Here is a 144,179-nt window from a genome sequence, read left to right on the forward strand (position 1 = left end):
AAAGGTCATGCAATTCTTCAATTGCAATTCTGGGTTTAATGATGGGATCTGGAAGTGGGGGAGAGAAGAGGAGTTGCTGTTGTGGGGAAGTTGGACCAAATGAAGAGAAGGAAGCAGCTGCTGGGTTTGAATGGAAGCCGGAGATGTTGAAACTTGCGGTGGCAGCGGTGGAGGGAGTTCTGGTTGATGATGTGGTGGTAGTGGCGGTGGCGGTGGAGCAGCCTCGGACCACAGCTTGAAGATCCCAATCGTCCTCCATTAGAAGAGAGCGAGAGAGAGAGAGAGACAAGGTTTCTGAATCTGTACCTTGTGTCTGCTAGCTATCACTGTTTCAGGACAGAGAAAAGAAGTAGAGAGACAAAAGAAGGCGCTGACTTTTTATTGCTAAGAGAGAGAGAGACGATAGGATGTAATGAGAGAGAGGAATTATATAAACAATGTATTTATAGAGAGAGAGAGAAGGATTTTGATACACAAAAGTCTAAAGTGGCAAAAACAAGTGGTTTTCCTAGTGAGAGAAAGGAGGAGGAGAGAGAAAGAGAGAAGGCATCTCTATGCATTTATGTTGCTTTTGGAAATAACATTTTAAATAAATTGGGAAAAATGTAAATTGAAAAATGAAAAATGGAAAAGTGGTTTTCGGTTTCTGGGTTGACTTGAGAAAATGTCAAAGCGGGTTTTGATTAGGAAAAATTCCACACGGTGTCTAGGGAGTGGAGCTCGTGAGTTTTACCGACAAAAACAGAAAGAGATAAATAAATAAATTGATTTTTTTATTTTAATTTAAAATAAAATAATATAAATGGAAAAGTGGAGGCCAGTTAATTTGGGTGCTCCTGTCAAAACAGTTGATGTTATTGCAAGATTTTTAGTGGGTAGGTAAAGTTGGCAACTATGACAATTTGCATTTTTAATTAGCAATTCTTTTACACCTAATTATAATCATTCTGGATTAATCAGTTCAATCAAAGCTTCAATTTTGTTTCATCAATTTCGATGATTGATGTAATCTCAATTTAAGAGATCAATGTATTTAATTCAATGTGTAATTTGTTATTTTGATAAAAAGTAATGCTAGAAAGAACAAATTTTTAAACTGAACTTTGCTAACGAAATAATGTGCTTGTTGTTGATTAGAAGTATTAGTTAACGTACTTATTTTCTATGGCCAATATATCATTTGGTTTGTAAATTTGGTTTAAAAATATTAAAGATAATGCTATTCACATACACATTTTTACTTATCACATACCCTTATTAATTTTTTTGTCATTCATCTTATTCAATTCATTCGATCCGACAACTATAAATTAAAAGGAACTTGTGGATAACACTACCCAATATCAATCATACAATCCAATTAATTTTAATTGAAATTGGATTGGATCCTAATTGTAACAAGTGATATCATGATCATCGTTTATATCAAAATTGACTCATAAATTAGTTTGTCAATTGGTTACTATTGACCATCAAAATTGACTCATATGTAAGTAGCTCCAATCGATTCAATGATTGACATACATTTTTTACACAATACTATGCAAAACACAATTGATTTTCTTGGTCAATGGTGACAAAGGGATTAGAACTACTTACTATTGTTTTAAAAATTCTCACCTAAGCGCTAGGCAGCTGACCATCATCCTGATTAATATCTACGCGTTTGAAAATTAAGAAAATGCGCCTAGACATGTTGAGGCGCTCACCTAGACCGCATAGGCACCTGCTTAGCCCGCCCAGACCCGCCTAGGTTGCGACTCACTTAGGTAGAAAATAGATAACTTTCATTTTGCTTTTTCTTTTTTTTTTTTCAATAAATTGTAAAAGACTTGTTGAATATTTAAATGAGCACACATTATATGCTTGTTCCCCATGTTTTCATTATGTTCCAATACTTCATAATATATGTGTCATTCTATTTTATAGTTTATGATGAAATTATATGTATTTTAAGTATAAACATACACTTATTTACATGAAATATAATTGATTTAGTTAAATCCGCCTAGGTCGCCTAGGCGCCCGCCTAGACCCCACCTAACAGCCTAGGCTAGGTGCTAGGCCCCAGCTCGCTGTTAGACTATCGCCTAGCGTCTTTTAGAACCTTACTACTTACACGTGTTTATATGTTCCAATTTAGAAATACTAGTAACATACCACAAGAAAATTGAATACGCACCATATGTAACTTAGTACGACACAAACTAGTATTTTATATTCAACCCAGGATATACACATTTAGGTTGGGTTGGTTGAACAAGGTAGTATATTCTCCCTCTTGCACAAAAGTTTGAACTTCCCAACTTGTACATTGCAGTAGTTTACACCGCTTCGCTTGTAAATTACATATCTGGTACATGTCCTTGAAAATTCCCCATGAGCTCAATGGAGTAGCATGTCCAATATAAATAAAATTACACCCATTGATACTTTAGTTGAAGAATTTAAAACTTCAAAATCATCATCATAGGTAAAAAAAAAAAAGCTTGTTTTTTCGTTATGAGAGCTTTTAGGGTGCGTTTGTTGCACCGGAATAACTTGGACTGGACTAAGCTCAGGGACTAACCTAGATTGGCTTAGACTAGATTAAGCTGGACTAACTCAGTAAAGCGTTTGTTGCAGTGTCAAACTAAAAAGCTGGACTAACAATAAATTATTATTATATTCTAATTTTTTTTCTATTAAGAATATCAAAATTAATAGATTAAAGAAAGAGGATATCTTCTTCGCCAAATTGCTGGTGTTCCTCAACAACTTGGAAGTTACAAAATTACCAATAACAAAAGGCTTAACCCTGATCCTGAAGATTGACCTCCGCTGCTAAAGATCCAATTCCCAAATTTCCAAATATTTTGATTATTACAAATAAAAAGTACCCATAACCCTAAAAATACCCAATCCCCATCCTTCTCGCCATCAGAAGATAGACATTGATGGCTAAAGGCCATCATCGAAGAGCTGAGCTTGATCACGCAAAGAAATCACGAGACTATATAATCAATCCGGTTTGAGATTTGCATCGAAGGCGACCGTCAAGAGGAACTCATCAATTAATTTCCCAACGAGCTTGATCTAGCAGAGAAAGAGGTAGAGACAGAGATAGATGAGGAAAGACGAAGAAGGAGGCAATGAGTGAGGAAAGCAAAGAAGAAGGCATATCGTAGTCCTTGGCAATCCCAGGGGGCGTTTGTTTGCCCTCACTAAGTTGGACTGGACTGGATTGGACTAGCCATTAGTCCAATACTGTGTTTGTTCCATGCTGGGATTAACATTAATGAGACTAAAGGGGACTAGCATGGACAAAACCCTTCACTAAGAGGTCTTAGCGAGACCCCCCAATAACCATGGGACTAGCTAAGACTATCCTTTCTTTCTCGTCCTCGTCATGCTCAACGACCACTCTCGACAGACTCCTCGTCATCTCCGGTCACCTAGATCAATCATTAACTTTCCGACTCTCTTTCAGATCCATTTCACAACCAACTTTCATATAAAATATACCAAATTGAAGCTGGGAGTGACAAGATTACGATTTTACTTGAATCGAGGCTAAAATGTGGTCGAATGTGGCCGGAAAATGGCCTGGAAGTCTCAGCCTGTTTGGGCTTAGCTAAGATCTCGGTCCAGGGATGGTGATGAATTTTTTTGGCGATGCTAACTTCATCCAATTTAACGAGGGTTGGCTGGAAAACACATCAAGAAACCTGCAACTCGGCGGGAAAATTGAAGCCGTGAGGTTCCGTTCGAACAACGCATAGCTAAAGAGGAAGGGAGGACAGAGAAATAGAGACTGGAATCAATAAGGAGTTTGACCAGGAATGAGAAAAAGACATGAATTGAGAGGTCTAAGAGGAAAAAAAAAAGGGAGAGGGTGGGACGATGAGAGAAGAGGAAAAGAGTGGGACGGAAATGGTAGGAAAAGATAGAGAAAAAGATAAGATCATAATAAAATATTAATAATTTATATATTAAATAATATAATATTAGAATTTGTTATTATCCAGCTTCTTAGTCCAATACTGCACCAAACGCTTCATTAAATTAGTCCAGTTTAGTCTAGTCTAAGCCAGTCCAGCTTAGTCCTTGAAGCTAATCCAGTCCGAGATAGTCCGGCGCAACAAACGCCCCCCCATGGTTTAACACGGGACTATTTTGGACAATCTAACAAGGCCCGGAGTCCACACGAGTCCGGGCTAGTCTCATTTAAGTTAGTCCCCAAACATACCAAACATGGGACAATAATCATAGCTAGTCCAGTCCCACTTAAGAAGGTGAAATAAACACACCCTTAGAGTTTTAGTCAGAATTAACGTATGATAAAGATTGCTAATGATAGAGTTTAATTATTGGTTGTAGGCTTATTGATAATATTCAATTCCATTTTGTACTTGATGTTAATTATGCAATAGACTATAAAAGACAATCTACATTTAAAATTTAAGTTGAGTCTTGAAAAGGGTTACATAGGTTCCGATAAAATTCCCACAACCACCTTGGGGGTGGCCTAGTAGTTGGGATGAATTCCAGGCTCATATTCCACACGGCACATCCTTAATTCGATTCCTGACGCTAGTGAATCGCACGATGGTGGCTAAGGGGAGGCTGAAATGCCTCTATAAGTCTTCCCGGACTTCGAAAGAGTAGACTGTCGTAGCGAAGCTACCAACTAGTCTCCTTTTAAAAAAAAAAATTCCCACTGTTTTTCATATGAACTTTGGCCTTAAATATGTTTAGGGCAAGTAAAAGAATACAATATTATTAAACTTTGCATAATCAATTTATTCATTAATCCCATCTTTATATCCAATAATCCAATAATCCAACTGCTACCACCTTTAAAATCCAAATCCCCAACACCCCTAAAAAAGCTCTTTTTCTGAATGAGGAAATGTATATATTGTGGTGCTCTTTTGTATACATAATTCCACTTCTCTTTCTCTTATTAAAGGGAGCAGCATCTGTTCCCTCTTTTGGGTGTTGATGCCTTCTTCTAGAGACTTCCCACTTCTCTCACAAAACTACCACTCCACACCTCCACGCGCCGCCACTATCCCTTGCGCTCGCGCACGCCACGTGGTATAGCGGTGCCCAACCGTCCACGTTTTTCCCTTTCAGCGGCGAGTTTGATGCTGTCTCCGCTTGGGCGAGTACGGTTCCCTGATGATGTTTTCCATGGGTCAAAGTCGAAGGCGTGATCAACGGCTCAAAAACTGATGAATAAGTAAGACGATCTGACGGCTCATAGACGATTCACACTGGAGGCTCGCACTGAAACAGTATATCGACGGCGCTGGAAAGCCAATGTGGCGTGACAGCTAGCAGATTTGGTGGTCCCCACTCTCCACATCTTAAAGAACAAGTCTTTCTAGAATTTTATATGTACAATGCCATGTGACAATTTAACAAGTCTCGCTAGAATTTTATATTCCTACTGATTATTCTAACACTTAACATTTAACAATTTAACTAACTAATATTTTCGTTTGTCTCACAAAAATAAAAACCGTTTCTAGTAAAAAGGGGCGCCCACTATATTTTAGTACATCAAATTTCACATACGTACAACCTTGAATGCACACAAGCTCATTTTTTTATGAACATATCTAACCAACTAGCTAGTTAAGCTGTCATATTCAATTTTAGAATCGTCGAAATATTTTATTCTGAGTAATCTTAAGTAGAACTATCGTATGCAACATTGAATCGAACGGCAAAGAATAGTTTGTTCAGGTTTATAATAAAAAGAATGGGGTGATTTGTGTGTGACCAAGTGTCATGGAGTTAAGAGTGGTAAGGGAGTTAGTATAAGGGCATGTGAAAGGTGGTGCCATAGACGTGGGTGGCACGAGGCATTGATTTTCAAGCGTGTAGGGTCAATTTCCCTATTTTTTTAAATAAACAAAATACGGTGGGGAAATACAAATTAAAGGAAAATAAAAGAAATGTGTATACAATATAGTTAGCCCCTAACTTTGAGGACTTTGGCAGACGAGTTAGCAAGTTGGTCATCTTACCTCATCAAATTATACATTCATTTCTTTTCTGGATTTTGGCTTGCCCATCATCTTATTCTACTTATTTATAAGCAAGTAATTTCAGTACTCTTTTTTTTTTTCCTACTCATTTTTGTTTATTTCAGTTTTTTAATTCTCTTTCGAGGAGGAAAATAGAGAAAACATTCATGCATCGGAATCATTTATGTTTCTACTTTTTCTTTTAAAACAAAAGGTGAGGGAAATAAATTAATTTCGAACTCGTGATCTATGAAATTTGAATCTAAAAATTCTCATTTACAAGTGAAAAAAGATGTCATTAAGCCCATTAATTTAAAAGAAACGTAATTGTTTGAATTGACAATTGGTATAGTTCCCATCAAGTAGTAGTTATGTCATGAATCATGTCCGTTCGTCGTATATTGTGCGATTAGTTTTTGTAAGGTATTGTTTGTGTTCAATTTTAAATAATATATTTTCTAACCACACGATGTACAATGAACGGATACGATTTATGAATCTCCAAGATCCTCATAAAGAGAATCCAGATTCGGATTCGTAGTTATGGGAAAGACACAAAGTGGTATAAAATAGGTTATCTTATTTTGTTATTTGGTCTGCACACAGGATATATAATTATTTAGTGTAGGTATACACACACTGACACACGTATGTATTATTTTTTGGATTTGGATCCTCTCCTGAGCTAATGGAGAGGATCCTCCTGACCCATCATCGTGGGCCGTTGGATTTTTATCCAACGACTATAAACAGGGGGTCCCTTTAAAGTTATAATAATTGTAGCCATTGGATAAATATCTAACGGTTCACGATGATGGGTCAGGAGGATCCTCTCCATTAGCTCAGGAGAGAATCCAAATCCTTATTTTTTGGTAGAGGCCTATACTTGTAGCTATAAATATAATTAGATATTTGTATACCCACACGCATGATTAGCAAATATCTGCAGGACAGGGTTTCACACCAAAAAGAATTAAATTATAATTTGGGAAAAGTTAAACGTTATCCAAGATCCTTTAGACTAGGGTTTGTTAATTTCTTTAGAATGGTTAAAGTACTTTTAGGTAATTAAAAGCGTTTCGACAGCATTTAGCGGTATGAGGATGCCTAAATAAATAATATTCATCTCGAAGAAAATGTAAAATGAGGTTTTTAGTTATAAAAACAGCTTTGTGCTGATTTTTTATTATGTGCTTCTTCATGAACGCATGCAACAAATACATCTATCAACAAAAATGTATCTAATGACATCATCCCTAACACAATTCCTAGTTCAATGGATAATTCTGAGATTATTCATTATTACCGAATAGGTTCAAAACTTTATTTAAATTGTTTGAATTCTTGTCGTGTCTACAAATTTCCCCATAACGGTTTATTCGGAATTATAATAAAGAAAAGTTTGTGAATAGTTAATTGATGTGAAATTGATGTTGTGTATCAATCAATTGCATGAAATCCTTACCTTCTTATTATACCAAACAAAGGTTCCTCATCTTTTATCTCTTTCTTTTGGGAGAGATATGGGTTTGGAACTAATAATTAAAATCAAATTCTGTTAATTAGATCATCTTTCGGCTGAGAGAAAAATAAAGAAAGCAAGGTAAATAGGTATTGATGATGATGGTTCATACATATTGGAGGGAGGCAGGGATGCGTTTCTAGACTTTTTTTCCCTTTCTGTAAAAAGTGGACCAGTTGGTGGCGACAGTCCATTCACGGAGGCATTTTAACTTGCACTAAACCACCATCATATGATTTACCAGCGTTAAAAATCGAACTCAAAACCAATCGTTGGAAGTACAAATCTAGAATTCACCTTCGCTACTGGACCACCCCATGGTGGTTCTAAACTTTGGACAAGTTAATTATGACACAAACCTGCCGTCACACACCTTTATCTCTCTCTCTCTCTCTCTCTCTCTCTCTCTCTCTCTCTCTACACTATGTAACCTATTATTGACATTTACATTTCATTGATAGAGAGCTGTGAAGCACTTTGAATGTGAAATTTCTTGGTGGTTTGGGTTTCGGCTGCTAAAGCTATCACTTTCGTGTCGGTGTGTATGGCCCATCACATATAGCTAAATTGACTTTTTATTTTGTTCAATCTCCATTTGGGTGGTCAAAGGTCAAACATACACGCTCTCTACTTGGTCTCTATCCATTTGGACATGGGAAAATACTCGACTTCTTACACATTACAGCTCAACACGTGTTCTTAAACTTCTCTAATTGAAATTTTTAATGAAGCACTAAACATACGTGTCAGCTTGTAATTTGCAATCAAGGACGAGCGTTTGAATATTTTTTATGGGTCAAATATATAGAAAGTTGTAGAAAGGTGGGGATGGCAAACATAAGAAGCAACCCCACAAGCTTTGAGGATTGTGGGGGTCATCCAATATCATAGCACCTATTTGATGATCTTTGGTGCCTTTTTATCTAGTCTCTTAGGCCCATCCTAAGAGATGAAGATTGGTTCATATTAATGGGTTTGGCACAACCTCAAGTGATAGATAGATACCTTTGCTATCAGAGATGGGCAGTCCATTACTAGCCACCACCCCACTACACTTTCTAGAGAGAGATAGAGAGAGAGTTTCTAGAGAGAGAGAGAGAGAGAAGTGGGTGCCTAAGCTCCATAGGAGGCAGTCCACCACAAATGGCATGGCCATGTATCTCCATCACTAGCCACACCTTTTTCCCTTTTCTCCTTCATTCCGGCATGTGGTTCATGGACTTGGAGGAAAAACATCCACTTCAACTTTGTACCTTCCCCTTAGTGCCTTTGGTTACTAATTAGACAACAGTAGAGCCATAAGCAGCATAAATTGCAATTGAAACTAATTCACGGTTAAAAACGTGTAATCGAAAGTTTGACCGGAACATAAGAAACAACAATACATGCACCTCGAAAATTAGCTAATTCAGTTCAACGAATTCATCATTTGATTCATATCCTCATGTTGTCGAATCAAATTTGCAAGCCTAGCAAACGAATTAAAGCTCTAAAGACTACAATCTTTTCTGGTCCTCCTATTTATACCTTCAAAAATAAACACTTCAACAAAATGGGAAAGAAAATCAAACAATTTTGGATTCAATGCGCCGACAATGAGCTCCTTAGCCAGCCAGTTACTTAGAACTGGCTCCCTAGCTTGGCGTCTGTGCTTCCAAATGAATTCAACTTGATGTGCCTTCTTTCTAAGCTCTGCAACAGCTTGATGACAAGTAAAATTTGGGAGGGCGTATCTAATCAGCGTACTGCTTCCGCATCAACTAGAACTTGTCCACAAGGAACTAAGTCTGGCAGCAAGCTTTGCACTCTTGTAGTCGTCTCGAAGCTCAATAAACCTGATTCAGCATCCAAATCAATATTTTATCACAACTAAAAAACCTCAAAGCAGAAAAGAAATGTCACGCGGCGCAAAATTTCATGCTGACAAGTGTATTTCTTTCTGGATGTTTTCCAAAGGAAGTCAGTATAATAATAAAAGTCTAGAATCTTGGTTTACTAATTCGTGTGTGTGTTCTAAGAGCGTTTTTTGCATTCCACAGTTCAACATGTTCACACTGATACCTTTGTGCATCTTTCCGTATACTTGGCGTGCCCTCAAATAGAGTCGAGAGACTTTCAGGAGCAACAATGAAGACATTGGCCATTCTGCAAACAAAAGCTCATTATTACATTGATATAAAAATCAAGATGAATGGAAGCTGAAAATTTAGAAATTTCTACAAAACTTACATTCCCAGCAATTCAAATTTTTCATCGACGGAAGGAGCATTGAAACTACGCACAAATTCTCCATATTCAGTTATGTCACGCTTCAGCCGCAGTCCTCCACTGAGAGAAATACGGAATTAGGATATGTTACTTGCACAACTTTCAACTCTATTAGCCAGCCACAAAAAATATGAAAAAGTCCACGTACCTTGGATTAAAAGTGAACTTCTGCCAATGATTTAGCAGCCCTTTATGCAAGCGGCTTCCCTATTAAAAAAATCACAAGTACATGAATTCAAAAGTGAAGGTTTCATGACTCATCATCATTATATAATCACTACAACTTCCCTAACCCTATGCAGCTAACCGCAAAAAGTTTATACCGCACACATTACAATAAAAAGGTAACGAAAATGAGAATATCACTAACAACATAACCACAAAGATATAACGAGCATGGCCTTGTATAATGCAATCATTGTGCACTTTTCTGTGTTATATCAATTTTGATACAATCATGATTCATAGTATCATTTATTAGTTGAAAGCATTGCTCGCTGTGTTCAAGGCCGTGCGATCCTTCATTGAATTCAGTGCACATGCCTCTTATTCTACAGTATCAATCTAATCCTAATCTATGGTTGCAAAAGAAACATCAAAGGCATGGAATAAATAAGAGTCAGGAGAGATCACAGATGAACTACTCACTAATTCAGTCAGGAATGCTTGTTTGTTAAGACCTTCAAGTGCCGTGAATGCTGATTCTAGCACACGGGAAAGATACGCTACAACTCTAGATAGGAGAAGAGAGAAATGTTATTCAACATCCAGAAACAACACGGACTATACTGATCAATATCATTAATTTAGTATAAAAATAGTTGGGAATTAAGTGATAACATTTGCATAGTAAATATCACATAAGAAGACAAACTAAAAAAATTTGGCCAGGAAAATTATTTAAAAAGCATTAGACATATAGCCGAAAAGAAACAAATGTGTCAAATCTCTGGTCACAGAACTCATTGTAGAATTAGCTAAATATATGGTTTTGCTTCATGTCAGGCTCGCCCTCCAAGAAAACAAATTGACATGAGTCAGTTTTTGGAATCCCTTAAGATATAGCTTTAATTATACTTTTGTTGTACCTTGTACAGGCATTTGTTGGCCGATGATCAGGAGCAAATCCATCTTCAGGTGATCTATAATCAGTTACCTTCTGTTCAGCAGAAAGTAACCGCTCCACCTGGATAGTAGGAATTTCACAAAAGGAAAAAATGAACCAAGAAGGAATTGTCAGAGCACAAAATACGCATGCAACCTATACAGGATATGTTCAGATACTAATGGGGTGAATTCATGAATTATGCAAGCCTGCTGACCATCCTATATTCGAAACAAGTCTAGAATTCATTAACTGACCTCTGCCATCACAGTTTCAATGCACTGTTGAAGCCCTTTATATGCGGCACCCTCTGCACTGGACATAGCTGTTGCCATTTCTTCACAAGAAGCAGCATGTGCACCATCAACAGGGAGTAGGAGCCGAGATATAGAATTTGAAAAATACTGGAGAGAAAATGCCAATTAGTTCAACATATCAGGTATTCCACTTAAAGCAACATTCATTTAGATAAATGGCAAACCAACATACTTGCTGAACTATAGCCACACTACTACCGCAGCGTTGTACAGCAACCATGAAAGATCTGAAACTGCTTTCACCAGCCGCAGCAGCAGCTTCTGCCTACACATCAGCCATTGATATCCTTAAGTTCCATATGGGCAGACTATACATTTTATCTTAAAAACTTCACAATTTAGAAGGCAACAAAAGGTCTATGATCAGGTAAGTACAGCAGAAGCAGCAGCAGCAGCCACCCTTCTACTAACGCTAGTGCCCAGTACAAATCTTTCCCTCAAAGCTGCAGCTTCAGTCAGGCCATCTCTTGCTCGCTCAAGACCTTCCGTTATATATTGACTGACCTGAAAAGTGAAAATCATACAAGAATTTCTCTCTCTTAGTATTTAATATATATATATATATATATATATATAATTTACGTCCAGCCGGAATCTTAACTGGACGTCTATTGAAAAGGACGGTATATTGAGAAAAAAAGCATTTCATTAAAAAAAAAAAAGAGTGGAAAACAAGGTTTCGAAGCAAACAAAGTATCAAACCCTCAATTTAAGCAACCAACTTACTTGGTCTAGCAGGGAAGTGAACACTGCTTTTACATTTGCTGCAAGTGTTGCAGGCTGTACAGTAACATATAAAAAACAATCTGAGAAACTGGCATTAGATCTGATAATAAAAATCCAGTACAATTCAAACCCCAATTTTACCATCTAAAGGACATTGTATTTTTAATTTCTATTTTACTACTCTTAGTATGAGTTCTCCCATTGCCCAATTATCAGCTTCATAAGGCATGTCAAAATTTTCTTCTGGGTTAATCATCAGCAGTAACATACAACTAACATGTCCACCAATTCAGTGAATTTCTTACTTATCCACAAGGGAAAGAGCTACTTTAAGCATGATTTTCTTATAACTCTGGTCTTTAGATTCACATTCTCTGTATGCAGATAAATTTTGAGATACTTAATACCAGATCTCCAATTTCCATGTTAAAAATTGTAGACATTTGTGAATGCATGGTAACCTATTCACACAAAAAGAGAAAAGAACAAGTAAACCCGTATATTGGGGAGAACAGGAGAAACACTAGACCACAATGGAGTACAAAGAAAAACTTAGGGGTTATATTTTAAATATGCTCTTCCAGAATTTAAAAGATTACTAAGCAAAGAATTTCCCTGGATCCTAAGTAAATTAGATACAAGTTTAAAATGAGCAATCATATGTAGCATCACTAACAAACATTACTTGAGATGAAAACAAAGTGCATCTGGCAATGGCTTCTTCATTCCAACGAACAAACTCTGTCACAACAGTGACGGATATTTGCTGGTGGGAAGATGCTACTGCAGTGCTTTTTGAGCGCCCGATTGTTCCACCTGATTCAGGTATCTGTTGGTTTTCAGCACGTAGTTCTGCCATCTGCACGGTATAATACATGTATGCATTGTTAGCACCAAGAGAGCTTGGGAATTGAAGCTTGGCCAAGAACGAATGCATTTGATGCAAACCTTAGCATGATATAGTTGTTTAAGAGAGGCCTGCTCATGTTCAGGATATCCATCCTTGTGAGAAGAAAACAGAGACTCCGTGAGGCCTGAACCATCAGAGGAAGTTTCTATGAAGATCCCACAGTTGATAAATACAATGAAGCAATCTCAACCACAGAAAAATGCGGACCAACACTAAAACCACTAACATTCCCACCAAATAACACAGCACAAGTTAATATATGTCAGCTTTGAGCCTAGGATTTGTCACACGATGGCAATTTCTACTCTTCTCATAATCTTTTTTAAAGGATCAGAAAAATAAGAAATAAAAGTTCCTTATATTGTGTTAGGCATCTTGAGTGATGCATCTTTGTTTCCCAATTAATCTTTTCATTGTCCAATATTTCTACCAAACACAATCCACAAGCTCGTTTTATTTTTTGCAAATATAACATTATCCAGATGGTTATCTTGCCTTTACCCACCACCATAGCCACACAAGTATTCCGCATTGAGAAAAAAAAAACAATAAGAAGGATTTCAAGTAGTTAATTCATTACCTTCAATATCCAAGTCACCACATCCCACAGCTCGTAGATCCCTAGCAAGTTCTTGTGTCTTCTCATATGCCACTGCTAGCATTCTAAGATACTGCAGCCTCAGATCAAATATAAGTTAAATGAAGAGATGATTTCTAGTCCAATAGCATTTGGTGATGAAGCAAGAGATGGGAGGGGGAGAAGGAAACAGGCAGAGTAATTTACTCACCAATAGAAGTCCGCCTTCTTCCATGGGAGGTAGATTCACCAAAGATGGCTTCACTAATAATTTGTCCAGTAAAGCAGTAACTCTCTGCTCCAAAACTCGCTGCACCCAACATAAGAAAACTAGTTACACAGATGAAATAAATCCAGTAATGCATTATCAGGGAACCAAAATGGAACCCATAAGTATGATTTCTTATCACCACTATTAACCCAGTTGTAGCAGAATCAATCTCTTCTAAGACTGACATGTGTTATATAAACCAAATATGGGTTCACCATTGCATTCAATCATCCAGATGTAAAACAAAAGGATAGTGTATTTTTCAAAATGCTAATAAACATTCTCTCTCATCATTATAACAATATGGATGTCCTGATTTCAAAGGGTTAGGCACTTGTAACATATATGATACACAACATGCACAGAATGGGATTGGTGAGGCTACCCTGGGTCAAGTATGGTGAGAAAAGATACTCACCCAAAAAGATAAAAATAAGAAGATAAAATTAAATCCTTCTCTGTACCTGAACTAAGATTGACATAACTTCATTTGGAGAAGGGAAGACAGCCATAATTGTTGCAGCCTCCTTACGTACAGTGTCTACACAAGGAACCAAGATGTAACAAATATATTGAAGAATTCCACCACTTGTATTAGATTAATGACATTCTTTAAACCTGTGATTTCTTTATACAAGGAAGAAAGTCCACGAGCAACATTGCTAGGACTAGCCTGTGAACCCTCATCACCAAGAACCAATCTGGTATCTGCATTCATGACTTCCACGTCAATAAACATTGGACGTGTTGCCACATAATGTTGCATAGCACTAGAGCCCCTGTTAAACTGCATCGCAATTTAAATATAAAAAAATAAGGCAAAGGGATTCATTTGTAAAAACTAAAGAGGTATTTGATTCACTATGTAATTAGATCTAATGAGACAGAGAGAAGCCAGGAGTCCCTGGTGTTAAATTCTAGATACAATGATCTACTAGGTCCAGAAACAGTGATTACCTGAGATAATATTTTAGCACATTCTGCCATGGTTGACAATTCTCTTCTCTGTGATGCAGTATCAAAACGAGATAGCAATCTGTTCTCCAATTCTATTCAAAATTAGAAGCAAAGGACTCTAATCAGATTCAATCACTATAATTTGTAGAAATCTTTCCCTCCGAAACTAATTTCTAGGATTCAAGATTACAATATAATCATTAAGGTGGTGTGCCATCCATAGCTTTGAATTAAAAGAACAAGGAAACGAAAGTGATGAGGGAAACATAGTGTCTTCTTCTAAAGATTGCATAGAGAATTTTCCAATGAGGCTTAATACTTTTATGACAGCATACCATTGCAGTAGTCCTGAAGATTAGCAACTGCAACTTCTAACCCTCTGCTAGCTGTTGCATTGCCTGATGGTACAGATATCCCCTGTCTTCCAATATCTTCCTCAGCAAAGGCCCCTAATATTGACAGAAGCATGGACGGTTATTATATCTATGATGAGCATACAACCATGGTAAAATAACCTTATTACCTTTAGGTTTATCACAACTTTATCTCCATTTTCAGAATAAAGGATGATATTACCATAATTACAGTCAGTTTTAAAAGATACCACACTGATTAAATCGCTCCTTCTACAATTCTATGGGGCTCCTATATACTCATTAAGGAGAACGGTAATAATTTGTATACACTCATGAAGTACAAACACCTTTTCACATTAGATGGCCACATACCGAAAGGACATATAATAGGGTTTCACAGGACTCACAGCTTCAGCCCATTGAACCTAATTACTCCAGATGTGAATTAGGTCTTAACATATCTACATATATCAGATGAACATCATTCAGGCTTCATCCACCTAAACATATATCATGATCATATCCTGAAGATGAATCACAGCTACTGCTACTTCCAAATGTCCTTAATCCCTTTTCTCAGAAAGTGAGTAAGAGGTGGAGGGAAGAGAGAGAGAGAGAGAGAGGCTCATAAATAGTGTTCCTTGGCAAAATAACTACAGAGTTTGGAGATGATAATGCCATCTTACTCAATTTTTGTGCAATTTTAGCAGCCTCTGCAACACGGCTATCATCAGAAAACAGGGGTGAAAGTTCCATGAGATCGCCTGGGCTGCTATTGAACTCCATCAAGTACTGAAAGAATAAAAGTCAACATGGTGTTAACTTCTTATAAATAAAAGGTAGCATATACTAAATCGACAGTGACTACCTTTATAAGCTCTATTGTTTGACTAGCAGTTTCCCGCTGAGCATCTGCACTCTGACAAGAAAAACCAACATAATCACAACACAAATTAACAAATATTTAATGAAATGATGGCACAATAGATATCAAGTACAACTTCAGATGTTAAGCATTGTTAAACAGGCATAGGACAAGACTTCACCTGCAGATGATCTCCTATTTTTGCAGCGGTCTGGCCAACACTTGATATACGTGAATCCAACCTGGCAAAGCTACCAAACAAGCCATCTACTCCTTTTTCAAGCTGAGAAATAATATGCATAACAATACAGTCAAATTTGTGATTCACTGTTCAACTCAGATTCATTTAATGTTTTGAAAGCACTTTCGGAATTTAGATCCTAACTTCACATGGGTAAAACTTGCATATTCTCACTTAAGATTGGTGGAGGACAATGTTAGAAAAGAATTTAAATCGCAAGCCTTCATTTTTATCAAAACATGAACAAGAAGCATATATGTAAATTCCATGAAATTTTTTACATATGATACTCATTGCACAATGATAGGTGGAATCTACAAAAGATGAGTTGCAATAATATTCAAATTTTTCAACAGGTAACTGTTATTTCCAGCTTAGAGAACTGTATTAAGTTCAACCCCGATATCCATGTCACACTCTAACGATGATATTTTTAGCTCTGAAAGTAACATCTCAACTGGAAAAAACTTCTGTTTCTTCTTGGAGTGCAGTGTGCACACCATATTCTTAATATAATAGTAAAATATATGCTCTCATCTAACTAACCTCAACAAGTGTCTTGCGGTGCTTAGAATCTTGTACAGAAACCTCCTTCTTAAGATTGTAGAGTCTTCCATCAATCTACAAGGGAGACAAGGTGGAATCAGCAAATTCAAAAAAACTTCACATAACTTTGTAAGTCCAATACCTACACTATCCCAAGACATACCTGTTTCTGGAGATCAACCAACTCTTTACAAGAATCCTTGAACAGAGATAATATCTTATCTACTTCTGGAAATAAAGGGTCTGAAAGTCCTTGCGCAAATTTTGCTGCATCTGATGGTACTCGCATATGTCCATTTTGTAAAGAATCATTCCCACTGAGGTTGCTATGACCTTCAGATGAGTCTGTTTCTTCTTCTTGAAAAGAAGGAAGCAGCTCATTTACAAGGTTACCGAACAATGCATCAAAAGAAAACTCCCCCTACAAATTAAATTTCAATCATTAGTTTACACTGATGGCCAAGTTCATAATAGGTATACTACAAAAGTTACAGAACATGTATGATATATTTTTCTGTTATTCACCTTAAAGTCGTCTATGTCCAAGATGAGTGGAAGTGAGCTAACAGATGAAGATTTTGAACGTCTATCACTCTTGTCTCTACTCTCTTTCATCTGGTTCAAGAAAAATCAGCAAAGCAGCAGAATGAATAAAGTCGCCACGAGAGCTCACAAAAAAGCCAACACCAGTCAAAAGTTCCATCCATTATATAGACAAATTAACAACGATCTTGATTCGAGAACCAAAGTTTTGTTGCTCAAATCACAAAACAAGCGTAACTGTAAGACATCTAATACACTCCACTCTCAAGCATAATAGGAATGTGCGTGTTTGCTAATCACATGAAACAAGAATTGGTCCTTCTTTAAAATATACTGCATCTAGGGAATAAGCTACTTATCTCTAACGTCAAATTTTGGAGCCAATCATTGTAAATTTGCAACTAAATGAATTTCTAAAGTCCCATAATTTAAAACCCAGAAAAGCAAATTAATTCATTCAATTTTGACAAAATTTCAAATTATAAACTCAAAAGTTCAACTATGACTTAGAATCATTTAAAAATTGAATACATTGCAGAAACACCCAAGAGTTAATAAATGCCGGAGATAATGAATGGATGTTGCCTTGAAATTGAATTATAGAAGAGAAATACATGTTAAAAATTATCATTTTCTTCTAATTAAAAAGGTCACATATTCTCTAGTTTTGATGGATTTTTCAGCTGCAAGATACTGGAGCTGATAACTCCATTTCAAATTTTCCATTATTCTCCTCTGTTTTCTCACCAACCAAACACATGGAATAAGAAATTACAAAAAAATCCCATTGGATTCACAGCTCCAGCACCTCAAGATTTCAGAGCTCAAATTGTCAGAACAGGGTCTCCAAAATTCGAACCACATAAAATTTCAAAAAAACGCTAAACAAATTTCTACCTTTCCATCACACATTCAGCCAAAAACTAACAATTACTATGCCTAATTTGCACTTTGTAAAAAAAAAAAAAAAAAAATCAAACAAAAAATAATTAAATTAATCCAAAATATACCTCTATTCGAATTTCAGTGAGCGAGAAAGTGAGAGAGAGAATATCAGAGAGTTTGCCTCTTCCTTCTTCGCTGGGTCTGGCTTGGTTAGATCGAGAGCGAGAGAGAGAGAGGAGAGAGAGCTCGCTCGTAGACGAAGACTACAACGAAAATTCGATTACTCAACTGACGCTTTTACCCATATAGTGCGATTCAAATGTGTAACGATTTGAGGGTAAAATTGACACTTTACATTCTTAGTTTTATTATATTTCCCCAGGCTTCTATTTGGTTTTTCGTGTTGTTTTTATTTGATTCGCCGACCTTTCCCCTCTCTCCCTCCTGCTCACAACATTGCTTTTGATTAAGAATAAGTAATACACTTTTGTTTCTTTCCTTTATTTTTACTCTTTCGTAAAAAAAACCCACACATTTTAAGGCCTATACAATAGTTACACGTAATAAGGTGAAAGTCTATCTTTAATAAATAAAAAATAGAGAACTAGATTTTAATATCTAAATAAGATGAAGTTTAGAAAAATATCTTATACAAGATTAAAAATTAATTTTAGTCTCTAGATTCTATTTAATGTCAGCATATGTATTCAATGTCTCTTTTTTATTTATTTATAATTTTATGAATTAAAATTTTATGAAAATATTATAAATTTTAATTCTCATTATGGTAAGCATTTAATATAAGAAAATATTTTCGTAGAGATTTTTTAGTACACTTATGTTTTTGCATTTTTTCTTATTTTCCACTAATTTATTACAATATATTTAGGTACGAACATTTCGGTATATTGGGTTAGTATAAATATGTTTAGGTACAGACATTTCGGTACATTAGTTTAGTATAATATATTTAGATACCGACATTTCGGTACACTAGTTTAGCATCATATAGTTACTTACGGAATTTTCGGTACACTTATGTTTTTACATATTTTCTTATGTGTCACTAATTCACAACAATATATTTAGCTACGTGTATTTCGGTACACTAATTTAATCAAATATATTATGATACAGACGTTTAGGTACACTAATTAGAGACAGTTAACTAAAATTAAGGAATTAAAATGTGTATCATAATAAATTTAGAATTTAATGTAATAACATTAAATAAGTTATCTATTAAATAAATAAAAATATGATATGAATTTGAATTAAGTACACATTAAGGAATTAAAATCAATATTCAATCTAATACTAGGTTTTTATATAATTTTAATCTTCTTGAAGGATTAAAGTTCAAAAGCCTCATAAAAAATATATATATTTGCTCGCCTCCCTTTAGTGATGGGAATAGAAAGAGACGTGTAATGAAACGTGCAGTAAATAAAGAGAGCGGTATAGTACAGTTTGAAGATAGCACACCTTTAAAACAGGGAGCTCATGTGCCAATACTTATGTACTGAACATAAGTTTCGGTACGAATGCATTACGAATGCATAAGTACATAAGTTTCAAACACAACCTCAGCAGCTTCGTAAACATAAGTTTCGATACGAATGCATCAATACATAAATTTCGGTACAAATATATCATTACATAAGTTCCGATACTATTGCATCAATACATAAGTTTTGATAAGATCTATTAGTATAAAGTTTCGGCACGATGTATCGGTACAATTGCATCGGTGCATAAATTTCGTTACAAATGCATCGGCACATAAGTTTCAGTACGAATGCATCGGTATATAAATTTCGGTACGAATACGTCGATACATAAGTTTCGATACGAATGTATCGGTATATAAGTTTTGGTACGATTGCATCGGTACATAAGTTTTGGTAAAAATGAATCGGTATATAAATTTCGGCATAAATGTATCAGTACATAAGTTTCAGTACGAATGTATCGGTATATAAGTTTCGATACGATTGCATCTGTACATAAGTTTCGGTATGATTTCATCAGTACATAAATTTCGGTGCAAAATGTATCGGTACATAAGTTTTTGTACAAAATATCTCAACACATAATTATAGTACTTACATAGATACGTAATATGCGTATACATATATATAGAGAAATTTACTCACAATAAAGAATATATGATATATATGGCTTTTATTATTGTATTAATTGTCAAATAATATTTTTATTGTTTATGAGAATCAATATATAATCTACATTAAAAAAAAACTCATTAAGTATTACAACCTAATTAATATTTGATCATTACAATTAAATGCCAAGGATTAAAGTTAGTTTTCAATCTTATACATGGTTTTATTCTAAAAATAATATTCTTCAAGGATTGAAATATAATTTTCTAATTTTTTTTGAAAAATTAGAAATCTTTTTCTAATCATGTTGCTGTTATAATTACTACTAATAATAGGGTTGATTGATGTCAATAAGTCCAAGACTTTAATGATAGGCTTCATCGCTGCTCTTGGCGTTCATAACCTTGGTGGTGGTCATGATATCCATGGTATATTGTGGCCCCGTTGTTGTTCTTCCAGTACGTCTAGCAATCCCCACCCGTTATCCCGTCCAAGTACAACAACTTAAAACCGAGATTAAATGAGGCATGCACGAGTCTTCAAACTCAACGTCAGCAGCTTCGTAAACATAAGTTTCGGTACGAATGCATCAGTACATAAATTTCGGTACAAATATATCGGTACATAAGTTTTGATACAATTGCATCGATACATAATTTTCGATAAGATGTATTAGTATAAAGTTTCGACACGATGTATCGATACATAAGTTTCGGTACAATTGCATCAATACATAAGTTTCGGTACAAATGCATCGGTACATAAATTTCGGTACGAATGTATCAATACATAAGTTTCAGTACATTCCCGCAAAATCCTTGCATGCGAATAAGATTAATGTGTTAGATTACACTGATAGTTCCCACTTCAGCACGAAATTGTTTCTCTCCCTGGTTCGTACTTTTCAGCTCTTTCATTGCAATGGCTGTTGAATTAGGCAACATCCCCTTGAATACAGAACCAAAGGCTCATTTCTCGAGTCTTTGGGAGAAGTTCTTTGTTGCTCTTCTTAAATCTCTATGCTTGTATAGCACCAAAGAATTGCCAGTAGTCGCCAATGCTCCCGCCGACCATCTCCTTCTAAAAAAATATCATAACAATGAAAGTACTACTTAAGATGGAAAGGAACCCTGCAAGTACTCTAATTACAATTCAAGTAGTCTTTCTCGTCATCTCATTTTTAGAATCCACAATCCGAAGATGCCATTCTGTGCTGGCTGCAGAATAACTTATGAAATCGAGTGCGAATGGTTGTGTTATCCTTAAATTATTAAGATCCCCTGTCCACATGTAACACTGACTATCCGAAAAATTATACGGAAAGGCAGTGCATGAGTAATTTATTAAGCATTCTAATATGCTATGATCAATGCTTACATGGAAAATTTCCTTGAAGTTATGAGGATATGCAACACCAGTTATCGCCAAAAATGAGTCCCCAAGACTGCAATGAAAAGGAATTTTCCTCACACCACCATTTGAGAATTCCTGTAGTCCCCAATTTTCCCCGACTTTGGGTTCAAATCCTTCGAACCACAGCTAGTTGCAAATACTAAAAGCACCACACGACATATTGACCTCATATTAGTCTGATGGTTCAGTTGAATGCCAAGGATTAAAATTAGTCTTTAATCTTATACACAATTTTATCCTAAAAATAATATTCTTCAAGGATTGAAATATAATTTTCTAATCATGTTGATGTTATAATTACTACTAATAATACGGTTAATCGATGTCAATAAGTCCAAGACCTTAACAATAGGCTTCATCACTGCTCTTGGTGTTCATAACCTTGGTGGTGGTCATGATATCCATGGTTTATTGTGGCCCCGCCGTTGTTCTTCCAGTATGTCCAGCAATCCCCACCCGTTATCCCGTCCAAGTACAACAACTTAAAGCTCGAGATCAAATGAGGCATGCATGAGTCTTGAAACACAACGTCAGCAGCTTCGTAAACATAAGTTTCGGTACGAATGCATCAGTACATAAATCTCGGTACAAATATATCGGTACATAAGTTTTGATACGATTGCATCGATACATAAGTTTCGATAAGATGTATTGGTATAAAGTTTCGGCACGATGTATCGGTACATAAGTTTCGGTACGATTGCATTGATACATAAGTTTCATTACTAATGTATCGGTACATAAGTTTCGATACGAATGCATTGGTATATAAATTTTGGTATGAATATATCGGTATATGAGTTTCGATACCAATGTATCGGTACATAAGTTTTGATACGATTGCATCGGTACATCAGTTTCGGTACAAATACATATGTACATAAATTTCGGTATGAATGTATCAATACATAAGTTTCGGTACGATTGCATCCGTACATAAGTTTCAGTACAAATGCATCCGTACATAAGTTTTGGTGGAATGTATCGGTACTTAAGTTACAATATGATTGCATTGGTACATAAATTTCAATACGATTGCATTGGTACATAAGTTTCGGTGCGATTTCATCAGTACATAAATTTAGGTGCGAAATGTATCGGTACATAAGTTTTTGTACAAAATATCTCAACACATAACTATAGTACTTAAATAGGTACGTAATATGCATATACATATATATAGAGAAATTTACTCACAATAAAGAATATATTATACAAATAATATTTTTATTGTTTATGAGGATCAATATATAATCTACATTAAAAAGCTCATTAATTATTACAACCTAATTAATATTTGATCATTAGAATTAAATGTCAAGGATTAAAATTAGTCTTTAATCTTATACACGGTTTTATTCTAAAAATAATATTCTTCAAGGATTGAAATATAATTTTCTAATTTTTTTTGGGAAGCGTTATTGGCACTCCAAAAATCTTATTCTACACTCCTTACAAATGTATTTTTCTTTCTAAATATAGAAAGTTTGAAGTGTAGAATGAGAAATTTGGAGTGCCAATAACAATTCCCTTTTTTTTTTTATTTGAAAAATTAGAAATCTTTTTCTAATCATGTTGCTATTATAATTACTACTAATAATAGGGTTGATCGATGTTAATAAGTCCAAGACTTTAATGATATTTTTTCCCTTGATTTTATGTTGGTTCCTTGATCTGTTTGAGTGTTTTCCATGGCTTCATCACTGCTCTTGGCGTTCATAACCTTGGTGGTGGTCGTGATATCCACGGTCTATTGTGGCCCCGTCGTTGTTCTTCCAGTACGTCCAGCAGTCCCCACCCGTTATCCCGTCCAAGTACAACAACTTAAAGCTCGAGATCAAATGAGGCATGCACGAGTCTTCAAACACAACGTCAGCAACTTCATAAACATAAGTTTTGGTATGAATGCATCAGTACATAAATTTCGGTACAAATATATCAGTACATAAGTTTCGATACGATTTCATCGATACATAAGTTTCGATAAGATGTATTGGTATAAAGTTTGGGCACAATGTATCGGTACGATTACATCGATACATAAGTTTTGTTACGAATGCATCGGTACATAAGTTTCGGTACAAATGCATCGGTATATAAATTTCGGTACATAAGTTTTGGTACAATTGCATCAGTACATAAGTTTCGGTACAAATGTATTGGTACATAAATTTCGGTACGAACGTATCTGTACATAAGTTTCGATACTTTTGGTACAAATGCATCGGTATATAAATTTCGGTACATAAGTTTTGGTACAATTGCATCAGTACATAAGTTTCGGTACAAATGTATCGGTACATAAATTTCGGTACAAACGTATCTGTACATAAGTTTCGATACGAATGTATCGATACATAAGTTTCGGTACGATTGCAATCTAACAAGGCGAAAAGATCTTGCTCTTTATTAACTGCATTCGCGAGACGGATGGGAAGGAAGTTCTCTATTCCGTCATCTAACCCTTCTCTGTTTCTCCTCCCTGACATGACCTCAATCAGTAACATGCCATGGCTAAACACATCAGCTTTTGGTGTGATGGCTTCACCCGAAAACCATTTTGGTGCAAGATAGCTCATAGTTCCTCTCATGGTTGTCAAAACCCGGTTGTGGTGTCTCCCCAAGAGTTTTGCAAGACCAAAGTTTGCCAATTTTGGACGGTATTCTGAATCCAACAAGTTGTTCTCTGGCTTAACATCGCAGTGTATTATGCAGTCTTTGCAATCGTCATGGAGGTAAGCCAATCCTCTGGCGGTCCCTATTGCAATGTGATATCTAGCCTTCCAATCTAACATTATTGGGTTCTTTCAAAGTAGAAAAGATTGTAGAGAACTATTTGGCATGTAGTCTAACATTATCAGGTTCTTTGGAAGTAGAAGAGATTGTAGAGAACCATTTGGCATGTAGTCATAAACCGAAAACCTCTTTGAAGTGTTTGTGCAGAATCCTCGCATGCGAATAAGATTAATGTGTTAGATTACACCGATAGTTCCCACTTCAGCACGAAATTGTTTTTCTCCTTAGTTCGTACTTTTCAGCTCTTTCACTGCAATGGCTGTTGAATTAGGCAACATCCCCTTGAATACAGATCCGAAGGCTCCTTCCCCGAGTTTTTGGGAAAAGTTCTTTGTTGCTCTTCTTAAATCTCTATGCTTGTAAAGCACCAAAGAATCGCTAGTAGTCGCCAATGCTCCCACTGACCATCTCCTTCTAAAAAATATCATGACAATGAAAGTACTACTTAAGATGGAAAAGAACCCTGCAAGTACTCCAATTACAATCCAAGTAGTCTTTCTCGTCATCTCATTTTTAGAATCCACGATCCGGAGATGCCATATTGTGCTGTCTAGAGAATAACTTATGAAATCGAGTGCGAATGGTTGTGTTATCCTTATATTATTAAGAACCCCTGTCCACATGTAACACTGACTATCCAAAAAATTATACGGAAAGGCAATGCATGAGCAATTTATTAAGCTTTCTAATCTGCATTGATCAATGCTCACATGGAAAATTTCCTTGAAGTTCTGAAGATATGCAACACCAGTTATCGCCAAAAATGAGTCCCCAGGACTGCAGTGAAAAAGAATTTTCCTCACACAGCCATCTGAGAATTCCTGTACTCTCCAATTTTCCCCAACTTTGGGTTCAAATCCTTCAAGGCAACGACAATGAGGATACCACAGCTGGTTGCAAATACTAAAAGCACCACACGACATATTGACCTCACATTGGTCCAATGGTTCAGTTGAAATCGGATCCCGTCCCCTAAAGTCTTGGTACCAGGCATAAAACGTGAGCTGACCATTGACTTCAAGTGTGCCTCTAATAAAGGCATCAGTATAGTCAGATAAATTAAAAGGTAATTCATCTAGCTCAAAGGAAAAAGGACCAAGTGCAGGATTTTGCACATTTCTCCAAGATGTAAGAACTAGTTTTCTCTTGGTGCAATTATTGTATCCAAGCTTAGCAGCAGGCAGCCAAGTATCCGACAGGTGATCGAAACCCTGCCATACAACAACATACGAATATGACAAAGTTCCCATTGTTAAGAGGCTTTGCTACACTAGAATTAGAGACCTTTGATCTGGAATTAGTCGACCATATTGCAACTTTGGAGGGGCTACTTAAGGTCAAGTTTCCATTTTCGGCAAGTTCTAATACTGAAAGTTTCGGTTCAGAAACAGGTTGTTTTCTGTTTGCGACCTTAACTACGGTCTTAATGGTTTGAGTACTTTGATTTGTGTACCAAATGCCTATGTAATAGTTTGGAGGTATACCTGGTCTGAAGAAACCGAGCTCAAATGTTCCACTTGGAGAGGTGATTCTTTGTGCCCCGGAGAGAGATTGGCCTGGAGAGATGGTGTGAAACGCCGTGGAAATACAAGCAATGAAGGTACAACATAACAAAAATCTCAACGTATAGTAGAGTAGAATTTTCGTATCCATCTCTTGATAAAATTGCCACCAAAGAGAGAGATTGCTGCAAGCAGAAGCCAAAACTGGTCCTTACTTTGAATGATTGGATCTTAACCAGATATGTTGTATCAAAATACAATGGACTTGATGTTACCAAAAAATAAAATAAAATACAATGGACTTGACTTACAAGTCAACAAAGGACTTCAGATCCACAATTTTTTTTTTCTTTTTGTTAAGCAAAGTATGACTAGATTGCTTACATATCTTAATTAATTAAAATAAATTTTGTATATATTATTTAATATTATAAAATTAGTTGATTGTGCTGAGAGAAAAATCACTTTTGAAAGTTCTGTGCAAGAAATAGATTGTGGAAAAAATACAGTTTGGCGTTTGGTAAACTCCATTTCAAATTTGTTATAAGTAGAATCAACAATTTTTTAGTGTTTGATAACTTTTGTGTAAAGTGTTGTAAAATGTGTAGAATGACTAAATAAAGATAATATTTTGAAGTAATGCTTCAAACTATATGGTAAAAACAAAGCACTTAACTTTCGGTTTTTAGACAGATCAGTTATTATAAAATGATTGCCATTTAACTTTGATTACCCACTAATGCAGATACTCACTTATCTTTCCAAGATTGGTTGTTGCGAATGCTTTCAGAGGAGACTCAGTTTGAAATATGCCTTAAACGTCAATCATAAGATAATATGTTACCTACATGTAGGGCCCGGTAATTTTTGACACAACTCGATAACCCGAAACGATATGACACGAAATTAACAAGTGTTCGGGTCGACATAATAACGAATCGGGTCGTTATCGGGTAACCCGATAAGCACCTGTTAAGATAATGGATTAGTTCGAGTATACACGTGGGTAACACGGTACATGATAAGCAAAATATTAATTTTATAATTTTACAACCCTAAAAAAATACTATAATAAGTATATATATATATATATTAAATTAAATATTAAAAATTGGTGACTATTGGATTAGCTTAAATGTACGTACTATTCAATTTCTTAAGTGTTATAATTGTGACATCCCACATCGCCCAGGGGACTGATCCTTAAATGTATATTCCCATCCTACTTAGCACGAGGCCTTTTGGGAGCTCACTGACTTTGGGTTCCGTAGGAACTCCGAAGTTAAGCGAGTAGCGCACGAGAGCACTCCCAGGATGGGTGACCCTCTGGGAAGTTGCTCGTGAGTTCTCAAAAACAAAACCGTGAGGGAATGGTAAGCCCAAAGCGGACAATATCGTGCTACGGTGGTGGAGCGGGCCCGGGAAGTCGTCCCACCCGGGCCGGGATGTGACATTTGGTATCAGAGCCTAACCCTGGCCTCGTATGTGCCGACGAGGACGTCGGGCCCCTAAGGGGGGTGGATTGTGACATCCCACATCGCCTAGGGGACTGATCCTTAAATGTATATTCCCATCCTACTTAGCACGAGGCCTTTTGGGAGCTCACTGGCTTTGGGTTCCGTAGGAACTCCGAAGTTAAGCGAGTAGCGCACGAGAGCACTCCCAGGATGGGTGACCCTCTGGGAAGTTGCTCGTGAGTTCTCAAAAACAAAACCGTGAGGGAATGGTAAGCCCAAAGCGGACAATATCGTGCTACGGTGGTGGAGCGGGCCCGGGAAGTCGTCCCACCCGGGCCGGGATGTGACATTATTGTGACATCCCACATCGCCCAGGGGACTGATCCTTAAATGTATATTCCCATCCTACTTAGCACGAGGCCTTTTGGGAGCTCACTGGCTTTGGGTTCCGTAGGAACTCCGAAGTTAAGCGAGTAGCGCACGAGAGCACTCCCAGGATGGGTGACCCATCGGGAAGTTCTCGTGTGAGTTCCCAGAAACAAAACCGTGAGGGCGTAGTCGGGGCCCAAAGCGGACAATATCGTGCTACGGTGGTGGATCGGGCCCGGGTTGTGGTGGGGGCCCGGGCCGGGATGTGACATTGGTATCAGAGCCTAACCCTGGCCGCGTATGTGCCGACGAGGACGTCGGGCCCCTAAGGGGGGTGGATTGTGACATCCCACATCGCCCAGGGGACTGATCCTTAAATGTATATTCCCATCCTACTTAGCACGAGGCCTTTTGGGAGCTCACTGGCTTTGGGTTCCGTAGGAACTCCGAAGTTAAGCGAGTAGCGCACGAGAGCACTCCCAGGATGGGTGACCCATCGGGAAGTTCTCGTGTGAGTTCCCAGAAACAAAACCGTGAGGGCGTAGTCGGGGCCCAAAGCGGACAATATCGTGCTACGGTGGTGGATCGGGCCCGGGTTGTGGTGGGGGCCCGGGCCGGGATGTGACAATAATTACAAAATAAATAAATTTAAATCTACTTAATAAATATATATACACCATTGAACTTGATGGGATATGAATTCTACGAAACTAATTTCAACGATCCAACCGCCAAACTTGTTTGTATATGCTTCGAGATCGCATCAGCAAAAAATCGTAAAAAACAAATATTCAGAGATCAAGTAACGGGACAAAACTTTTCGACGGTTATCAACGAAAAATCACAATTTAACGGTTGTTTTAACTCCGATTTTGATGATTTTTACAGCTACACTCATTGACCCTATAGGAATACAATGAATGAACTCGATCTTCAATTTAAAATATTTACACTAGTAGATACCACAAAATCTTATATTATACTTAATGAAAGTATGAATCAACTCTTAAGTGTTGGTGAATCTATTTTTTTGATGGGATACGCATTCTACGAAATTAGTTTCAACGATCCAACCGTCAAACATGTTTGTATATACTTTGAGATCGCATACGCTAAAAATTGCAAAAAATAAACATTCAGAGATTAAGTAACAGGACAAAACTTTTCAACGGTTATAAATGAAAAATCACGATTTAATGGTTATTTGAACTCAGATTTTGATGATTTTTTACAGCTACACTCCTTAACCCTATATGAATACAACAAATGAATTCGATCTTCAATTTAAAATATTTACACTAGTGGATACCACAAAATCTTATGTTATACTTAATAAAAGTATAAATAAACTTTGAATCTTAATGAATCTATCGTTTTGATGGGATATGCATTCTACGAAACTAATTTCAACGATCCAACCGTCAAACTTGTTTGTATATGCTTCAAGATTGCATACGCCAAAAATCGCAAAAAACAAACATTCAGAGATCAAGTAACGGGACAAAACTTTTTGATGGTTATCAACGAAAAATCATGATTTAACGGCTATTTTAACTCCAATTTTGATGATTTTTTTACAGCTATACTCCTTGACCCTATATGAATACAATGAATGAATTCGATCTTCAATTTAAAATATTTACACTAGTGAATACCATAAAATCTTATGTTATACTTAATGAAAGTATGAATAAACTCTGAAGTGTTAGTGAATATATCATTTTGATGGAATACACATTATACGAAACTAATGTCAATGATCCAACCGTCAAACTTGTTTGTATATGCTTCAAGATCGCATACGCCAAAAATCGCGAAAAACAAACATTCATAGATCAAGTAACAAGACAAAACTTTTCGACGGTTATCAATGAAAAATCACGATTTAACGGTTATTTTAACTCTGATTTTGATGATTTTTTTATAGATACACTCCTTGACCCTATATGAATACAATGAATGAACTCGATCTTCAATTTAAAATATTTACACTAGTGGATACCACAAAATCTTATGTTATACTTAATGAAAGTATGAATAAACTCTTAAGTGTTAGTGAATCTATTGTTTTGATGGGATATGCATTTTACGAAACTAGTTTTAACGATCCAACCGTCAAACATGTTTGTATATATTTCGAAATCGCATACGCCAAAAATTGCCAAAAACAAACATTCAGAGATCAAGTAACGGGACAACAGTTACCAACGAAAAATCACGATTTAACGGTTATTTTAACTTCGATTTTGATGTTTTTTACAGTCACACTCTTTGACCCTATATGAATACAATGAATGAACTCAATCTTCAATTTAAAATATTTACATTAATGGATACCACAAAATCTTATGTTATGATGATCGATGAAAATTGATGATTTTGTAAAAGGAATAACATGCAAGCTTTGAGTTCCATTGGCAAGGTTTAAATTTTTGAGAAAGGCTTCACAACCTTGAAAACAAAAACTCTTTCATTTTGCATATCCTTGCACATTTAATATTTTGTAATAGACTAGTAGTATATGAATATTTATTTATTAGACTCTTATTTTCGAGTGTAGATGTAGTACTTAAATGACAAATGTGTTTTAATGTTTTGAAATAATATTTATGTGACAATGTGTGGTATGTGCAAATTTAAGAAAAAAAAATATTTTTCTTAACGGGTCATAATGGATCATAACGAGTCGGGTTATTTTAAAAGTATAACCTAGGCATCAGATGTTTTAAGATAAAACACATTACAAATTTGACATCAATGCAGAATGTGAAAGGCATTGATGCAGTTACGAGGGAACATTTGGTTCGTACAATGGCTATAATGCTATTCTTGGACTGGGGAATCCTACCCCAGTTTTCGGCATGGTTACTACCTTCGGGCTGTTCAAAATTTATTTTTAATTAATTTTAATGGTAAGTCTTTTATTCAGCTAATATTTCAATTAGTAAGAAATTTTAGTTCAACCATATTTTTTTTTGTAATAATTACAACTATTAAAATTTTTATTTTAATAAAAAAAATTGACAATTCAATTGAAGAAGTATAAAATGACATAAGATTTTAAATTACTACATTAGCCATCACTTTTAATTTGACCATTATAATTTGACACTTTCTTTGAAGATGATGTTAGAAAATTAGAATAACGACGGAAAACTCATCTATAGTTAAACACGCACAATTAAACCAGCCTGAAATAGAATTGAAGGACACTGAACAAAAAATAAGTTGTAATTAGACAAGAATTAATGGTCTCGTAATTTGCAAATTTTGCATTTGATTTTCCCCCTCCCTCCAATTCCATCTTCTTCCCGCTCAGTTGGCTCCACGCACGGCCCTCCAAAACCATGACACAAATAAATCTCAAATCCGAAACCCTAGATTAGAGACCAGAGAGATGGCCGATGCAGATTCCAACAATTTCACCAAAACAATCTGCTCAATCTGCTACGAAGACCTGAAGCCCACTTCTGAGGATCTCCAATCCATCTCCATCTGCGGCCATGTCTTCCACGAGCTCTGGTCTATCTCTCTCTCTCTCTCCCCTCTCTTTTCTCTCTTCCTCTCTTTACATGTATATATGTATTCAATTTGTGTATGTTTGTTTAATCTCAATGTATGCATTCGTTCGGAAATTGATGTTTAATACGGCGACGTCTTGGGTGTGAAACCCTAGCCTGCAACAGTGGTTCGAGTACTCTGCGAGGACGAAGAAGTACACTTGCCCGGTGTGCAAACAAAATTGCAAGCAAAAGGATGCCGGCCGGCTTTATTTTCAGTCGGTGGGGGACGCGGCGGATGCGACTCAGAGGCCTATTAGCAAATGTGAGGAAGATCCCCAGGTGTTGCGTCGAGAGGTGAAAAGGTTGGAGGTGGCGGAGCTGGGAATTCGTTTGGCTTTCGATCTTCAGGGGAAGGAGCTTAAGGAGCTCAAAGAGGAGGTATTGGATTGTCATTGTGCTTTGTTGGGTGTGTAAGAATTTGGGTGAAATCAAATAAAGATTTGGATTAGAACTTTGGTTAATTGGTCTCCTACTACTTGAAATGGTAACACATTTGGGTTGGTTTTTCGATTACTTTTGGAATTGAAGTAAAGAAATAAATCACAAAAATTATAATATCAGTTAGAGAGTTGAATTTGAATGTTTGATGATTCTTAACTTGGCAGTTTTCTGTGATTCGATAGGATAGTTTGCTTAATGGAGGTATTTATAACAATTGAAACATAATCCATAATCTGAAGGAATATTTTAGACGATATTGTTGGAAAAGGTAGAATATAGAGAAGGTTTGATATTTTATTTTCTGGTATTTTCGTAGAGAAAGAGGAACCTTTCATAGAAGCCGTGATTTAAATTCTTTGGTAATCGAATTGAAGGTTATGAAGGTATGGTTTATTTTCTTTGCTGATGAAAGGTCAAGGATGATAGAAATACTTGGACTCTGGATCTTCAGTGATATATTTTGTGCAGTATAGAAGCTTTGCTTCTTATTGATGTGGTTCTCATGAGGAGATATTTCTGTCAGCTTTGTCAATGTAAGGAGGTGGCACAGAGAGAAGTTGTCTTGAAAAATGAAGCCTTAAAACAACAAGCATACATGCAGCTGCAGCTTATGATGAAAACTGAGGTAAACTATTAACTGTAGTTCTTAGTTAAGTATATATTTTGTAGGGATGAGTGATTAATAAGAAATAAATTTTGATGAAGTTTTGTTCAACTTTTTCATAGGCTCTTGATAAATCGACTATGGAGCATTTGAGGTTGCAAGAAAGAAACATGGCATTGGCCAAAGAGCTTGCAGCATTCAAACTGTGAGTAAATCTTCACTATGAGCTGTAGTTTCAAGTGGTCATTACCATTTTGTTATTCGGAATGATTTGCACATGACTTACTCAACCCTACACATGCTTCACCACTTTCGCCAACGACCAAGGCTAGTTTAGGCAATCGAGTCTCTTAAGTACTTGGTCTCTTTTCTGTTCCTAAAATGGTTACGTGGTTTGCAATTATAGGGTATCTGATCTAGATCTGGATGAAGATGAGGTTTCAAGGCTTTCCACTCTTGGTAATGGAGCCAACACCAAAGACACGATAGATATTCTAAGAAAGTCCTTGGAGATGAGTAAAAGGTCAGCCATACAAATGTTATCTTGAAATTTACTTTAACGTTTATGGATGGAGCATTTCCTTGAGTGTTTCTGTCTCAAGTGAAATTAAACAGCGGTCACCTTGCATTTCATCCTCGTACACTTTTTTCTATCTGATGTTTTAATTTGCATTATTTGCTGTGCATGCTTCTAATAGGAATTACAAAGAATTGATAAACAAATACAATGGTCTTGCACGAGAAGCTCGTGAAAGCAAAAAACTGGAGCAGGAGGCTAAAGAAAAGATTAAAAAAATGAAGGTAAGTTTGTGATGGGATGATCTTGATTGAATTTCAGTCCATGAGAGGAACTTGATTTAGTGATTTTTTTGGCCATTATCAGACAAGGGTACAAGAAATGGAGACGGTTGTCGAAGTAAAAGATAATGAAGTTTTGAGGGCTTTAAAAGCTTCAACGACAACTTGGGGTGAAGGAATTATGCAGAATGGTGAAAGATGTAACACTAATTCAGTGTCTGTCAACAATTCATCAGAAGTTCAAAGAAAACATCCGTATGCAGCCATTCGTAAGTTGGATAGAATTGAAAAATTGGAAAATGATCTATTGTGTCATCGGAAAACAGAAAACTCAAACTTCACTGACCATATGGATTTAAGCTGTACTAAAGATGGTACAAGCACCACTTTTCATGATAAAGTAAGAGATGCCTACTCTTTAGGAGATAAAGATGCTTCAAAACTTTCTACAGCTAAGCGTGGACTTTCAAATCCCAAATTGAAAGAACCAACCTATGAGGATGTTGTTAACCAGAAGTGCACTCGGTTGAGGTCAGATGCAGTTTCTGATACTAGGAAAGAAACTCCTACTTGTAACGATACTGCCAGGACTTCTGCCGATGTTGTGATTCTTGATGATGTTGAACAAGATCAACCCATGTTTAACATTAGAAAGGAGTCTCCTGTGCCACAACCACTTCCCGGAACAGGTATTGATGCAGTTTTTTGAGTTTACTGTGCAAAGATATCATGAAATGAGTAACATTTTTCTGAAGATGTAGTAGATGAGGATTTAATTTTGTTTTTGTTATTTATCTTCAAAATACAGGGGATGTATGTTTTTCTGGTGGCTTGCTTGGGCCTGATGGAACAAACAGGTTTTTAGGTAAATGGTGCAAGCGGGGTCTGAACAAGGGATCAGAATCAAGGCAAAACCCAAGTGCAGATTCTGGTAATTTGATTGCTGTAGGAGCTGACGGAAGAGGTGGCAGAATCAAAGTTCTTAGATCACTGAATCATTCAACAGTGGTGGGTTCATGTGCTTGTTTTCATTCTATTTGTTGTCATTTTGATTTTTGGTACTCTTATCAAGTTTCCTTTCGAATTGAGTTGTTTGATCCTTTTTGCCCATGGACAAAAATTTTCACATCTCGAAATATTTGTACCTACTCAAGAGTGATTCCCTCAATGTTGTTAGAAATGTTAAGCATGTAGATATGTTTACTTTTGCAGGATAATAAGGAGAATGCACCGGGGACAAAGCGGTTCAAGTCGGGGTCTAAAACAAACAGTGTACAGTCCCAAGGGTGCTTGCAAATAGAACACTTCTTTGGGAGGGTTGGTAGATGATCAAGCATTAAAAGGTGCGTTTACTTGCGGGTTTGCAATGTTGAGATGTATGATTTTGTTGTGGAGGCTTGGAGTTAGGAGAGAAAGCAAAAGTTCATATGTTATGCTCTGTCCATGTGAATTGTGAAGAGGAACAAATGGTCGAAGCAAGTGTCATTTTGTACTTTCTGTTTAGGAAGAGCCATTTTGTTGTATTGTATATAATTTATATTATTGGCTACTATTTTTGTTGGTCAAAATGTTATTGGCTACTATTGAAGTTTAGAGGAAAGAAATGTCTTTGTACAAAGTTGAGAGTTCACAAAGTCACATATCATTTTTCACAACTGAGTGGTTGATTGTTGAATTTCAATCGTTGTTTACTCTCTTATGCTTAGGCTTAGGAGAGGAAAGCTCCATATTACTTACAAAGCGTTTGCAAGAATGAAACAAATGTGTTAGATTTTGGTATGCCATACCTAAAAAATCAATTATTGGATTAACCCGAGGTTATTTATTGCGTACTGATTTTTCGTTTAAGCTAAGTAAACATGCTATTGATGCAATGTTCCATTTGGTTTGAAACAACCAATGAATATTAAAGAGGCTTGCAGTTCAAATGATTGAGAATATTTACCTTCAAAAAGTGGCACTACATCCAATCACCCCATGGTCACTAGATTAAAAAGTGGCACTATTGAAAGGAAGAACTACAATGCACTAGTTGCTTCATTTCCAGAGCTTAGTTCATTACAAATCATTGAGGAAGATTCTTTTACTGAAGGCTATTCTTTTGTGTTTGAAATTTTGGATATGCTAGAACCCTCATCTTTTAGAAAGGCAGCTACTATACAACATTGGCAAGAAGTTATGCAGGAGGAGTATAATTCTCTTAGAGCTCAAGGAACTTGGGTTTTGGTTCCATCTCCGAAGGATAGGGCTATAGTTGGAAGCAAATGGGTATATTAGTGAAGAAAAACCTAGATGGGAGTGTCTCAAGGTATAAAGCAAGGCTTGTAGCTCAGGGCTTTTCCCAAGAACATGGAATTGATTACTTGGATACATTCCAGTTGTAAGACACATTACCGTTAGGATTGTTTTGGCCTTAGCAGCTATAAATCATTGAGGTTTGAGACAACGGGATATTAAAAATTCTTTTCTTCACGGTGATTTACAAGAAGAGGTATATAAGAAGCAACCCCAGTGATTTGTAGATGCATCTCATCCTACACATGTTTGCAAGCTAGTGAAATCGTTATATGGATTGAAGCAAGCTCCAAGAGTTTGGAATTCAAAATTTACAAGCTATTTAGGAGAATTGGGTTTTTATGCTTCAACTTCTGATACTAGTTTGTAAAGAAAGATGGACCAGATATGATCATACTTTTGTTATATGTTGATGACATAATTTTAACCGGTTCAAATTCTGTGAAAGACATGGGACAACTCACCTATTTTCTAGAATTACAAATAAAGTATAAGGAGAATGGGGATATATTTGTTAACCAATCCAAATATATCAAGGTTATGACACATAAAGTTGGTTTAGAGTCCTGTAAACCTGCCAATACTCATAAAGTTGGTTTAGGGTATTTTGTTGACTGATTCCACTTTGTACATGAGTATTGTAGGGTCTTTGTAGTATTTGACTTTCACCAGGCCAGACATAGCCTATGCAGTGAATATAGTTTGCCAGTTCATGTCTTCCCTTACTGAGTTTCATTTTGGAGCTATTAAAAGAATCCTTAGGTAACTTCAAGGATCAATAGGCAGCAGTGTTCTGTATTCTACAGATACATTGCCTCGGTTACATGCATTTTCATATTCTGACTGAGCAGGTGACTTGAATACTAGAAGATCTGTAACTGGATATGTGGTGTTTCTAGAAAACAATCCTATTTCATGGAAATCAAAGAAACAAAACTTACTTTCTTGAAGCTCTACTGAGGCTGAGTACAAGGCTCTAGCACACACAACTGCTGATATTGATTGGGTTCAGAATATTGTAAAGATTTAGGTGTGTTTTTAACAAATCCACCAAGTATTCATTATGATAATATGTCAGCCATTGCACTAAGTGCAAATCCAGTGTTTCATTCAAGAATAAAACATCTTGACACAGACTACCATTTTGTGAAAGAAATGGTTCAACAAGGAGACTTGGAGGTGTTGTGCATTCCAACTGATGATCAAATTGCAGATATATTGACAAATGGATTACACAATCCATCTTTTATTCGACATTGTTACAATCTCAAGCTGGGAAATCCCAGTTGAGATTGAAAGGGGATGTTTGATAATTGCTCAAAAGTGCATGTCTAATGCGCTTTGATTATACCCGTTACATGTTTTTCTCTAGTAATTTATCAAATTTGTGCTTTATCATGTATAACTGGTCAAATAGGTTTTATATCTAATTTGTTTTAATTTTTGACTGATGTTATATTAATGTTAACATGCAAGACCATGAGAATGTTGCAAGGCAATTAAAGGGTGAGGCACAAGACAATAAATTGGTGATTAATTCTATGTTAGTTACCGAAGAGAAATGAAGAAAGGAGAAGGCAAAGAAGAAGAAAAAGAAACGGCCAACCATTACCATTTCAATATGGCATTAAGGCTTATCAATGACCATTATTCAGAAGGTTATGGAGATTGGCATTAACATATTAATAACGGGCTTATCAATGACCATTATTCAAGAAGAATACGAAGGGAGGTTGGTTGCGGCAGTAGCTCATATAATCTCCATTTGATTGTTTTCCAAAGGGGCTCGGCTCTTTCATAATTTTAGACTTTTCTTTTTCTATTTAGTTTATGGAGAACGGGGGGGAACCTATATTACAAGTATGTTGTTTATTATTTCGATTCTATTTTGCAGTTTTAATGTCAATTTTACATTGTGGATTTTCAATGGAATTTCTTATTTATTCTATTTTCGGATTGATGAATGTTGGTTATGATTCATAAGTTTAATCATGTTTTTCCTATAGTTTTGTTTCACATTCATGCTTTTAGTGAATTGAATAAATTAGTAGATTGGTATGATTTGGACGGAGTAATTTCTTAATATTTTGTTACCGTAGGTACAAATTATATTTGGGATTACTTCTATAAGAAATTGAATGGGCGTTTTGTTTTGATTATCTACAATGAAAATCACTTTTCAAGAAGTTTTATATGGGGAAAACTTAATTGCTATTTTTTCCGGTTGAGATCACTTCTTGTTGGTATCTCAGTTGAGTTATAAAAAGGAATCAAAATAGTGAAATTGCATAGTTGTATGCCGGTGGAACCCTGACGCTTTAGTGTTTTTAATTGTTGAACTTTTCTTCTATAAGTTACATCTCATTCGATATCATTCTTTGTTTTAGTTTTGATAATTCTGCATTCTTTTTCAACTCTTTGAGGAATACGACACTCAGACTTCGAGTTTATACTGCTATGCGACACCTGCATTTGGGTTTAGCAAGCAATGTTGAATATAGTTAACTCTGCCATGTCATCATTGAAGTGTAATATTGTTGAGTCATTAAAAATTATTTAGAAGGTTGTTAGACTTCGTTAAAAGTCTGGATGTTAGTTGTATTGGTTAGCATAGGAGCTAAGTCTCTCTCTAGCTCTATATAACTCAGAAATGAGTTAGTTTGTAATTGATTCAAGTTCATCAATAGTAAAGGATTGTATTCATTTCTTTGATCCTTTCTCTTCTTCCTTAAAGCTTTTCTCTACAACTATTCTTTTTCTGCAATTCTCATACTTTGTTACCATTTATAAGAACTTGAGCTCCTCATCATATCACTGATTGGGAGGAACCTCAATTTTTTCATGGTATTAGAGAATTTGCCCTATGTGCGAATGCTCTGAGTCACTCATTTTGTTTTGTCTACATATTAGACTTATAAACTTTTCTCACATGAGGGATTGTGTGAGGGATGTGAAGAAACTCCAGCATCGGAAATTTATCAACTTTACATGTCTTTAAAGAAGTTGGGCTACATTCTATTTGTAGACTACAAACATGTAAAGTATTAAAAACTCATTACACCATGCATAAAACATACAATAATTTTACACACAAAGTGATGTAGGATAGATATGGGTCAAGTCCAACGAAGAAGTATAAAGAAAATAAGATCTTTCAAATTCTGTAAAACAAGAATTAAAGTTGAGAAATATTCGATTCAATCGATATAGAGAGATAATAGGCAGCGAGAAATATTTTGGTGTCAAAATTAGGTGTGTAATATGTCATTTTTGAAAATAACAAGACTCGTGCCTTACCATGAACCGGTCGTTTTTAAGGCCATCTGAAGTTGTTTAAGCTTCCAAAACAACATTTTAATTTCCATAATAAAAATCAGACATTTCAGTTGTTGTCAGATTAATGTTGTTTTAATTACTTAAGTCATTTGAATCATTTCAAGGATTAATCAAATACAACACTTTGGGATTTCTCTCAATTCTATGGTGGATTCCAAACTTGTCCTTCAAGGATTACATTGCTAACCCCTTTGATTGCTTTGAGTTGCGTCAATTTGTATCAGAGCATGGATTTGCCCCATTCTAATGACAATTGATTATGGAAGAAGCGACGTTGATCGCGACGTTTTTGCAATAGATGCGATGTGCATAGAGGGAATTGCCCTGAGCCAACCTCATCTAGTTGATGTTGAAGATATTTCTATTTTCCTGGGAAGTGATTACATTAAAGGTTTTCTCTTGTGGGTTGAGGATATAGAGAAACTTTTCAAAATACAGTTTCGGAAAGGGAAATGGTGAAGATGGTTGCTTCTTGTTTAGATGGTGATGTGCATTTATGGTGGGATCAAATACAAGAGTCTAGGTGAAAACAAGGAAAAAATCCTATCAAAGCTTAGCGTTGGTTGAAATGACTAATTGTTAAGCAATTCTTTTCCAATTTCTATGAATTGCATTTGGAAAGGATGGGTCAAGCAATCAATAGAAAACAAGCTAAAGTGGTGGAGACTGATATTTCGTTACGCCAAGAAAAAGGTGGAGGTCAATGTGGAAGAAAAAAAACAAGTAATTTTGCTTGTTGAGAATCTTGTTGAAGAAGATCTTCTGAGACATGACAATTCACAAGTGGAGACTCAAGAAATTTAAGGTACGAATGATTCCAAAATTGTTGACTTTGGAGAATCAACAATCTAATAAATTGGAGTTAAATTTCATTGTTGGCCAAACAAGAAAACTGGGGAAAGAAACATATTTTGATTATTGATTGTCATATTTGAATCCTTTTTATGAAATTAATTTCATGATTATTCCACCTAAGTGGAATTTATTTGCTTAACAAAAGAGTTGTCTACTAGCTATCAAGATCATCTCAAGGAGAACTCGAGGTCGAGTTCCTTTCAAGTGGAGGAGTTTGATGTAGGACAAAATATGGGTTAATTCCGACGAAAAAGTATAAAGAAAATAAAAATGTTTCAAATTCTGGAAAACAAGAATTAAAACTGAGAAATATTGGATTCAACTGATGTGGAGCTAGAATAGGCAATGAGAAATATTTTGGTGTTGGGATTGGGCGGGTAATTATATGTTTTTTTTTTAAAAATTAATTGCGAGCATAACAAGACTTATGGTATATCATGAGCCCGTTGTGTTTAAGGTCATCCTAAGTCGTTAGACTTCCAAAATTGCGTTTTAATTTTACTAATAAAAATCAAACCTTTGAGTTGCCGTTTGATTATGTCATTTTAATTACTTGAGTCACTTGAGTCGCTTGAGTTGTAATCAGTTTATTTAAAATCTTTGGTTGTTTCAATGTAATCAAATAAAACCCTTTGGGATTTCTCTCAATTTCTTGGTGGAGTCCAGACTTATTCTTCAAGGGATTACATTGGTAACCCTTTTGATTACTTCGTGTTGCGTCACAAAATAGGGAAAGTGTACACAACATCTATATTAAGTGATACGAAAATACATGTATTGTTTGTTCTGACATTGTATTATTGTATGTTTTGATACAATATGATGGTAAAATTAAGCGAATTCTAACATGAATCAATAAAAAAACGAGTGGGGAACCCAAAATCTTTTATGTATCACGTTATTGTTTGGCAATCCCAAGTCTCGTAAAGTCTCTATTAAGTGTTGTCTTACTCCAAAAAAACACACACATAATGTACATCTTTAGCTTGACCGGCAAGGGGAAATTTCCCAGCATGTATACAGAAGCAGCATGTTAGCTGCCGCCCACGCATGGATCCATCGATGGACAACTATCCCTATCAGCTGCCTGCCTGCCTGCCTGCCTGCTCATCTATGTTATGAAAATCTCAGTCTCTTTTTTCCTTTCCATTTTTCTTATTTTAGTACAATAATTGTTCTTGCCATTTTCCTCTGCCAACTGCTTTATGAACACTAAAGTCCAATTCTCCTGTGCTCTCATACACATGCAGTGTCCTCCTCTCCAAAAATAACGTTGTTTAATTTGATGCCGTACGTGGTTTCCCCCCCTCCAGTACCATAACACGCAAAACATATACAGATAGTAAAAAAAAAAAAAAAAAAAAAAAAAAAAAAAATTCAACTGACAACAGCACGCGAACCTGTTATAATCATGACAAAAACCAAAGTGAGACTTAGTAGTTCTATCGGTCTCTTGACCTCTCTGCAGAATCCATGCTCGTGCAGACTCACATTCATACAAGTATATTTGAACCAGAACCAATATATGATTCATATGAACAGTCTTGTTTTATCGATTTTAAATTGGATAGATCAACAATGTATATCGATCTCTGCAGATAATTATCATACGTAAAGAGAGAAGTTAGATGAAAAATATTTTATTAGATTACTCTGTACCATTTTAATTAGTTACGCCAACCTTCTTTATGTAACTTATTACTATAAGCTTGATTTGCTCGTAACTATTTTATCAAAAATCCATCAAAGACGGTTTGATAGACTTTTGGAAGCATACATACGGAAAATATACATTGCATGAAGCACTTATGATAAAATGTCTCGAGCGCGTGAGTTTGCTACGATACATGTTAGAGAGACTAGTTATCAATATAGTTTTATCTTCAAACGTATTATTCAACCTATTTTTATACAAATAATATTTAGGAAGTGAGAATTAACAACATGACTTCGAGTGTACTGGTAGATTAATTACTAGTTAGTTGGGAATCTAGAGAATTCGTGTCAATTCTTCAAAATGCAGCAAAAGGTTTTTTTTTAAGGATTTTGTAATCATAGAGATCACTTGGTTTTCTTTTTAGGATGGATTTACTTGACTATATATTTAAGAACATAATCTAGATTTGTAAACAGATTACCAAACAGTTCGGATTGTTTTTCTTTTTGTTCATGTTTCTGTAAACCTAAAAGAAACATGTATCTAGGGTTTTTGGAAACCCTAAAATAGTCAAAGAGACAAGGATCATTTCTTACGGTGGCTTTTAGACTAGGCTTAAATATTGGTCTGCCAAGGAAAAGATTTGCAATCTCAATGTGGGTGTTCAATTGGACCCGCATGTCTGGCTGTCTTCCATTAACTTTTATTGTTATTTTGTTGCTATCAATATTACAAATTATTCTTAATTCAATAGTCTTTAAGCTTACATTCTTGACACATGCATTTGAGAGGGAAATTTAAAATTTCTTGAGCAGCAAGCTTAACCATTGACTGGAGGAAGAAGAGGTATTATCAATTGGACATTGTAATTAAAAAAAAAAAAAAGTCAATTCCATAGCTAAAGCTAATACCAAGAGAAATGCTAACAACTTTTTTTACTTCCTCTCATGTCACGTATACTCTATTAACACTCAGAACTATATATTAAACTTTTCCTGCTTTTATTTCTTTGTTAGTACAATTAAACATGGGTAAATTACACTGTACCCCCTCAGGTTTGGGGTCTAATACAATATCATACAACAACTTCAAAACATTTCACTTTCATACCTCAACTACTATTTTATTTCAATATAGTACCTCCGTTACATTTTCCATCTATTGATCCGTTAAAAGCTGACGTGGCTACCAAATGTGTGGCACGTGGCAAAAAAAATAATTTTTAGTTCATTTAAAAAACCAAATTGAAGCCCATCTCTGTGCAGCCCCCCACCCCTGCAAACAAACCTAGAAACCTTCCCCCCCCTTCCCCCCCTTTAGACTCACCTCCCTCTCCTCCCATCACCATCGTAGCCCTTCCCCATCACCATCGCAACTCCCAGACCACTCCACCCTCTTCACCTTCCCGACCCACCTTCTTCCTCCTCCACTCTCTTCATCTCCCCTTCTCTAGCCGAGACCCACTGCCAAAGACAATGCCGAACCAGAACCCAAATCCTTCTATTCGAACCATTTTATAGAGCCTTACTTCCAACTCCTTCCCTTCCCTCAGCCCCTTCCCTTCATCGACACTCAACCCCTTACCTCCCTCTTCTTCGCTATCTCCGACATCTCTTTCTCGTTATTTTGCATTTACTTGCAATTTTTTTTAGCGTCTTTCTGATTTGGTTTATGGGTTAGTGGGTTTGTTTCAGATTTGATGTGAAGGGTTATGTGACGGGGTTTGGGAGTCCCGATTGGGCCCCAACAAGCGGTGAAGAGAGTGGGTCTCTAGGGAGAAAGAAAGGAGGGTGGTCGGAGTGGGCCCCATTGAGGCGAGTAGGTAAAGAAGGAGTGTGAGGAGGAGAAGGTTGGACATGGTGGCGGTGAAGAGCATCGGAGTTGGAGGGGGTTTGGGCTCGGTGAAAGTGATGGGGGTCGAGAGGGAAGGGAGAAGATGGGTTTCTGGGTTTGTTTGGTTTTTTATTTTTATTTTTATTTTTAATTTAAATAGTGGCGGAGAGAGTCGAGGAAGGAGAAGGTGGGTGGGGAAGGTGAAGAGGGAGGAGTGGTTTGGGGGCTGCGATGGTGATGGGGAAAGGCTACGGTGGTGATGGAAGGAGAGGGAGGTAGGTCCGGGGGGAAGGTTTCTGGGTTTGTTTGCAGGGGTGGGGGGTTGTGTGGAGGTGAGTTTCAATTTGGGTTTTTTATTTTTTATTTATTATTATTATTTTTTTAAAAGGGTAAATTATTATAATATTTTAAATGAATAAAAAATTATTTTTTTTCCATGTGGCACAACGATGGCTGCCACGTCAGCTCTTAACGGATCAATGGATGTAAAATATAACGAAGGTACTATATTGAAATAAAATAATAGGTGAGGTATGAAAATAAAATGTTTTAAAGATGTTGCATGCGATTGTAATAGAACCCAAACCTGAGGGAGTACAGTGTAATTTACCCATTAAAAATTTTGTTTGTCAGGAAAAAAATTAATTTTTTAGTTTTATGTGCTCATGGAATACATGTAGCATTTTGGGGGGGGGGGGGGGGTGTGATAAATTTAAGGTTATTTTTAGCTACATCCCATAAAACTCAATTTTAGTCTCATTTTGCCCCCTATAACTAAAAGTTTGCTACTTCCCTATCTGAAACTTAAAATTCGCTCCACTTTGCCCCCTGAAACTCGACTTTTATTCCATTTTGCCTTCCTGAAACTTAAAAGTCATCATTTTACAATATAAAACTCAAAATTAACTTCCACATTGTCTTAATTCAGTTAATTTTTGTTATGTGGATTTGATTGTAAATCTCTACTATGAATTTGAGAAGGCTGCTAGCACTCCTTAATACCAAAGGCATCAATAGTTCTTAAACTTTAGAAACATGATGAAATTATAGAATCTTAGTTGTGACAAATAAAAGATATGTCAAGGAAAAACACAATTTGTAATGCATTTAATAAAGATATTAAAAAAAAAAAAAAAAAACTCATCGTGATTCATATACAAACAAGAAATTACCATATTGTGACGCTGAGTTGGCTTGATTAATGGAATAGAGCTATATTTTAAGAATATGCATTCCATTGTTTGGTTCAAAATGCCAACATAGGAGTGGGAATGAAAATTTCATTCCTTTAAAAAATAGGGATGGGGATCCTTTTGTCCGGTGGACAGTGCTGACTTAGGGCTTATTTGGAAGTGCTTTTAAAATGACTGAATGAGTTTTTAGTCAAAATGTTTTTAAAACCAATCCTTAGTAAAAATCTAAATGGATCCTAAAAAATCACTTTATGTGCTTCTTGCAAGAACCACATATTTGGTTCTTTTTCCAAAAAACACTTAAAGTGCTTTTGGAATCCAAAATGAATTTTACTAAAAACGTTTTCAGTCATTTTAAAAGTACTTTCAAACGAGCCCTTATACTAGGAAGGTAACAATGACATTTTATGCATGATGACATAAGGGTCATTATATAACAAGTTAATTCTATCGAAAACTCGCCATAATTTTCTCTATTCATTTTATGCATGACGACAATAAGGGAGTATATTCAACTGAGAATTTGAAGGATTTCAATAGATTTACAAATTCATGAATTATTAAAGAGTTTAATTGATTTGTAGAGATTCAATGTAAAATTTTGACTAAATTCCCTCGAAATCTCATAAGGAGAGGTGAGATTTGTGGATTCTTTAAATAACTACGAAATATCTCTAATTTCCTCTAATTCCTCAACTTTTTCAAATTCTAATAGATCACACCTGCAATGTTATAAACTTCCTTAAAATCTTAATTGAATACACCCAGATTTCTAAGGATTTTAATAAATTATCTTAAAATCTTGATTATTCACACATTGAATTTCAGATCATAACTTAAAATCTTTGAATATCCCTAAATTCATTAAATCTCAATTAAAACAATGAATCTCAAACCCTCCATTCCATGAAATGCATGAAAGAGAATTCAAAGCATATTTAAATAAGTCATAAATTCTACTACAAACGTGTAGAAAAGATTCCAAGGATTCTCTATCCATTCTTGAACATCAAAGTACACATGTGAATGAAAGCCGTTCAATTTTAAATTTAACGGGATGTAATGATTCTTATTCAGATGTTAAACTCAAATGTGCACTTTTAATGTGCACCTAAGAATTCTCAAAATTGTTAGAATGAAATCCAATGTCCCAAATTTTTTATCCTGGGCCTTTAGGGTACACACTAAAATTTATATTTTATTGCATTCAATGGTTAAATACTGAAATTGATCCTAAATTTATTCAACCATCAATTTCAATCGTATTCTCGTTTAATTGCCTAACAATTAGAATAAAGAGAAGGTTAATTGTGTTTTAGTACTTTGTGGTTTGCTCATGTGGGCACGCGTCTACTTCTTAATTTTCTTTTGATTTGTTTAATCCAATGATTAGAAAAGAAAAATAAAGTATACATGAGGTGAAAATAGATGCTTTGGAGTATAGAATGCTCCAGAGTATCCTCTATTTTTTTTATTTTTGTGTTTTTAGCTAAAGATTTTACAGTTTAATAATATTCATTTTCATTTATAAATGAAAAGTTTTAGGTTTAAATCACATAGATGACGAGTTTGAAACTCATTAATTTCTCTCCTCTCTTACTTTAAACATATCGGTGTATAAAAAAAAACTAACGGCAAAGAAAACCAGGGCGTGTTTGTTTGCACTCACTAAGTATCATTGGATTGGACTGGCTTACTAAGAATATTAATCTTGTGTTTGGTGCGAGCTAGGATTGTGTTTAATGGACTACGTCGGACTTGTGCCGACTAAACTCTTCACTAACCGGTCTTAGCAAGACTTCCCAAAAAGGATGGGATTGCTAAGACCATCGCTTCGCTTCGTCTGCTTGGTCTTCGTCTTCCTCAACTCACTTTGTCTTTGTCTTCCTCAACTTGCTTCTTCTTCCAGATCCTGCACCAACCGTCGCGCCCTACTTGAGTTTGCCAAGAGCTTCGCCAGGAAGATGTGCCAGCAAGTTTGTCTCTTTCTTCTGTAAGATCGATTGATGTTGATTTGGAGAGGTCGATTGAAATGAATTTGCAGATCCGACGATCCGACGAAGCCTCTACAAATTGAAAAAAAAAATGGGGGATTTTTCAGGGTTTGATTTGAAGAGAAAGTAAGTAAATTAAAAGAAGAAAAATATAGGTTTGAATTCAAGAGAAAGCAAATGCAAAGAAGAAAAAAAATGTGGGTTTTATTATTTCTGATTTGAGTTTTACTGGGAGCGAATATGGACGTGAAGAACCAAAGCAAATGAATGAAGAAAAGAGAGAGACAGGGGAGAAAGAGTCAAATAAAAATAGTTGTATTTTGTTTTTTTTGTTTTTTTTTAAAGATAAAAAAGGTGTATTAATAATAGTAAAATGAATTAATGAATGACAAAAGAAGTATTTGAACTCTAAACACTCCACTATTCTTATCCAGTTTAGTCTAAGCCAAGTCAGTCTAACTTAGTCCCAAAAGTTAGTTTAATCCGAGATAGTCCGGTACAACAAACGCATCTTGAATCATGTATGTTTCTTTCATTGGCAAGAAAATTTGGTTTTTATATTTTTATCGAGTCTCACACTAATCCAATTATTAATGTTAATAATATCTTTAATATAAAAAGCAATTAAAATAGAACAATAATGTAGTTCTAATCTAAGCAAACATCAAACTAGTAACAGTTTTAATTATCCTACTTCTTAGTCGGACACTGCATCAAACGCTTTACTAAGCTAGTCCAGCTTAATCTAGTCTAAGCCAGTTCAGCTTAGTCCCTGCTACTAGTTCAGTTCGGAACAGTCCGATGCAACAAACGCACCCCATAGTCTTCGATACTCCCAGACAACTAGACAAAATCCCTTCCAAATTCCAAAACCGCAACCCCCCGTTTATATATGCTTTTGTTGTGGCCGCCCACAATTACAATTAGGATGTCCAATAAAAACTCCAGAAACAGCGGGCTGTATCTTTGCTTTGAGCATTCCAACTACGGCAGAGGCTAGCCCCTTTGTTTCACCCCACCTTGACCCAGCAACAATTTCAATATTTGTTCTCTAAATTTTCAATTCGAACGAAAGTAACGTCAAAATTGTTGAATTTATCCGATGTCAGTATCAGTTTCCCTGACAAAGCAATCCAAGGTTGTAAGAAATTCATGCATCGTCTCTACTATTCCCAACCAGGCCTGCGTAAACCAAAGAAAAATCTTTCCTTACCGTCGAGCAAGAACGTATGTCGAATTTTGATTCGTCTGAAAGAAAGTGTAAGGAACCAAGTACTTTTTACAGTAAAATATGACGCGCATAATTGTCCATAGCCAAAATTTCAAATAAAATAATTAAAAAACATAAATAGCTAATGCCACAAGCCCCTATCATACATAATTCATGTATGCAATTGCAATCACATGGAAACTTAATTTCTCACTCATGCATGAAGATAGAATTTACATTAATGTTTAAAACTAGTCTTAAGACCACAGGAGAGAGCAAGAGAAAAGGAAAAATTTCAGTCAAAATTCGTCGACATGTTTGTCTGCAAAATTGAAGATGCAACTGCCCCAAAATACACCACATGCAGACTGGGAGGACCTTTGTACAAAGACACTACATTTTCAACTCAAGAAACAAATTGCAACTGTTCTTTTTCCAAGTGAATTAGTTCTCTTAGTCCTGCAATCTGTCTTTGGATCTGTACCGGCACCTCTTTGTTTTCAAGTGAATTAGTTCTTTTAATCCTGCAAAAGTAAAACAGACCTACATTCTTAACGCTTGTAAAAGGAAAGCTGATTAACTCTGGCAAAAAAGAATAGGTTATCTGATTAAGAATAGATGCTATTGGTCTGAAAAAGCATTTTAGGCAAAAATTAATCGAGCTAACACCAGCACATAAACCTGCTATCATAATTGATTAGGAGATTTCAGAACTTTGATTCTACCTCCTCTTCCATCAGCTCATAGGTATTGGATCTTGCGTTATTGCCGATCCATTCTTATGCCTCCGCTTGCACCATTTACCTAAATACCTGTTTGTGCCATCAGGGCCGAGCAAGCCACTAGAAAAACACACATCCCCTGCATTTTTAAAAAGGAAACCAAAGCAAAGTTTAATTTTCATCTTCTAATGTTCTTCAGGTAAATGTAACTCATTTCATGATGTATTGCCCAACTAAACCCAAAATGCATCTATAATATACCTGGTCTGGGAAGTGGTTGTGGAACACAACATTCCTTTTTGATGTTCAGCATTGGTTGAACTTGTTCATCGTCGTCAATAATCACAACTTCAGCAATATCAGAAGCTGCAGTCTTGGCAGCATCATTACATGTACCAGTTGATAAACCCAGTGACTCAGCCAGATTCCTTAGCCCATGGACTGAAGTTTCTTTCTTTGTTTCATCAGCTGCCACTGACATTAACCAAGAACACTTATGCTTAGCAACATCTTCACAGGTTTGTTTTTTCAAATTGGGATTTGAAGGTACATGCATGGTTGTGGAAATACTTTGAAGCATTGTCATCCATTAAAGAATAAGCATCTCTTACATTACCATTAGCACTGATACATGTGCAATCTTTAGTACAAATTACAGTCATATGTTAGTGAAATTGTAGTTTTCTATTTTCCTATATGATAATTTTGCAAGCTTCCAGTTCTAGTTAGGGTATACGGGGGATCATCCGAATGTTTTTATTTTTATTTTTTATCTTTTGATGAATTGTTGAGAGAGTGAATTAGACTTGAAATTTAAACCATTCTGAATAACTCATTCACCTCCAGCTTTCTTTGAAGCTTTCTTAAAGCTTTTAAAGCCTTCAAAAGTTCAGTACTCTTTACTTTCAAACAGCAGTCTCCAAATCTTGTGCCTTCGTCTGATATGACCAAAAAACTCACAAATCAGGAACAAACTAATCAAATGAGATTCACTTAAGATCGTCTCCTTACAAACTCACCTTCCACTTATTATCTTTCTTTTAGCCTTCTCTAGTTTTTTACTGTAACGAGCTTCTTTTCGTTCAAGAAGAACACATTTGTTCATCCATTCCTTGCAACTCCTATGAGAAGTAGGTGTCACAATAAAAACATACTAAAACATGAGAGTGACAACAAAGCACACATAATGGAAATGAAGAGACAATGCTTAAATGTTATTTGAGATAGAAACACTACAGAAAATGTCTAACTGTTTTCTCCATCCATTAAATTAACTGTAGTTTAAGATAAGATTTAAATGGCTGACCTATTAGACATTGCAAGGGAAATGCTTAAAACATCTATTGTGTCTTTGTTGTTGGCCCCATCACCAAAAGTGGCAAGCTTTGAGACATCCTCTTTATCCAGATCTAGGTCAGATACCCTGGATTGCAACACATAACCAGGTTAGGAGCAGAAAAGGAAACATGTAACCGAGAGATGTAACAACCTATACTAGCCCTAGGGCGTTGGCTCAAGGAGCGAAGCATGTGGGGGGTTGAGGGAAGTCATATGTCAAATCTTTCTCAAACAAGATAGTAATAACCATTAGGAAATTACTTGTTGATAATGCAAAAATACTCACAATTTGACCACTGCAAGCTCTTTGTCCAATGCCTTATTTCTTTCTCGCAACCTTAAACTCTCCAAAGTCAATTTATCACATTCCTACGAAAAATTTAACCAAGACTTCATCAGCTTCTTTTTCTTGTAAATAATGAGCATTATTTTAAAGTATAAGACAGCTATTAGTTTACCTCAGATTTCATTTGAAGCTGCTGTTGCGCAGATGTACGCTGTTTCAAGGCTTCATTCTTTAATGCAACTTCTATCTTTGCCTGCACCTTGGATTGACAAAGCTGAAAGAAGACTTGCAACGTAAAAAACACGCAAGGGCAAAGCAAGCTCTTATAATCTTGCACGAAACAAATCACTGCATATCCAATCCAAAGTTTAGATATTTCTATTAACCACCCCCCCCCCCCCCCCCCCCCCCTTCTCCTCCTCCAAATCCCTTCCTTTCCTTGGCAAAGAAATCAATCATAACCTCACCACCTTCTCTTGATTTTCTTTGCAGTGAAGGGTCTAAGCTTATATCGAAGGTGTCTGTTTTGCTAAAACAGAAAGTATTCCAGAAACTAAAGTTCGAAACTTTCTTATTATTCAGATTGAGGTTCCACCCAAAAGCCAATTGGGCTTTTCGACAACTCTTCGTATCCTCAACCAAATTCAGCACTCGAGTTATACTTGTTTTGCTTAATTCCTTTCTCAAATTCCCAACACTAAAAGAATAAAATCAAAAAAGGACTACCCAAAATATGCAAATCAAAATCAAATAGAAAAACTCGAATTTTTTTGGGGTGTTCCATATTTTCTCAGGAACCAAACCAAGCAAATGTGAATCGAGTAAACTACAATACCTCTTCTTTGACCAATTTGAGCTCCTTCTCCTTGAGCTCCAAATCCGAAGCAAGCCCTAGCGCCACGGCCTCCAACCTCCTCACCTCTTGCCGCAGCGCCTCGGAGTCTTCCTCGCATTGGCCACTCGACCTCTGATTCTGACCCTGACTGAGATTCGGATCCGCCCATTGAAAATAAACCCGGACGACGTCGTTTAGGTTGCAACTCTGTTTGCACACCGGGCAACTGTTCCTCTTCTTGTTCGCATAGTACCCGAACGACTCTTGCAGACTAGGGTTTTGCACACAAAACGCAGCGTTTAAGCACTTGGTTCCAACCAAACATAGAAATTAGAGATAGAAAAATGAAATTGCATAAATACAGAGGAGGGAGAGGGAGAGAGAGAGAGACCAGAGTTCGTGGAAGACATGGCCGCAGATTGAGATGACTTGGAGGTCCTCGACAACGGGATCGAAGTCTTTGCAGCAGAGTGAGCAAATGGTTTTGGTAAAGCCGTCGCCGTCGCCGCCGCAATGCACCATTCTCTATCGACTCCCTACTCTCTAACCTTTCAATGGGGTTTCGGCGTGTATCCCTCTCTCATATTTTCTCGGGAAAATGGAGCGAAATTTTAAAAATTAAGCGAATTAAGCGGGATGGTTTTTAATTTTTTAATTTCTATTTTTCTGACAACGGATCGGGAATAAGATGAAAACAGGGATGATGGTTAAATGTAAAACTACAGAAATGCCCCTCACTCTTTACTTTATTTCAGATTTTTGCAAAATTGCTGTCTTCGTTTTAGCCCTTAGATTTCATCTAATGGTTTTCCAAATTACTTAAATTTCTATTAGTTTAAATTCCCGTATATATTTTTTCCGATTGGCTTATCTATTTTTTTTTAATGTACAACAAGACAAACATTGGTATAAGCCACTCTCATTCTATAATGCAGAGTGAAGAATCGAATTCGAAAGTTCCGTTTTAAGTTATAAAGGTAAACGTTCTCAATTATTTAAGCTACAAACCTCTTTAACATTCATTAGTTGTTTCAAACCAAATGGCATCAATAGCACATTTACTCAGCTTAAACGAAAAATGAGTATGCAATAAATAACCTCGGGTTAATCCAATAATTGATTTTTTAGGTATGGCATACCAAAATCCAACACATTTGTTTCATTCTTGCAAACGCTTTGTAAGAAATATGGAGTTTTCCTCTTCTTAGCATAAGAAGAGAGTAACAACGATTGAAATTCAACTAATTAACCGCTTACTTGTGAAAAATGATATGTGACTTCGTGAACTCTCAACTTTGTACAAAGACATTTCTTTCCTAAACCTCTATAGTAGCCAATAATATTTCGACCAACAAAAATAGTAGCCAATAATATAAATTATATATAGTACAACAAAATGGCTCTTCATAAACAAGAAGTAGAAAATGTCATTTGCTTCAATCATTTGTTACTCTTCACAATTCACATGGACAAAGCATAACATATGAACTTTTGCTTTCTCTCCTAACTCCCAGCCTCCACAACAGAATCATACATCTCAACATTGCAAACCCATAAGTAGACGTACCTTTGAATGCTTGATCATCTACCATCCCTCCCAACGAAGTGTTCTATTTGCAAGCACCCTTGGGATTGAACACTGTTTGTCATAGACCCTGACTTGAACCGCTTTGTCCCCGATGCATTCTCCTTATTGTCCTGCAAAAGTAAACATATCTACATGCTTAACATTTCCAACAACATCGAATGAATCACTCTTGAGTAGGTACAAATATTTTGAGATGTGAACAAATAGAATGAAAACAAGCACATGAACCCATCACTGTTGAATGATTCAGTGATCTATGAACTTTGATTCTACCACCTCTTCCGTCAGCTCCTACATCAATTAAATTACTAGAATCTGCACTTGAGTTTTGCCTTGATTCTGATCCCTTATTCAGATTCCGCTTGCACCATTTACCTAAAAACCTGTTTGTTCCATCATTCCCAAACAAGTCACCAGAAAAACATGCATCCCCTGTATTTTGAAGAGAAATAACAAAAACAAAATTAAATCCTCATCTACTATATCTTCAGAAAAATGTTACTCATTTCATGATATATTGCTTAATAAACTCAAAAAATTGCATCAATACCTGTTCCAGGAAGTGGTTGTGGGGTGGGAGACTCCTTTTTGATGTTAAACATAGGTTGATCTTGTTCAACATCATTAAGAATCGCATCATCGGTAGCAGGAGTCCTGGTGGTATCGTTACAAGTAGGAGTTTCTTTCCTAATATCAGAAACTACATCTGACGTCAACCGAGTGCATTTTTGGTTAACAACATCCTCATAGGTTGGTTCTTTCAATTTGGGATTTGAAAGTCCATGCTTAGCTGTAGAAAGTTTTGAAGCATCTTTATCTCCTAAAGAGTAGGCATCTTTTACTTTATCATGAACAATTGTGCTTGTACCATCTTTAGTACAGCTTAAATCCATATGGTCAGTGAAGTTTGAGTTTTCTATTTTCCTATGACATAGTAGATCATTTTCCAATTTTTTGAATTCTATCCAACCTATGAATAGGAGCATACGGATGTTTTCTTTGAACTTCTGATGAATTGTTGACAAACATTGAATTAGTGTGCTTGTACTTTAGCTTTCTTTATGTTAACTTGTATAATATTTTCCCAATAATTCTGGAATTCCTATAATATTCGGTTTCCTAGTTTAGATTGTAGATTGATTGTAATTATTCTTTCCTTATTGTAGTATGATTGTACATGATTATATATACCTTAAAATGAGAAGAATACAATGAACATATTCAAAGCATTCTTTTCTTGGCACCAAAGCCAAGTCGTAAAAAAGGGAAAGAAAGTTTCGAACCCTAATAGGGTTTGTTACTGTGTCGTGCCCAGCACCACCGTGGTGCCTCTGACGAACAGCGAGCAACGTGAAGTTGTTGCTGTGTCCCAATCTTCTACCTCGAATTCCAGTGAGCAACGTGTGTTGTTGCTACCCTGTGTACCTTTACCGCTACATAGGTTTCCTATTCTTCATGAAAGATGTCTGCCGAGAACAACTAAATCATTTCTACTACCGCTTCGATCATGATTCAGTTGGACAATTAAAGCTTCAACATTAAGATTGTTTTGGATGAGAAGAACTATGTTTTATGGGCTCCTGTTATTCAAATTCATATTGCTGGAAGGAAGAAGATGGAATATCTTTGTGGGTCCATTAAAGCCCTTGCAGAGGATGATCCCAAATATGATGATTGGTTTTTTGAAGATCAGAGAATTAAAAGTTGGAACTACAAGAAAACATGACTTAGGTGGCGACAGACATTCGTCACATAAACAAGAAAATTTGTCACATTTGACTATATGTGACGAAATTCTAGCGTCACCAATTGCGTCACCTATACAGCATCACCTATAGTCCATGTGACGAATTTTATTTTCGCCACATTTTTTCAGTATACGTGACACAACATTTGTCACTTAATAACAATATGTGTGACGAATTATACATCACAAATTAACCATATGTGTGACGAATTATGTCACTTAATAACAATATGTGTGATGAATTATACATCATCAAATACAAAATTAAGTGACCTATTTTTTCGTCTCGTATCAGGTTTATAAATGATGATTTTGTAGTCATCCAATATGATACTAGATGATACAGTTTACACTAAGCGACGCTGAAAAGGTCACATATTCCTTTGATATGTGGTGCAACTTACATCATATATGTTTCAATCAAATACCTTTTTAGAAATAATAACGACGAACTAATTGTTTTTCCTGTTTCGTAATCTATAATTGTAGTTCATAACAATTATAAGGTAATACTTCACATTTTCATTAATGGACGATTAAAACACATAAGTCGAATACATTCACCAAATGTACATCCCAAAAATTAATGTCATGGTGACCTATCTCAAAATAGAAGTTTAAAAGAGTTTGAGGTGCCTAACAAAAGATAGCTTGAGGTGCCTAACAAACGACAGCTTGAGGTACCAACAAAAGAGCAGTCTAAGCTAGAACAATCAAGAGTAGTAACATTTATATATAGACATCTTGGGTACTAACAAATGACAAGTCCAAGGCACATTTAGGTGCTAATTAGCAAAAAAGGTGTTCCATATGCTAACAGAAGAGTGGTACCATCTGCATACTTGAAACTAACCGCAAAAGACACAACATGGACATCATTCCTTTTCCAAATCATGTTCTTCCAGCTTAGGATAAGTATTTTCACCCTCTGAAATATTACCATCAGATTCTATAGAGTTTTTGGTCTTCTCCTAACTTGTAGCAATAAATGCCTTGACTTTTGTGAACAAATTTTCATCATCATTACATAAATTCAATTGAGCTCTCAATTGTTCATTCTCTTGTTGCAATTTGAGGAAACCATCTGACAAAAGCTTGATCTGAGATCTCATATCAGTTAACTCGAAACTTGATGCCATAGAAGAAATACAACCAGAGGTATCCGTAAGAGGAAAAACACTTACACCATTAATTGATTTTCCCTTCTTCTCGAGGTTTTCAGCCATGATTCCAAACTCATCATCCAATGGCACATGTACGGAATCTGATGGTGTACCTTCATGTGCTTCTTAGATCAGTTTCTCCCTCATTTCATCCTTTATTTTCTTCATGTTATCCTTTCATAATTAAATAGAAACAATTTAGTTTCTTTCATTCCAAACATTTTAGCTATAATATGCTTAAGAAAACACAACTTGACCACTTGTATGTTATCCTTATCTGATGCAGAAGCAAATCACCATGCAAAACCTGTATGTAAACATGATTTGTAGTTTCTATTTGACTATGGATTAAATTGGACTAGGCACATATAATGTTTTTCTCAACAAGTAACAAACACAAAGTTAGCATAAGATATATTGGTAGGACAAACCAATAGTATCGTGTCAATTTTGTATGTTCATTTCAACTGTGTTTCTTAAGTTGTGTCTTGTTAATTGTAAAATTTTAATCTCCAGTGCATTTGAAATGACAAAAAATGAGTGGCCTATGAATGACTTACATATTTTTCTCGAGCAACATCATTGATCCACTGGCCATTCTTATCTTTGTGAAGAGCACCCCAATTGTCAATCACTGATAATGAATCTACTTTCTGTTTAATAATGAAGATACAAACGTGAGAGTGCTAATAAGTATTATAAGTACTTTAGTTTCATTAACTTGTGAGTTGTCCTAGCATGTTGGATGAATGGCCTTGCTCCTCCTTTGTGGTGATACTTCAATTTCTTCCTATTATTAGCATTTTGCTTTGAAAGCTCCTACATTACACAAGTGGTACATAACAAGCAAATGAAGAGTTAGTATTGTAAAGGTGTACAATTTGGGAAGCTCCTACCTCCTAAACTTATACATATTCATATATTTGAGTTGTACATATTTGTTTGAATGCAATAGAATACCACTATCTAACATCTTCTCCAATCAATTAGAATCTAATTTTCATAAACACAATGTCCAATGATTTTTGCTCTCGTTCTCTTGTAGACGTTCTCAAATTTTACCAACCTAAAATGTAGAACTAAAAACAATGAATAGCCTAATAAATGCAAGCAAGGTCTACATTTGATTATGTCAAATACCAATAAAATACATGTAAAACCTTGTGAAGAAGCAAAGCTTATTTATCAATAACATACATGTACAAGCTCTTCATTATATATATATATATATAATGAGCTCTGCTAATGCAGACCTTGTTTGCATTTATTAGGCTATTCATTGCTTTTAGTTCTACATTTCAGGTTGGTGTATATTTATTATATAAGCTCACTAGTGAAGAAGTATAGCTTATTTATCACAAGCCCTGCATTCGATTATTTATCACAAGCTTATATATATTAATACCAATAAATACATATAAAAGTTAATATATGCTTATATATTAACTTTTAATATATATATAAAAGCATTGTTCTATGCTCATTCCATTTATTACAAAATCAACCTGCGATAAAAAAATTGTTGTTCAACAATATAAGAAAAAGTTGGCATCTAACTTGGACATATATTAGAAAATGATGTATAGAATGTATACCAAAAAGTGTGTAGTAGTGTAAACATTATCGCATAGCCAGTCCCAGTGACTCTTAGGTCTCTCATTCCATATCCGATCATTTGGTAGATTAGCTTGTCCTCTTGCAGGTGTTCCACATGACAAGTAGTACTTATACAACCGGTGCCTAAACACATAGTACAACTTCGCCATCTTCTTATCAACATATTCAATTATCTTTGGATGAGATAAGTCCACCACAAATAATACCTATATTATCAATCATATATATATATATATATATATATAAGTGAGTGCTTGAAATTATTATGAACAAACTAAATTAAAATCAAACTCACAAGCAACTTATTCCGCAGTGTCCTCTTTTATGAAGATAGGACCTTCATCCATTTCTTGTAGCAAACTGGCGAGTGAGTCCGAATAATATTCCCTATCTCGGTAGTGAAAAAACTTGATACTACCAAATCACTTGGAACTTGAAGTTTGAAATCAAATATGACTGGCTTCTTCTTCCCATTATTTGCCTCCAAAATATCGTGGAGGCCTTTCCCACATGACTTTCCACGTGTCATCTTTTTGGCATTAAAATTAAAATTTGTCTCTAAAAATTAAAAAGAATATATGCGTTTGATTAATTTTATAACTTGTTTAAAATAGCATTAAAAGATCAACTCCAAAATAAAAATGTTGAAAGAATTGTAAGTAGCCTTTCTCAAATACCTAAGCTTATGTCTGCTAGCTGTTCCGGTGAAGAAACAGGTGGTGGAGGAGGTGGTGGTGGCAGAGGTGGCAGAAGAGGTGGTGGTGGCAGAGGTGGAGGTGGGGCATCCCTCACCCGTTTCACCCTCTTTCCTCGTTGAGTAGGAGTTGTCATCTAATAAATTTAAAAAAAAAAATAATAATATGTAAGAGACTAACATAATAGATAAATCATTATAACCATATAATAATAAACATTAATTTGTTATAAATAATATGACTATTAGTAAATATATAAGCAAATAGACTATTGGAGAATATAAATATTGATTTATAATGTACAGATCTCACCATAATCATCAATCACTATATGTGTCACAAGTTGCAACCCCTTCCTCCGTCCTCCTCCTCCTCCTCCTCCTCCTTCTCTAGCCCTAACATTCTTCGCACCTCTTTGTCATTAGCATCAAAAGATTCAGAATCAACATCATCTCTAGATAATTCAATATTAACTTCATCATCCTCGTTCAGGATTGGTCTCATGAAAATTTCATTTTCTTCTACATAATCATCATTGTCTTCATCATTATCATGGTCCACATTATCATCATCTTTCTCAGGGACATCCCAAACATGCCTATGTTGAATCTTCTGCACAACTTTCCAAGGATGACCTAACTTTAAGTCATCAATGTAAAATACTTGAAGTGCTTGTCTAGCTAGCACATATGGATCATTATCGTACCAGCAATTATTTACATTGACTGATGTAAGATGATAATCCTGAATAAATTTTTTTCCTCTGGTATCTATATTGTACCATTAACATTTGAAAAGAATCACCTTATAACTTCTTATAAATTGTACTTTAATGACATTAATCAATCTGCCATAGAAGTTACGTGGTTCACCGTTATGCGACCATGGCGTCATTACCCCACTGTTCTGCGTTGTACAATTTTGATCAACTTGTGCGACCAAATAGCGAATGTTCTTCACAATACAACTTATGTATTGGATAGTACATCGATCCGGACTTTGGGCTAATGAAAAAAAATTTTCACTCACCAATCTAGGTCCTTGATAATACAATGACGTGGCCATCTGCCTAAACCATTCAAGAAACAACTGTTTATGTCTCAGTTGTACATTGACATGATTATCTCTTTCCAAAATCTGGATATGCTCACTGCATACATAAAAAATATATATATAAGTTAAAGTTGTAGAATTATAAATATTTCTATTAGACAATATAGGGTGACTGATACTACATATGACTGATGTTGCATATGGATATTAGACGATATAGGGTAACTGATGCTGCATATGGATATTAGACAATATGAGGTGACTAATGCTGCTAGATTTTATGTTCCATCTTTCCATGAGATTCTCTATTAAGTCTAGTCCCTTCATTTGAGGAAGATTGGCATCTAGATGACTTATTGATAGTTGTGTGCTAGCTACTTGTTGCACTCCCTTAATTTAAGGAGTGACAACCTTATGGTTTACCGGGTTAGTAGGATTTGCCAAGGTATGGTTGCTTGTAACCTTCTATCTCATTATATATCCCCCCTTGCGCATTCAATCAATCTATGAAAAAAATACATTCAAACAAACTTAAAATTTCCACAATTTCAATATATGTAAAACCATTACTATCGCATACCTCTTGAAGGCTTCTATTTCTTCACAATTGTCTAAGATATATCAATATGTCACTTCTATATCTTCCCTTGAAAGTCCAACCAATACATGAGCTCCAAATGGACGTGTTTTTTGTGCAAACACTGAGAGCAACACATTGGGATCACAACCGTCATCGTTTCTTTCTGGTCGAGTGAATGGAGTCTTAACATCACACAAATACATTGAGCAAAAGTTGAGGACTTGTACGCCAAGCGTGCTTCCACAATAAAGCTTTCAGGGCGAGCTTTGTTACGTACAAATTTCTTGTACGAGCCCAACAGTCTAGTAAATGAACAATTATCAGTATGTAGAAAGACACACTTAATGCAATTAAAGTAAACCTGATGGCATTTTACCTTTCTACAGGATACATCCATCGGTATTCGACTGGTCCTGCCAATTTTGCTTCATGTGGTAAGTGCATTGTTAAGTATTGTTAAGTGAACCATGGGAATAAAGAATGCAGGCGGGAATATTTTCTCTAGTTTGCACAATATGAGGATAATGTCTTCTTCCAACTTATCAAGATCAGATACAATCAGTGTCTTTGCCCATATTTGTTGGAAGAAACTTGACAACTCAATATGTGGGCCATATATTTGCTTTTTCAAATGTTTTCTAACTCCCACTGGAAGCACACGTTGCATCAACTTATGACAATCATGGCTCTTCAAACCAAACACCTTTCTTCATCCACACTAACTTTATGAGATATATATGCTGCATAACCATCTGGAAATTTAATTGATTTCAACCAGTGCAAGAAATCTTTACGCTCAGATGACTTGAATACATACTGAGCCAAAGGCTTATCAAATATATTACTTGCATTTAGTTTCAAATGCAAACTTTCCCTGATATTAATGTCTTGTAAATCCATCATCGCCTTAAGGGTATCCTTTGACTTCCTCATATTCAGCAATGTCCCGATTAAATAATCAAATATATTTTTCTCAATATGCATAACTTCAAGATTATGCCTAATCTTTAATTTGGACCAGTATTCCAACTCGAAAAAAGTACTCTTCCTTGTCCAATTTAATTCTTCAGCATTCCGCTTCCTCTTCCTATCCTTATTGCTATCATGTTTATCAAACTTACAGGGTACAAGCTAATCAAATTGATCAAGTATATCATCGCCTGAGAATTCTCGTGGCATCTCTTGACGACCATTAAACAGTTGAGTATTTTTGCGCCATGAATGATTTATAGGTAAATAGTGACAATGTCCAATATGACAATACTTACTTCTCAACTTGGTGTATGATCCATTCTCATTGCACACCGGACATGCTAACTGACCGTGAGTGCTCCAACCTGATAAATTTCCGTAAGTGAGAAAATCATTAATGGTCCACATAATAGCTCCACGCAAATTAAATGTACTCCCAGTCATCTTATCTTGAGTTTGAAAGCCATTTTTCCACAATTCCTTAACTAATGGGCACACATAGACATCAATCTCATTTCCAATTGCTTTTGGCCCAGGAATTAACAAGGTTAAAAAGAGAATGGTTTTTTCATGCATTTCCAAGAGGGCAAATTATATGGAAATATAACAACTAGCTACATACTGTACAACTTACTTATATTTGAAAATAGAGTAAACCCGTGACTTGCAAGGCCCAATCTGACATTTTGTGGGTCTTGAGCAAAATCAGGGTACATTTGGTCAAATTCTTTCCATGTGATAGAGTCTGTTGGATGTCTAATTATGTTCGGATCATTAACTCTTTTTCCTTGTGCCACCTCATGTCTTGACTTGTATGTCTCGACATGAACAACCTTTGTAGCCTGGGTTTAAGTGGAAAATATCGTAACACTTTTCTTGGAACCTTTTTTCTTTCCTCATAATGACTATCTTTATACTTTGGCTCATTACAAACTGGACATCTATCTTTCTTTTCATGTTCTTTATAGAACAATCCACTGATCATAATAGCAAGCATGTATATTTTCACACCCCAATCCAAGACTTTTCAATATCTTCTTGCACTCATGGAACGATTCGAGAACACTGTTTGGTTTGAGACACATCTTCTTCATCATTGCTAGCATCTTATCAATGGCCTTGTTTGTCATGTGATTATCAACTTTGTTGTGAATTAACTCCACAACATAAGACAAAACTGTATATTGATTGTATCCAGGGTATAGTTCCTTTTGAGCTTCACGAAGCAACATATCATAAGTATTAGCATCTACCCTAAGAGCATTGGTCATATCTCTGCCCCACATGGTATCTTGGACCCCCATTGTATCTTAATCATCATCATCATCATCATGCATTCTTCCAAATGCATCATCCATCATATTAAACATGTTGACATTAGAATTATTGATCAGCTCATTGTTCGTAGACATTGAAGGCTTTCCTTGCACTTGATTAATATGCTCACCAAGATTTATCCATATATCATAATTCATGTCCATACCAGAATTCAATAAATGGAGATGAACATCTTCAATTGAGTGAAAAAATATGTTATGACAAACTTTACAAGGACATAGTATCTGATTATTCTGGTTCACATGGTGACAAGCAATGTCAATGAATGATTGGACCCCTTTTCTATACTCGGAACTAGGGCGATTTCGACAATGAATTCATTGTCTATCCATAAATTTAGATCACTTCAATACTAGTATTAGGCGCAAACTTTGATATATTCTAATAGGTTGCCATAAAAATTTAAATTTTTTTGTTAAGATAGGCATATAATATAGCAAAGATGAATGTCAATAAAACAAAGAAAGCAAAGATAGGCATATAATATAGCAAAGATGAATTTCATATAACTGGAAATTCAAGATCAGGAAGATGTTAAAACAAAGAAAGCAGACCATCAAGCATTCGAATCCATCTAACTACAATAATTTTTTTTTTTTTTTTTAAAATAAAGCATGCCATCTAAGTATTCACACCCACATTGTAAACCCTAATTTAGAAATATATATCAACTGTAAGACTAAGTCCTGACTCCTCATCCAAAAGAAACTCTTAAGTTGTTACTCGGTCAACAGTTCTATGTTGGATAGGTTTTATATTTTTGAATATTTGTTTTTCAAAAATTACTGTGATTAGCTTTTGTTGTACCATATATTGGGCTTCAGTATTTGGGCTTCATTACTTAGCCCATGATTTATGTAAGAGGGGAGGAAACCCTTATTCTATAAAAGGTCTCCCTCACACTCACTTAAGGGGGGGGGGGGAGACAACAAAGGGAAGCATAAAAAGCAGCACACAGAGAGCTCCCTTGCTTGTTCATTGTAATCCACACATTTACATAGTGAAACAGAATCAACACCAGTGTGGACGTAGCCTCAACTTGAGGTGAATCACGATACATCTTGTGTTATTTGTTTTCCTGTCTCTATTCATTTACATACTTATCCACAATAATGACCAGAGCAATCTAACGAAGGTCACAAACTTCACACTTTCTGTTGTACCAAAGTCCTCGTCGATTTTGTGCATCAACATTTGGCACCGTCTGTGGGAATTGACACGAAAAGCTATGTCAGTTCTCTTTCAATTTTTCATCTCATCACCGTGAAACCCTCACAACCTCACCATTGTCCACCGTACCAGAATCACCTTCTTACTCCGTTGGTAATTTCACCTCCAAGAATACTAAGAGCAAGACTCGATCAAAAAACCGAGGAAGGTCATCAAACAATAGAGCTGCAAGTAGACAATCACAATTGTCAAACCACGTTGAGGCCGAGAAACAGAGGAGGGAGAAACTCAACCACAGATTATGTGTCCTCCGGTCAGTTATTCCCAATGTGTCCAAAATGGACAGGTCCTCTTTGCTTGCCGATGCCGTGGCGTACATCAATCAACTCAAATCAAAAGTTGAGGAGTTGGAGGCCAAAGTCCAAGAACAACCACAAAAGCCTAAAGCGGGCAATAATACAAGTAACAATCTTGATCATCAATCCAGCCAAAGCACCAACGCTGTAATTGACCAGCATCATTAGCCCTTACAACATCCACATCTCACTCGGCACCGTAGCCTCAACCACGAGGCATCCACCACCACAACTCCACTTCCCTCTCACGACTGTGATTTGGGTGAAATGGACCGATCTACGAAACTCATACAAAACCACAGTCGTCGCACCGTTGGAAATTTCTCTTGCGGCCGCCATGCGCAATTGGGGGCTTTCGCTCCGTCTCCTTGCAACACCACCGCTATCCTAGAATCGGGGGACTCGGACTGTCAGTTCCCCACTCAACCCAGGTGAAGCCAGTTTGGGAAAATTTGTCGAGAATCGACGAAGGTGCTGCAAACTAGCCACGACTACCAGTGGAAAACCAACGAAAAAGATAAGTCTTCTTCTAATTCATTAACTAGTTTATTATTTAATAATTTATTATTATTTTGTGTTGGTCTTGTTACTGCAGCGTTTGCTTTACAACTGTGTATATTCTTTAACAGGAGACCACATCACTTATATCACACTTATATTTTAGTGCACAATTAGCAATATATTATTTGTTTTTATGATCTGTGTATACATAGTGCGGCACATCACAATATATATATATATATATATATATATATATATATATAAACAGTGCGTCCCCATTGTCATTATATTAAGGCTACATGACTACTGCTGTGTGCTTATTATACCGGGTCACATCAAATACTATTATTATTACTATCATTATTTTATTACTATTATATTTGCACCACGAGACCCTTATCACCTTATCATCATTTTGAAAGGAGAAACTGCTTTTTGAAAAGTATCAAGTGGAACAGCAGGCGTTGCTTTTTGACAAAAATAGTGGAAACGCCAACATGATTGTCTAAATGAAAGAGAGGACATGTTATAATAATATGTTTTACATTATTATTAATGGTTTATCACCTGACTATTTCCCATAACACGTAGCAAGTCTGACCAAATTACACTTCTTATTTATTTGAATGTTAAGGTGACATAACTTTGGTGATTCATGGCACGGTACAATATACCAAGTTATATATATTTACACGTTCCTTTTGCTACACGCTACCATGCTTGGAATGCCTTTCAAATTTGTAACTCGTATTTCACTAGTGATCACACGAATTTACATAGTCAATTACTTGTGCAAATATTTATTCATTGCCTAGTGATATGTGATGCCTTTAACTATGTCACTTATGCAACATGGGATTTACCACACAACTTAATAAATTATTTATTTATAGTAGGCACATAGTACAATTTTTTGCCTTGACAAACTTTGTCGATTTGATTTATTCATTATGCGTTCATACTTATACTGTCATTTATTGTCAAGAATTATTGAGCAACTAGCTCTATTGATCAACATTGTCACTAATTAAAGAAGCCTACCAACTTATAGATCGATAAGCCACATTCTTATGGTGACAAAGATTTAGTCTAAACAGTAATCTCTTGTCTGACCGGACACCCACTTCCTCGGACACTCGCTCATTTGGACACCTATGTGCTTAGACACCCGCGAGCTTGGACACCCATTCATTCGGGCACTTACGAGATAGACACCGTCAAACTTGGACACCCTTGAGCTCGAACCCCAACTCACGGACCCAATTTGTGGACCCAACTGAAAAACCCTACGTATGGCCCCGACTCAAAGACCTGACTTGTGGACCCGATCCGCGGATCCGACACATATACCCAATATGCGAACTCGACAAGCGGACCCGAGTCATGTCAAAAGTTAACTCATAATGAGCTCACGCTGACGTCGAGTGCATACTCACAATGAAGAACGCCACAAGCCGAGCCGCCTCGCAATGAGCATCGCCTCCAGCCGAGCAACCGCCTCGCCGCGAGCATTGCCTCTAGACGAGCAGCCTTGCAACGTATGCTACCTCTAGCTGAGTATTGCTTCACGTTAAGCACCGTCTTAAGTCGAGTACTAGTTCTAGACGACATCTAGTCACTTCGGCCCGCACATGGATTGAATTTGAAGTCTCCAGCCAAAAGACTCTCTTGACTGAAGACTTGGGGGACTCCTGTTATACCATATATTGGGCTTCAGTATTTGGGCTTCATTACTTAGCCCATGATTCATGTAAGAAGGGAGGAAACCCTTATTCTATAAAAGGGCTCCCTCACACTCACTTAAGGGGGGGAGACAACAAAGGGAAGCATAAAGGGCCGCACACAGAGAGCTCCCTTGCTTGTCCATTGTAATCCACACATTTACATAGTGAAACAGAATCAACACCAGTATGGACGTATCCTCAACTTGAGGTGAACCACGATACATCTTATGTTATTTGCTTCTCTGTCTCTATTCATTTACATACTTATCCACACTAATGACCAGAGCAACCTAGCGAAGGTCACAAACTTCACACTTTCTGTTGTACCAAAGTCCTCGCCGATTTTGTGTATCAACAACTTCCACCTTTTAATCTGGTGGTGATTTTGAATTTTGAATTGTAGCTTGTAAATAGGATTTTCAAAACCCTGATGTAATCTGTCTTGAATTATAAATACATAGCACCCTACATTATTAAGGGTATGCAAAACCATTGAAGAAAACCTTGTTCATTGTTTTTAGTTTCCTGCGAGTTTCTACTTTTATAATCTTCTGTGATTCTCTAGTTCTTTATCGTACTCCGAGCCCTACAAGTCCAACGACAGAAGTTATTTTTTTTTCTACCCATCATGTCCCAGATTAACCCCTCACGTGCAGTCCCTACTGCAAATATGTCTTCCTACATGACTACTATTGTGAACATCAAACTAGATGGGACTAACCATCCGCTGTGGTTAGCCTATATTCTAGTCATGATCTTATGGGCTATGTCGATGGCATCATCCTAAAATTTAATTAAACAACAAAAATAGAAAAATCTTCTACCCTAATAACACGAGTGAGATTTCTACTTCGGGGTTTCTCTGCACATACTTAGAATGATCTATTCCACCAAAAAAAAATTCCTTACCAGAGGTGGCCAACAGGGCCGACAAACCCAAATTCGAACAAGCTGGTTGTACCCACTTTTCTCCAGTTGATCTTTAACTCTTCATCTTCACCTTGTACACGAAGACAAATAAGTTAGTCTATTCTCATGGGAAACTAATTAACAACATATTTGATAGCAACATCTTGCAAGCATGCATTTGATCATTTAATATAAAACAAAATGTTGAGAAATTAAAAAACTTCTACGTTATATTCTCTCATATATGTAGCCTAAAATTGGGGACTCTGCACAAGGTGTTATGCTGAACAGCTTTTTCAGAAAGTGTTTGGTACATTTACAACAGAAAAATTGTTTAAAAACATTACCAAAACATATCTTGTTTCTCTAAACTAAGAAAAATATACACTATAAACAAGTAGTTTAATATCCTCTCCAAAATATGTGATCCTCCAAATCATGAGATAAAGAAAAGGCAACTACCAAACCTTTTTCCTAAACATGGAGAAAGACTTAAATGGAAGGGTTCACTGCCACTTACACATGGAATTGTATTATTGAACACCATGCGACAGTGAACATGGTCAATGTAAGTTGCTCACAAGGAACCATATCCGCTTGGTGCCACGTTAACCCTATTATTAAGTAACAAATCCAACACTTCTTGAAGATTAAAAAAACAACAAGTACAATGAAAGTCTTTTCAAATCCCATGGCAACAATTCAATAAACATTGACAGATGAAATAAACAAATACAGAGGTCATCCCAAGCATGAAAGCAATTCCAAATACACAGACACATAAACACAAGAACAAGAGCTAAAGAAGAAAGTAACCATTCTTCGAACAATGAAACGAGATATTTCAAATTTTTTGCAAGACACAAAAGAAACTAAACAGGTGTTCCCCTGCATTTTTATAAGCTGATGATATTTGTGTTTTCACATAATACTCTTACAGATTCTATAAGTTCTACTTGAAAAATACTCCACTCCCATCCCTATATTAACTTTAAAAGACAAATGTGTACCTGTGGAAATTTTATGTTTGTTTGAATGTATTTTTCATAGATTGATTGAATGTACGAGGGGGATATATAATGAGGTAGAAGGTTACAAGCAACCCTACCTTGGCAAATCCTACTAACCCGATAAACCCTAAAGTTGTCACTCCTTAAATTAAGGGAGTACAACAAGTAGCTAGCAACCAACTATCAACAAGTCATCTAGATGTCAATCTTCCTCAAATTAAGGGATTAGACTTAATATAGAATCCCATGGAAAGAGGAAACATAAAATCTAGCAGCGTCAGCCACCTTATATTGTCTAATATACATATGCAACATCAGTCACCCCATATCGTGTAATAGACATATGCAGCATCAATATGCAACATCAGTGACCTCATATAATCTAATAGTACTAATTAGTCGACAAAAATCATGCTCCATATTCTAAATGCTCTCATAAATATCATTTTACATTTCAAAAACATACCATCAGACTTTTCCCCAACAAAGTTCATCAACTGGTCAATCCCTCTTACTTAAATAACACTTGAATAAGAAGATTTTGGTCTGTCTCACACTAAGCGAAAAACCTACTCCATAACAATGCAAGAAAAATCTCTAAGACAATGCATCTAATATCAAGTAAGGACCATATATATATATATATATATTAAACTTGCGTTGTGCTGATATTTCAAAAATTTGTTCATCATAACTTGTAAACATAGATAAAGTATCATCATCAACTTAACTAAAAGGCAAATCGATTCAAGAACCACTAAATATATGACCTTGTATCGTGTAACCCACTTTGATTGATTCATCCTTAATACCATCTGGCAAAGGCCATCCTAAGCATGAAAGTAAAACAACAAACACAGACACACAAACACAAGAACAAGAGCTAAATTATCAAATGTAGGAGAAAACAAAAGAGACCCATCTGGGAAAATAATGAATAACATAGACCCATTTAAGCAAAATTTCAAATTTTCACAGTTGAGACAAATTTATAAGAGAGAAATCAAGAAAAGTGCAGTAATTTCAATAGACAGAGAAAGATTTGAGTACCTTTTGAGAAGAAATTGGGAGAAATGATAGCTGAGAAACTAGGTTTTCTTAAATCAAAGAGAGTAGAGTACAAGAGCAAGCAGCTGAGGTTTGAGGAAGACGAAAGCGCGATGCAGTCATGGCTACCAACAATCCATCATCGGCAAAGTTGAGAGACTAAGAGACGAAGTGAGGTGGAAGTAGAATAGATGAGTTCTAATTGGGGATTTGTTTTTATGTTTTTAGTTTTTTTAAATTTTTTCCCTTTGCCTTTAGTAAAACAAATGGTGATGAATTGACTTTTCTCACATACCTAGGTCACCTAATCTTAGGTTATGTGAAGAACCCAAGCTTTTCGTCACCAAGTGAAAACAATTGGGCGGCAAAATATGTGAGGAATTTAGGCTTGCTATGTGACGAACAACATTCCAAAATTGTTTTGTATCCCACAGTAGTATGTATGTGACGCATTTTTTAAATTCCTCACCTATTATACTAAAATGTGATGAATTTATAGGCGTCACATAAAATGTCGTCACCTAATCCATGTTTTCTTGTAGTGTGGCTCTTGTCAATAATGAAGCCAGAGATCATGAAACGTTATATTCGATTGTCAACTTCTAAAGAGATCTGCGATGCTTTTAAGACTGCTTATTTTGATGAGAATGATGAGGCTAGAATTTACTCATTAAATCAGAAAGCTTCACATCTTAGTAGAATGGGCGGCCTTTGGCTAGTTACTTTAGAGAATTGACAGATTTTTCAGGAATTAGACCACTTTAACAAAATGGCCATGACATGTGAAAAAGATGTTATGATTTTCCAGAAGACAACCGAGCGACAAAGGTTATATTTGTTTCTTGGTGGACTTGATGATGGGTTTGATCAGGTTCGTGGAGAAATACTGTGCAAAGACCCACCACTTGGACTTCAGGCTGCTTATGCGTATGTCCATCGTGAAGCAGATCGTAAGGAAGCTATGAAGATGGAGGGCTAAAGCTCATAACCAGTTGCAATGGTAGCCAAAGCCTGCGGCCCCTCCAACCGCACCTACCGAGATGGGTCTGAGAATAAAAGTGGACATCCAAAAACTAGCTATCCCGTCTTGATTATCCTCAGGGTAATTGTCCTCATTGTGGTATGACGGGACATTCCAAAAGCCGATGCTTCGAGCTGATTGGGGTATCCTAAGAACTAAGATAAGACATGTGACCCTTGCTTCAACAAACCTCGAGCTTTCGGTGCAGAGACCAAGGATGATTCAGCGGATGTAGCAAGGAAAGCATCAGCTCTGATTGCTGCGGCAGGTGATAGGAGCATATTCATGCGACTTAAATGGCTTGTTCTCGTGCATTTACGTTATGTTTCTTTAGTTATTTTAGTCCTTTATGCTTCTTTTGTGTGTTTTCAGGTTCTAAGGGCAAAGTATGCAAAATGGTGCATTTTGGTGCATTTTGGAGTAGTTTGGGGCGTTAAATGGATTGCATATACTTGAAGCCAAGTAGATGGACGAAATTGAAGACCAAAGGAGGCCCTTTGTACTAGAAATTCACACCAACACATCCCATTTCAGATTGCATTCCAATCATTCCAGCCAAGCCACCTGCACTCCCTTTAATTTATTCAACCTAGCTGTCAAAGCACATGCACATTCACCTTAATCATTCACATACACAATCGGCCATCATTCACACATTCATTCCACATGCATTCATCAACATATCTAGCTGTCACTCACATGCATTCCCTTCATATAAATCAGCCACATGCACCCATAATCATTCAACCAACTTTGCACATGCATTCATCATCACAACCTAGCTGTCATATTCCCTCTTTTCTTCCTTCATTCACCTATAAATAAGCATCTATTGCATTCATTCTCATTCATTCATTCTTCCATTTTCAGAAATTCACCAAAGAGAGCCCTTTGTGCCGTGAGTCTCCCTACCAATCCAAACACCACCAAAAATCATCCCATTGCCGTGGCCTCCCCCTTCCATTTTCACCACTCCCCAAACCATTCACACCATCAAACTAACCTTAGACCTTGTGCTACGACAAAGAGGAAGAGAAGCGGGCCTAAACGTTCATACAATTCAAGTTTGAGTTGTTGGAATGTTTAGGTGTTTCTTTTCCTTTGAATTCAATGTTTAATTTCAATTCTCTTTGTTTTGTACGAATGAGGAACTAAACCCCCCCTTGGCTAGGGGGGGATTCGAAATATATGTTTATGCTTGCATTTTGATTTGATTACTTCAAATTGCGTTTCATAAGTTGTGGATTCAATTTGTTTAACTGTTTGATTGATAACTTATTTATGTATGTTTATTGAGAGTACACGCTTAATTTTCATGCATGAATATGACGCTACAATATAAGTGAGTTTCACCTAATAGTTACGAACTTATATTCACAAGTAGTGGAGGTTGCTTATAAACAATCGCGTTAAACGAATTCTTGGCATAAGTTTCATGCAATCATAGTAACGAATGCCTCGTCAACACTTATAATTTTCATAGAGCATAATGATCTCTCATTGTATCTCTTCTATGCATTCATGTTGAGAACTATTGGAGAATGATTTGAATTGTCGCATGCATCATCCAATTCAATAACATAAGGAAAATTTGAGAGTTAATTAGTGCATCACGGTTAACTTGGGGTGTTGAGCGTCATAGTTATTGAAAAGCAATTGGAAATCGTTTTATATGCAAGTGTAACATGTGTGGAGATGAACCCCTTAGCTAGCTTCCATTCCATTCATTAAATCCAAATTCGTTTTAAAATCTGTTCGTTTTACAAAGTTTTAAGTTTTGTTTTCAAATTCGTCAAAAACTCAATCCCCCTTTGCTTTAGTGTCCAACTTAGTTAGAAAGTGTCTTAGTTTGTGTTTCTAAGTGTTTTGATTCATTTTATTACTCAATTTCGTCCAAAGTAGTCAAAGTGCTCAAAACTGCTCAGAAAGTGTTTTTAAGGCAGTTTTGAGTGTTTTGGGTGCTGTTTGAGTCTTTTGGTTTGTTTTAGTGTTTTAAGTGTTTAGTTTTGCATTCTTTGAGTCTAGTTTAGTGTTTTAAACTTTATTTTACGTTTTTGAGTCAGTTTCCAAGTGATTTTGCAATCCCTCCTAATCCCCGGTTAAGAACGATCCCTACTTATACTTATACTACAATTGATAAAAAGAGGGTTTAATTTGTGTGCGTATAATTCTCGCATCAAATTTTGGTGCCGTTGCCGGGGATTAGCAAATTTGCTAATCTCTTGGATTGTTCGTTTCTGTTATGTATTTTAGTTTTAGTTTTTTATTTGTATTTTGTTTGTTGATTTCAAGTACTAGAGAAGCACAACATGGCACTTGATAATGCTTCTCTTTTGTCACAGCTCATGGAAAGGTCCCAAATGCAAAGCGTTGATATATTTGATCTTCAATCAAGGAATAACGTGTTTTCCAATACTTACAATTCGGATTGGAGTGATCATTCAACTTCTATGTGGTGGGAACCTCAAAATGTTCAACAAGAAGGATATTGGCAGCCACCTCATATTCAATATGCCCAACCAAACTCAAGTTCGTCAATAGATTATAATCAAAAGCTTAATGAATTAATTTGTTTGGTGCAGGGCTCACAAAACCAACTTGAGGAGGCTCAACAAGGAGAATATTGGCAACCATATGAGGAGTTCTATACAACGCCTATACAGCCACCACAACCTGCCCAAAGTAATGAAGGTAATTCAAATGATAATGATACGAGTTTTCAAGTACTTACTACTTTGACGCAGGGAATCCAAACTCAAAACAAGGAGAGGGAAAATCAAGACAAAAGGTTGGACTACTTGGAAAAGCAAATTGGGCAGATCGCGGAGTTCGTAAGACAATTTCAAGACCAAGGCAAACTCCCTATTTCAACCATTGCAAATCCGAAGGAAGGATTTGAAATTGCCAAGGAAATCATCTTGAGAAGTAGCAAGGAGGTTGGAACGGACCCTCAACCATCAAAATCAAATCACAAGGAAGAGGAATACACCCAACCCACGGCAAGAGTGGAAACACCTTTGCCGGAGGCACCTATTGCTCCTACGCCATCTAATTTAAGTAAGGTTGTTCCAAATTTAATTAGTTCTAACCCCATTCCACCTAATATCCCTATTCCTTGCAGGTTCATGAATTCTAAGGAAGAAGAAAGTGAAAAAGACACCTTGGAAGCCCTTCCAAAGGTGAAAAGTAGGGAATATCATGAATTCATCAAAGAGGACGTTCTTGAGATAAACAACCCCAAAGAAGTTGAATTTTATGACACAAGACAAGGACCAATCCTCACATCAAATCTGACCAAGTGCAAAGTCCCTGAAACGTTCAAAGAAGGGGTGTTTATTCTTGAGTTCTTATTGGATCACATAAGTAAGCCACCTCCTCCAATTTCAATTTTCTTTTATACTAACATGTTGTTAATGATTCAGGCATCCAATCTTGAATTTAAACCATTACCGGATCATTTCAAGTATCACCTTCCATTCAAAGATCAATTCCATGCCGTTTGATTAAAAAAAAAATAAAATAAACTAAAAGAATGTAGCCTTCATAAAGGTTGTGTACGTGAAGCCCCACTACGTGGCAACACTCTCGGAGCAGGAGGCATCGGAGCAGGAGGCATCGGAGCAAGAGGCATCGGAGATAGAGCATTCGAGGCCTCAATACTTGGCGGAACGCTGGATGACCCAGGAAAAAGGTGCCTCTGGAAGAAAGACGCAAGCCTTTGACGGTCACTTTGCATTCGACCTTGAGATTCTTGCATCTCATCAAGCTTCCTCTTCATGCCTGTCGAATAATTATTGGCAAGCACGTGCAAACTTCTATTCTCGTGCTTAAGCTGTTTGATCTCCTGCTTGAGATTTTCCACCTCTGCCATCAATGATTCAACCTGACGGGAGCGAGCAAGCAGGCGTTGGCCCATGTTGGACACAGAGCCTGCGCACTGAACACTGAGAGCCAGGGACTCTTGAACGGCCAACTCATCGGACCGTCCTGAAAGCAGCTGACTATCTTTGGGAGTGAGGAGGTTCCGAGCTACTATTGTAGCTGTTGTGGCATCCTGCATCATGGAGTCTTCACCTGTAAGAGGACCGTTAGAAGATAAGAAAGAAGGGCGTCATACGTTACCTTGACGCGGCGCGCCCGTATCACTGCTGAGACTCAATTCTAAGCTAAGGTTCGATGGGTTTGCCATTTTTCAAAAGTGTTCAAAGAGAAGAGCTGGATGGAGTTAAATTTCAAAGGGCCAGAGACGATTTTCACAAATGGGCAGTCTTCAAAGTGTGTATGTTGGTGGTGATCGATAGCTCTATAAAAAGGCAAGGCGACGCGTCCACCGATTCAAAAAGCCGGAATTTCCTGCGTAAAGTTCAGCGACGCTCTCTCGGCTTTTCAGAAAACGTGTTCAACTTTGTCAAAAGATCTCTGACAAAGTTGAAGACACGTGGAGGCCATCATCGCAACTACACATCTTTAGCCGACAAGCGCAAAGTTCGGCGACGCTTTCTCCGCTTTTAAGAAAACGCGTGTAACTTTGTCAGAAGTGGCGCTCGTTTAGAAATCGAAGAGGCGTCGTTCAGAAATCGAAGGGGCGCATTCAAAGATCGAAGAGTCGTCACTATTTCAAAAAGCCGGATTTGCGAGATCAAAACGTTTGTCGACAACGGTAAAAGAACAGTACCACCACTTGCTATTGGGAAATCCCTATATATGTCGACCTTCATCTTTTATGGCAAGGCAGACCTGAAGAAAATGTCCAACTCTTCCTCACCTTTGAGGGCACACTCCCAGCAAAGCCTTTCGAAACACTCAATTCTTTCTTCTTCCCCAAAGATGATACCAGATGCCTGGAGTACAGATGACCCAGGAGGAAGCAGCACAACAAATACATGTGCTGATTCATTCACCGCTTCTTCAAAAGCAAAGGTATCTCATATCATCAAGGTCAAAAGCAAAAGTATCTCATATCATGCTCTTTCCTTGTCTTTTCCTTTGTCTTTGTTATTACTCGCATAGCAAAGTAAAAGAAGCAATCAACCGGCACTTGGAGTCAGTCTTCCGATCTGGAGCCGACTGCCTGGAAGCTATTCCCTGGTTGCTTACCTAGCGTTGCTCTCGAGTAGTCATCTTCAACGGTTGATACACTTCCAGAGAAGGGACCACTTCTGCAAAGGGGAGCAAGTAAGGCAAGTGAAAATGATACATTGAAGCATGTGGAGACAAGCAACAACTGCATATGCTGAGCTATCCTCTAACCCTCTTCAATACGAATTGGAAAGATTGAACAAAGAAATAGATAAAAGGAGGAAGCTCAGACCTTCGGGGAAGACCAAAAGAATCCTGCTGCCCAGTTCAAGAGTAGCACAAAGGAAAATCAACGAGTGGAGGAGACCAAAAGAATCCTCCAGCCCAGTTCAAGTGTAAGCCTGTGGAATCACAAAGATCAAAGCCTCAATGCAATCACCAAGGAGAAGAGGGAATTTACACTCCATAACCAGATTTGCGTCCCTAAACTCTTCTCTTTGTTAGTTACATTCTGCCATGTTTAGTATGTTTAAGTGCTTTTTGTGTGTTTACTTATGTTTTGTGTGAATCTATGCTTAAAACATTGAGGACAATGTTAATTAGTGCATCACGGTTAACTTGGGGTGTTGAGCATCATAGTTATTGAAAAGCAATTGGAAATCGTTTTATATGCAAGTGTAACATGTGTGGAGATGAACCCCTTAGCTAGCTTCCATTCCATTCATTAAATCCAAATTCGTTTTAAAATCTGTTCGTTTTACAAAGTTTTAAGTTTTGTTTTCAAATTCGTCAAAAACTCAATCCCCCTTTGCTTTAGTGTCCAACTTAGTTAGAAAGTGTCTTAGTTTGTGTTTCTAAGTGTTTTGATTCATTTTATTACCCAATTTCGTCCAAAGTAGTCAAAGTGCTCAAAACTGCCCAGAAAGTGTTTTTAAGGCAGTTTTGAGTGTTTTGGGTGCTGTTTGAGTCTTTTGGTTTGTTTTAGTGTTTTAAGTGTTTAGTTTTGCATTCTTTGAGTCTAGTTTAGTGTTTTAAACTTTATTTTACGTTTTTGAGTCAGTTTCCAAGTGATTTTGCAATCCCTCCTAATCCCCGGTTAAGAACGATCCCTACTTATACTTATACTACAATTGATAAAAAGAGGGTTTAATTTGTGTGCGTATAATTCTCGCATCAGCAGGTACCGATGGTAAGGCACGTAATGTCTCCACTCCTGTTATGAATAATACATGGATAATTGATTCTGGAGCTACTGAACATATGACTTGTGATTCTAGATAGGTTTCCTCACAAAAAAACTCAACCCACACCGAGGTTCATGTGGCTAATGGTGATGATGTCCCAGTCCTTGGGGAAGGCACAATTTCCCTTTTTGATACCATGAAATTAGATACTGTTCTTGTGGGTTTTTTTCCTTGAATTATAATTTATTATCGGTTGCCCAAATAACCCTTGCCTTACATTGTTTGGTGGTGTTTTGGCCTTATTTTTGTGTATTTAAGAACATCTGGACGCAGAAGACGATTGGTTACGGTATTAGATGAGGGAAGTTGTACTACCTCAAGTTGAATTCCAGTAGTTCGGGATTGCTTACTCAAGCACTGTCAGTGAATGGGACTCTAGCCAAGAATAATAAAGGGTCTAATGTGTGGATGTGGCATCGTCGTCTTGGCCATGCTTTGTTTGGTTATTTGTGTAAATGATTTCCTAGTTTGTTTGTGAAAAACATTGTTTCTCTATTTAAGTGTCATGTGTGTGAAATGGCTAAGAGCCATTGAACTTTTTTTCCTCCAAGTTTAAATAAGAGTTCTGTTCCCTTTATGATTGTGCACTTAGATGTTTGGGGCCCTTCCAAAATTACCTCTCTTGGTGGAGCTCATTGGTTTGTCACATTTATTGATGATTGTACGAATGACTTGGGTTAATTTGCTAAAATTGAAAATTGATGTGAGTATGGTCTTTCAAAAATTTCACAAAATGGTTTCGATACAATAGAATATGAAAATTCAGGTGGTTCGAAGTGATAATGGAGGTGAGTATGTTAATACTGAACTTCGTTCTTTCATTGATAAGCATGCTATTGTTCATCAGACCACATGTCCGTATACCCCTTAGCAGAATGAGGTGGTTGAACGAAAAAATCGACACTTGTTAGAAATGGTTTGTGCTTCTCTTATTGAGGCACGTCTTTCCTTGTACTATTGGGGTGAGGCCCTTACATCGGCTGCCTATCTTATTAATCGGCTTCCTTTTCGTACCCTCGAGTTCAGATACCATTTCTGACTCTTATGTCTTTGCTCAGCTGCCCACCAGTCCCTAACCTTTCCTGTGAAATCCCGTTCTTGGATTTCCCTATTATAATCTAAGTAATTGTATTATTGAGATTTTTATTTTTTGGGAATTTATATTAATTTATTTGAATTTATATTTGAATTAAACTAGTTACGAAAAGTGAAGTTTTGAAACTAATTATTTAAAATTTGTAGATCGTTCGATGTAAGAATTTATATTTTCGAATAGAGCTTGATCTCACGAACGAATTGGCGCAAACCGTTCATGAAACATAGTTATAATAAAGGAGTTATTAACGTTTAAAGTTAATGATATTTCAGTAATTTTACCTCAATCAAGAAGGCTCCAGGTTTTCTGGAGCACTGAGATTATGCCACATTTGTGGCTGAGATAAAAAGAAAAGAAGAGAAAGTAAAAGATGGACGGACAGGATGGGAAGGAAAGGAGAGAGGACTACCCAATGAGGAAATAAAGAAAGGAGGGAAAGGAGAGAAAAAAAAAATAGGAAAAAAGGGCAAAAAAAAAAAAAGAAGGGAGAATCAGGTCTCCCTGGACCTGTGCAAACCGATCGACGGGAACCATGGAAATCGATGGTTTCCTGAACAAAATTCGACGAACTAGACAAGACATCACCTGGAAACTTCACACCGGGCCTCCCTCCTCAGTTCTCACCCCAAAATGGATGAAAATTAGCCTCGGTTTGGTGAAAACCGCACCGATGGGTGCGGTGATACCTTGCCATTGATCCACCATTTCTGAAACATTTACCCTCAATCACCACCACCTTTAGCTTCCCCTTATGCCTTGAAACAAAGCCCACATAAGTTTGGGGGCGGCGAGGCTACGATTTCGACGAATTAAGGAACACCCAAATTCTAGGGTTTCGGCGGGTCCGCAGTGATTCCGAGCACTTCCCGACCGAATTGGACTTCAGCCCAGGTATGAAAGTTGTTCCTCTCATTGAACTCTACTTGCCTGTAAAATTTGGTAATTTTTAAAAATATTTGAATTTTCCTAGAATTCGCGGCGACACGTGGCCAGTGGGCCGACGATGTCTTTCTAAGTTCAATTAGATTCCCTGATTTCATAATTGATATCCATATGATGTGGATTGATTGATTGAACGTAGTTCCATTACGATACATCACTTGACCGTTGTATGAATTAGCAATCCGACCGTTAGATCGTCACCAAACCTTGATACATTATAGTACGTAATATTTGAAGACCATAGGAACTGATGGATCGGGAATCCGAAGTACAGATCTTCTCGAATTGGATTTGTAAATTCGTAAAATAAAATGTTGACCGCCACTTGAATTTGTGATTGGCGGAGAACCGACCGTCGAATCGTAGTGATATTTTAGTATGTTATTCTAGAAGCATAATATCGACCTTGGGAAGTTACGGATCAGAAATCTGATAAGCGGATATTCCAGTTTAGATTTCTAGGGTTGTGGACCCTATTCTTGACCTTGATCGATGGTCGACTTTTTAGTCAACTAGCGTGAGTTCTTCCAGCATGTTGCTGATCTTAGAGTGCAGTTGAGATTTTATGGAGCTTGTTGGGCTCATCATGATGACGTGTCTCCTTGACTGACGTGCACCTTGATTTATGTACTGATTGCATTATATTGTGATATGCTTGTTTATTTTATGTGATTTGATTTGTGTATTGAACTTGTTGTGGAATGTGTGGTTTGATTTGTATGATTGGCTTGATGTGATGAAATGTGAGGGGGCTAGTAATGGACTATTAATCCATTATCTTGGAGTTTGTTGATTCGACACTTGTTTCACATATTGACTCCTTATTTCACTTTTTTTTTTGCTTCGACACTTGTTTCACATATCATTTCACTAACAATGTGTGTGTCTTGTGCATTTACTACTCTTGGTGCACAAGTCCAAAACCGACCAAATTCCAAAGTTCTAACTTCTAACTATATGCCTTCAGTCAGCACCAAATCTTCATTCTTTCTATAATGGTGCTTCAGGGAAGCCTCATTCCTAGAAACATAACACATCCATTGAAGAAAAACTTAACACAAAAGCAAATACCTAACTAATAGGAAAAAGAAAAACAACTTTTTATATAGATAAAAAGAACCATCAATGATGTGCATGTACACATGTTAGTATCTTATTCATTAGAAACAAATGAAGTTGAGATAAGTCCTTATTTGATTAAATGGCATACACAACTGTGTGACAATAGAGTAATATTATGAAAATTAAATTTGTAGACAAAATTTGCAAACTAAATGATATGTCACCAATAGGAAATGAGTATATATTTATCAACGATTAAGTAATTATCTAATCATTAACTTTCATGTTATTTAGTTTATAAAATTTTGACTATAAATTTAATTTTCCTAACATTAATTATGGCAATATTACCACGTGGCATGTCAGTTGAGAAAAAGTGATAGTTGTGGGAGTGTTTCATGAAAGGTGATGTATAAGGACCACCAAGAGGTACAATGCTGGTGTGGACGTGGTTGTGCAAGTTTTTACACGCTTGATGGTTCCGTATAATGTACAACATGCAAGCAATTACGACTCATTGACCAACACTACCACAATTAAATTATGTTATTTCCTTTCTTATGGGTCGGTTTTTCTACATTTGAATTTTGAAATGGACTTTTCCATCAAATTTTGCTTCCTGTGCAGCTTGCCAATCAATCTTCCACCGCCTATAAATCCACAACTGCCTTACCCTTTGCCTCACACTTCATTGCTTAAAAAAATAAGCACTACTGTCGTTCCAGACTTCCAGTAGTATTATCATTCCTTCTAGCTATATAGCTTGTGTGTGTTCTTTGGAACCAAGAAAATGGCCTCATCTGCAAGTGAGAATCGCTTACTGTTATCCAAGATTGCAACCAATGAAAAACATGGTGAGGACTCGCCGTACTTCGACGGATGGAAGGCACACGATCAAAACCCATTTCACCCAACTGAAAATCCTGAAGGTGTTATCCAGATGAATCTGGCAGAAAATCAGGTTTGGACTACATTATTCTTTTTCTTCCCGTTTTAGTTTTTTTCAGGCATAAGGTGGTTAAGGGGGTGAGGGATTCGAACACTCGCCTTGAAGTCGGACAAATATTCACTACCACTTGAGCTACAAGCCTCAACCGTGACTCTGTTGTATTGGGCTTTTTCATAAGCTGCTTCCAGTGCTCCTTTGGTTATTTTGAAATTGTTGGAGCTATCACAATCGACCGGGACAATTTGGACTCCAGTTCTCCATCTGAGGTCTCGGTAAAATCTGCAATTAGACATATGAAATCTTAATTAATTATTAATGAAACTAATTCAATCCATATATTAAGCTTCTAAATTAGCTTGGTGACTTGTAACTAGCAATTTCTTCATAATTTGTACATATGGATATATGAAAATGAGAACGGAAATTGAAGCTAATTAAAGAATTTTAACATTACGGTATAAAGATTAAGACTTTAAACAATTAAATATGAGAAGGAAACGAAGTTGGAGTTTTGCCTAAACATCCAGTTGTAACTACACAGACTAATCTGATTTGAATTATCATCCAATGTGAATGTATGGTTGAGGATTGATGCGTATGGCTTGATCTTCTAGTAAATTTCAACTATGGAGTCCCTAGTCTTAACTAGTTCTTATGATATACATTAATAATATTGTATGTGATCTTGAGGGCTGAGTGTAGAATGATGAGTAAGTGGGCGAGATTCAAAATTAGGAACCTTTCTATAAATATAAAAGAAAAGGAGAAATTAGGTTCTCATCCTTCTTTTTACTACTCCATTGATTAAAACCTTATTCATTTTTAATTTTTTATCAAGGTTCTTAGGTTTTGATAAACGTCATTAATTATTTCAATAACAAATATTTTTTATTTCTAAATATAGAAATGTTACATAGGGTATATTTATATTTATGGCTAAATTTTTAATCATATATTTTTATTTTTAGTTGGTACCCGTTTTTAATTTGCAACCTTTTTTAATTTGTACCAATTTTATTTTTAGTTTTAATTTGTACCTATATATTAATTTCATTTTGTGCCCATATTTTTTGAACTTTTATTTGTATTTTTACCCATATTTTTAATTTATTTGTACCCATTTTAAATTTTTCTAAATGTACCTATTTTTTAATTTATTTGTACCTATATATTAATTTCAAATATGAAAAATTCTCAGACCAAAACATTATTTTAAAAAAGTAAAGAAAATATTACAACTCTTTCTATCTCAAGGGGACCAAATCTGTTGACCTTTGATATAAGGGGCATTTTGATATAGATGCCTCAAATTTGAATTTTTTTAATCAAACATCTATAATTTTTAAACTTTTGATCAAACATTCTTCTACTAATTTTTAATTAAAAATTATGATTTTTATTGTATTTAATTAACCAACTGGTTTAGAAAATAATATCACAAATATTCTAAAATCACCATAAACATCCTATCTTATCTTATCATAATTCGTTCAAAATGAATTTTTTTTATTCAAATAATTTGTTGTTTTAAATTCTAAAAACACATAAACATCATATTAACATACAATTATGAAATATAACATGCACATATATTAAATATAACGGACCAAACAGATATATTAAATATAACGTACCAATCATTTGGTACATTATTGGTACGTTATATAAATTTAATCTGGGTACGTATTAGTATTTTGGTACGTTATAAAATATTGCTTTTGGTACGTTATGCAATTCTTTATTTAGTACATACCAAGTTATTAGTACGTTGTATTATCCTTATTTTGGTACGTACAAAACTTATTGTACGTTATGTGTAAGTTGTGTAACCCAAAAAACTACATCTCAATTTTAATTATAAACGACTCTTGTTTTTTTATAATCTATATAAAATGTTGAGTTGGAAATTAGAAAAACTATATTTCATCCAATTAATCTTGAACCCCAGTAGATATAATTGAATCCTTAAATTGAGGAAGGGATGAGATTCCATAAAAATAGCAATAAATTAATGACTATTATTGAGTGCATTTTTTTTACATAGAAATGGATTTAAAAGGATTTATAAAATACTTAAATTAAGAATATACTTGGAATATAAATTTTAATTAAAAGTAAAAGCACTTTAATCAAAAGTTGAAAAGTAACAGATGTTTAATTTAGAAAAATCTAAACTGAGACATCTAATTATAATTTATCCTTAATATAAAAACCCAAATATATGTTTATCTTAAGGATTTCAAAACCCTTGTGGTCAAGTCCATGACTTGGCCTCCACAAGTTTCTTTCTACCAAATTCTTAAACCTACTACTGTATTGTGTGTACAAATTAAAACACGCGTAGTCAACCAAACGCAAAAGAAGAATGGAACTTTAACGAAAAGCTCTTGGTACTGTTCACTTTAACGAAAAACTACATTTTTACACTAAAAAGTCAATCCTGATACTATTCATTTTACCCTTTATTTTGTTCTTATCGTTAAAACTTAAAGTTTTCAATCCCTTTTTATTAGTTTTCCTAAAGAAAAATGATGGCTATTGGGGAATCAAGTACTCAACTATTAGAAAAGTACGTACGTAAACGTAAACAATTAAAACACAATATTTGAAATTAAAGACATAGAAGAAGCATCACGTACGCTAGATATTACGGTGAGGGGATAAGGAAAACATCTCCGGGGTCGGCCAAACAGAACATGACCAGCTCATTTGCTCCGGTGGCTCCTCCGCCACTCATAACTACGCGATGAGGATCAAATGTGACTCTACCACACCTTGCTTTCGACATGAACGTAGCAATGGCTTGAAAATTAATTAAGATCATGCAAGTAAATTATAATGGCAATTACTGAATAATTGATTTCCATGGACCATGCCATGCATGCATATGTGTATGTATACCTGTTTGAACTCTGGTAAGCCATGGTAGTCTTGAAAATTGGCCACGTTTCTGAACTTCTCAATTCCTTCAGCAGTGCAAATAGAGGCTTTGGGATTTTTCTTAATCCACTCTTCAACCAAGTCGAAGGAAAGCTGAAAACAGACAAAGTAAAACCATGCATTTTGTTAGCTTAATTTCTTCTTAACTCTAACGTAATTAAGTATAATACAACAGAGTCACGGTCGAGGCTTGTAGCTCAAGTGATAGTGAATATTTTCTCCGACTTCAAGGCGAAAGTTTGAATCCCTCCCCCCCTTAACCACCTTATAACTGAAATAAACTAAAACGGGAAGAAAAGGAATAACGTAGTCCAAACCTGATTTTCTGCCAGATCCATCTGGATAACACCTCAGGATTTTCAGTTGGGTGAAATGGTTTTTGATCGTACGCCTTCCATCCGTCGAAGTATGGCGAGTCCTCACCATGTTTTTCATTGGTTGCAATCTTGGATAACAGTAAGCGATTCTCACTTGCAGATGAGGCCATTTTCTTTGTTCCAAAGAACACACACAAACTATATAGCTAGAGGGAATGATAATACTACTGGAAGTCTGGAACGACAGTAGTGCTTATTTTTTTAAGTAATGAGGTGTGAGGCAAAGGGTAAGGCAGTTGTAGATTTATAGGCAGTGGAAGATTGACTGGCAAGCTGCACAGGAAGCAAACTTTGATGGAAAAGTCCATTTCAAAATTCGAATGTAGAAAAACCAACCCATAAGAAAGGAAATAACAGAATTCAATTGTGCCAGTGTTGGTCAATGAGTCGTAATTGCTTGCGTGTTGTACATCATACCGAACCATCAAGCATGTAAAAACTTGCACAACCGCGTGTACACCGGCAGTGCACCTCTTGGTGGTCCTTATACATCACCTTTCATGAAACATTCCTACAACTCATCACTTTTTCTCAATTGACATGCCACATGGTAATATTGTAACAAATAATGTCAAGGAGACTAAATTTGTAGTTAAAATTTTATAAACTAAATGACATGAAAGTTAATAATTGGATTGTTACTTAACCGTTAATAAACATACTCATTTTCTATTGGTGACACATCATTTGGTTTACAAATTTACCTACAAATTGAATCTCCATATATAGCATTACTCTATCGTCACACAACAATATATCATTTAATCAAATAAGGGCTTATCTCAACTTCATTTGTTTCTAATGAATACGATACTAACATGTATACATGCACATCATTGATGGTTCTTTTTATCTATATAAAAAGTTGTTTTTCATTTTTCTATTAGTTAGGTACTTGCTTTTGTGTTAATTTTTTCTTCAATGGATGTGTTATGTTTCTAGGAATGAAGCTTCCCCCAAAGCACCATGAGAGAAAGAATGAAGATTTTGGTGCTGACTGAAAGCATATAGTTAGAAGTTAGAACTTTGGAATTTGGTCGGTTTTGGACTTGTGCACCAAGAGTAGTAAATGCACAAGACTCACACATTATTAGACTTCAAATCTAAAGGGTATTACTATTTCCTTGAGGTTTCCTTTTCCTCCACGGTTGCTTTGTGAGATAATAATTTGGTCTCCACGTTAATGTGCTCCATTGCATTACTTTGCCATCTTTTCTAAAATTACTAATTAAATCCTTCGTGTGCTCAAATGCGAATGCAATTAAATACCTCATAAATAGTTGGAAAATCGACTTATATCATGATCCTGCCAAAAATAGCTGATGAGGAGCGAGGACATCTCATAAAATGTACTTTCCGGCCCCCTAACCTTTGTTGTAATATTTCACGCGGTGGTCTCTGGTAGTATAGAAAAGCCAAGCAAATCAAAAAGGTGGTTTGTGGACTGTGGGAGGGTGGAGAAGGTTGCTTCACTCTATAAGGGTAGTACAAATTGCAAATTTTAGATTTAAAAGATAAAACATACACCCTGAAAGTGATATAGCACCAACCAAAGGCTTTGATTGTGTATTTGACTTTAGCGCAAACAGTCGCTCGTATTGGTCATTCATTTTAAGCATCCCTTTCACATTTGCTAACGTATGTATTGGTTTGCATGGCTGTACGTAGCTAGGTACTTGAGATATTACTAATTTTCATTGCTATGCGTATGTATTGATTTGCTCTATAATAGTATAATTTCAACTTTTTATGTGGCTTAACTACCTTTCGAATCATTCAGTCAAATCATTTCCGTATCGCACTTTTAAACATTATGATACATTAAATTTATGAGACTATCGAAATGTATACATTCAAATATGAGTTTACGTAATCAACGATGAAATAAGATACAACATATAATTGAATGGTTTTACTACAAATTGCATCGAAGGTTTTTATTATAAAATCTAATCACACACCTATTGTGTTGTGCAACCCACACCTCTTTAACAAGACCATTTATCCACTTTGTAATTCCATTACATTATGTTTGGATGATGGAAATGAACTTAGAATTTAGATAAAAGTCATAATTTTTAAAATTTCAAAATTTTTAAGACCCTGTTTGGTACTCTACTTGAATCCAACGTTTTAAACTCAAAAACAATTTTCAAGTTTTAGGCTTTAAAAACTTGTTTGGTATGACTATTTTAAAAAACTGAACTCAAGATTAACTCAAAAATATAGTCTATTATCTAAAAACATAAAAAGTGAGTTTTTAAACCTAATGTCACTCATTTCTTTTCTCTCCTTCCTCCCCTCTCACTCCAAATCTATCTCTCTTTTCTTCTTTCTCTCTCCTCTTTTTTTTTGTTTTTTACCTTTTTCGTCTCTCCTCCAATCCGCTCTCTTCATTCTCTTGGTTCTTTCTCTCACTCCTCTTCCTCTCTATGTTGTCTGATCCTCTCTCTTCTTTCTTTTCCCTTCAATCATCTCTTACTTTCTTTCCTCCTCTCTCCTCTTTCTCCCCCTCTTACAACCTCCTCTTTTTAGATCTCTTTGTCTAGTTTATGTCGTAAGATTTAAAAATTTTAAATCACAAACCAATCAAGTTTTTGAGTCTTAAAGAAAATTGTTTTCAAGAAATGATAAAAAAAAATTTAAATAGGATACCAAATAGGCCCTAAATTTTTTTTAAAAATAATAATATTTATGTGGGCCCCTATGACACGTGGCACCTAGTCGCTGTCCACGTGAGTGCCATGTCATCAATTAACGACTGATTAACAGCAAACTTAACAAATATATGAAGGAGTCCCAAAAATTTAGTGGTAGTTTTGTAGAAGTCCAGCCTGCTCAGCCGAAATTAGCTTAATCCTAGCAAAATTAATACCCCCTTCACCCCACTGTTCACAGAACAAAATCAGTCAATCAATTATGTATAATGGACCCAAAATATCGTAGTCTGTCTACCCTTGTGAAAATTTCTTGGTTTTAATAATTGTTACATTACCACGTAGTTTAGAAATGTTTTTTTGGTATAACATATTACCAAATAAAGTGGTGTTATTAGTTCACCGTGTGTTCTAATAATATAAGTAAAGTACTAGTATACTTTTTAAAATATATGTTGAATAATAAAATACGTGTTTCAACATGAACAAATTAGGGATAGACAACCTCAAATATCTAATAAGTAATAACAGGGGAATTGTGCGTTGGCCACGACTAATCCTTGACTAGTGCTTGTAATAGCCACGGATTGAACATACCGTTCGGATTTCCAGTAGTGCATGACCGTGTGTGTGCTCGGCCATCTTTCCGTGCAACGTAATCTACAGGTCAACAAACATTAGCGTACAGAAAAAACACAAACAAAAATAACGAAGAGTGAAATTCCAGCAGTGGGCAGACCACGTGGACGACCAGGTAGAAACCTAGGCTGACAATTAGGACTGAAAATTGAAAAGTAAAAATTGAAAGATATTGTTTTGACAAGTTTGGTTTTCAATTTTCAGCTGAAAACTTGTTGTTTCGTAATGTTAAGAATGAATTCACAACTTTATATATGCATATAAGTAGTTGAGTTACTTTTCATATTATCAATTCTTTTTGTGGTGGAATCTGATTTCTTTAGGTAATTGCTTTGATTTTTGTTAAAAACATAAGTGAAAATTTCTCAAAAAGAAAAACAAAAAACAAAAAAACAAAAACAAAAACCAAAACATAAGTGAAAATAAAATATTTATCACACACAACTCCTAAAAATCTTAGCTTGAAACTCATGGCCCTAACTACCGAATTTCTAATTCAGTTCGGACTTATATCTTACAAGACAAAAGTGTGGTCATACAAGGAAAGGACATCAGAATGAAATTAGAAACGAAATATTGGCCCACTTGTGACTAATACTATAAGGGGCACATAGTTATGCCGCCTCAGCTTTTTTCTTTTACAGGTACACCGTATGAAAAAGTTTGATTTTTCTTTGTTGAATTGACTAAAGCAAAGATGATCAAAGAAAATGAACTAATAAGAGTGTGTAGAACAAAAATGAGTGTGTTAAGTATCATTTCTTTATATATAAATAGGATAAGTATGCTTTGTCACTAAAACTGACACACCCCGACCGAAATCAAGACGTATTGGCTGTCACACAAGGGTGACGTAACCATTTGCATAGTGTGGAAGCTAAGAATAATAATAAAAGTATGAACCAATAAAAATCAAACTATACACAGAGTAGTTAACATACATGTACAAGCGTAAGTGTGAAAAACAATATTCAGAGCACAGAAAACCTAGTGCAGTCCAGAGGAACAAATACTAACTAAACACACCCAGAGAGGGTCATACACTGGTGATAATCTGTCAGATATGCCGTGGATTCCTCGTGAGCCACCAACAGAGCAATCCAAACTAGAACCTGGAGGGGCGCAAAACAGAAAGTGTGAGTGGGCAAAAACAAAGCTTTTCAAAATCATTTCATTAACAAAAATTATAACCCTCGCCGTAAAACCTGTATAGTTTCCCAGAAAATAGAATATACACATATATCGAAAACATGCTCAGAAATATGCCATGTCGAATGCCTCCACATAAAAAGTAAGTAACCCAGGTGATGTCAAACAATGCAAATAACATGTCAGCCAGAGTCACCTAACGTGACCTGTACGACTAAATCTAGAGCTCAAATCCTCAATTCACTAACTATACCTGCACACGAGTCGGAACCACCTAAAGTGGTATGTACGACAGGATTGGGTGTAAATAAATACGCTCAAGTGCTACGATCACGTGAAGACTGGGCGAATAATCACAGGTCACCTACGAGTCAGAACCATCTAAAGTGGTCTATACGACAAGACTGTGCACCTAACTTAGATCCAAGATGAGCGTGTGGTGCGGAAGGTGAACATCACGTGAAAGACTGTGCCCTACTCTGGGCGGGAGCACTAACACCGAGGGTGTAGGTTATGAGCTCCCTATGTATCTCACATAACTAGTACGTCACAACTATAAACTATAACTTACCTGGCACTTACCTGTGCGTCCGCAGCACCAAACATACATATATGCAACTACTAATGCATAAATAAATAGGCAAACGCTATGCCTGGCATTTAAAAACATATAAACATTCCATATCATTTTCTGGGAAAAACCACAGTATATAGGTATATACAGAAAACCAAAAGTCCACTCACTGGTATGTAGAAGGGTCATAACCCCCCTGCCTCGAGTGATTGCGCTCGTCCTCGGGATAGGTCTCACCTATATGCGAAACAACTATAAAAATGTTAATTTAAAGCACATAACCAAAACTAGGTAATAACTTCTCATACAATGCTCAAATGGGGTGTGTGAACACACCAACGTGATCTACTCAACCTCATAACATCCCCATATTTTTAAAATAATATTTCGACGTCTCACGCGCCCCCATGCGCAGACCAAGGCACGGCCAGACACGCCTCTCACGCGGGCCACGTGCCAGGCACACTGACGGCGTAAGTTAACGCCGTCAGGAATATTCCGTTAAAACTAATAGATTCCGTTAAAGTTAACCTAACGCCGTTAAGAATATTTCGTCCAAACTTACGAAATATTCCGTCTTCTTCTTCGGCACACCTCCTGTGCTGTTGCCGTCGTCGAAAAACAGGAAAATTTTCAAACCTTCGTTTCTCACTTGTTTTTCAACCAAATTCCATGAAATTGGTACCAAAATGAAGCTTAGAACAAGTAGAACAAAACCTTACCACTTTTAAGCCCTGAAATTCACGGAATCTCGCCGGAGAAACTTCACAAAATCTGGCCAAACCTGCAACTCACGATCCCGACATCCAAATCCTTCCAACGAACCACCCTGAGCTTCCTAAGGACCTCACTAAGCTTCCTACAAGCTTCAAATTCCCTAAAAAACAACATTTCACGTGTGCATAAACAGTGACCAAAATGGAGATTCCTGGTTCAACGTGAAATCGAAGGATTCCTTACCTGAAATTGGTATGGTTGGACTCGTATGGTCCTCACGAACACAAAGTTATAATTTTCTACCTCGATCCGCAATGTTTTCAAGGGTTTTGGTAATTGTCCTGTACGAAAGAGGAAGAAAATAGAGAGAGAGAGAGAGAGAGAGAGAGAGAGAGTCTTCGGGACAGGGAAAGTATACGAGAAAAGGTGATGGAGATAAGGATGGATGTGTGGCCGAGATGCAACCAGCCAAACCCCCAAAACAACCACATAAATATCAAATATCCACTAGGGGCAAAAACGTTATTTCACACCTACGGTACAAATAATTCGGGACGGGCTGTCACAAAAACTTTGAAGCCCTCTTAGTTTGAATTTTTGACCACTAATTAGAGACGAATAATGTGCATTCGGAGTAAATGTTGCCCTAGTAGAGTCATTGCCTAGAGAGAAGTTAACTTTAGTTTTGGTGGTATCAGCAATGAATATCATAGCTACACACAAAAAGAAGTACCGAGTCTTTAGAAGTATCTTAAAACTCGTTTAATTAACATTATTTTTTTATCACAACAATTTTGTTTCAATTGTAAGAATTTTGTTATTTTTTTACAAAAAATAGGGGGAAAATGAGAGATAAGAAAGAGCGGTAGAAATGGAGATGCACAACAAAATGAAAAATAAAACCTAAAATATTATATGTAGCTGTTTTCATACTCAAATTTTTCTTTGATGAATTATCCTTCATTCATCAGTTCTCCATACCTTCCTCCACCTTTATTCATTCTTAAAAAAAAAAAAAATTAAAAAAAAAAAAAAGAAGAAGAAGAAAAGTAATAAACACTAAAAGTAAAATGGTGCCAGACAAGCCCTAAGCAGTCGTGACAAAGTTCTTAGACCTAAATAATCAACGTCGATTGTGGCTCAAATGAATTTCACAAGATGAACAATTCACGGGTTTGGTGGTAGGCTGCTGCACAATGGCCTGCTACTGCATCATAGATTGCTACTTGACAGTAAACTGTTGTGGAGTGGTTTGCCATTCAGTGGTGGGTGCTTGCACCATAGCTTGTTGTTCGGTTCCATAATCAAACATACAAACTTCATCGCCTTGAAACTCCCCCTGAAGTGAAGACTCAGAGGAACCAAAATACATCTTCGTTTCATGAAAAATGAAATCAGCAGTGATAAACATTTTCTTAGTGGGAGGGTGATAGCACCGATAGCCTTTCTGAGTAGTAGCATACCACATAAATACACATCGAAGAGCTCGAGGTTCAAATTTTTTTCACCGTTGTGAAAGATGCACATGGATAAAAGCCATGCAGCCCAAAACTCGAAGGGAAATGTCACGCCCCGATCCCAACATACGTCCAGGATCGACACGTGACGTCATCAAATATCCGTATCTCTAACATACCCCGCCTCCGAGATATGTTCAAAGCATAACTCAATATTCGAATTGCATTGTAATTTTCGTATATTCTATGGCTACATCTAACCTCCTCGTTAGACTGTCTACGTACCCTGAATAGGGATCAAGCCATTCATAGTTCACCATTCGCTAAACTCGAACATTCATCACATAAATCGCTATGTCTCAACAATATACCACAATTCAAACATGTAGCACCTCAAGGAACATTCAACGAAGCACAATAATATTCTCTAGTCATCTTGCCATTAACCCATACATGCATTCCACCACCATCCAATTATCACACCAATCAATAACACGTACAATATACTGAAATGCAGGGCTATAGTGTTATAGTTTGGTTGAAGCCTACATCTTTGAAGCGAAATCAAATCTAAGGAACCAAGACACTAAAGGGATTCCGAACCTCTTAACGGAATTCAAACCAGGATACGATTCCAGATCATCACTCAACGGAATTGCAGAGTAGAAGGGATTCTAGACCATCACTCAACGGAATCGCAGAGTACAATACATATTTAACCACTAAATGAAATACAAGCTGGATACGATTCCAGACCATTTGCGAAATAGAAGGGATTCCAAACCATCACTCAATGGAATCACATAGTACAATGCATAACGAGCTACTCAATAAAATCCAAGGCATGATACGATTTTGGACCATCATTCAACGGAATCATGGATTATAAGCGATTCTGAACCATCACTCAATAGAATATAGACAGAGCAAGGAACCGAACCTCTTAACGGAACCCAAGCAAATAACCAGTTCCGGATCATTCAACGGAACCAAGTGGAAAGCCAAGGGAAATAACAATGGCTCAAAGAAACAATACAAGAACCAAGTACTCAATTTAGAAGGGTTGAAGAAAACAAAAAAATGAATAAGGAATCAATATGTGAAACAAATGTCGAAGCAACAAACCCCAAGATAATGGGTTAACGGTCCACTACTAGCCCTCACATTTCATCACTTCAAGCCAATCATACAAATCAAACCACACATTCCACAACAAGTTCAATTCAAATCACATAAAATAAACACACATATCACAATATAATGCCATCAATACATAAATCAAGGTGCACGTCATCACGATGAGCCCAACAAGCTCCATAAAATCTCAACCGCACTCTAGGATAGGCAACATACTGGAAGAACTCATGCTACTTGATTGAAAAGTCGACCATCGATCAAGGTCGAGAGTAGGGTCCACAACCCTAGAAATCTAAACCGGAAGATCTGATTATTAGATTTTTGATCCACAACTTCCCAATGTCCATATTATACTTCTAGAATAACATACTAAAATCTCATTACAATCCGATGGTCGGATCTCCGCCAATCACAAATTCAAGTGGCGGTCAATATTTTATTTTACGAACTTACAAATCCAATTTGGGAAGATCCGTACGTCGGATTCCCGATCCATCAATTCTTTTGGTCTTCAAATATTATGTACTATAATGTTTCAAATTTTGGTGACAATCCAACGGTCAAATCGTCGATTCATACAACGGTCAAGTGATGTATCGTAATGGAACTACGTTCAATCAATCAAACCACATCATACAAATATCAATTATGAAGTCAGGGCATCTAATTGAACTTAGAAAGACATCATCGGCCCACCGGCCACGTGCCGTTGCGGGTGGCAGTTGGCCGCCCCAACTCGCCAGAAAATTCAAATATTTTTAAAAATTACCAAATTTTACAGGAAAGTAGAGTTCAATGAGGGGAACAACTTTCATACCTAAGTCGAAGTCCAATTCGGTCGGGAAGTGCTCATAATCACCTTGGACCCACCGGAACCTTAGAATTTGGGTGTTCCTCAATTCGTCGAAATCGTAGCTCCGCCGCCCCCAAACTTGTTTGGGCTTTGTTCTAGGGAACAAGGGGAAGCTAAAGGTGGTGGTGATCGAGGGTAAACATTTCAAAAATGGTGGATCAATGGCAAGGTATCACTGCACCCACCGGTGCAGGTCTGTGCGGGTTTCACCAAACTAAGGCTAATTTTCATCCATTTTGGGGTGAGAAGTAAGGAGGGAGGCTTGGTGTGAAGTTTCCAGGTGATGTCTTGTCTTAGTTCGCAGGAATTTGGCCTGGAAAGCATTGATTTCCATGGTTCCCACCGGTCAGTTTGCACGAGTCCAGGGAAACCCGATTCTCCCCCCTTTTTTTTTTTTCCCTTTTTTCCTTCTTTTTTTTCCCTCTCTTTTCCCTCCTTTCTTTATTCCTCATTGGGCAATCCTCTCTCCTTTCCTTCCCATCATGTCCGTCTATCTCGTCCTTTCTCTTCTTTTCTTTTTATCTAGCCACACACGTGGCATAATCTCAGTGCTCCAAAAAATCTAGAGCCTTTTTGATTGAGGTAAAATTACCGAAATATCACTAACTTTAAACGTTAATAACTCATTCGTTATAGCTCCGTTTTACGAACAGTTTGCACTACGCGTTCATGAGATCGAGCTCTATTCGAAAATATAAATTCTTACGTCGAACGATCTACAAATTTTAAATAATTAGTTTCGAAACTTCACTCTTCGTAACTAGTGTAATTAAAATCTAAATTCAAATAAATTAATATAAATTCCCTAAAAATAAAAATCTCAACAATACAATTACGTATATTATAACAGTGAAATCCGGGAATGGAATTTCACAAGAAAGGTTAGGGGCTGGTAGGCAGCTGAGCAGAGACATAAAAATCTGAAATGGTGTCTGAACTTGAGGGTATAAGAAGGAAGCCGATTAATAAGATAGGCAGCCGACGTGAGGGCCTTACCCCAATAATGTAAGGGAAGACGTGCCTCAATAAAAGAAGCACAAACCATTTGTAACAAGTGTCGATTCTTTCATTCAGCCACCCCATTTTGTTGAGGAGTATACGGACATGTAGTCTGATGAACAATAGCATGCTTATCAAAGAAAAAACGAAGTTCAGTATTAACATACTCGCCTCCATTATCATTTCGAACCACCTGAATTTTCATATTGTATTGTATCGAAACCATTTTGTGAAATTTTTGAAAGACCATACTCACATCACTTTTCAATTTTAGCAAAGTAACCCAAGTCATTCTCATACAATCATCAATAAATGTGACAACCCAATGAGCTCCACCAAGAGAGGCAATTTTGGAAGGGCCCTAAATATCCAAGTGCACAATCATAAAAGGAACAAAACTCTTATTTAAACTTGGAGGAAAAAAGTTCGATGGCTCTTAGCCATTTCACACACATGACACTTAAACTGAGAAACATCGTTTTTCACAAACAAACTAGGAAATAATTTATGCAAATAACCAAACGAAGCATGGCCAAGACGACGGTACCACATCCACACATCGGACCCTTTATTATTCTCGACTGGAGTCTCATTCATTGACAGTGCTTGAGTGAGCAATCCCGAGCTACTGGAATTCAACTCGAGGTAGTACAGCTTCCCTCATCTAATACCATAACCAATCATCTTACGCGTCCAGATGTCCTTAAATACACAAAAATAAGGCCAAAATACCACCAAACAATGTAAAGCAACGGTTACCGATAATAAATTATAATTCAATGAGGGAACCACAAGAACAGTATCAAGTTTCATGGTATCAAAAAAGGAAACCGTGCCTTCCCCAAGGATTGGGGCATCATCACCTTTAGCCACATTAACCTCGGTGTGGGTTGAGTTTTTTTAGTGAGGAAACCTATTTAGAATCACAAGTCATATATTTAGTAGCTCCAGAATCAATTATCCATGTATTATTCATAACAGAAGTGGAGACATTAAGTGCCTTACCATCAGTACCTGCCGCGGCAATTAAAGCTGATGTTTTCCTTGCTACATCTACTGAATCATCCTTGGTCTCTGCAACGAAAGCTCGAGGTTTGTTGAAGCGAGGGTCATATGTCTTATCCCAGTTCTCGAGATACCCAATCATCTCAAAGTATCTGCTTTTGGAATGTCCTGTTATACCACAATGAGGACAATTACCCTGAGGATAATCAAGATGGGTTAGCTGGTTCTTGGCTGTCCATTTTTATTCTCAGACCCCATCTCGGTCGGTGCGGTTAGAGGGGCCGCGGGCCTTGGCTACCATTGCAACTGGTTTTTATCCTTGGCCCTTCATCTTCATAACTTCCTTGCGATCTGCTTCATGATGGACATACACATATGCAGTCTAAAGTCCAAGTGGTGGGTCTTTGCACAATATTTCTCCACGAACCTGATCAAACCCATCATCAAGTCCACCAAGAAACAAATATAACCTTTGTCGCTCGGTTGTCTTCTGGAAAATCAGAACATCTTTTTCACATGCCATGGCCACTTTGTTAAAGTGGTATAATTCCTAAAAAATCTTTGTCAATTATCTAAAGTAACTAGCCAAAGGTCGCATATTCTTCTGAGATGTGAAGCTTTCTGATTTAATGAATAAATTCTAGCCTCATCATTCTCATCAAAATAAGCAGTCTTAAGAGCATCCCAGATCTCTTTAGAAGTTGACAATCGAATATAACATTTCATGATCTTCGGCTTCATTACCGACAAGAGCCAACTCTTAATTCTTTAATCTTCAGAAAATGAATCATCATATTTGGGATCATCATCTGCAGGGGCTTTAATGGACCCACGAAGATATCTCATCTTCTTCCTTCCAGCAATATGAATTTGAATAAGAAGAGCCCATAAATCATAGTTCTTCTTATCCAAAACCATCTCAATGTTGAAGTTTAAATTATCCATGATCGGAGCGGTAGTAGAAACGATTTGGTTGTTCTCGGTAGACATCTTTCACGAAGAATAGGAAACCTGTGCAGCGACAAAGTTACTCAGGGTAGCAACAACACACGTTACTCACATGAATTCGGGGTAGAAGATTTGGACATAGCAACAACTTCACGTTGCTCGCGGTTCGTCAGAGGCACCACGGTGGTGTTGGACACGACACAGTAACAAAACCTGTTAGGGTTCGAAAATTTCTTTCCTTTTTTTACGACATGGCTTTGGTGCCAAGAAGAGAATGCTTTGAATGTGTTAATTGTATTATTCTCATTTTGAGGTATATATAATCATGTACAATCCTACTACAATAAGGAAAGAATAATTACAATCAATCTACAATCTAAACTAGGAAACCGAATATTATAGGAATCCCAAAATTATCGGGAAAATATTATACAAGTCAACATAAAGAAAGCTTAAGTACAAGCACACTAATTCAGTGTCTATCAACAATTCATCAGAAGTTCAAAGAAAACATTTGTATGCTCCCATTCATAAGTTGGATAGAATTCAAAAATTGGAAAATGATCTACTGTGTCATAGGAAAACAGAAAACTAAAACTTCACTGACCATATGGATTTAAGCTGTACTAAAGATGGTACAAGCACAATTATTCATTATAAAGTAAGAGATGCCTACTCTTTAGGAGATAAAGATGCTTCAAAACTTTCTACAGCTAAGCATTGACTTTCAAATCCCAAATTGAAAGAACCAACCTATGAGGATGCTATTAACCAGAAATACACTCGGTTGACGTCAGATGCAGTTTCTGATACTAGGAAAGAAACTCCTACTTGTAACGATACCGCCAGGACTCCTCCTGCCGATGATGTGATTCTTGATGATGTTGAATAAGATCAACCCATGTTTAACATCATAAAGGAGTCTCCCATCCCACAACCATTTCCCGGAACATGTATTGATGCAGTTTTTTTGAGTTTATTGAGCAATATATCATGAAATAAGTAACATTTTTCTGAAGATGCAGTAGATGAAGATTTAATTTTGTTTTTGTTATTTCTCTTCAAAATACAGGGGATGTATGTTTTTCTGGTGGCTTGCTTGGGAATGATGGAACAAACAGGTTTTTAGGTAAATGGTGCAAGCGGAATCTGAATAAGGGATCAGAATCAAGGCAAAACCCAAGTGCATATTCTAGTAATTTGATTGATGTAGGAGCTGACGGAAGAGGTGGTAGAATCAAAGTTCTTAGATCACTGAATCATTCAACAGTGATGGGTTCATGTGCTTGTTTTCATTCTATTTGTTCACATCTCGAAATATTTGTACCTACTCAAGAGTGATTGATTCGATGTTGTTAGAAATGTTAAGCATGTAGATATGTTTACTTTTGCAGGATAATAAGGAGAATGCATCGGGGACAAAGCGGTTCAAGTCGGGGTCTATGACAAACAATGTGCAGTCCCAAGGGTGCTTGCAAATAGAACACTTCGTTGGGAGGGATGGTAGATGATCAAGCATTCAAAGGTACGTCTACTTACGGGTTTGCAATGTTGAGATGTATGATTCTGTTGTGGAGGCTGGGAGTTAGGAGAGAAAGCAAAAGTTCATATGTTATGCTCTGTCCATGTGAATTGTGAAGAGTAACAAATGGTTGAAGCAAATGACATTTTCTACTTCTTGTTTATGAAGAGCCATTTTGTTGTACTATATATAATTTATATTATTGGCTACTATTTTTGTTGGTCGAAATATTATTGGCTACTATAGAGGTTTAGAGGAAAGAAATGTCTTTGTACAAAGTTGAGAGTTCACGAAGTCACATATCATTTTTCACAAGTAAGCGATTAATTAGTTGAATTTCAATCGTTGTTACTCTCTTCTTATGCTAAGAAGAGGAAAACTCCATATTTCTTACAAAGCGTTTGCAAGAATGAAACAAATGTGTTGGATTTTGGTATGCCATACCTAAAAAATCAATTATTGGATTAACCCGAGGTTATTTATTGCATACTCATTTTTCGTTTAAGCTGAGTAAATGTGCTATTGATGCCATTTGGTTTGAAACAACTAATGAATGTTAAAGAGGTTTGTAGCTTAAATAATTGAGAACGTTTATCTTTATAACTTAAAACGGAACTTTCGAGTTCGATTCTTCACTCTGCATTATGGAATGAGAGTGGCTTATACCAATGTTTGTCTTGTTGTACATTAAAAAAAAATAGATAAGCCAATCGGAAAAAATATATACGGGAATTTAAACTAATAGAAATTTAAGTAATTTGGAAAACCATTAGATGAAATCTAAGGGCTAAAACGAAGACAGCAATTTTGCAAAAATCTGAAATAAAGTAAAGAGTGAGGGGCATTTCTGTAGTTTTACATTTAACCATCATCCCTGTTTTCATCTTATTCCCGATCCGTTGTCAGAAAAAAAGAAATTAAAAAATTAAAAACCATCCCGCTTAATTCGCTTAATTTTTAAATTTCGCTCCATTTTCCTGAGAAAATATGAGAGAGGGATACACGCCGAAACCCCATTGAAAGGTTAGAGAGTAGGGAGTCGATAGAGAATGGTGCATTGCGGCGGCGACGGCGACGGCTTTACCAAAACCATTTGCTCACTCTGCTGCAAAGACTTCGATCCCGTTGTCGAGGACCTCCAAGTCATCTCAATCTGCGGCCATGTCTTCCACGAACTCTGGTCTCTCTCTCTCCCCCTCTCCCTCCTCTGTATTTATGCAATTTCATTTTTCTATCTCTAATTTCTATGTTTGGTTGGAACCAAGTGCTTAAACGCTGCGTTTTGTGTGCAAAACCCTAGTCTGCAAGAGTCGTTCGGGTACTATGCGAACAAGAAGAGGAACAGTTGCCCGGTGTGCAAACAGAGTTGCAACCTAAACGACGTCGTCCGGGTTTATTTTCAATGGGCGGATCCGAATCTCAGTCAGAGTCAGAATCAGAGGTCGAGTGGCCAATGCGAGGAAGACTCCGAGGCGCTGCGGCAAGAGGTGAGGAGGTTGGAGGCCGTGGCGCAAGGGCTTGCTTCGGATTTGGAGCTCAAGGAGAAGGAGCTCAAATTGGTCAAAGAAGAGGTATTGTAGTTTACTCGATTCACATTTGCTTGGTTTGGTTCCTGAGAAAATATGGAACACCCCAAAAAAATTAGAGTTTTTCTATTTGATTTTGATTTGCATATTTTGGGTAGTCCTTTTTTGATTTTATTCTTTTAGTGTTGGGAATTTGAGAAAGGAATTAAGCAAAACAAGTATAACTCGAGTGCTGAATTTGGTTGAGGATACGAAGAGTTGTCGAAAAGCCCAATTGGCTTTTGGGTGGAACCTCAATCTGAATAATAAGAAAGTTTCGAACTTTAGTTTCTGGAATACTTTCTGTTTTAGCAAAACAGACACCTTCGATATAAGCTTAGACCCTTCACTGCAAAGAAAATCAAGAGAAGGTGGTGAGGTTATGATTGATTTCTTTGCCAAGGAAAGGAAGGGATTTGGAGGAGGAGGGGGGGGGGGGGGTAATAGAAATATCAAAACTTTGGATTGGATATGCAGTGATTTGTTTCGTGCAAGATTATAAGAGCTTGCTTTGCCCTTGCGTGTTTTTTACGTTGCAAGTCTTCTTTCAGCTTTGTCAATCCAAGGTGCAGGCAAAGATAGAAGTTGCATTAAAGAATGAAGCCTTGAAACAGCGTACATCTGCGCAACAGCAGCTTCAAATGAAATCTGAGGTAAACTAATAGCTGTCTTATACTTTAAAATAATGCTCATTATTTACAAGAAAAAGAAGCTGATGAAGTTTTGGTTAAATTTTTCGTAGGAATTTGATAAATTGACTTTGGAGAGTTTAAGGTTGCGAGAAAGAAATAAGGCATTGGACAAAGAGCTTGCAGTGGTCAAATTGTGAGTGTTTTTGCATTATCAACAAGTAGTTTCCTAATGGTTATTACTATCTTGTTTGAGAAAGATTTGACATATGACTTCCCTCAACCCCCCACATGCTTCGCTCCTTGAGCCAACGCCCTAGGGCTAGTATAGGTTGTTACATCTCTCAGTTACATGTTTCCTTTTCTGCTCCTAACATGGTTATGTGTTGCAATCCAGGGTATCTGACCTAGATCTGGATAAAGAGGATGTCTCAAAGCTTGCCACTTTTGGTGATGGGGCCAACAACAAATACATAATAGATGTTTTAAGCATTTCCTTTGCAATGTCTAATAGGTCAGCCATTTAAATCTTATCTTGAACTACAGTTAATTTAATGGATGGAGAAAACAGTTAGACATTTTCTGTAGTGTTTCTATCTCAAATAACATTTAAGCATCGTCTCTTCATTTCCATTATGTATACTTTGTTGTCACTCTCATGTTTTAGTATGTTTTTATTGTGACACCTACTTCTCATAGGAGTTGCAAGGAATGGATGAATAAATGTGTTCTTCTTGAATGAAAAGAAGCTCGTTACAGTAAAAAACTAGAGAAGGCTAAAAGAAAGATAAATAAGTGGAAGGTGAGTTTGTAAGGAGATGATCTTAAGTGAATCTCATTTGATGAGTTGTTCCTGATTTGTGATTTTTTTGGTCAGTATCAGACGAAGGCACAAGATTTGGAGACTGCTGTTGAAGTAAAGAGCACTGAACTTTTGAAGGCTTTAAAAGCTTTAAAGAAAGCTTCAAAGAAAGCTGGAGGTGAATGAGTTATTCAGAATGGTTTAAATTTCAAGTCTAATTCACTCTCTCAACAATTCATCAAAAGATAAAAAGTAAAAATAAAAACATTCGGATGATCCCCTGTATACCCTAACTAGAACTGGAAGCTTGCAAAATTATCATATAGGAAAATAGAAAACTACAATTTCACTAACATATGACTGTAATTTGTACTAAAGATTGCACAAGTATCAGTGCTAATGGTAATGTAAGAGATGCCTATTCTTTAATAGATGACAATGCTTCAAAGTATTTCTATAACCATACATGTACCTTCAAATCCCAATTTGAAAAGACAAACCTGTGAGGATGTTGCTAAGCATAAGTGTTCTTGGTTAATATCAGTGGCAGCTGCTGAAACAAAGAAAGAAACTTCAGTCCATGGGCTAAGGAATCTGGCTGAGTCGCTGGGTTTTATCAACTGGTACATGTAATGATGCTGCCAAGACTCCAGCTTCTGATATTGCTGAAGTTGTGATTATTGACGACGATGAACAAGTTCAACCGATGCTGAACATCAAAAAGGAATGTTGTGTTCCACAACCACTTCCCAGACCAGGTATATTATAGATGCATTTTGGGTTTAGTTGGGCAATACATCATGGGCTTGCTCGGCCCTGATGGCACAAACAGGTATATAGGTAAATGGTGCAAGCCGAGGCATAAGAATGTATCGGCAATAACGCAAGATCCAATACCTATGAGCTGATGGAAGAGGAGGTAGAATCAAAGTTCTGAAATCTCCTAATCAATTATGATAGCGGGTTTATGTGCTGTTGTTCACTTGATTAATTTTTGCCTAAAATGCTTTTTCCGACCAAATAGCATCTGTTCTTAATCAGATAACCTATTATTTTTTGCGAGAGTTAATCAGCTTTCCTTTTACAAGCGTTAAGAATGTAGTTCTGTTTTACTTTTGCAGGATTAAAAGAACTAATTCACTTGAAAACAAAGAGGTGCGAGGACAGATCCAAAGACATAGATTGCAGGACTAAGAGGAGAACTAATTCACTTGGAAAAAGAACAGTTGTGTAGTGTCTTAAGGTCCTCCCAGTTTGTGCATGTGGTGTATTTTGGGGCAGTTGCTACTTCAATTTTGCAGACAAACATGTCGACGAATTTTGTGGTCTTAAGACTGGTTTTAAATATTAATGTAAATTCTATCTTCATCCATTAGTGAGAAATTAAGTTTCCAATACTTGTGATTGCAATTGCAGACATGAATTATGGATGACAGAGGCTTGTGGCATCAGCTATTTATGTTTTTTAATTATTTTTTTGAAATTTGGCTATGAGCAATTATGCACGTCATATTTTACCGTGAAAAGTACTTGGCTCCTTACGTTTTCTTTCTGACAAATCAAAATTCGACATATGTTCTTCCTCGAAGGTAACGAAGATTTTTCTTTGGTTTAGGCAGGCCTGGTTGGAATAGTTGAGAATAGTTGAGAAGATGCATGAATGTCTTACAATCTTGGATTGCTTTTTGTCAGGGAAAGTGATACTGACATCGGATAAATTCAACAATTGTAACGTTACTTTCGTTCGAATTGAAAATTTGGGGAACAAATATTGAAATTGTTGCTGGGTCCAGGTGGGGTGAAACAACAAACTTGTCATCTATGAGATCAAACCTAAGACTTTTTCATTTACAAGTTAAAAAAAATATTACTAGACTGTAAAATCTTTAGCTAAAAACACAAAAATCAAAACTTAACAGTTAGAAAGTCCGAAGTAGAGGATACTCTGGAGCATTCTATACTCCAAAGCATCATAGAGTTTTTGGGTTTGGAATTGTCTCCACACATCTATTTTACCTCTTGTATACTTTCTTTTTCTTTTCTAACCATTGAATTGAACAAATCAAAAGAAAATTAAGAAGTAGACGCGTGTCCACACAAGCAAACCACGTAGTACTAAAACACAATTAACCTTCTCTTTATTCTAATTGTTAGGCAATTAAACGAGAATATGAAAGAAATTGATGGTTGAAAAACTTTAGAATCAATTTCAGTATTTACTATATAACCATTGAATGCAATAAAATATAAATTTTAGTGTGTAGCCCAAAGGCCCAGGATAAAAAATTTGGGACATTGGACTCGAACCAAACAATGGAATGGTCATTCTAACAATTTTGAGAATTCTTCGGCGCACATTAAAAATGCACATTTAAGTTTAACATCAGAACAAGAAATATTAGACCCCGTTAAATTAAAAATTGAACGGCTTTCATTCACATGTACACTTTGATGTTCAAGAACGGATAGAGAATCCTTATAGAATCTTTTCTACACGTTTGTAGTAGTATTTATGACTTATTTAAGTATGCTTTGAATTCTCTTTCATGCATTTCATGGAATGGAGGGTCTGAGATTCATGAGGTTTGGGAAGTTGTGGAATTTATTGTCGTCATGCATAAAATGAATAGAGAAAATTCGGTCGAATTTTCGATAGAATTAACTTGTTATATAATGACCCATTAACTTGTTATATAATGACCCTTATGTCATCATGCATAAAATGTCTTTGTTACTTTCCTTGTATAAGGGCTTGTTTGGAAATACTTTTAAAATGATTGAAAGCGTTTTTCGTAAAATTGAATTTGGGTTCCAAATGCACTTTAAGTGCTTTTTGGAAGAAGCACCAAATCTTGCAGGAAGCACATAAAGTGATTTTTTAAGATTCACTTAGATTTTTACTAAGGATTGGTTTAAAAAACATTTTAACTAAAAATGCCTTCAGTCATTTTAAAGCACTTTCAAACGAGCCCTAAGTCAACACGTCACTATCCCAATGTCCACGGGACATTGAGGATCCCCATCCCTATTTTTCAGAGGAATGAAATTTTCATTCCCAATCCTATGTTGGAGTTTTGAACCAAACAATGGAATGCATATTCTTAAAATATAGCTCCATTCCATTAATCATGCCAACTAAGCGTCACAATATGGTAATTACTTGTTTGTATATGAATCACAATGAGCTTTTTTTTTTTTTTTTTTTTTTTTTTAAAATATAAATGCAGTACAAATTGTGTTTTTCCTTAAGATATCTTTTATTTTTCACAACTAAGATTCTATAATTTCATCATGTTTCTGAAGTTTAGGAACGGTTGATGCTTTTGGTATTAGGGAGTGCTAGCAGCCTTCTCAAATTAGTAGAGATTTACAATCAAATTCATATAACGGAAATTAATTGAATTAAGGCAATTTGGAAGGTAATTTTGAGTTTTATACTGTTAAATGATGACTTTGGAGTTTCAAGAAGGCAAAATGGAATAAAAATCGAGTTTCAGGAGGCAAAGTGAAGCGAATTTTAAGTTTCAGAGAGTAAAGTAGCAAACTTTTAGTTACAGGAGGCAAAATGAGACTAAAACTGAGTTTCATGAGACTTAGCTAAAAATAACCTCAACTTTATCACTCATCCTCATGCTACATGTATTCCATCAGCACGTAATGTATTCCATTAGCACATAAAACTAAAAATATATATATTTTTTTCTAACAAACAATATTTTTAATTGTACTAACAAAGAAATAAAACTAAGAAAATTTTAATAGATAGTTCTGAGTATTCATAGAGTATACATGACATCAGAAGAAGTAAAAAAGTTGTTAGCATTTCTCTTGGTATTAGTTTTAGCTATGGAATTGCCTTTTTTTTTTTTTTTTTAATTACAATGTCCAATTGATAATACCTCTTCTTCCTCCAGTCAATGGTTAAGCTTGCTGCTCAAGAAATTTTAAATTTCCCCCTCAAATGCATGTGTCAAGAATGTAAGCTTAAAGACTATTGAATTAAGAATAATTTGTAATATTGATAGCAACAAAATAACAATAAAAGTTAATGGAAGACAGCCAGACATGCGGGTCCAATTGAACACCCACATTAACATTGCAAATCTTGATCTTGGCAGACCAATACTTAAGCCTAGTCTAAAAGCCACCGTAAGAAATGATCCTTGTCTCTTTGACTATTTTAGGGTTTCCAAAAACCCTATATACATGTTTCTCCTAGGTTTACAGAAACATGAACAAAAAGAAAAACAATCCGAACTGTTTGGTAATCTGTTTACAAATCTAGATTATGTTCTTAAATATATAGTCAAGTAAATCCATCCTAAAAAGAAAACCAATCCTAAAAAGAAAACCAAGTGATCTCTATGATTACAAAATCCTTAAAAAAAACCTTTTGCTGCATTTTGAAGAATTGACACGAATTCTCTAAATTCCCAACTAGCTAGTAATTAATCTACCTTTACATTCAAAGTCATGTTGTTAATTCTCACTTCCTAAATATCATTTGTATAAAAATAGGTTGAATATACGTTTGAAGATAAAACTATATTGATAACTAGTCTCTCTAACATGTATTGTAGCAAACTCACGAGCACGAGACGTTTTATCATAAGTGCTTCGTGCAATGTATATTTTCCGTATGTATTCTTCCAAAAGTCTATCAAACCGTCTTTGTTGGATTTTTGATAAAATGGTTACGAGCAAATCAAGCTTATAGTAATAAGTTGGATAAAAAAGGTTGGCATACCTAATTAAAATGGTACAGAGTAATCTAATAAAATATTATTCATCTAACTTCTCTCTTTACGTATGATAATTATCTGCAGAGATCAATATACATTGTTGATCTATCCAATTTAAAATCGATAAAACAAGACTGTTCATATGAATCATATATTGGTTCAGGTTCAAATATACTTGTATGAATGTGAGTCCGCACGAGCATAGATTATGCAGAGAGGTCAAGAGACCGAAAGAACTATTAAGTCTCACTTTGGTTTTTGTGATGATTATAACAAGTTCGTGTTGCAAAAATTAGATAACCAAAATTAAACTCATTAAGTCTCGAATTTTAGTGCTTGCAAGTATACGAATCAGATGATTGTATAGCATATAAGCACGGATATCGTCCCACAGAGATCGAATTGAATCTAAAAGTCTTACTAATTAAATTGAAACAAATTATAGTTGAGAAGCTTTAACCAAAAAAAAAAAAAAAAAAGATAGATATGATTTGAATTAAACTGAAATGAAATACAACTTAAAAAAATGCATAAAATAATAAAATTAAAATATAAGAAAAGAAAACCTAGGGCATCTGAATTCATTGTAACCAATTCTACTTAATTCCCTTAATATGTTATGCTAGTTCCCCAATATTGATGATCGATTTTTCCTAAATTATTCGACAACCATGGCATTTGGTTACATCAAAAATATCCTTACATGTTAACCCTCCATGGCATCTAGATGAATTTAAATAAGTAAGAACACATTAAGCTCTATGGAAATCGTTGGAAAATCACACAAACCCTAATTGTGTGGCATCTACAAATAGGTGTTTATGGTATCAATTGCAAGAAGCTAAACCCAAGTTAAGTATGGCATCTACTTTAACTTGCATCAAATCAACCTAATTTAAACCTAGATGGTGATCAAGCATCTAAATAAAAATCAAGCACATTACGAAGAGCTAAAGATACTCAATAAAGTAGAAAAATTTGATAATAACAATGCCACAAGGCAATTAAGTATTCATGATCAGGCTACATCGTAGCCCTAAAAAAGAAAAGAAACTAGAAAAGCTCTTCTCTCTTCCCTTGCTGCAACCCCTATCTAAAATATGATTTTTGGTTCTGTTTTTGGTGGCTCTCTAACTTAATGAGGAGAAGTAACCTCCTTATATAAAACCCACGGCAAGAAGGTGTTCAAGAAAGAAAAATAACCATAAAAACCCCACTAAAATGCTATCACTAATGGACTTTAAGTCCTCATTAAAGAAAAGGAAAAATAAACGGAAATAATAAAAAACTAGAAATTAAGATCTCTCTTAAAGTCCATTGAATAGCATTCACATGTCTATTTGATTCCAAAAACGCTCGGTTTCATCTTCTTATTGTAATGCACATGTCTTCGCGCAATTAGTTAACCTCGTGCTTCACTGGAATTACTCTATACACCCAAAAAGCTCATTTTTCACTTCATTTCTGTAGAACTTCAGTATTGAATGCCTATAAATTAAAACAATATAAATTAGTGCACTTAACCCATTCATATATACAAAATCCAAGGGAAGTGTATGATAAAAATATATGAAAATATGCACACATCAGTTCGCGTGCTGTTGTCAGTTGAATTTTATTTGTTTTTTGACTATCTGTATATATTTTGTGTGTTAATGTACAGAAGGGAGGGAGCTGGAGGGGCAGAAACCACGTACGGCATCAAATTAAACAACGATAGTTTTGGAGAGGACACTGCATGTGCATGAGAGCACGGGGGAATTGGACTTACTGTTTGTACACAAAGTCACGCATAAAGCAGTTGGCAGAGGAAAATGGCAAGAACAATTATTGTACTAAAATAAGAAAAATGGAAAGGAAAAAAGAGACTGAGATTTTCATAACATAGATGAGCAGGCAGGCAGGCAGCTGATAAGGATAGTTGCCCATCGGTGGATCCATGCGTGGGAGGCAGCTAACATGCTACTGCTGCATACATGCTGGGAAGTTTCCCCTTACCGGTCAAGCTAAAGATATACATTTTTTTATTCAATGAATCTGGATGTACATTAAGTGTGTGTTTTTTTGGCGTAAGGACAACACTTAATAGAGACTTTACGAGACTTGGGATTGCCAAACAATAACGTGATATATAAAAGATTTTGGGTTCCCCACTCGTTTTTTGATTGATTTCATGTTAGAATTTGCTTAATTATATTATCATATTGTATCAAAACATACAATAATACAATGTCAGAACAAACAATACATGTATTTTCGTATCACTTAATATAGATGTTGTGTACACTTTCTCTACTTTGATACACAGCACGAAGTAATCAAAAGGGTTACCAACGTAATCCCTTGAAGAACTAGACTAGACTCCACCAGGAAATTGAGAGAAATCCCAAAAGGTTTTATTTGATTACATTGAAACAGCCAAAGACTTTAAATAAACTGATTACAACTCTTAAACAACTCAAGTGACTCAAGTAATTAAAATGACATTAAACAAACGGCAACTCAAAGGTTTGATTCTTATTATTGCAATTAAAACGCAATTTTGGAAGTCTAACAACTTCGGATGACCTTAAACACGACGTGCTCTTGATATACCATAAGTCTTGTTATGCTCGGATTAATTTAAAAAACAACATATAAATTACCCGCCCAATTCTAACACCAAAATATTTCTCACTGCCTATTCTATCTCCATATTGATTGAATCCAATATTTCTCAACTTTAATTCTTGTTTTCCAGAATTTGAAACATTTTATTTTCTTTATACTTCTTCTTTGGAATTGACCCATATTTTGTCCTATACATCAAACTCCTCCACCTGAAGGGAACTCAACCTTGAGTTCTCCTTGAAATGATCTTGATAGCTAGTAGACAACTCTTTTGTTAAGCAAATAAATTCTACTTAGGTGGAATAATCATGAAATTAATTTCGTAAAAAAGATTAAAATATGACAATCAATAATCAAAATATGTTTCTTTCCCCAATTTTCTTGTTTGCCCAACAATGAAATTTAACCCCAATTTATTAGATTGTTGATTCTCCAAAGGCAAAACAATTTTGGAATCATTCATACCTTAAATTTTTTGAGTCTTCACTTGTGAATTGTCATGTCTCAGAAGTTCTTCTTCAACTAGATTCTCAACAAGAAAAATTACTTTTTTTTTTTTTTTTTCCAAATTGACCTCCACTTTTTCTTGGCGTAATGAAATATCAGTCTCCACCACTTTAGCTTGTTTTCTATTGATTGCTTGACCCGTCCTTTCCAAATACAATTTGTAGAAATCGGAAAAGAATTGCTTAACAATTAGTTGTTTCAACCAACGCTAAGTTTTGATAGGATTTTTTTTCCTTGTTGTCACCTAGACTCTTGCCTTTGATCCCCCCATAAATGCACATCACCATCTAAACAAGAAGCAATCATCTTCACCATTTCCCTTTTTGAAATTGTTGTATTTTGAAAAGTTTCTCTATATCCTTAGCCCACGAGAGAAAACCTTCAATGCAATCACTTCCCTGGAAAATAGAAATATCATCAACATCAACTAGATAAGGTTGGCTTGGGGCAATTCCCTCTACGCACATTGCATGCCAAAACCTCACGATCAACGTCGTTTCTCCCACAATCGATGGTCATTAGAACAGGGTAAATCCATGATCTGATACCAATTGACGCAACTCAAAGCAATGAAAAGGGTTACCAACGTAATCCTTGAAGGACAAGTATGGAATCCACCATAGAGTTGAGAGAAATCCCAAAGTGTTGTATTTGATTAATTCTTGAAATGATTACCTTGAAACAACCAAAGACTTTAAATAAACTGATTACAACTCCTACAACAACTCAAATGACTCAAGTAATTAAAACGAAATTAATCCGACAACAACTGAAATGTCTGATTTTTATTGTGGAAATTAAAATGCTATTTTGGAAGTTTAAACGACTTCAGATGGCCTTAAAACCGACGGGCTCATGGTATAGCACGAGTCTTGTTATTTTCAAAAACGACATATTACACGCATAATTTTGACACCAAAATATTTATCGCTACCTATTATGTCTCTATATCAATTGAATCTAATATTTCTCAACTTTAATTCTTGTTTTACAAAATTTGAAAGATTTTATTTTCTTCATACTTCTTTGTTGGAATTGATCCATATCTATCCTACATCACTTTGTGTGTATAATTATTGTACATTTTATGCATGGTGTAATGAGTTTTTAATACTTTACATGTATGTAGTCTACAAATAGAATGTAGTCCAACTTCTTTAAAGACATGTAAAGTTGATAAACTTCTGATGCTGGATTTTTCTTCACATCCTTCACATTGTCCCTCATGTGAGGAAAGTTTATAAGCCTAATATGTGGACAACACAAAATGAGTGACTCAGAGCATTCACACATAGGACAAATTCTCTAGTACCGTGAAAAAATTGAGCTCCCCCCCCCCCCAATCAGTAATATGATGAGGAGCTCAAGTTCTTATAAAAACATGCAATACTTTGATAAACTTCTGATGTTGGATATTTCTTCACATCTTCGTGCGCATGTGTCCTTCTACATCACCCAATAGAAGTTCACGTATGTATCTATGAGATGTAATGTATATGTTACCTGCATAGTGTAGAAGAGTAATGTAATGTGTAGTCCACACATGCACAGACAATGTAAGAAGTGCTGAAACCCGATTATTCAAACTCCGACCAAATAAAAAAAGGAACGGTGCATAAAGAAAATTGTGAAACCCGTTTATTCAAACTTCGGCCATGAGATCCATGCATGCATGTGTCAATTATTTATCATGTGGAACACAACGAGTACATACCTGAGAAATATGATGAATTACTCATGATGATTAATATGATCTAGTAACCAAAATCAATTCCCAAACGAAATCAGCAAGAATATATAGTTAATTATGTGCTTCCAATTGTGGTCCAACATGCTGAAGAACATATTATTAAGGGCGATGATGAAGAAAATCTATTAACAAAAAATTTATTACAACGTGTTGAAATAGTTGTTCAGTGTCGGCTAGTCCATCCAAGTTACTTGAATCACTTCGTTAGATTAAATTCTAATTATGGTGCTTTGATTATTTTTTTTTATTTTTTTATTTTTGTCAATAAGTTGTATTGCTTTGATTGAAGTAATCAAAATGTTGCATGGTTAAGGTTAAGAACACAAAATGTAATGTGAAGTAATCGAAACGTTGTACTAGCTTGTCGTCAAGGTTAAGAACACGAAATTCAAATCACAATGGAAAATTGTGTACGTATAATCTTTTGATATTAAGAAATAAAAATTTCAGCATATAGCATGGTCTGAACAAAAATGTTTGAAAAAAAAAAAATATATATATATATATATAGTTGTTAGAGAGGGGGAATCAGTGGGGATGGAACCCGAATTAGAGTTCATAGGCAGAATTGTTTTTCATCACTATGGCAAAACGTCATTTACAAGGTGGAACCTGTCTTAGGTTGTAGTGAGTTTCAGCCAATTCATAGCTTTGCATAATAAGAGCACGTTATTCACGTATTGAATCCAATGTCCAGAAGGTTCCTATGGTTTTGTTCCTCAGCAAGTATTCCATTCTTCTTCCTTCTTTATTTTGCACGCTAAAGGGCGCGCGGAACATGTCTTAAAATGGGGCGAGTTAATTCAAAACTTTACAAATGAGATCACGTTATCCACGTATCGAGTCCAACAATCATAAGATTCATGTGGCTTTGTTCCTCTACATATATTCCATTTTTCTTCCTTACTATTCTATGTCCGCTAATTAAGGGACCGACCATGTCTTAAACTGCGACGAGTTTCAACCTATAGTGCTAACTTTTGGACTAACAAAAATTTAGTGGTAGATTTGTATGAAATCCAGCCTACAAAGCCGAAATTAGCTTAATCCTAGCAAAATTAATACCCACTTCACCCCCACTGTTCACAAAACATAGTCAGTCAATCAATTATGTATAATAGAATGAAAAGATTGTCGTCTGTCTACCCTTGTGAAAATTCTTGGTTTTAATAATTGCCACATTACCACGTAGTTTAGAAATGTTTTTTGGTATAACACATTACCAAATAAAGTGGTGCTATTAGTTCACTGTGTGTTCTAATAATATAAGTAAAGTACTAGTATACTTTTTAAAATATACGTTAAATAATAAAATACGTGTTTCAACATGAACAAATTAGGGATAGACAACCTCAAATATCTAATAAGTAATATCACGGGAATTGTGCGTTGGCCACGACTAATCCATGACTAGTGCTTGTAATAGCCACGGATTGAACATACTGTTCGGATTTCTAGTAGTGCATGACCGTGTCTGTGCTCAGCCATCTTTCTGTGCAACGCAATCTGCAGGTCAACAAACATTAGCGTACAGAAAAAACACAAACAAAAAAAACGAAGAGTGGAATTCCGGCAGGGGGGGCAGACCACGTGGACGGCCAGGTAGAAACTTAGGCTGACCATGGTAGTCAACACTCACGCTCAGATTCTCCATTGTCACTTTGACCATACATATTTCAAGGCCTCTAGCCAACCCCAGTGAAACTACAAATAAAGCAAATGGTTAGTTTTATTATTAAATAGGACTGAAAATTGAAAATTGAAAATTGAAAGATATTGTTGTGACAAGTTTAGTTTTCAATTGTCAGCTGAAAACTTGTTTGATAATGTTAAGAATGAATTCCACAACTTTGCATGTGCTTATAAGTAGTTGGGCTACTCTTCATATTGTCAATTCGTTTTGTGATGGAACCCTGATTTCTTTAGGTAATTGCTTTGATTTTTTGTTTAAAAACATAAGTGAAAATTTCTCTAAAAAAAAAATTAAAAAAAATAAATAAATAAACGTTAGTGAAAATAAAATATTTATCAAACACAACTCCTTAAAATCTTATTAGCTTGAAACTCGTGGCCCTAACTATCGAATTCTAATTCAGTTCTGACTTTATATCTTACAAGACAAAAGTGTGGTTATACACGGAAAGGAGATCATAATGAAATTTGAAACCAAATATTGACCCACTTGTGACTAATACTAACTTTATGGGGCAAGTAGTATATGCCGCCTCAGTTTTTTTCTTTTACAATTTTACCGTGTGAAAAATGCTTCGCAATCACACTGTTGTCTGACAGGGAAAAGTTGATATCTAACAAATTATGAATATCTTTATATAGGAGCAAAGTTTGATTTTTCTTTGTTGAATTGAGTAAAGCAAAGAAGATCAAAGAAAATGAACTGATAAGAGTGCAGAATGAAAATGAGTAAGTATCATTTTCTATATATAAATAGGATAAGTATGCTTTGTCACTAAAATTTTAAAGCCTCATGGTTTGAATTTTTTACCATTAATTAGAGACGAATAATGTGCGTTCGGAGTCAATGTTGCCCTAGTATAGTCATTGCCTAGAGAGAAGTCAACTGTAGTTTTGGCGGTATCAGCAATGAATATCATAGCTACACACAAAAAGAAGTTCGAGTCATTAGAAGTATCTTAAAACTCCTTTGGTAACAATTTGGGTTTTTTTTTTATCACAACGATTTTCTTTTTAATTGTAATAATTTTACTATTTTTTTACAAAAAAATAGAGGCCAAAAATGAGGGATAAAAAAGAGCTGTAGAAGATGGAGATGCACAACAAAATGAAAAATAAAACCTAAAATATTATATGTAGCTGTTTTCATACTCAAATTTTTCTTTGATGAATTATCCTTCATTCATCAGTTCTCCATACCTTCCTCCACCTTTATTCATTCTTAAAAAATAAAAAAGTAAAGTAATAAACACTAAAAGTAAAATGGTGCCAGACAAGCCCTAAGCAGTCATGACAAAATTCTTAGACCTAAAGAATCAACGTCGACTGTGGTTCAAATGAACAATTTACAGGATGAACAATTCACGATAGACACTGAACAACTCCAAACTTCCGATGCAGAACATGATACGTTTATATAATTCTCAAAACACTCATATCGTCTATCGTCTAGCCCATTGATCGATATCGATGCAGAGATGATTAATTTCTAATAGTTTGGTTTTACATTTTACAATACAGGTATAATAATCTGGTCAGCAGTACTGTGGAAAATATGGAAGAGAATGCTTTTTCTCATTATGTTTCTCTACAAGATTACAAGGATATATATACATGATACAAGTGTGTAGGTAGGACAAGGTAGGACGGTTGTAGGACGGCTAGTGTGTAGGTAGGACAAGGTAGGACGGCTTATTCTTCCAATACTCCCCCTCAAGCTGGATCAAGGAGGTTAATTGATCCAAGCTTGGAGAGCAGACTTTGAAACTGAGGAGAAGCAAGAGACTTCGTGAAAATATCAGCAAGTTGATCTTGGCTTCGAGTGAATGTGATTTGAATTACCTTGGACTGGACTTGTTCCCGAACGTAGTGACAGTCAACTTCAATGTGTTTGGTGCGTTCATGGAACACCGGATTGGAGGCAATATGCATAGCTGCTTGATTGTCACAGAAAAGAGACATAGGTGTGTTGATTGAGAACCCCAAGTCCGAGAGAAGGCCCTTGAGCCAAATGAGTTCACATGCAATGGAAGCCATGGCTCTATACTCAGCTTCGGCACTTGAGCGAGCAATTACATTTTGTTTTTTGCTCTTCCATGTCACGAGGTTTCCTCCAACCAACGTGCAGTAGCCAGTAGTGGATTTTCTATCAATAGCATTCCCTGCCCAGTCAGCATCGGTGTAGGCAATGATTTGAGTATGACCATTGTTTTTCATGACGATTCCCCGACCAATGGAGCCTTTGAGGTATCTGAGAATTCTTTTAACAACATTTAAATGAGCTTCAGTGGGTGCATGCATGAATTGGCGTACAAGACTGACGACGTAAGTTATATCCGGTCTGGTGATGGTGAGATATATAAGCTTACCCACCAATCGTTGGTAGTAACTGATATCACTGAGAGGTTCTCTTGTCAAGTCCAACTTCAATTTGCTATCAAGAGGAGTACGAGTTGGTTTGCAATCCATCATCTTCACTTCTTGAAGTAAGTCAATCACATATTTCCTTTGACTCAAAAAAAGTCCCTTGGGGGAAGTGGCCAGTTCAATCCCAAAGAAGTATTTTAAAACTCCTAAGTCTTTAATGGCAAATTGTTGATGAAGAGAATGTTTAAGAGTGTGAATCTCATCAATGTTATCACCTGTGATGATGATATCATCAACATAGATTAGTACAACTAATTTGCCAACTGATCCTATTCGAACAAACAGGGAGGAATCAGCATGACTTCTCTTGAACCCAAAATTTTCAAGTACCGAGCTCAGTTTGGCATACCAGGCACGAGGAGATTGTTTCAAGCCACAGATTGACTTATGAAGCTTGCAAGCCATACCTGAATTCTGTGCTTATGGATGACCCGGGGGTAGTTGCATGTAGACTTCCTCTTCGAGGTCTCCATGTAAAAAAGCATTTTTTACATCCATTTGGTACAATGGCCATTCATGGTTCACTGCAACAGATAACAAAACCCTTATTGTGCTCATCTTAGCCACGGGAGCAAATGTCTCCTTATAGTCCACTCCAAAAGTTTGAGTAAAACCACGAGCCACCAATCTTGCCTTGTGTCGTTCAATTGAGCCATCAGAATTAAACTTGATTTTATAGACCCACCGACTGCCTACCACCTTCTTGCCTTTGGGAAGTTGAACTACACTCCAGGTTTTATTTTCATTCAAGGCTTTGAGTTCTTCTTCCATGGCTAACCTCCACACAACTTGACGATTGGCTTCTTGAAAGTTCCTTGGTTCACTTTCATAGGACAGTTTACTGAGGAAGACTGCATGAGAGTGAGAGACTTTGGAGTAATTTACAAACTTGTGAATAGGGTACCTTGCATGGTAAGTTTCATAGTCTTGCAGCCTTGATGGTGGATGTCGATCTCGAGTCAGATTCCTGCGGGGTTGAGCTGGGATCACAATAGGTTCAGCTCCACTCTCTTGTATAGATGTTGTGTTATGGTCATGGGGAACTACTTGTGCTTCTGAGGCTTCAGTGTCGTCTCCAATAAGCAGGTTGTTATTAAGAGTTGCATGAGAGTCCCGGTTGTGAGGTAGTGAATGGACACAGTCACTTGGTTCGACTGGATTTGGCAATGGGAAGAGATCTAGGAAATGTTCCCCCTGACGATTTTGATCTGATGATTTGTTGAAATATGGTTGGTTTTCATCAAACCGTACATCTCTTGAGACAAACATCTTCCTGGAGCACGGATTGTAGCATTTGTACCCTTTTTGGGTGGAGGAGTATCCCATGAAAACACACTTGACAACTTTGGGATCAAGCTTGTCTCGGTGATGGGATTGAATATGAACATAACAGGTACATCCAAAGATTCTCAGATGGGAAAGATTAATTTTTTTGTTTTGCATAACCTCAGATGGTGATTTTGTATCCAGAACACGACTAGGCAGTCTGTTGATAAGGTAGGTGGCTGCAAGAACTCCTTGAGACCAAAACCTCTTAGGCACATTCATTTGCAACATTAGCGCCCTGGTTTTTTCAAGTAGGTCCCGATTCTTCCTTTCGGCAATTCCATTTTGCTGAGGAGTACCTACACAACTTGTTTGATGTATAATTCCATGGGTGCTCAAATAGTTAGTCATATTTTTGGATGTATATTCAGTGCTATTATCAGACCTTAGTATGTGGATTTGGGACGAAAAATGGTTCATGACAAGATTATGAAAGTCCTTGAAAGCATCCATAACTTCACTTTTGAATTTTAGGAGGTACAACCAAGTGGCTCTTGAGAAATCATCAACAAAGATAACGTAGTACCTATAACCATCAAAAGACTCTAGAGGTGCAGGTCCCCAAACATCGGAGTGCACCATTTCAAACAACTTGCTAGTCCTAGACATAGAAGAATTGAATGGGAGTCTAGTAGATTTTGACAAATGACAAATTTCACATACAAGGGAAGATTTGCATAAACTAGGGAACAACGTAGACAACACAGATTCTGAGGGATGGGCTAGGCGTTGATGCCACAACCGATGTTCTAGGTTTGAGCTGACTTGGAACCCCTTTGGAACATTGAGGTCCTCTGAAAAATAGTACAGCCCATTTAGGTAGTGACCTTCACCAATCAGCTTCTTGGTGGCTAGATCCTGAAAAACAACATTGTGGGGGGAAAAAATTGCACGACAGTTTAGGGAGTTTGTAATCCTTCCTACGGACAATAATTGAAAAGGAAAAGATGGAACATATAACGCTGTGGACTCAACAGTTTCTGAGATCAGTTTAACTTTCCCTCTACCTAGAACTGGCACACCTCTACCATTTGCTACAGAAACTAGTGATGGTTTAGTGTGGCTTTCAAAATCGTATAGCTTAGAATATTGATTTGTCATGTGATCTGTGGCACCTGAGTCTATAATCCAAAAATCATGAGAGTGACTAACATTTAGAGCAGTTGAAAGAGCACACATGATACCTGGAATGTCTCCTTGAGGTACATGACCAGATTCAGCTAAGAACCCTGCAAACTATCCAAGAAGAGCAATTTGACTTTCCCCAGTCGACGTTTCACCTGTGCTTCCTTTTCTGGTTTGAAGGTAGGTTGAGAACTCATTCAACAAGTCAGCCGGATTGGCTGTAAAGTTCATCGACCCACCGATGGATGTAGCAGCAGCAACATGGTACTTGTTTGTATGTGGTCTAGCGTGTGAGCCCTTATGATCTCTTAAAGGCTTGTTCTCAAACCTTGGCTTCAACTCAGGGTGCAATATCCAGCATCGATCTATTAGATGTCCAACATTATTACAATGTAGACACTTCAGATCTGGCCTTTTTCCCTTGTATACTTTATCTCCAAATGACTTGTGATTTGTCACAAAAGCTCTAGCCTCAGACACACTAGGTTTTACGTCAACATTCATGACTTTTCTGCGTACTTCTTCTCGCTGGATAGTAGTGCAAACACTTGCAAATGATGGAAGTTCGGGATTCATTAGAATATGGCTTCTAAGATCTTCATATTCAGAACCCAAACTTGCAAGCAAATGAAAGATTTTGTCTTCCTCGGACCTTTTTAACAGTACGGCAGCATCGATAGTGTGTGGTCGATACATTTCTAGTTCGTTCCACATGTTTTTCATGCAACCGAGATGATGAACAAAGGATTTATCACCTTGTTGAAGACTTGCAAGATTCCTCTTAAGCTGGAACACTCGAGCAGCATTGTTTTGATTTCCATACATGTCCTTGACTGCCTTCCAAAGAGCACTAGAGGATTCTGAAAAACTGAAAATTTCAGACAGCTTAGGATCCATGGGGTTGAGGAGCCACAACATGACCAGCTGGTCTTTGCACAGCCATGCTTCATACTCTGGCGATGCGACGTTAGGTGCTTCAATATTTCCATTGACGAATCCAAGTTTGGATCTTCCTCCAAGGGCAAGAGATATTGATCTGGACCATGGAAGATAGTTAAACTCATTTAACAACACAGAACACAAACATTGGTTTGGGTTGACTTCAGCTTCTGGAAAACTAGGGCGAGGAGCTGTGAAGCTTTCAGCTTCTGAGCCAAAAAGATTATCTTCTGCCATTATCGAAACGAATGTGCAGAAGAAGAGAAGGGACAACAATGGAGTCAGGCCGGTTAAGGTTCCGGCTCTGATACCATGTGGAAAATATGGAAGAGAATGCTTTTTCTCATTATGTTTCTCTACAAGATTACAAGGATATATATACATGATACAAGTGTGTAGGTAGGACAAGGTAGGACGGCTGTAGGACGGCTAGTGTGTAGGTAGGACAAGGTAGGACGGCTGTAGGACGGCTTGACGGCTGTAGGATGGCTAGTGTGTAGGTAGGACAAGGTAGGACGGCTGTAGGACGGCTAGTGTGTAGGTAGGACAAGGTAGGACGGCTGTAGGACGGCTTGACGGCTGTAGGACGGCTTGACGGCTGTAGGACGGCTTATTCTTCCAATAAGTACGCTTTTTGGAAGAAAAAGGAAGTTCATAATTTTTCTGAGACTCATTTGAACTAAATGTTGGAAAATTTAACAATAATATTATTATATTAAATTTATTAATTGAATGGAAATTAGTAGTGGAGCCTTTTGGTAGAAAGATATGTCTACTCAAATGAAGAATTGCAACTTTTGACTCTTCATAAATAGTCACATGCTTTCCAAAAAGGTATCTCACATTCTATAAATAGGGAAGCCCTCTATAATCACAAAATATAACTTTTTATTGTTTTACTTAATCATACATAGAGTGTACTAATTATTAGAGTCTCATTGAGTCCATATGAGAGAGTTTTTAACACAATCGTGGTTCATGGAGCTTTGTGATTTGGAGTGCTACTATTACAAGGACGTGGTCGTTGTATCTTGGGAGACATGCGCCGATCAACCATGAGTACTGTAGTGGGACGTAAACTTGTCTTAAAGACAAAGTGTCTAACACTTGCCTCGATCGTATTTTATAGGTTTTTCTAATCCATTCTATCATGTTCATTTAACATTGGTTACTCATGTGCATGCATTATTGTGATATATAATTGCATGAATTATTTCTTGATTTTCTATGTGATTTATTATAGCAATTAGACCCAATTTTTCCAACAATCTTAAGACAAATTTATGGTTTGATTGCTATGTTTGTTTGAGAATTAAATTATTTGTGATATAATACTTGGTCCTATGGACGTGAATTTTCTTCTTGATTAATTTTGTGGGAGAATGGTCTAGTATCTAATCTTGCATATGAAGAGGTGGTTTTGTTTTGTTTACTGCAAAAATAATTATTATATTCTTGGTCAGTTGGTTACCTCTTTGCCTTGCATTGAATTTCAATTTTGTGATGCCTGAGCGTTAAGGTTACGATACTTGGCATGAACTATTTGTTTGACCGGGGCATATTTTGTATGTCAACTAAGTTATTAATGAATTTTACTTTTGGAAGAAATACATTGGGTACGTTGTACATACAGAGTGTAATTATGTGTTCTCATGCTTTTCTTTGCATTGGTTTCTTTTGGTGAAAAGAAATAAAAATAATCTTATACGTGCAGTAGAAATTAAGTTGAATATAATATATGAAATGGTGAAACGCTTTGGCTTTGCAAACTGTGAGGGTGTTGGGTATACTAATCAAGATACGGCTTCACTCTATTATTATTATATTAAATATCCTAACATTATTCTAAGGACACGAGTTTTGTTCGTTACATATTAGAACATATACCTATGTGATTTTTTGGGTTATATGTATTTCCTGGAATCTCTTGCAATTGTTTAAGATAATAGTGAATTGCACTTAAATCTCATTTCGTATTTCTAAACCATGCACCTTTTCAGTCTAGAGTTACAATTAATTATCAAATTAATCATGTCTCTTACGCACCATTTTACTTGGAAAAGGTACTATGGCGACGGGGTATCCGGTCTGGATAACCGCAAAAGGATCGTCTGAGTTCGGTCATGTATCAAGCATCTGCAAACTGTGCAGTCACCCAACAATTATGTAGTATCGTGTATATTTGTTGCTAGTTATCACAATAAGGTGATTATGGTCGCTAAAATTGAAGCATAAAATGCGTATGCTCCTTTCACCATAAGGTATTGCAGGGCATTAGAAGGAACATTTGCAGACCGTAACTTTGTGGCACTATAAAATATGCAGACTACATCTTGAGACTAGAAATAATAGTAAAAGACGTCAAGTATTATGAACATCGTAATAGAGTCTTGCAGTTACCCCTATTAGTCACGGTGAAAGTCTTGCCTTATTTGTTTATGTTAGTCATGGTTAGTTCAACAAATTTGATACAGGATTATGATCACAAAGAGTGATTGTCCTTCATCTTGATAGTTTTCTACTTCTTAAGTTTGATGAGTGAGTTACTAATAGCATTAAAGCAACCATAATATATGTGAATTGTGGGGGTGGCTTAGCTATTTTGAGAAATAGGATATACTTAAAAATAATGTAAAAGTAATTTGCTTCTAAAAAGTGACAATGATTATCTCTTATAATTGAAGTTTTAAAGTATTGACAGGTTGGAGATCTTCTCACAAATGCTTTTAAATGTGGGGGATTTTACCCAAGTGTTAGCAAAATTACTTATCAAATCCAAAACACATGTTTGGAGAAATTACGTTGGAAAACAACTACTCTCAAAGGAAATAATTTCCATGCATGGATATAAAGTTTGTGATGGCCATATAATGAATAGTCAACCTAGTGGTACCAATTTTTAAAGGCTTGACTAGAGAGTAAGTTGTATCAAAATTACTTATCAAATCCAAAACACATGTTTGGAGAAATTACGTTGGAAAACAACTACGCTCAAAGGAAATAATTTCCATGCATGGATATAAAGTTTGTGATGGCCATATAATGAATAGTCAACCTAGTGGTACCAATTTTTAAAGGCTTGACTAGAAAGTAAGTTGTATCATTGAGGGGAATGAGTTAAAAGCCTACGTCTTAAGAATCGTCATAATGGCAACCCAACCTAGCTGACTGGAGATCCCAGATCTAGGTTCAAAGGGACAACCGAATTGTGGATGATTCAATGGGAGCACTGTGGAGATAATCTCCTACCCATGTCCTATGATGAAACAGTGTTATCTGCAGTGTATATAGGATAAGCTTTGCTTTTAATGGTTCCTATACTTGGAAATAACAAGTGGGGGTATTGCAGGATACTCTTAATGGGAAGTCACCTATCTTGAGTGAGGAATGGGGCCATTCCTGTGAGAATTTTTTGAAGGGCTTAGTTTTCTAAAAGCATTCATGAGAAACCAATAATTGTTCAGGGCCAAAATAAACACACAACCGTGCAAGCACGAGGTATCTGGAAGGGTATTGTGTGATTACTATTGTCTTGGTTTACACAAACGGCTGAGCAATTCAAGACATCGCGTTCATTGATTAGTCAAGTAAATCCGATAGTAATTCACTACGGAAGGTTCAAAGCCAAAAGTCACTTATCCCGATACGATACTTTCCAACTGAATTCTCTCTCTAGTGTCTACATTGTCATTTGCATGGTATTGAGTCAATTTCCATTCATGTGGGGGATTGTTGGAAAATTTAACAATAATATTGTTAAATTAAATTTATTAATTGAATGGAAATTAGAAGTGGAGCCTTTTGGTAGAAAGATATGTCTACTCAAATAATGAGTTGCAATTTTTGACTCTTCATGAATAGTCACATTCTATAAATAGGGAAGCCCCCTATAATCACAAAATATAACTTTTCATTGTTTTACATAATCATACATAGAATGTACTAAATATTAGAGAGTCTCATTAAGTTTATATGAGAGAGTTTTCAACACAATCGTGGTTCATGGAACTTTGTGATTTGGAGTGCTACTATTACAAGGACGTGGTCATTGTATCTTGGGAGACATGCGCCGATCAACCATAAGCATCGTAATGGGGCGTAAACTTGTCTTAAGGACAAAGTGTCCAACACTTGCCTCGACCGTATTTTCTAGGTTTTTCTAATCTATTCTATCATGTTCATTTAACATTCTTTACTCATGTACATGCATTATTGTGGTATATAATTGGATGAATTATTTCTTCATTTTCTATGTGATTTATTATAGCAATTAGACCCAATTTTTCCAACACTAAATATATCGTAAAGCTACCCACCAACCCCATAAGTCAAGCTGCAAAAGCTTGTGCTGGGAGAAAATGAATACGGTCAAATGGGATCTTTGTGTCCAAACACTGTATATCTTAATATGGTTGGTTATTAGAAAAATATGCACGTACATTTTTATAATATATATAATGTTGTTCCTAATCTTTCCTTTTCAACTTTTGCTTGTAACCCTTTAGTAAAGCAAACCTTGCAAAGTTGGACACTCCATTACTAAGAAATGATGAATTTTGGAGTTGTTTAATAAAGATTGTGATTCTTATAGTTTAGACCAATGGTATCGCCTAGAATAATTAATCTGCTTGGAAAATGCAGGAGGAGGTGGAGGCCCTTTATTGGAGCCTGGCCCTGCCTACATAGAGGAGGAATTCATCTATTGATTGATTGGGGGGAAGAATTTGCGCTACCTCCTGCTCTCTTTCGGATCCCTACTTTCCTCAGGGGGAGTATGGAGGTCTGGAGGAGAATAGTGTTCTTCCTGTTGTCAGTAAAAAGATTTCCATGTCATAAAATTATAAGGATTCGAAAAAGGGAAGGTCTCAAAGTAGTGAGTAGCTTGGTCAGCAAACCATAGAATTAAAGATGTATGAATTTTTTAATAGCAGCCAGGGTAGAACGAAGTGACGAGAAGTTTGGGGATATGTTTACAATATGTGATAAAAATAAATATATGTTAACAATATGTGATAAAAATAAATAATAAATGCGAACAACTAATTAACAGTGTATGAACAATGAAATAATATTAAACAGAAATATTGAAGATTGAGGCTTACGTACTGCAATGTCCTTGAAATAGAAATTTCGTCCCTACTCAGTGCTTGTAGTTATGTGGACGTCTGCTTCATCAGGATTTAACGATCAAGTCAAAATTCCAGCATTGAAAAACTTGACTTCTGGCAAATTTTTGTGTGGTTCTCTCGGAAATGATATTTGTGATTGTAGAAGAAGAATGTTGATTTCTGTATGCAAAATGCCATGCAGATGAATGTATATATAGTAGGCGTATGCATGTTCACAACAGGTATAAGAAAGGGATGTGTCTGTTGGGTGACATCTTCTCCAGAGTGCTTTGGTCTTTCTTTCATCACTCTTCAAAGACTTCATCTAAAAGGATGAGTATGTTGATAAAAAATAATAAAAAATAATTAATTAAAGAATTTAATTATATAGTAATTATAATTAGTTATATATTAATTATCAATTAATTAGCACACCCCAAAAGCCCAACTCCAAAGATGAGCCCAATTTTATTCTCCAATGTCCATCACTCCAATTACTTTCTATAAGGGACAAAGTCTTATAAAATGAGAAAACCTTTTGGTAGTTACCAATGTGAGACAGTGAAATTTCCACTCAAAATTTCCAACATTTATTTGTGCAGGGCTAATGTTTAATTAACATATGACGTTGGCCTAAAAAGTTAGATAATGTACGCTTAAAAAGGAAAATAATGTATTTAGCAACGTACCAAATTGTCTCTTGATCCATATATTAATTAGGGCAACTGAAGTGTTCATCTAAATAAGTAAAGAATTGTAACTTGGTTCATAACATTCATTTTTGTATTAAAGTCCCAAATTCGAATTCTCTCTTCTCCAATATCGCTTGCATCAAAAGTGCTCAATTATATAGAACGTAATCACGTCCAAGTATAATATAGTGTCTTTTGATTATGATAATTTTATAGTTAATAATACAAAATGTCATTATTCTTACTATAATACAGTTGGTGGTTACATTGGGATGTCCTTTTACACAGTCAAGATAGGGTATTATGCTTAGACGTAATTGGATTACACTACATTGGAGCGACATAATTGGATTACACTACACTAGAGTCGTTCAAATTTGTACTCTAATTTTATACATAGAATGACATTAGTATTACTACGAAGTTAACTTTTACGCTGTGGGGATCATACTACACTGTAAAATTAGAATATTATCTATATCGGATTGATGAAGTGTAGAACACATTATAAACTACATCAAGACGCACTGACATATTATTTATACCTCAATTAACGACAATATCTATGCAATAAAGAACATACCTCCACTACTATGATGAGTATAAGCACTCGTAAAGGCTTAAACATTTTTTATACAAGCAATATAGACGTCAAAGGGAAATCGGACTTGAAATCTCAAGTGCAATGATAAATGTTCTAAATCGACTAAAGCAAAAATACATTTAAGCTCGCAAACCCCATATTGATTTTTAAGTCAAATAGTCAATAGATGAAAGTACTAACACTAATCAAAGTACTTTACTAAAAAATTATTTTTAGCTACGTCGCTGAAACTTGATTTTAATTTCACTTTGCTCCATGTAACTCAAAAATCACAACTTTACTTCATAAAACTTAAAGTTCTGTTCATTTTGCTCCTAGAACTCAATTTTGATCCACTTTGCCCCTCTGAAACTTGAAAGTCATCTCTATAAAACCTAAAATTCATTCCACATTGCTTTAGATCGGTTAATTTCTTATGTGGATTTGATTTGACTGCTAATCTAATCAATGTTGTTTTTTTATTTTTTTCATCTCTTCAATTTCTTATAAACTTAATGTTATCTGATTGTTGAATGTTAACGCAAGATATGGAGATTTATAATCAAATTTATTGCAATGTGACATAGGCTTATTGGGTGTTGGGTCTCACATATGTTTTTGGAGGCGACATAAGTTTCAAGGAGATGAGAGAGTCCACAAGTCAAAGTGGAATGAATTTTGAATTTCAAAGAGTAAAATGATAACTATTAAGTTATAGAAGGTAAAATGAGATCAACATGAAACTCGGCGTAACTAAAAATAAACAAAATAATAATTAGTAAGTGTCTAGGTTCCCCGAAACTAGAGATTTACATGATTCACCTCGAGATTTGGGTAGAAAACTGTTGGCAAAGGTTATGCTCACCATTCTTTGCAACTCCCTCTTTCAAGGTTGGATGGTACTATTTTCACTAGTAAGCGTGCATTTCACTAGTAAACTATAGTTGCTAGTCTGGAGTAACAATTTCGATCTTTTAACATTGGAATGAAAGTAAATACTACCATACTAGCAACTACGGTTGGAATTAGGAACGCTTTCTTTGGATTTAACCACACTTGACCATGATCTTAATGGTGTTTGGTATGAGGCTTCAACAACAGTGAATTCGATTGTCGAGCAATATTTTGGGGATCTTTGACTATAAGCCATCCCCAAAGAAACCATGAGATTTTTTATTGTGTAGAAGCAAGGCTCTCGGAGAACGATAATAAGGAGTTGGTACGGCTATCTATGGACGATGAGATTCGCAGGGCAGCCTTCCCAATTTCGGCGTCCCAGTCACTTGGCCCAGATGGATTCTCGAGTAGTTTGTATCATGAATTCTGGGATGTGGTGGGGGTGATATTATAAGAATGGTTAAAGCTTTTTGGCAATCAGGGAAACTCCTCAGGAAAATAAACCATACCCATTTAGTTCTCATTCCAAAAGTTCAAATCCAAGAAAGATGTCCCAACTTCGGCCGATTGCATTGTGTAACGTCATCTACAAAGTGATTGCAAAACTAATAACCAATATACAGAAGAAATTGATGTCTCAATTAATCAGTTCAAAGCAATCATCATTTCTCTGTCAGGCAAATTCGTGACAATGTTTTTGGTTCATGAGATTATACATTCTCTTAATCAACGAAACGAGGGAGCGAAGGCTCCTATGGCTATAAAGCTGAACATGGCAAACGCATATGATCGTATGAAATGAGATTTTTGTTGGCAATGATGGCGAAGCTAGAGCAGGAGGAGGAATCCATCAGTAAATTAACTTAATTTGAGGAGGAGACGAGAGGATAGTGGTGGTTGATTTCGATTCGCAGGCTGACGGAGAGAAAGAAGAACTGACTGAGTATTTGAGCAGCAGCAGCTCGAGTTAACGGATTGAGTGTTGAGGTGCTTTTATAAAATATGGGTATAAAAAAAATTTGAGATAAAAAAGGTGTTTAGTAAATACTTAAAAATAGCTTATTTTCACAGTTTTGAATGAAAAAAAGCTGAACACGTGAAGCAACAAAAATGAGCTTATTCTCATAGCATAGCAAAAACAGTTTTTTTTCAAAGTACAGATATACCAAACCAAGCCCTAAGAGAGACAAACTAACGAAGAGAAAAATAGAGAGACGGATAGAGTTGAGCAACAACAGCTCGATTTGGGGCAGGGTGTTGCAGTTGCCTGACACAGATGATATGGTAGTGGTGGGTTTGCTAGCTTGTTAGGCCTCGTTTGGCACACCGGATAGTATTAATAATACGAAGCAGGTGTTTGGTGAGCTTCGTATGAAATAAGCACCGGACTATTTAATCCAGGCCCACTTATCTTATACCCCTCACATCCGGCTATTTATCCCGTCTAAAACCATGGGACAATTTAGTCGGGCTCGCTCTCTCATTCCTCTTTGAACGCACTGTCAGTCCTCCCAGGTTCCACCCCTCCTTCATTCATCTTCTTCTTCGTCTGAATTCAAGTTCATCTTCTCATTCATCTTCTTTTCTTCCCAGTTTCGCCCCTCCCTCTGTTTCATGGAATTTTTCTGCAATTTCTGATTTCTGGGTTTTTTCATCCGCCATTATCTAACACAACAGAGCTTTAAAGTCTGCAACTTTCTGCCATTTTCTAGAGCTTCAAAGCTTGTGAGTAATTTACTGGGTGAAAATCAAATTCAACTTTCTGCCATTTTTTTTTTTTTTAAGTAGAATGGGGATCAAATGGTATAAGAGGGGATTGCACAATTGTCGTAACAGGCTTTGGGGCGGACACCCATCTCTCGCATTTTCATTTGCGAATTATGACCACTCATCACATACCGTTTATGCCTGAATGATCATTCTCTACCATTTTCTAGAGTTTCAACTTTCTGTCAACCTCTATCCTCGAAACGAAGCTGTTTTTGGGCCTCTGAACCCCTTTTTGTCTGAATCAAACACCCCTAGAACCCAGAAATCTGGGGAGGGGGTGATGGAGGAAGAGGGAGTGAGGGGAGGAGACGATCGAAAATCTGGGGAGAAGATCGGCAATCTGGGAAGGGAAGAGGGAAAAGTTCATCAAACAAAAAACGATTCCTTTTCTTATCCGATTCGGTACCAAACCGGTTCAGTGCCAAATACAGTATAAATAATGGTCATTAGTCCAATACTGCACCAAACGCCTGATTAATTTAGTCAGTACTATCCGATGACTATTTATCCTATCCGACAGAAATAGTCAGTACAATCCGAGCTGCCAAATGAGGCCTTAATGTATTGCTGAATCTTATTGAACTGGATTGAAAATTTTAGGGGTTTTAGATCTAATTGGTTGAGGTGATGGAACTGTTGCAAGGGCCCCACTGATCTTGAATGCTACAAAGCCTTGCCAAGGGATGATCAATGGTAACAAAACTTTGCAAGGTCATACAAGAAAGGTATATGATTTTGGGTCGGGGCCGCGTTGCCCCTGCTCTAGACTCGCTTCGTCCCACAATTATCCTTTCCCCGCCCTGATCCGTGTTGTATGTATAAATTTTGGACCTACCCTATACTTATCCTGACCTGCGGGTACCGGACTCTTTTGCACGCCCTTATTAGCTCCCATATTTAGAACTTCATTGGTCATGAATTTCTCTTTAATATTTTGGCTTACAATGTAAACATTTCCATTAGAATCTAATAAAATCCACCCTTTAACCCCCCCCCCCCCCCCCCAAAAAAAAAGATCTTAATTTGTAAGTGTTTTTTTTTTTTTTTTTTTTTTTTTTTTAACAAACGATATTATCTACCTCACTATTCTAAAAATCAGCTTAGGCGGCACCTAGGTGCTAGGTGGTGGAGGACCAATGCGATTTAGGCCAAAACAGGCAGAATAATCAGGTAGGGGCTTGGCAGGCAGACGACTAGGTGGGCTAGGAGATGGCTAGGCGGTTCTTTTGTTTTTAATTTTTTTTTTTTTATAATTAACTTCAAGGGTTTTCTAACCTACTAAAAAAGAACCTAGATTATGAATTAGTGATTTTCAATTTTGGTTTTTGGTTTTGGGTTTTTCCTATTTTTACTGCATTAGTTTGTGATGATGGCAATGCCATGATGCCTTAAGTTTTAAGTTTTAACTTTTCCAAATTGTCAATATAAGTATAATTTTTAATTTTTTAGAGTGTAAATAGACACTTATTTATATGTTATATAATAAACTTAATTAAAACAGCCTAGTTCACCTAGGCCCCTGCTTAGTTGCCTAAGATCTAGGCCCCAGCTCGCCGCCCGACAAGTGCCTAACGTTTTGTAGAACCTTGTCTACACTAAAGGGTGGATAGGCTAAGCCTCACAATGGGCTAGCAATGATGTGGTTCAACTTCACAATTACAAGTCAAGAGGAATACCACTAGACTGTAGTACTAAGTAGCTTAATTCTTAAGTTTAAGTATAACTAATCAGAAGAGGATCCTCTCCAGATCCACTTTTTGGGAATCCTAGGAATCCCCACATCCTAACCTTTCATCGTACATCGTGAGGTCAATTTTCGTCAGATACTACTTGTATTTTATTTTAAATAAAAAAGTCAAATGATTTCTAACCGCACGATACACAATGAATAGTTAAGATGTGAGAATCCCTAGGATCCTCACAAAGTAGATCTGGATGGGATCCAATTCCTAACTAATCATTGTGCACCCATTTGGCTTGTATTCCCATGTTTGGAATCTGCTACTAACTCATTTAAACCCAACAGGATCCACTCTGGGTCCTTTTGGTGAAAATTCTGGGAATCCGTGAATCATGTCTCTTCATCATACATCGTATGATTAATTTTTGTCAAATAGTGTTTGTGTTTAATTTTAAATAAAAATATTTAAAATAATTTCTGACTATATAATATACGATGAATATATACAATTTACGAATTTTTAAAATCCTCACAAAAGAATCTAGCAAGGATCCAGATTCCATTCAAACCATTATAAGGAAGGTTAATTAATGAAATGCCATGTACTTAGTTGCCTTTTAATGGCCGAATTTATCCACGGTCCATGACATTGTGCTTTCTTTATGTCAAATCACAATTAAACAATACCGTCGCCACAACAATGGTGCTTGAAAAATTATAATTATTTTGCACGTACCACCATACTGAGGATTTTGTTTGGTGCATACATGCCTCGTCAGCATGCTTAGGGCAAGCAACATGCACAAGATAGTTCACGGATGATGATTCTCTCCGGATCTTCTTTATAAGGATCTTCAAATTCTAGTCATTCATTGTAAATTGTATAATCAATTTTTGTTAAGCATTATTTATATTTAATTTTAAATAAAAAAATCAAAATATTTTTGGTCTCACAACGTACGATGAACGATTAAAATGTAAGGATCTCTACAATCCTCACAATTTGGATCTGAATGGGATCCAAATCCATAGTTCACTATTGTGGTCAGCCAAATATGACTGTTGCATGTTGAGATTGAATTCCACATTAAAAAAGAGAAATTTTATGTCTTTATAAGTAGTTGGGCTGCTCCATAAATTTTGTCAATTAGTTTTATAGTGGAATCTCAACTTTCTTCATGATATTAGATCAGACTGTTCCATATGTGAATCCCAAAGTCTACATGTGCTCTCTGTCGTTTGATTTATGTTGTCTACGTTTTAAGCTTGAAACTCATCACATGTGAAGAGGCATGTTGAGATTGAATCCAACATCGGGAAAATGATGGAGATATTTCATGTGCTTATAGTAGTTGAACTACTCCCATATTACCATTTAATTATATACTAGAACTTCGACTTTCTTTGCTGCTGATTCTAGGGAAAAATATTATTGAAGTATGTTGGTAAGTGGATACTTTCCTACCATAATGGACATCTCTTAAATGTATGAACACTTATAGCATCTCTAATTATATTTTCTATCTTAGAGCTAAAGCTAAAAATGTCAAAAATTAATTTTAAGAGCTCTCTAATTTTTTTACAGTAATCATACTTCGTACTTTAGAGAGTTATAATGACTATAAGCTAATATAATTTGAATATAGTTGTTTAAAATATTAATAAACAATCGCCATTAATTATAAAAACTAGAGACACTAGGAGTCATCTTCTCTCTTAGGAGCTTTAGAGGATTCCATATCTCAAGTATAAAAGGATAATGAGCATGTTTAAGTTGATTTTTTTGACCTTCTTGAAGTTTAGTTAGGGAGCTCAGTAGAGATTATCATAATCTGATCAATGCAGGTTAGACCGCTAATTAGAATCGAATTAAGATTCTTAAACTTCATTAGTTATAGTACAATTACATTCTGTTTGGATGAGAAAATTTAAAATTACTAAAGAATTTTAAAATGACAGAAATTGAACTGACGGAATTTTATTTTGTAGAATTGGTGAATTTCTTGCTTGACTAACTTAAAAGAACAATGAAAATTCAATACGTAATTTGTTATTTTTAAACTCCCACTCATAGAAACTTGAAAATGACATCTATTTACATGGAATATAAACTTGGAAATTGGAGGTCCCAAATTCCAAGTTTTTTTTTTCCATGTTGAAAGTCTAAAGGCGGGTGTAGTCAAATTTGGATTTGATGATATTTTAATAGACTTTAAAATCCGAGTGTAGTCAATTAGGAGTTTGAAGGTGGTATTTAAAATATTTTAAAATTAGGGTGTAGTCAAATCATGATTTGAGAGGATTTAAAGAATACATCTAAATCCATAGGTAGTCAATTAAAATTTTAAAAAGTCCATACAAATCTATGTGTAGTATGAATGTCCAAGATTTGCTGGGATTTTGATGGATGCAAGATTTTGATGAATTTAAGGGTTGGTGGTATAAATACCAAATGTCATCAACAATCCAACCCTGCCCCTTCTGATTTCTTTTCACTCCAAACCATAGAAGATGAATTGTCCTAGCATGAGTTCCAAGCATTCCCCACTAAATTTGCATTTCGCATTTTTGTTGTATTTTTTTCTACATTTGGTTTGTTCCTTTGGGAAGATGAGTAACAGTTGTATCCTTATGTTTTTATCTTTATGTTGTTTTGCTTTATAATTCGTGATCTTCTTAATCCACTTCTCATTTGCAAATTTTTTTGGGGTGTCGAAAAGAATTTAAATAATCAAAACTGTAACAATTTTTTGGTGGGTTAGATGAATGCAATTGAAAAAATTTGGCATTTTTCGTTTTGATTTAGATTCAATACGTGAAAATAGCAATTGGGTTTGTTTTTGTTTAATCAGAAAGTGGAAAGAAATTGTTTGACCAGAATTCCCTTTACTGGTTTGGTGAACTAGGGTTATGCAATTTTGTCCTACAAGCTATTTGTTTAAATGCCTCAAAGAAGTATCTGACGAATTGGCTGATTTTTTTTCCTCCGCTTTCGTCTAATGAAGTTTCTTTTGGTTTTAATTGCTTTTCGTATAACTTTATGTAATGTTGTGGCAATTTTTGACATGAATTTGATGATACTAAGGCTTTGGGTCAATATGTTATGAGATGTGATTCGATAAAAATTGGGGAAGAATATATTAGCCACTTCTAACTTTGATAAAAATCCATGAAAAAAGTCCACACAAATCTAAGAAATCCATGAAAGAAGTTCATACAATCCATAGAAATCTATAATGGAAATTCATATAAATCTTTCAAAATCCATATTTAATTTTAGAATCTATTAAAATCCTTTAAAATCTGTTCTTTAACAAAATCTATTAAAATCCTATGAAATCCAAATTGACTACACTCACATAAATTTTTATGTTTATGAATCCAAACAAATGAATCAGTGCATGTCAATTTATAAATTTTGACTTTTATCAAAATTTCAAGTTTATTTCCTTCGTTCAAACATAGTCTTAGAGTATTAAAATGAATTTTGGTTTTTCTAACACTATGTTTGGATGAAGAAATTTAAGATTACTAAAAAAATTTAGAATGAAGGAAATTGAAATGACGAGATTTATTTTCTAAAATTTGTGAATTTTCTTGTTTGGTTAACCTATAAGAACAATGGAATTGAATACGAAATTTGTTATTTTTAAACTCTCAATCATAGAAATTGGAAAATGTCACCTATTTACATGAAATTTAAACTTGGGAATTGAAGGTCCCAAATTCCAAATTTTTTTTTCCATGTGGAAATTCTAAATTTCTATGTTTATGAATTCAAACAAGGAAATTGGTGTATGTCAATTTATAAATTCATAATTTTATTCAAATTCTAAGTTTATTTCCCTCATCCAAACATAGTGTAATGGAATTACAAAACGGATAAATGGTCTTATTAAAGAGGTGTGGGTACAGCAGGTGTGTGATTAGATTTTATAATAAAAACTTTTGATGCAATTTGTAGTAAAACCATTCAATTATATGTTGTATCTTATTTCATCGTTGATTACATAAACTCATATTTGAATGTATACATTTCGATAGTCTCAGAAATATAATGTAACATAATGTTTAAAAGTGTGATACGGAAATGATTTGAGTGAATGATTCGAAAGGTAGTTAAGTAACATAAAAAGTTGCAATTATACTATTATACAGCAAACCAATACATAAGTATAACAATGAAAATTAGTAATATCTCAAGTGAAACAAATACATACAGTCATGCAAACCAATACATACGTCAGCAAATGTGAAAGGGATGCTTCAAATCAATGACTAATACAAGTGAGTGTATGCGCTAAAGTCAAAATACACAATCATCGCCTTTAGTTGGTGCTATACCACTTCCGGGGCGTATGTTTTATCTTTTAAATCTAAAATTTGAAATTTGTACCACCCTTATAGAGTAATAAGAAGCAACCTTCTCCACCCTCCCACAGTCCACAAACCACCTTTTTGATTTGCTTGGCTTTTCGGTACTACCAGAGACCACCGCGTGAAATATTACAACAAAAGGTTAGGGGGCCGGAAAGTACATTTTCTGAGATGCCCTCACTTCTCATCAGCTATTTTTGGCAGGATCATGATATAAGTCGGTTTTCCAACTATTTATGAGGTATTTAAGTGCATTCCCATTTGAGCACACGAGGGATTTAATTAGTAATTTTAGAAAAGATGGCAAAGTAATGCCATGGAGCACATTAACGTGGAGACCAAGTTAGTATCTCACAAAGCAACCGTGGAGGAAAAGGAAACCTCAAGGAAATAGTAATACCCTTTAGATTTGAAGTCCTAATAATGTGTGAGTCTTGTGCATTTACTACTCTTGGTGCACAAGTCCAAAACCGACCAAATTCCAAAGTTCTAACTTCTAACTATATGCTTTCAGTCAGCACCAAAATCTTCATTCTTTCTTTCATGGTGCTTCGGGGAAGCTTCATTCCTAGAAACATAACACGTCCATTGCAGAAAAAATTAACACAAAAGCAAATACCTAACTAATAGAAAAATGAAAAAACAACTTTTTATATACATAAAAAGAACCGTCAATGATGTGTCTGTGTACATGTTAGTATTTTATTTATTAGAAACAAATGAAGTTGAGATAAGCCCTTATTTGATTAAATGATATATTGTTGTGTGACGATAGAGAAATGCTATGGAGATTCAATTTGTAAATAAAATTTGCAAACCAAATGATGTATCACTAATCGGAAATGAGTATGTTTATCAACGATTAAGTAATAATCCACTCATTAACTTTCATGTCATTTAGTTTATAAAATTTTGACTATAAATTTACTCTCCTTAACATTATTTGTTACAATATTACCATGTGGCATGTCAATTGAGAAAAAATTGATGAGTTATAGGAATGTTTCATGAAAGGTGATGTATGAGGACCACCAAGAGGTACGCTGCCGGTGTACACGTGGCTGTGCAAGTTTTTACATGCTTGATGGTTCGGTATGATGTCCAACACGCAAGCAATTACGATTCATTGACCAACACTGGCACAATTAAATTATGTTATTTCCTTTCTTATGGGTCGGTTTTTCTACATTTGAATTTTGAAGTGGACTTTTCAATCAAATTTTGCTTCCTGTGCAGCTTGCCATTTAATCTTCTACTGCCTATAAATCTACAATTGCCTTACCCTTTGCTTCACACTTCATTGTTTAAAAAACATAAGCACTACTGTCGTTCCAGACTTCCAGTAGTATAATCATTCCCTCCAGCTATATAGCTTGTGTGTGTTCTTTGGAACCAAGAAAATGGCCTCATCTGCAAGTGAGAATCGCTTACTGCTATCCAAGATTGCAACCAATGAAAAACATGGTGAGAACTCGCCGTACTTCGACGGATGGAATAAGTACAATCAAAACCCATTTCACCTAACTGAAAATCCTGAAGGAGTTATCCAGATGGGTCTGGCAGAAAATCAGGTTTGCACTACGTTATTTTGCTTCTTCCCGTTTAGTTTTTTTCAGTTATAAGGTGGTTAAGGGGGCGAGGGATTTTGAAGTCGGACAAAATATTCACTACCACTTGAGCTGCAAGCCTCAACAGTGACTATGTTGTATTATACATAATTACGTTGGAGTTACAAAGAAATTAAGCTAACAAAATGCATGGTTTTACTTTGTCTGTTTCAGCTTTCCTTCGACTTGGTTGAAGAGTGGATTAGGAAAAATCCCAAAGCCTCTATTTGCACTGCTGAAGGAATTGAGAAGTTCAGAAACGTGGCCAATTTTCAAGACTATCATGGCTTACCAGAGTTCAGACAGGTAAACATACACATATGCATACATGGCATGGTCCATGGAAATCAATTATTCAGTAATTGCCATTATAATCAACTTGCATGATCTTAATTATTTTTCAGGCCATTGCTACGTTCATGTCGAAAGCAAGAGGTGGTAGAGTCACATTTGATCCTCATCGCGTAGTTATGAGTGGAGGAGCCACCGGAGCAAATGAGCTGGTCATGTTCTGTTTGGCCGACCGCGGCGATGCTTTCCTTATCCCCTCACCGTACTATCCAGCGTACGTGATGCTTCTTCTATGTCTTTCATTTCACATATTGTTTTTTAATTGTTTACGTTTACGTACGTACGTTGCCAATTAATTATTTACCGTGCCGAATGGTTGAGTACTTAATTCCCCAATTAGCACCGTTTTTATTTTCAAGCGTTTGGTTGACTACGCGTGTTTTAATTTGTACACTTAGTAGGTTTAAGAATTTGGTAGAAAGAAACTTGTGGAGTCCAAGTCATGGACTTGACCATAGGGGTTTTGAAATCCTTAAGATAAATATATTTGGGTTTTTATTGAAGGTCAACAGATTTGGTCCAACTGAGATAGAGAGAGTTGTAATATTTTCTTTACTTTTTTAAATAATGTTTTGGTCACAGAATTTTTCATATCTGAAATGCGTGTTTAGAGTCATAATCAAGTATAAATAAGGATTATAGTTCAATAAATTCGGTTGAGATCACATACTTTTCTTTTATATTTATAGAAAGGTTTCTAATTTTGAATCTCACCCACACTTACTCATCATTCTATACTTAGCCCTAACGATCACATACAGTATTGTTAATGTATATCATAAGAACTAGTTAAGACTTTTAACTCCATAGTTGAAATTTACTATAAGATCAAGCCATACGCATCAATCCTCAACCATACATTCACATTGGATGATAATTCAAATCAGATTAGTCTGTGTAGTTACAACTGGATGTTTAGGCAAAACTCCAACTTCGTTTCCTTGTAAGATTTAATTGTTTAAAGTCTTAATCTTTATACCGTGATGTTAAAATTCTCTAATTAGCTTCAATTTCCGTTCTCATATAGTGCTTACCAAACTTGATATGCTCAGTGGGCTAGTCTCATTTTCATATATCCATATGTACAAATTATGAAGAAATTGCTAGTTACAAGTCACCAAGCTAATTTAGAAGCTTAATATATGGATTGAATAGTTTCATTAATAATTAATTAAGATTTGATATGTCTAATTGCAGATTTTACCGAGACCTCGGATGGAGAACTGGAGTCCAAATTGTCCCGGTCGATTGTGATAGCTCCAACAATTTCAAAATAACCAAGGAAGCACTGGAAGCAGCTTATGAAAAAGCCCAAAACAACAACATCAATGTCAAGGGCTTGATCATAACAAACCCATCAAATCCATTAGGCACAACCCTAGACAAAGACACACTTGAAAGCCTTGTCACATTTATAAACCAAAAGAACATTCACTTGGTTTGTGATGAAATCTATGCAGCCACAGTCTTCAGCTCCCCAAAATTCACATGCATCACCGAGGTTATACAAAACATGAATTGCAACCCCAACCTAATCCACATTGTCTACAGTTTGTCCAAGGACATGGGGTTCCCGGGACTGAGAGTCGGCATCGTTTACTCCTACAACGATGACGTGGTGAACATTGGCCGAAAAATGTCAAGTTTTGGGCTGGTCTCATCCCAAACTCAGCACATGCTTGCGTCCATGCTTTCGGACGAAGATTTTGTCGAGAAGTTCCTCACCACAAGCGCAAAAAGGCTCGCAAAGAGGCACGGGGTCTTCACTGATGGGCTTGAGGAAGTGGGAATCAACTGCTTGAAGAGCAATGCCGGCCTTTTCTGTTGGATGGACTTAAGGAGGCTATTGAAAGATCAAACGTTTGATGGCGAAATGGTGTTGTGGCGTGTAATCGTTAATGAAGTGAAGCTCAACGTTTCTCCGGGCTCTTCGTTTAAATGCGTCGAGCCTGGTTGGTTTAGGGTTTGCTTCGCCAACATGGATGATGACACAGTGGAAGTTGCACTCAAAAGGATTAGGGCATTTGTAGGGCAAGGAAAGAAAGCTCAAGAACAAGCACAAGTGAAAAGTCCTAAGAAGCGTTGGCAGAGCAATCTAAGGCTGAGCTTTTCATCATCATCCAGAAGGTTTGAGCAGGAAGGTGTTAGTGTTATGTCACCACGTATGATGTCTCCTCATTCACCAATGCCTCACTCACCTCTCCTTCGAGCTACGACTTAAAGAGTATTGGGGACCTATACTCTAGTGTGTGCAATTAATTAAGGGTACTAGAAAATAATTACTGAGGTTGAATATGTTTTTAATTTCGTTTTGGACGTGCTCATGGTAATTTTGCCCATTATAATTACTTTGGATGCTGATTAATGCAGCTCTCAAAGGTTTTTTTTAATGGACTAAATAGGAAAGCTGTCGTTCATTTTTTCCTTCAAAATATCTATCAATAGCGTGAATAGTCATATTCATGCTAATCCTCTCTATTGAGGCCTTAATATGCTTGTAGGACTCCCCATTGTATCAAGCACTTTTTTCCTTATGTGACTTTGAAAGCTGAACTATACATATAAATAATGTAAATTATACTTGTATCTCTATTCTCTAATGTGTTTCTTCAATATTAGCTAGCTGGGTGGATTATTGAAAATTAATTAGTCGAAAGCTGGATGTTTTGGCTTCATTGTAGCAGATGGAACCTAAATATTAAACATGAGGCATTATTAAGCATAAGAAAAACTAATGAGAAAGATTTAAAAATTTTGAGTTTTAACGATAAGGACAAAATAAATGTTAAAGTGAATAGTACCAGGATTGACCTTTTAGTGTAAAAACATGATTTTTCATTAAAGTGAACAGTACCGAAAGTTTTTTTATTAAAATTTCCGCACACATATGACAATCCAACAACCTGTCCGTGTCCCAGGCTCTTCTGTATCCATCATCATCATCACAGAATGTGTGTGTGTGTGTGTGTGTGTGTGTGTACACGTGTATTATATGATGAGCATGCTGCGTGTTTAATTGATCCTCACAATACACAATGACTCAATTTGAGAAATTCCAAGTCAAAATGACTCATAGCACAATGTTAAAACTGATGAGATCATCACATACCATAACCAATAAACTTATATATGATAATAGATATATATACACAAACACACAAACAAATTAATTTGATTAAACTCATCTAAATAATGAGTATGAGACGGCTATGGCACTATATTATAATTTGTTTATAAGTTAACTTATTTTCAATTTTAAATTAGAGGAGACTTTGGATTAGATTTCTTGTTATTACTGTTGTTTAACTGAAACCTTATTGGTTTTTAGTTTTTTATGAAAGTGACTTTGTATGCCTTAGTATATCAATATCAATGTCATATATTTCCATGTTAATTTTTGTATAAAAGTAACAACTTAGGAAATATATAACTCCCCATTTTATGGGATATTCTTTCTTCTTTTTTATTTTATTGAAAATATGGGATATTATTTAAAACTTACAATTTGTAAGATGTAAAAACTAATCTCACCCTTTATAGTTCACAATATCAAAAAATACTCACCCCCACACATTATCCGTGTCAAAAGTATGTACCAATCTGATTTTTGTTCAAAAAAAAAAATCTACCAATTTCAACGTCGAAAGGAAAAAATGTTAAGTACCCGCAAAATGTACTTGCAGCCTGATTTGGAGTACATATCAAATCTTAAAATATTGGGTGCAATAAATGATTTTAAAAATTAGCGTAAAAATAAAAGTTTAAAGTTTAAAAAAATGGTAAAAAAGAAATTAAATATATGAGTACAAATTAAGATTAAAAAGAGAATAAGTACAAATTAAAAAATGATTACAAATTAAAAATGTTATAAATTAAAAATAATGTTGTAAACATTCTTAATTTAAGTATGTTTTATAAATCCTAGATTAGATTTGATTCTAGTTATCCTTTCTTATTGTATCTTGTATTCCTTGGGGAAGAAGAAATATCTTCTCTCCTTCTATTACTATAAATAAAGACACAATGTAGAAGAGATAACAATACACACATTCCCTTACAATTCTACAAGCACATATCTCTCTCTCTCCTCCTTGCAGCCAGCCTTCTCTCTCCTTGTCAGATAAAATAGACCAAAACACGTTATCAACACACTCCTACCGCTGTGTTTAGGAATATGACGTTGAAGAATTTTTCTACATCAAACTAGTTCATCTATATCATCACGCAATCAAGTTCTTTCAAAACAACAATTTTTATCTCGATATTTTTGCAGCCTTGATAGCATGAACATTTACCACGAAGCATGACCCAACTTTACATTTTACAAATTTTAGATTCTACATAAATTGTGTATACCTCATAATCATAATTGTTGATTATGTGAATTTGATATTTGCCATGCATTGCGTCAAATATATTTGTATATGCATCAAATTGAATTCAATTACCATAGTATTGTTTTACATATGCATATAATTAAATTGAATATGCATATAATTGAATTATATATGAACTGAAAAAAAAAAAAAAAAACCAATTTTTTGTGATTGGGAATCACGGTTTGGGTTCTTCGAACCCATGACCTTGCACCTTCAACCAAGCCTGAAGCTGGGATGGCCAAATTGAGTCCCAAAGCCGGAGCCGAGGACTCCAGGACTGAAAACCCAGCGACCCCAACGTCTTTCATGGTGTCTTCCCCCATCGCAGGATGGCCTGTAGCCCATCCTCACACCTTGAGTCACCATGTTTGATGGCCTGAAGCTCGTCATCGACACCAATTAACCGAGATTCTCGAATCTCTTCAAAATTTATCTAAATCTGATTCGAATTTCTAGGTTTTTACATCGAATGTCGAGATTTTTTTTCAAATCTCCGTTCATGTTTGAAGTATTTGACAATCCACAGACTCACCCCAAGCATCGTTGTCCCAAAGCCAACCACCTGACGCGGCGCCGTCGACCAAACCCAGTGTTTTCCCCGACCAATCACACCCATCGTGGTTGGGATGTATGACCCGCAGCCCTTTAGGCCCTTTCTCGGCCTAACCCTCAAACCTCAATCGGTTTTTGGCCTGCATCTTGCAGCCCATAACATTTATTTTGGCCCAATTTTCCCTAGCCTACATATATGAAAAAAAAACAAGACAAAATAAATTTTGTTTTGGGCTCACCTGCAGCGGCCCGTATGTTTTTTTCTCTGGGCATGCCTGTAGCGACTTAACCCCATGTCCCGTCTCTCCCCGTAGGCCTGCAGCTTACTCTCGAGATCCTTAGCCCAATTTTGGGGTCTAGGAAGCATGGCACCCATTTTATTAAGCCACCATGTGGGCTTGTGCATTTCTTATGGGCCCCGAGTTTTATTCACCTAATTATTTTAGGCCCAATGGGTTTTATATTTTTTCACCCACACTTTAATTTGGTCCGAAGTCCAAATAATTAAAATTCAATTATAATTGTAAACCTAAATTTTATATTTTTGAATATTCTTGTTGCATATTTGTTTGCATATATATTTGTGTTTGCCTGTAGGAATATATGAACCTGAAGTTCATAATTATTTTGAAACTTGAAGTTTCTTATAAACATACGTTGTTTGAAAACCTGAAGTTTTTTCATGCAAAATTAAACCAAATCATGTTTATTAGAGCCTATATGTTCTACTCCTACATGAATGGGTTGATTTTTCTCCATTACACTAACCATATCTTGTCCATCTATTTTGTGATAGGAACATGTCGAACTTGAACAAACTCGACTTTACCACTTTGGAGGTCTCTGGAATGAACTACCTCAAGTGGATCCAAGATGTGAAGCTTCACCTCACTGCAACGAACTTGCGTCCTGCTATTGAAAAGAAACGGACAAGCCTGTTGGCGAAGTTGAAAAACCCACTACTATGATCTTCATCCGAAGACATATTCATGACGCTTTGCAAACTGAATATCTTGCTAAGGAGGATCCACGTGCATTATGGGTTGCTTTGGCTAATTGTTTTGATCATCAAAATGATATATTCTTGCCTGAAGCAAGATACGACTCGCAGCAGTTGCACTTCCAAGACTTTAAGTCTATGAATGAATATAATTCTGAAGTTTGTCGAATCTGATCACTTCTCAAGTTTTGCAATGAAACTTTAACTGAAGAGGATCTCCTAGAGAATACTTATTCGACTTTCTCTGCTTCTAATATTGTCCTGCATCAACAATATAGAGCTTAAAAGTTCACTAAATTCTCAGATTTGATCTCTGTTTTACTTCTCGCTGAAAAGCAAGGCCAGCTGTTAATGAAGAATCATCAAGCTAGACCTATTGGGGTGACTGTTGTGCCTGAAACACATTATAGCACCAACCAACACCCAAAACGCCAAAAGAGGTGTGGTAGGGGTGGCCAGAAGCCATCTCACCAAGGTCAATAGAGTCAAGGCCTATCTAAAGGAGGAAACAAAGCCTAGAAACACCCAAACCTCACCCCCAAGGCCCCGAACTTCAAGAATAAGGGCAAAGCACCTAAAACCATGGATGCGGACATGTGCTATCGTTATGGTTCAAAGGACCATTGGTCCCGTGTTTGTCGAGCTCCCAAGAAGGTTATAGATGAATATCATTCTCATCGTAAGAATTTTGAATCAAACTTCATGCAAGTGGACGAACCAGAGACTACAAAGATGGAGGTTTCTGATTTTCATGAGGATACCACTCCTATGGAAGATTAGAATCTTAGACATAGACTTATTTTTAGTTCAGATAAGACAAATGGGGCTGAAGTCCACCTAGTGGCTGAACCCCTCCTTTGTTTTTGGTTGATTTTTGAACAATTTTCCTTTTATATTTGGATTATTAGTTGGTGATTTGTTTTGGATATTAAGTTTTTAATCCTTGGATAAATGAAATTATTTTGAATTGATATTTGTTTTCAAAACTTTTATGCATGTGACCAATTCAAATTAATTTTTCATTCTAGGTATGACTAGTGGGAAAGTTAGTTGTCTGGCAGATAGTGTAATCACGCACAGCTTTTTGTGTGATCACTTCTATTTCACTAACGTCATACCTAAGAATGCACCTCTAAGAACCCTCTTAGACTCATCCAACTTGATAGAAGGATACGGTAAGGCACGTATAATGTTGTCCAATGGTACAATCTTGACCATTTCTGAGGTATTCTATTCTCCACTGTTCCGGAAGAACGTTGTTAAGTTTCAAGGACATTAGAGATAACAATTACCATGCTAAAACCCACGTAGAAAACAGAGTTGAATTTCTATGCATAACTTCCTACGAATATGGCCAAAAGCATATTCTAGAGAAGATGGAACGTACCCTAAGTGGTTTATATACTATGACCATACGTCCCATCGAATGCCACTATGTGGCTGGCCCTACTACTGGGACCATGCACGAAATTACACTTTGGCATGATCGTTTAGGATATTCTGGACGAATAGCAATGCGCCGTATCCTCAAATCTTCACACGGGCATCCACTAATCCGAAGTTTAGGTTTGATCCAAGGAATCGAATGTCAAACATGTTCGATGGGAAAACCTATTACTAAGCCTTCTTATGACTAGATTCAGTTCGAATCTTCCTATTTTTCTACAACGGATTCAGGGGGACATTTGTGTACCGATTCAACCTTCCTGCGGACCATTTAGATGCTTTATGGTTTTGGTTAACGTTTCCACACGTTGATCACACGTGTGCTTGTTGTCCACAAAGAACGCTGCATTCTCTAAACTGTTGTCTCAGGTTATCAAGCTCAGGGCTCACCACCCTGATTATCCAATCAAATCCATTTGATTGGATAATGCTAGAGAATTCACATCTAAAACTTTTGATGACTATTGCATGTCGGTTAGGGTTGAAATTGAATATCATGTACCCCATGTTCACACCCAAAACAGCCTGGTAGAGGCTTTCATTAAGCGTTTACAAATGATTACTTGATCGTTGGTTATATGTACTAAGCTCCCAATCGCTGCTTAGGGCCATGCAATATTGCACGCAACAAAGTTGGTCTGCCTGATGCCTGTTACGACATAACCATTTAGTGCCCTTCAGTTGGTTACCAAATACGAACTCAACATATCGCATTTGCGCGAATTTGGTTATGCGGTATATGTGCCGATCTCGCCACCCTTGCGTACAAGAATAGGGCCTCAGCGAAGAATGGGAATCTATGTCGAATATGATTATCCTTCAATTATTCGTTACTTAGAACCTTTGACAGGCGATCTGTTTACCGCTCGTTTCGCGGATTGTCACTTGTATAAGACAGTCTTCCCGTCGTTAGGGGAGATAAAAACATCATCGTTCCTAAAGAACGATGCAAATTATCGTGGACAAATCCCACTTTGTCTTATTTAGATCCCCGCACCGCTCAGTTTGAAACTGAAGTGCAACGCATATTAGATCTTCAGAGCATAGCTCAGAGCATACCAGATGCTTTCACCGATCTAGTACGCGTGACAAGATCATATATTCCAGCTGCGAATACGCAGTGCAAAGATAAATGTACCAAGTGTACGACGGACTGCCCTCCTGGAAGCTCAGGACGCCAATCTTGGTGATCCACATACATTAGCAGCTAGCCAATCATCTACCCCTACACAAAAGCATGGAAAACCTCTTGGTGCAAATGATTCACACCCCCAGAAGAGGAAAACCATGGCACAAGATCCTAAAAGCCTACCGTGAATCCAACTATCGTTTACTCATTCTATCCAACTCATGAGGAAATTCTAGATTATGGAAACGTCCTTAAAAAGACGAATCCTTCTCCCGAGAATCGTGAGATTTTGGTCTATTATGCTAGCTTAGATAATGTGTGGCGTAGAAATGAGATGATTGTTGACAATGCATTAACATTTACAGTAGCTACTAAGATCATGTTGAGCGATAACATTAAACCGCGTTTCGTTGATGAATGTTGACGTATAGTTGATTGGTCAAACTAGAAACAAGCAATCCAAGTCAAACTCGATTCGCTTCGAAACGTAAGGTGTTTGGACCTATAACACCTACTCCTCCACATGTGAAGCCCGTTGGCTACAAATGGGTTTTCGTTTGGAAACGTAATGAGAAGAATGACATTATGCATTGCAAAGCTCGTCTTGTTGCACAAGGCTTCTCACAACGCCCCGGGATTAACTATTACGAAAGCTATTCACCCGTTATGGATATGATTACTTTTCGCTACCTTGTTAGTTTGGTAGTTTCTGAAAAACTGGATATGCAGCTGGTGGATGCAATAACCACATATCTCTATGGGGATTTTGATATGAAAATTTACATGAAAGTTCACGAAGGACTTACATTGACTGGTTCAAATATTTCCAAATCCTGGAACACGCTCTCAATTCAGCTGAGGCATTCACTATACGGTTTGAAACAATCCAGAAGAATGTGGTACAACCATCTAAGTGAGTATTTAACCAGTCAGGGATATGTGAACAACGAACTATGCCCTTGTGTGTTCATTAAGAAGTCACATTCCAGATTTGCTATTGTTGTAGTATATATTGATGACATGAATCTTATCGGAACTCCTGAAGAGCTCACGAGAACTGCCATGCACCTGAAGTCAAAATTGAGATGAAAGATCTAGGTAAGACTTGATATTATCTCGATCTTGAGATAGAGCATTGTTCGAATGGAATCCTAGTACATCAATCGAACAAGGTGTTGCATCGCTTTAATGAGGATAAAGCGAAGCTTTTAAGTACTCGTATGGTCGTTTGTTCGCTAGATGCAAAACGAGATCCCTTCCATCTGAATGAGGATGATGAAGAGATTTTGGAGCCTGAAGTTCCTTGTCTAAGTGCGATAGGCGCTTTATTGTACTTAGCTCAATGTACTAGACCCGACATCTCATTCGCTGTTAATCTTTTGACAAGATACATTAATACACCAACATGCAAATACTGAACTAGCGTGAAAGACATCTTTCGTTACCTTAAGGGTACTAAAGAATTGGGTTTGTTCTATCCCTACGAATCCTCGAACGGTGCCGCACCCTATGCTCCTCGAGTCGATTCTCACCTTGTCGATTATGTCGACGCAAGATACTTATATGATCTGTACAAGGCACACTCTCAAACGAGTTATGTCTTTACCATTAGAGGCACCGCAATCTCTTGAAGGTCAACTAAACAAACCTTAGTTGCCACTTCATCTAACCATGCTGAAATTCTAGCCTTACATGAAGCAATTCGGGAATGCTTTTAGTTGAGAGCAGTGGTGGGTCATATTCGAAGCTCATGCAATCTTTATCCTAGCATTGATGTCCAGACGACGATCTTTGAAGACAACGCAGCTTGCGTCAAACAGCTCAAGAAGGGTTACATCAAATGAGACAACACTAAGCACATTGCGCCGAAGTTTTTCTTGTCACATTAACAACAAGAGCATCACAAGATTGAAGTCATGCAAATCCGTTCACAAGATAATCTGGCTAACCTCTTCACCAAATCATTGTCGAAGACGACGTTTCAGAAGCT

The 144,179-nt window shown here is 36.2% G+C and overlaps 8 protein-coding genes, 1 long non-coding RNA gene, 1 other non-coding gene and 1 pseudogene across 20 annotated transcripts in view; 4 read left to right on the forward strand and 7 right to left on the reverse strand.

The window, feature by feature from the left end:
* LOC103933178 (WRKY transcription factor 22) overlaps positions 1 to 299 on the reverse strand; it is a 1,670-nt gene extending 1,371 nt beyond the window's left edge. Inside the window, exon 1 of the mRNA XM_009342842.3 lies at positions 1 to 299. This exon is cut by the window's left edge and continues 193 nt beyond it. Coding sequence (XP_009341117.1) covers positions 1 to 259 — 259 coding nt within the window. The 5' untranslated portion in view covers positions 260 to 299.
* Positions 300 to 8,908: 8,609 nt separating this feature from the next.
* On the reverse strand, positions 8,909 to 18,391 carry LOC103933177 (exocyst complex component SEC10b). The gene is made up of 25 exons (XM_048566133.1): positions 18,232 to 18,391; positions 17,204 to 17,293; positions 16,842 to 17,099; positions 16,679 to 16,753; positions 16,073 to 16,174; positions 15,895 to 15,945; positions 15,713 to 15,818; positions 15,006 to 15,119; positions 14,671 to 14,762; positions 14,332 to 14,500; positions 14,178 to 14,254; positions 13,654 to 13,752; positions 13,446 to 13,536; positions 12,904 to 12,989; positions 12,641 to 12,814; positions 11,956 to 12,009; positions 11,605 to 11,733; positions 11,402 to 11,494; positions 11,170 to 11,316; positions 10,896 to 10,993; positions 10,456 to 10,540; positions 9,956 to 10,014; positions 9,769 to 9,867; positions 9,601 to 9,684; positions 8,909 to 9,374 (listed from the first exon to the last, which is right to left on the reverse strand). The coding sequence occupies exons 2-25, from the start codon at positions 17,291 to 17,293 to the stop codon at positions 9,296 to 9,298; spliced, it is 2,511 nt and encodes an 836-aa protein (XP_048422090.1). The 5' UTR covers positions 18,232 to 18,391; the 3' UTR covers positions 8,909 to 9,295.
* A 5,480-nt stretch (positions 18,392 to 23,871) lies between these two features.
* On the reverse strand, positions 23,872 to 26,189 carry LOC108866018 (annotated as a pseudogene).
* A 4,732-nt stretch (positions 26,190 to 30,921) lies between these two features.
* LOC103933176 lies at positions 30,922 to 34,790 on the forward strand. The gene is made up of 9 exons (XM_009342840.3): positions 30,922 to 31,288; positions 31,443 to 31,707; positions 32,294 to 32,395; positions 32,497 to 32,579; positions 32,781 to 32,897; positions 33,073 to 33,175; positions 33,258 to 33,861; positions 33,981 to 34,180; positions 34,385 to 34,790. The coding sequence occupies exons 1-9, from the start codon at positions 31,164 to 31,166 to the stop codon at positions 34,499 to 34,501; spliced, it is 1,716 nt and encodes a 571-aa protein (XP_009341115.2). The 5' UTR covers positions 30,922 to 31,163; the 3' UTR covers positions 34,502 to 34,790.
* Positions 34,791 to 47,735: 12,945 nt separating this feature from the next.
* On the reverse strand, positions 47,736 to 51,387 carry LOC103933175. 2 transcript variants are annotated; one of them, XM_048565990.1, is made up of 10 exons: positions 51,118 to 51,387; positions 50,727 to 50,997; positions 50,064 to 50,165; positions 49,892 to 49,974; positions 49,574 to 49,690; positions 49,287 to 49,388; positions 49,108 to 49,205; positions 48,529 to 48,741; positions 48,271 to 48,406; positions 47,736 to 48,069 (listed from the first exon to the last, which is right to left on the reverse strand). In XM_048565990.1, the coding sequence occupies exons 1-7, from the start codon at positions 51,246 to 51,248 to the stop codon at positions 49,157 to 49,159; spliced, it is 855 nt and encodes a 284-aa protein (XP_048421947.1). In that variant the 5' UTR covers positions 51,249 to 51,387; the 3' UTR covers positions 47,736 to 48,069; positions 48,271 to 48,406; positions 48,529 to 48,741; positions 49,108 to 49,156. The 2 variants fall into 2 exon arrangements, with proteins under 2 accessions (XP_048421947.1, XP_048421948.1); XM_048565991.1 differs by having other exon boundaries at positions 48,227 to 48,406.
* Positions 51,388 to 57,163: 5,776 nt separating this feature from the next.
* On the reverse strand, positions 57,164 to 57,672 carry LOC125469048 (arp2/3 complex-activating protein rickA-like). Its single transcript, XM_048565944.1, has 2 exons — positions 57,519 to 57,672; positions 57,164 to 57,399 (listed from the first exon to the last, which is right to left on the reverse strand). The coding sequence occupies exons 1-2, from the start codon at positions 57,670 to 57,672 to the stop codon at positions 57,164 to 57,166; spliced, it is 390 nt and encodes a 129-aa protein (XP_048421901.1).
* A 4,310-nt stretch (positions 57,673 to 61,982) lies between these two features.
* On the forward strand, positions 61,983 to 68,217 carry LOC125469190. The gene is made up of 2 exons (XR_007251536.1): positions 61,983 to 62,523; positions 62,600 to 68,217. It is a non-coding gene; the product is annotated as an uncharacterized LOC125469190 (long non-coding RNA).
* A 10,880-nt stretch (positions 68,218 to 79,097) lies between these two features.
* On the reverse strand, positions 79,098 to 83,623 carry LOC103933191 (1-aminocyclopropane-1-carboxylate synthase 1). Of its 4 annotated transcripts, none has more exons than XR_007251378.1 (4): positions 82,787 to 83,623; positions 82,431 to 82,562; positions 82,169 to 82,303; positions 79,098 to 79,808 (listed from the first exon to the last, which is right to left on the reverse strand). XR_007251378.1 is itself a non-coding variant. In XM_048565998.1 (3 exons), exons 1-3 carry the CDS (start codon positions 82,954 to 82,956, stop codon positions 79,574 to 79,576), a joined length of 537 nt encoding a protein of 178 aa, XP_048421955.1. In that variant the 5' UTR covers positions 82,957 to 83,393; the 3' UTR covers positions 79,098 to 79,573. The 4 variants fall into 4 exon arrangements, 1 of the variants encoding a protein (XP_048421955.1); XR_007251377.1 differs by having other exon boundaries at positions 82,169 to 82,307; XR_007251379.1 differs by having other exon boundaries at positions 82,169 to 82,268; positions 82,787 to 83,617.
* Positions 83,624 to 97,465: 13,842 nt separating this feature from the next.
* LOC103933190 lies at positions 97,466 to 100,934 on the forward strand. Of its 7 annotated transcripts, none has more exons than XM_048565984.1 (9): positions 97,466 to 97,683; positions 97,804 to 98,074; positions 98,620 to 98,721; positions 98,811 to 98,893; positions 99,095 to 99,211; positions 99,397 to 99,499; positions 99,581 to 99,677; positions 100,044 to 100,418; positions 100,621 to 100,934. In XM_048565984.1, the coding sequence occupies exons 1-6, from the start codon at positions 97,553 to 97,555 to the stop codon at positions 99,437 to 99,439; spliced, it is 747 nt and encodes a 248-aa protein (XP_048421941.1). In that variant the 5' UTR covers positions 97,466 to 97,552; the 3' UTR covers positions 99,440 to 99,499; positions 99,581 to 99,677; positions 100,044 to 100,418; positions 100,621 to 100,934. The 7 variants fall into 7 exon arrangements, with proteins under 7 accessions (XP_048421941.1, XP_048421942.1, XP_048421943.1 ...); XM_048565985.1 differs by having other exon boundaries at positions 100,044 to 100,257; XM_048565986.1 differs by having other exon boundaries at positions 99,571 to 99,677; positions 100,044 to 100,934.
* A 24,755-nt stretch (positions 100,935 to 125,689) lies between these two features.
* Positions 125,690 to 125,797, reverse strand: LOC125469194. Its single transcript, XR_007251541.1, has one exon. It is a non-coding gene; the product is annotated as a small nucleolar RNA Z279/snoR105/snoR108 (small nucleolar RNA).
* A 7,236-nt stretch (positions 125,798 to 133,033) lies between these two features.
* On the forward strand, positions 133,034 to 136,266 carry LOC103933174 (1-aminocyclopropane-1-carboxylate synthase 1). The gene is given in 4 exon segments (NM_001302332.1): positions 133,034 to 133,296; positions 133,507 to 133,638; positions 133,737 to 133,897; positions 134,881 to 136,266. Coding segments are annotated over 4 exon segments (1,488 nt in total). The 5' UTR covers positions 133,034 to 133,125; the 3' UTR covers positions 135,905 to 136,266.
* Positions 136,267 to 144,179: the final 7,913 nt, after the last annotated feature.

Source organism: the organism of the source record quoted next, unplaced genomic scaffold (genome assembly GCF_019419815.1).
Source record: "Pyrus x bretschneideri cultivar Hongxiangsu unplaced genomic scaffold, Pyrus_bretschneideri_v1 Contig40, whole genome shotgun sequence".
Taxonomy (NCBI): domain Eukaryota; kingdom Viridiplantae; phylum Streptophyta; class Magnoliopsida; order Rosales; family Rosaceae; genus Pyrus; species Pyrus x bretschneideri.

Bases quoted from the DNA above. Each gene is read 5' to 3' on its own strand.
- LOC125469048 (XM_048565944.1), bottom strand. From the start codon at position 57,672: ATGACAACTCCTACTCAACGAGGAAAGAGGGTGAAACGGGTGAGGGAT. The intron at 57,400-57,518 runs GTATTTGAGAAA...TTTAATTTTTAG, and splicing joins GCTAGCAGACATAAGCTTAG to AGACAAATTTTAATTTTAAT.
- LOC103933177 (XM_048566133.1), bottom strand. From the start codon at position 17,293: ATGAAAGAGAGTAGAGACAAGAGTGATAGACGTTCAAAATCTTCATCT. The intron at 15,120-15,712 runs GTAAGATGGCAT...TGTCAATATTAG, and splicing joins TAAAATTGCACAAAAATTGA to GGGCCTTTGCTGAGGAAGAT. The intron at 11,495-11,604 runs GTACTTACCTGA...GCTGATGTGTAG, and splicing joins CTGCTGCTGCTGCTTCTGCT to GCAGAAGCTGCTGCTGCGGC.
- LOC103933190 (XM_048565986.1), top strand. From the start codon at position 97,553: ATGGTGCATTGCGGCGGCGACGGCGACGGCTTTACCAAAACCATTTGC. The intron at 98,075-98,619 runs GTATTGTAGTTT...GTCTTCTTTCAG, and splicing joins TCAAATTGGTCAAAGAAGAG to CTTTGTCAATCCAAGGTGCA. The intron at 99,212-99,396 runs GTCAGCCATTTA...TACTTCTCATAG, and splicing joins TCCTTTGCAATGTCTAATAG to GAGTTGCAAGGAATGGATGA.
- LOC103933175 (XM_048565990.1), bottom strand. From the start codon at position 51,248: ATGGTGCATTGCGGCGGCGACGGCGACGGCTTTACCAAAACCATTTGC. The intron at 49,691-49,891 runs GTGAGTATTTTT...GTTGCAATCCAG, and splicing joins GAGCTTGCAGTGGTCAAATT to GGTATCTGACCTAGATCTGG. The intron at 49,206-49,286 runs GTGAGTTTGTAA...TGGTCATATCAG, and splicing joins AGAAAGATAATAAGTGGAAG to ACGAAGGCACAAGATTTGGA.
- LOC103933191 (XM_048565998.1), bottom strand. From the start codon at position 82,956: ATGGCCTCATCTGCAAGTGAGAATCGCTTACTGTTATCCAAGATTGCA. The intron at 82,563-82,786 runs GTTTGGACTACG...GTCTGTTTTCAG, and splicing joins TGGATCTGGCAGAAAATCAG to CTTTCCTTCGACTTGGTTGA. The intron at 79,809-82,430 runs GTATACATACAC...GTCTAATTGCAG, and splicing joins GCTTACCAGAGTTCAAACAG to ATTTTACCGAGACCTCAGAT.
- LOC103933176 (XM_009342840.3), top strand. From the start codon at position 31,164: ATGGCCGATGCAGATTCCAACAATTTCACCAAAACAATCTGCTCAATC. The intron at 31,289-31,442 runs GTCTATCTCTCT...GTGAAACCCTAG, and splicing joins CATGTCTTCCACGAGCTCTG to CCTGCAACAGTGGTTCGAGT. The intron at 32,580-32,780 runs GTGAGTAAATCT...TTGCAATTATAG, and splicing joins GAGCTTGCAGCATTCAAACT to GGTATCTGATCTAGATCTGG.